The sequence below is a fragment of the Salvia splendens genome, chromosome 20 (genome assembly GCF_004379255.2).
Source record: "Salvia splendens isolate huo1 chromosome 20, SspV2, whole genome shotgun sequence".
Classification (NCBI taxonomy): domain Eukaryota; kingdom Viridiplantae; phylum Streptophyta; class Magnoliopsida; order Lamiales; family Lamiaceae; genus Salvia; species Salvia splendens.
Genome location: NC_056051.1, coordinates 418,108 through 538,891, shown reverse-complemented (window position 1 = coordinate 538,891; position 120,784 = coordinate 418,108). Strand labels below are relative to the sequence as shown.

Below are 120,784 nucleotides of genomic sequence, written 5' to 3'. Positions count from 1 at the left end.
TGGAGACTGTGGATGAGGTAGCACGGACGGAGAAGAAAGCTGCAGAGCTACAGCCATGTGAGAGATTGAGTCTTAGAAAGGGAAAGAGTTTGTGTTTGTGATCACCTAGCTAGGCTAGCTGCCTCGGAGAGAAGAAAACATAGAATTAGTCGATGAATTATCCTCTTCCAGAAAGAAAGAAAGAAAGAAAGAAAGGGATGCAATCGCCAAGAAGATGAGCATATTTATGTTTTCTCATTTTTTGGTATAAAACATTGGTATAATAAAATACTAGCATTTTGTTAGAATTATTACGATATTACCTTTAATTTAATTTGATATATATAGTACAATTTTTAATTAAAAATATTTAGATATTTTAGATGTGTGAGAAAAAATTTAATCATTGTTAGCATATAAAATGTTATTATTTGAATTTTTAAACTTTATTTTATCTTATTTATTATTGTTGAACCCAATACATTAACCTAATTAATACGTGAAAATTTAAAATGTCGCCGTAGATAGATTCAATTTATGAAGTTTAAAAATGGCATGTAGAACGTGATCAAGATCTCAAGTTAATATAGCAGTCCCTCTGTCCTTTACTTTAGTATTCCCCTAGTTCAAAAAAATAGATTAGTTTTGTCATTTCAAGTTGTCCATTAAAATTAAACTAATTTTATAAATAAAAAGTTTTAAATCAATACTAATTATACACTTAGTTCTAAATGTGAATCTCACAATCCACTAACACTACTTATATCACATTTGTTTTCCATCTATCTTACTATACTAATTGCATATTAAAACTCATGTTATTTACAATTTTATTTTGTCTATTTTTTTGGATAGAGAGAGTATAATAGATGTATAGTTTAGATACGAGAATTAAAAAATTACTGTATTATATAAATAAATTAAGTACAAAAAAAAGTAGAAAAAGATTAAAAAAAAAACATCATTTTCTTTGCCTCCGGTGCAAAGTTTTTAACCCAAATCAGCATCTAACCGCTTCCATCAATGGAAGTAGTAACCGAAAACGGAGCCCCTACCCGAATCCTACTGGATCAAAGCCTCGATATCGGGCGGGCACACGGCCTTGATTCCTCGGACAAAACGATTTCTCGGTGCCATCTCTCGCTCTCCGTCGCCGGAGATATTAACGGCGAAGAAACCCGCCTGCAATTCGAAGTCCTCGGAAGAAATCCAATCTACGTACACAGAGATGGCGAAGTCAAGATTTTCCGGAAAGAATCCCGTTTGGTACTCGGTGAGAAGAATTGAAGACTGCAGAGAAGATGATGGGAAGAAAGTGAAGGGGAAGAGGAAGAGAGGAGGAGGGCATGGCATAATGATGATGAGTGGAGCGGCGAAAGTGAAGATGAGAAGGTGTTGATGAACAAATCAAGAAAGGCGTGGAGGGAGAAGTACATGACAAGGTCCGAGGATCGCCATGGTAAGATGAGCTCAGCGAGAACGGATGATAGGGTTGTTGATGATGAAGAAGACGACGAGGACAATGAAGATGAAGATGACGAGACATTAGGGGGCTTTGTTGTGGATGATGAAAACTTGGAAGAGGAGGAAGAAAATGAATCGGAGGAGGAGGAGGAAGAAGATTTTGAAGATGAAAATGAAAATGAAGATGAATGACTGATCATACAAGCATTAGGAGTTGAATATGTATAGTTACATTCTAGTGCTTTAACTTGTTCTGAACATCGTGTTGTATATTTTTGTATGTGTAGTCTCTCGTTCTCTGTTCTGAACTACTCCATTTATCCCACCGAAGATGACCCACTTTCCTTTTTTATTTGTCCCAGCCAAGATAACCTAATATTAAAAATACAAACACATTTTTCTCTACTTTATTCTCTTTTAAACAAAATAAAGTTACATAGGAGTAGTACGTTAATTGCATATGGGTTCCATTGTGACTGTGCACTGCCTTGCTGGGATTGGAGGTGGATTCGGGGGAGGGTCAAATATTTTTTTATTTAAAAAACTCCAAAAACCCTAATACAGCCTCATTCCACTTTTAGTTCTGCCCAAGTTTTAAATTTTTATATATATAGTATTCCTTGTGCCCCATAATAGATGTCGCTTTAAACAATGGCAAGAGATTTAAAAAGATGTTGTTTTGTGTGTTTAATGGAAAGAGAACAATATATTTATATTAATGTGAGAAGAAATTTTTTCTGAAAGGGAGTTGCGACAATTTTTTTGATATAAACTAAAAAGGAAAGTGTCATATCTACATGAGTACTTAATTTTTATAAGCAGAAATTATTAATTCGTGTATAAGTATTAATCATGTTGGTTTCGAATTTTTGAGTTTGTTAGGGTTCACTTCACATAGTTTAGATTAACAAATTTTAACTGATTTGTAATTTCTTAACATAAACAAATTTAGTTTAAGATTAATTTTAAATATTTTTAATTTTCATACCTAGACATAATCTAGTCAACTAACATGATACAAAATTCAATTCTAACATAATCCAACCCAAAAAATACTATTTCCTCTGCCCCTATAGCTGAATCGTATTCCTTTTTTAGTTGTCCCACTATAGCTGAGTGTTTCTTTTTTTTGGCAAAAAGCAACAACTTTTCTTCTTTCTTACTTTACTCGCTCTTACTTTATTCTTTCTTTATCTCTCGACCTTTTTCATTTTCTACTTTATTATCCATTTACTTAACTCACTTAACACAGCTTTTCTTAAATCTCGTGCTTAAAAGAAATGCCTCTACTACAGAGGGACAGAGGGAGTATATAATTTCGTACTCTCCTCGTCCCACAATAATATGCACTTTTGGTTGGATACGAGTATTAATGCACAAATGATAAAATAAGACAAAAGTGGAAAGAAAAAATAATTAAAGTATAATTAGTGGAAAATAAGTCACACCTCATTAGAGATAAAATAGTTTATAAAATTTAAAAAATGTATATTTTTATGGGACGAATAAAGTAGTAAATCTTAAAACTTACCTTTAACTTAATCCATATCTTAAAACTTTCCTTTAACTTAATCCATATTGTATCTCAAATTCTCAATGTATCTTAGATTGTACTATCTCATTGTTATCTTGCATAGAAAATCGAATACCATATTAAAATAAGTAGACGATAAATTTTGGAACTTAAAGGTAAGGAGTTTTTAACAATAACGGTCTTATGTTGCTCGAGTATTATGGATTAAATTATCAAATTTATAAAGACCAATATAGCCTCTTTTTGCGATATTTTCAAGTTTCAATGTTAAAAAGTCGCCATGTGCAAAAATTAATACTCCACTATAATACTATAAGAATATTTTTTCTAACTTGGGGGCAACAATTTTATTATTCGGGGGAAGAGATGGATGAAACCAAACCAAAATAAATATCCGAAATTCAATCTATGAAATTCTATTCAAACCGAAAATAAAATCTTAAATTTGCTTTATTATTTTTTACAAATATATACTGCATTATTAAATTTTGTTTTCTCTCTTTTCTAAATTTTTTAATTTCTAGTACTTTAAGTAAATATACACATGGGCGTAAGGAGTGTGACAATAGATCTTAAATACTCCGTAAATAAAATTCCAACAAAAGTGTTTGGTAAATTTTCAATTATGTAAACGTATGTTTATACTTCATTACTTAATATATTGTATCTCAGTTTGTCCTTAAAATTTTTAAGAAAAAAACTCAAATGGTTCTTAGAGCATTAGCAATTGGTGGGTGGCCGTTCTCTCGGGCAAAGGATCGGCCCAGAGATCTACCACTATTAAAGAGAAGGGCCGATAATCGGCCTTCAGACACCTCCCCCAAATGGTTGTTGTAAATGTGGCTGATCTTCGGCCTTTTTTTCTGACCAGAAGGACAGAAAGAGAGATAGAGTTACATTGGAGGAAGAAGAGGTGCATGGTGAGGAAGAATAGAAAATGTAACCCTAATTCGTATTAAAACTAATTTTATTAATTCTATTGGGCTTATTAGAGGGCCAATAATTTTATTAAATAAACAATACTCCCTCTGTCCCAACTAAGTTGAGTTAAAAATTTTCGGCACAGAGATTAAAAAACTGTGTTGAAAAGTAGGAGAGATGAATAAAGTAGAAAGTATATGGAGAGTAAAGTATGTGTCGAATAAAGTAAGAGTGCTTGAATGTTTTATTTTTAGTCAAAAAAGAAATGACTCAACTTAGTTGGACATCCTAAAAAAATATGAATTAAGTTAGTTGGGACAGAGAGAGTATTTATTTTTTTAGTATGCCTAATTAGATGGACTATAGAATGGAGATGGTCCAATTTAGATTTTCATCTAATTAATTAATAAGTTTGTCACATATTTGGGATCCATTAAAATTTATTTAATGTATTATATTATTTTTATATTTTATTTTAATTAATTTGATAACATATTAAATATAGAAGTGAAAAAAATTAGAAAAAAATAGTGATGATGTGAAAATGAAATGCGAAGTGGGATAGGTCCCGAGATAGGCCCTTCCATTGCAGAGGGATAGGCTCTTGAGTAGAATGTTGTTGTGAAAAAAAAGTGGCTCTTTGTAAGGGCTCTTCCATTGCTAGTGCATTTGAAGTAGAGTTGTCAACTAGGCCGGGTATAGGCCGGCCCAGGCTCAGGCCACCAGTGAAAGCGGGCATGGGCTGGGCTCATTAGTTGAGATAAGCTCATTTTGTAAACCAAGTCCCGGCTCAGGCCCAGACCCAGACCCAGATCCAGACCCATTAGAGGCCCACCTTCTATAATTAGTTTTTAAAAAATATAATTAGGTGATTAATTACTAATAATAGTATATTTATCTATTTATGCATGTCATCTTGTGCACAAGACATGTTAATTTTGTCTATATCATTCCATTTTTTGGATGTGTTCAAATGGACTCAAACAGTAATAGTTTAATATTAATAAGTTTTAAACTAAATCATGAACACAACATTCAATCTTGACTACACCTAATTTTTTCCTTATATTTTTTTTGTCCAAGATGTAAAAAAGATGTTCTGAAGTTTATCTTTAAAAATATTACGTATTCAAACCCTTAATATTTGATGAATAATTATAGAATTCTTTAAATTTGTTAGTTGGTTCATATACTTGTAGTTTTAAAAATACAGCATCAACTCATATGTCATCATGTACTAGCAAAACTAACAATATTGGTTATTCCTTTAGTTATACACTTACTTTTAAATAAATAAAAAATATGAAAAATATTATTAATACAAAGTCAATAAATGGACTTAAACACATTATTTAAGTTTAGATTTAGTTATGTTATATGTTTTATTTTTGCATATAATAGTATAATACATTTAGGGTATCTTTAAAATACAAAAAATTCAAACGAAGCCCAGCCTGGCCGGGCCGGGCCCACATGACAAGTGGGCTAGGGCTGGGCTTAGCAAAATTAGAAAAAGCCCCGGCCCAGCCCAGCCCGCCTCAGACATGGGCCTGGGCCGGGTTGGGCCTTAGCAGGCCCGACCCACTTGACAACTAATTGGAAGCCATGAAAAGAATGACACTGGCTTAATTTTTTTGTAATTGAAATTGACTGCCAAAATTTCATAGCCGTAGTTTTGTCTCTTAATTTTTTGGAGTTCCTTCACCTCCAATCCTCCATGTTTTATGGGAAGAAAGGTTTTATGTCGCCACATGCTCGATGAATTGACTCTCTTCCCTGATTGGTAAAAATCTGAGCTGTATGATCAGAAGAGATATTACGTCGCAATGTTGGCGCCGATTAAACAACTGCTCCATCCATCACCACTTCTCCACACTTTCCTCAGACTTTCACCACCAAAATCTCATCGTCCTTCTCCAATCATGCCATCACATCCCTCAAACCGCTCGAATTCACTGTTTGATGGTGAAGACTGGTCTCGACCGAATCCCATTCCCACTGAGCAAGCTTCTCGCTCACGTCTTTACGCAGGATATCAATTACGCAAACTCCATCTTCAAACAGATAAAAAGCCCCAATCTTTACATGTTCAACACCATGCTCCGCGGCCATTCTATCAGCCCCGATCCCGGAAATTCCCTCCTTTTGTTTAATCGCATGAGGGCTGAGAATCGCAGCTTCGATTTCGATCATTTTACATTCATTTCAGTTCTGAAATCTTGCACCAATTTATTGGAGATGCGGGCTGGGATTGGAGTTCATACCGACGTCTTGAAATCTGGATTCGGTTCGGTTTTGAATGTGATGAATGCTCTTCTGCACTTTTATTGTGTTTGTGGCATGATTGAAGATGCGCGCCAAGTGTTTGATGAATTGCGTCTCAGAAAAGACCTGGTTTCTTGGAATACTTTAATGGGGGGATATCTTTGCGTGAAGGAATATTCTTTGGTTCTGGATTTGTTTAAACTACTGTGCAGAGATAGGTTTGGTGTTGGTGTTGGTGTGAGTGTCACTACTATTTTCAGTGTTGTTTCAGCTGTGGGGCATTTGTTGAATGAATCATTGGGAGAAACTATACATGTGTTTTGCTTCAAGCTTGGTTTCTTGTCGAATTTAAACGTGGTTGCTGCTTTGATTTCCATGTACGGGAAGCACGGCCGCGTGCAAGCTGCGCGTCGAATCTTTGATGAAAATGATGTTAAAAGAGATGTTGTGTTGTGGAACTGTTTAATTGATGGATATGCAAGAACTGGTCTTCTTGAAGAAGCAATGGAGTTGCTGAGATTGATGAAGGATCACGGTGTACGGCCTAATTCTTCTACGGTGGCGGGGTTTCTCTCTGCTTGCTCTGCCTCGGGGGCTCTTGGGATAGGCGAATATGTGCGTGGTTATGTTGAGGAGGAGCAGTTGCCGTTGGATGCGGTTCTTGGCACAGCAATAGTAGACATGTATGCAAAAAGCGGGCTTCTCGATAAGGCGGTCGATGTTTTCAACCGGTTGGAGATTAAGGATGTCAAGAGCTGGACAGCTATGATCTCGGGTTGTGGAGTGCACGGGCGAGCAGATCACGCAGTCAAACTTTTTCGTAGGATGGAGGAGGAGGGTGTTGTGCCGAATGAGGTGACGTTTCTGACGGTTATGAATGCTTGTAGCCACGGAGGCTTGATGAGAGAAGGGCTGAGCTGTTTCGGGAAGATGGTGAATGTTTATCGGTTAAAACCGAAGATCGAGCACTATGGATGCATGATTGATCACTTGGGCCGCGCTGGCTTGCTGGAGGAAGCGTACGAGCTGATCAAAGGATTGCCGGTCGAGAGGGATGCCACTGCTTGGCGCGCATTGCTTGGAGCGTGTAGAGTGTACGGAAATGTCAAGCTGGCCGAGCGCGTGAAGGAAGAGCTCGAAGGGATCTGTGAAAATCACGCGGCCGATTCACTCAGCCTTGCTGGTGCTTATGTTGCTGCTGGAATGGTAGCAGATCAAAGATATGAAGTGGAGACTGCTAGGAAGGGCGCTGGATATAGCAAAATTGATCTACCATTTTGATTTTAGTTTTTATTAAAGGTAATTTCAAAAGTTCAATATCTGTAACGGATCACAAGCTTAGAAATTGCTCTCTTTTACAATACAGTAATCACAAACTTAGAAATCACTAGTACACAATTATTTCTCTCCATTTCACAGTATAACAGAAGGCCATATTATTCAGAGGTACATAACCCAGAAGCAAACTTAATCTGCGATGCTCGAGATCACAGAGACGAGGTGAAGTAGTTGAGAGTGACGACGCCAGAAAGTGCAGCCTTGTTTCGTTCTTTGACCTTCAACTGATAAACCACTCTGCACATTTCCACCCCGTTGTAAGCTGGAGTGTATTATAAACAGTCTCTTCTGAATTAAAGAGTAGTTTAGTCGTTTTTACCTCATTCCTTCGACCCACATTTCAGTTATCAATGTTTCACCTGGGTAGACATGTAACAGAAATTTCCCAGTTATGTTCCGGATCATATTTTGGTCACCTCGACAGATCTTATAGATGATGGCTCTGACTGCAAACCCGAGCGTGCAGAGTCCATGCAAGATCGGACGAGAGAATCTACACAGAAAATTTAGCAAGAGCATGAAGGGAATGATACGTCGAATGATATCAGAGAGCATGATACTAGAAAAATTCAAGGTTTAGCATAAAAATCATTGTTTAGCATAAAAATCTCCAACAAACCATGCGAATAAGCTCCAGTTTTAGGGCTGCCAAACATTAACGGGGATTAAGAAGGTAGGAGTTCAGAAATAATCTATGATGTAGAAAAACAGGAAAAAACGAGTAAATGAGTACATTCGGTGTACTAATTACCCGGCCATTTCAGCAGCCTTAGGATCCGAGTGCAGTGGGTTGTAATCACCAGAAAGTCTGTAAAGGAGGGCCTGCATCATTCATGGCAAAACTTCAATAAGAACAAACTTTGCTCAACCATTTGGAAGTGACTACATTGCTTCTACATAAAAATAATTCCTTTTCTTTCTAATTCTTTTTCTATTGAAACAAGCCAATAAGGCAATGAAACATCCTAATCACAGATCATCAAACTAAGAAGCAGATTATACACCGAATAATATTTCCAGATAAAAATACGAGACTGTATTCTGGACGGGTGGCCTATCTTTTGTACTCCCTCCGCCCCATAATAGATGTCAGACTTTCCTTTTTAGTTTGTCCCACAAAAGATGTCACATTTCCTTTTTTGGAAAAAGTTCAATATCACATTAATATAAATATACTATTTTCTCTCTCCACCTAACACACAAAATAACATCTCCTAAAATCTCGTGCCAATCCCCAAGTGTGCCATCTATTATGGGACGGAGGGAGTATTAAATTTTACAGTCAGAACTCCAGAAGGACTACCACCAAAAAGAAGAAAGCAATCGACAACAGCAATGTCAAGACATAATTCGTATATTGTAATCATGTCTTTATTCCTATTCATTTGTTGCTTCTGAACTAAGGACTATATCTGATCCAATAAACAAAATCCCACATACCTGTGAGGGTTGTGTGCATTCTTCAAATACAGCAAATGGTTGACTTTTAGGAATTTTATAAGTCAATGTCTGACTGGACGGGTATTTGGAAAAAGAGTAAGGCTGGGATGATTTTGAGAATCCACCAGCACCCCGCAAATAAAGAGACATCCTATTAAACCATATAAAGATGTTTCATACCTTATGTATATATGTATGTATGTATTGTATAGATGTCCACACAGATAGAACCTTACCGTTGCACACACAGTAATACGCCAGACTCTTTTTTGTAACTTGAAATTTCAACCTCGAGAATTGCTGACTTACCTGAAAGGTAATCCAATATGATTTTTCCCTTATGGAGCAGTCAACCATGTGCGAAGATACGTTAAAATCATAAGTAACACAAAACCATACTATAGCCTGAAATTTTTTAATACAAGAGAGGGTTAATGTGAAAAAAATTTGACAAAATCTAATACTACATGGCAGTTCCTACAAAATGGGGATTTCCAGAAAGGTTAGATTTTGATAAGAGGAAAAGTTATGCTTCATTAATGTGTACCTCAAAAGGTAGATCTTGTGTTATAAGTCTAGGGGTTATCAATATTGCAAAAGTTATCAATATAAGTTCCAAACATCTCTAGCCTGACTCATTAACTACAAGGAAAATGATAAGAAAAAGCTCCCATCAAGAAGGGTAGGGTCAATATTTGAAGTGAACCTTTATCATGCAACCCAGAAATCGTCGCCTTATTTAGTATCTGTTTCAAAAATAGACATAAGAATTAATAGGCTCCAGCCAGCAGAGATAGAGCTAAAATACATGTTACTGATCTAAGATAAGATGAGTAAGAACCTTACACAGCCATTAGAAGGAAGAGATTTGTATATCTCTATGAACTGTTGCCCATGTAATAGGAGCCTAGGATCAAATCTAGAAATGAAAGATGTCAGAAAATACTTTAAACAAGTACAGTCAACCAAGATCTGTTTCCTGAACAATCCATCAAAGTATAAGGCAAACAAATGCGCCAAGAGACATCAACAAAATTACTTACACCAAACCCGGCATATGTGTAAAATATGGCAGATATTCAACAGAAAATAGAGTAGCAAATGTTGGCAAAACCTGCATGAAAAAATATAGTATCATATATACATTTAGATTTTCTTTATTAGTTCAACACGCACAGAAGTTTGTAATATATAGATTTAGAGTTTCTTTATTAGTTCAAAACGCACACAAACTTCTATGCAGAGAAACCTTGATCTCTTTTCAATGTGATGCGAATTGAGATTAAAATCATTAGATAAGTCATAGAAAATAAAACAAAGCTGAGTAAGCCAACCTTAAATCCTTACTTTCAAACTTGCTTATGATCAAATGCACAAATCAACTCCCCAACCCATCGTTGATGTGGTAATGCCAAGTGGCCAGGTGAGTCAAACCTTAAAATATCAGGTTTATGTGGTTCTCAAATTACTATTTATAATTATTTCAAATTTTCTTAACAATATAAATTTATCTGCCTATGATTACACCTTTTATTTTGATCAACTAATTCAATTCGCATCAACCATTCTCATTTTTTGATACTATCTTACCTTGGATTTGTAATCCAAGGAAATCAGGAACACAAATACAATCACTGGAATAGAAATTTACAAGACTTTGCAACGATTATTAACATTTCCAGAGAGATAGAATATAATTCAAACAAAACCATAGTTTTATTAAATATTATAACACCCCAAATCTCCCAATATATCTGTATTCCGCAAGGAATTCTTGTTCGAATTGAGTCATTAAAAATCATTAAAAATCAACTCTTGCTACAATTAATTGTGATTTAAATTGCCCTTTCTTAAAGTAAATAGTAAAATAATTTAAATTAGCTTAATAAGGAGAGAAATAACAAAACATACAAGGAGTGAAAACGTTGGCTACTATTTCCACTACGCTGCTTGATGCACAAACTCGAATAAATTTAATTAAACAAGAGGTGTACGCTAATCAATGTCAATTATTTATATAATCGTTAATTGGAGGAGACTATTAGCAATGGATCTCCCTTTAATTGTGCAATCTCAAGTGCAGACAATACCTTAATGGATTCGTGATGGTAGACATATTTGAGCTCCTTATCATCAACCGCATCTTTGGAGCAAGCTCCAACGCCAAGCGCATATAACGCAGCGTCCCTGTTCATGAACCCAATCAGCAATTCAAACCACAATATTGCATTTCCCTCACAAACTAGGGCTGCTCTACCTTTCGGTATATCTGTGCGTCAACTGTTGCGCGTTTTCATCGCCAAAATCAGGGCACGAAATCAAAAACGGATTAGGAGTGAAAAAAATTAATGTGAGAAAGGTAGTAAGAACTGTACCTGCGGGAATTGGTATGAAGTGACGAGATTGGGATCAGTCTCTGATGTTCCAGCCATGGATGAATTTCAAAATTTGCAGAGAGTTTTTCAAAATCAGAAGAGGAATTGTGAAAGAAGGAGTGTGTTTTAATACTAGTAGAGTCGTATTGGGATTTACAAATATCTATCCATTTAGAGCATCTCCAATGGTCGGCGTCACCACCGGAGCGCCGATTTTTCGCCCACGCCGGTTTGACGCCGAACCATTGGAACCGGCGTGGGCGAAATCGGCGTCAAAATCGGCGTCGCCATGCCGATTCCCGCGCTGACGCCGGTTCCCACGCCGATCCTCACGGGCGCCATTGTGGCTCCCGGATCGGCGCCAAACCGGCGTCGGATTTAAATATTTTTTTTTTTTTTTTTCGCAAAACACAATATATACGCGCGTTGAACTTCATTTTCATTCGCACCACTTGTTTTAACGAGTACTCTCTCTCTACCTTACTTTCTGTACAAGATCAATAACGAGCAATGGAGAACAACTACGAAGGTACTCCAGTTAATCCCGGGGGATGGTCTCAGACTCCCCCGGCTCCCGGTGTAGGGTCTCAGACGCCCCCGACTCCCGGGGCAGGGTCCCATACTTCCCGGCTCCTGGGGGAGGTGGTTGGCCTCCAATGAGCGGGTACTACAACGTGTACCCGTGGCAGCAGATGATTTTGTTTTACTTTTTTAAATTAATGTACTTTTTACTTTTTGTAATTTTTTTAAATTGTTGTACTTTTTTTAAAAGTAATGTACTTTTTAAATTTTAATATTATTATTCGAATTTTCCGTATTTGTCTCGTAAATTAAATTATGTATGTTGATACAATTGTAAATTAAATTATATAATTGTTATTAGTGATGTGGATAGGTAGTGTGAAGGCTATTTGATGGCTATTTGATGTCCAGTTGATGTGGCAAGCTGATGTGGCAGGAGAATTGTAGTGCTGATGATGTGGCAGTGTGAAGGCTATTTGACGGCTATTTGACGTCCGCCAGCATTGGAGATGCTCTTAGATAATGATGTAAGTCAATTTTCTTTTATTTTATTTTTGTCTTTTTCGGTGAAATAGTTTGATCGACTACGCAATATATTTACGTGATCTAATTAATTTAGTTTGATCAAATATTCGCATTTCTTAATTGCAAGGATGTGAAGTTTACTCGCATTTCTTCATTTGTTATTTTCTTAAATCCAATCATGACGACAAATTATTACCAAGTGTTTCAAAAGCTGCTAGAATATATTCATCAAGCTCAAAAGTCAGGAGTACTAAGTGAACCCTCTACCGGTTCCTACACCAAGAACCCATTGGTACGTACATTGTGGCTACGAGCTTGGTGAGGAAAGGCTCGTCGAGCAACCGCGATATTGACCTGATGTCTTCAGACGTTGTTTTAGCATTTACCAAATGTCATTCTTGCGCATAGCAGATATATTGGCGAGTGATGATGAATACTTTCAACAATAACCAGACGTCACATTGCATAAGTATACATCTGCACTCCAACAACTTGCCATAGAGGGATGTCCCGACATCTTCGACAAGTACTCACACATCGTTGAGTCCTCTGGTTGCGAGTGTTTGAAAAATTTCTGCTTAGGTGCAAAATACAAGAGGTAAAAAGATTTAGGCCATGTGTATATGTTAGGATTCTAACATGGAAAGAAATTAATTCCTGGAATTCTAGAATCTTTGATTCTTCGGCCTAAAGCTGATATTCATTTTCCCTGATTTGAGGATTTTAAAAGATACAGACAAAATAAGCTAAAAATATGTTCTCTCTCATCTAGCGATTTTTGTCCTCCATATTTTTGCTTAATTCCCTTCTTTATATCTCATCTTTGCTGATTTCTCTTCTCATATCTCACTCTACCGAGTTCTCTTCTTCTTTTCGATCTTTCAATTTTGTGATTAACACCATTAGCAGGTAAGATGCTTGACTCAAATAAACAAATTTATGATTTGTTTGTTAGTGTAGTTTATGTTGTTATTTCTTCAATTCATGAACAAGTTTATAAAATTATACAGTTTTATAATTGGAGTCTTTTTTAGTTTTTCTAATTTTGACGTATGTGATTTGTTCGTGTAATTGCCTACATCTGATTAGTTCTTGTAATTGATCTATTTGTGTATTAATCATAAAACAGAGGCAGCAAAACCAATTAGGAAGAATGAATATAATCTGTAACTTCCCAACAAAATTAGGAAGAATGATAAAGAATTTGTGTGATGAATAATAAAATGGAATTTTGGTAGTCATATCTATAAATTTCTGACTCGGGATTTTAAAAAAAAATTTGAGTCCTATCACAATATTGGTGAAGTTACATGCATTTACCTCCTGGCCTGCTAAATACACCTTGGATAGTTCCATTTATTAGATGGACTCATGGAGAGACGTCGCACTTCTTTACTCCAGTTGTACACTATTCAACATTTAGATAGAATGGTTTGGAGTAAGTTATACGTTATACACCTTAATGTGCATAAAACTCACAGTTGTATAAGATGATGCAAAGCCAATCTATCTATACTACACTAAATTCTCACTCAATTGGTATGCGCTCTAATTGATACAGCCAATACCTGATACTGTTCGGGTGAACAGGTGAATGATGCTTATTCAAATTTATATATGTAGTTCAGCTTTACTTTTCTCAGAATGCGCTACCAGAAATTGGCTGATTATATATCATGCTCAACAAGCTTTTAATGTCAGGAAGCATCATTTACAAGATAAATTTTCAAGTAGTGATGACTCTGAATCTAAATTTTGAAGTTTCACTTGAGGGCAATGAAATATCTGACAGTAAGTGAGGAGGAGAATGGTATGGTAAAGTAAGAGAGAGGAGGAGAATGATAGTTTTAGCAGTGTTAGTGGATAATGGGACCTACATTATTAAATTAATATAACTTTCTAAAAATGGAATTCACATATTTTTGTGGGACGGACGAAAATGAAAAGTGCACATATTTTTATGGGACGGAGGGAGTATGAAATATGATCAAGCAAGCAGGTTTAGGGAAAATGACGTACTTGGGGAAGAGTGAGGCTTCCCTCATCCTCAGTACGAAACGTTTACTGGGAACAACTTTGTGCTTTTTCCATCTTTGAAAGAGCATAGCCTAGCATCAATATTCTCAACAGAATCTGCAACAAACAGTCAATCTGAGTATTTACTTCAGTGCACAAGAAGGCCGTATTAGTGTCATAAACAAATAGTCCAGCTGTTGGAGAAGGAGAAAGAGCATAAGTTGGTGAAATTAAACTTCACCAATGTATGCAAAATAATTTTATTTAGGATGCCATTTCTCACAAGATTAATGAAAGCATCAATTTCAACTGAGATACTGACCAACCTGTGTGGTCATCTAACAGATTTCATAAATGCAAGTTTTAGTCAATTCTAGCAAAGGCTGGGAAGAGTTTTGAATCATATCAAAGATATTCTTTTGCATTGTATGGAGGTTTGTTGGGTTACAAACCCATCCCACATCGGATGAGTGAAAGAAGTTGGAAGGTGTATATAATTCCTGTCCAACCTCAATTAGTTTGAGGCCTTTTGGGAGTGACCCAAAAATAAATCCGTGCGGGCTTGATCCAAAGCGGACAATATCAAACTAATGTTGTAGTCGACGAAGGCTCCATAATTAACAGCCTTCACGTTCACAACACAGAAAATTTCGCACAAAAGCCGCCAACTCAACTTAGTTTTGAGGCATATTCATTTAAAAAGCAATTATTGTTGCCAGGAAAAGAAAGGTACAAACCAATATTTTCATTCTAAATTAGAACAAGACAATACAAATAATAAACATATTAACAACAATAATCAAATAGAAATCAAGGTTGAAAATATTATTTCTTCTTTGCTTAACATTATCACACATGTACATCTCATAAAACAATAACAAAAGATATCCTTCTCCAAATTAGCTTACACATTCCATCGAGGTGGCAGTTCTATATAGAATAAAATCAAACCATTTAAAGTGTTAACTATGTTATAATTTCACTAACACCAACAGTGTAATTCTTCTATATCAAGAATGCAAAACTGACCATTACACAAGTATGGGTAAGAACTGCACCCATAAAGAGATTCGAAGCACTTAAATTATTTTTAGAGAGGAAAATCAAACCTGAGCAGCCACCAAGAAGCTTGACACTCGTAAGGAGCCTCGTCATCCTATGGTCCGGATATAACCTTGTCGCCACTATTGTTCTTTCAAACGAGGAAGCTAATGGGTTGAGCTAAAACAACCAATGTATAACCGTTCATGTGTGGACGAATATAGATCACCAATAATCACCACACGAACATACTCCATCTTTAAAATGATGGAACCTATTACAATCCCTAACAGTAATTTCCCGTTTAACAATTCTTGAGATCACTTTTATAGCAGCATGGCAGTCTACACAAGCTCTTAGGTTTTTCATCACCAGTATAGGCGATCCCTCTGGAGTAGTTATGAGTGCAAACGCAATTGCCAGCCTTTCACTGTGATATTTTAGTGATTCTGCTTTTAGTTTGTCACTCACATTTTGAAGAGTACAACTAACATCAGGCTTGTATCCTTCCCTTTCCATCTGTTCCGTCAAAATGTCTATCTTTCTCGTAATCTCCTCACTAAGTGGATGAGTCCTATCATTGGCAGTGAAGGCATGAACCTTTTGTTTAATTTCAACCCAGCTATAAGCAGCCACTTTACGTACTCCACGATCTCTCATAGCCTTCTTCACCTTTGCCATGTGTTCCCAGTCTCCCGCCTCTGCATAAATATTAGACATGGTAACATAGGCACCAGCATCCCTAAGCTCATCTAGCTTAAAGAGTTCATCCGCTGCTTTCTTAGCTAACTCTTGATTCTTATGGATCCTGCATGAATATAAAATGGACGACCATATGATTTCATCTGGTGTGAACGGCATTTGGGCCATGAACACCTCTGCTTCATTAAATCTGCCCCGTCTGCATAGGGCATCTACCAACGAGGCATAGTGCTCTTTCCTTGGAACAACTTTGTAAGTTTGGGTCATGAGATTGAAATGCTCTAACGCTTCATCAACATGCCCCGAGTGGCTGCAGGCAGTCAAAACACTAAGAAAGCTAACTGGATCGGGATGAAGACCTGACTTTATCATCTCTTCGAAGGACCTCAGAGTGGCTTTACCATCTCCGTTCTGAGCATATGCAGATATCAGAGCGTTCCATGATATTGTGTTTCTCTCAGGCATATCTTTGAAAACTACGACCGCATCCTTCAAAGATCCACATTTAGCATACATGTCTAGGAGTGCACTACCACAGAAGACATTTGACATAAATCCAGCACCAATGATGCACGAGTGCAATTGCTTCCCAAGTGAAACTAAGGCCAGGTTCGCTGCAGCTCTCAAAACAGAAGCAAATGTTGCTTGGTCCCCACGGACATCATTCCCTCGCATCTCATTGAACAGCTTAAGGGCTTCGTCATGGAGGCCTAGATAAATATAGGCTGATATCATAGCTGTCCAGGAAACCGAGCTTTTGCTAGCCAAATTCTTAAATATAACATCTGCTTCATCAAATCTGCCACATTTGGCATACATGTCAACGAGGGCATTCCCTACTTGATTCTCTGAATCAGCTGTCGTCAAAAGTGTCTGTGCATGGATCTGCTTTCCCATCTCTATATCTTGCGTATTTGCCGCTATACTCAACAAAGTTGCAAAGGGAAAGTTTCTCCTACTGAACTTGCTCAACTGTAACTCTCTGAAGAGCTCGAAAACCTCTTCAATTTTTCCATTCCATGCATAACTTGTGATGAAAATATTGTAAGATACACCATCCAGCTCCATCATTTCATAAAACAACTTCCTCACATCTTCCATACAATCTTGCTTGGAGTAAAAATCAAGAAGCGCGTTGCCAACAAATACATCCCAATGGAAGTTTGTCTTGATCACCAGACCATGAACCTGTTGCCCGAGGATTGCACCATCCATTCCAGCACATGCATGTAAAAGGGCCGCAAAAGTGAAATCCGACGGCCTAAAACCAAAATGCTGCATTTCTGAAAAAAGCTTTATGGCTTCTTCACGAATCCCTTCTTTCGCGTACCCTGTAATCAACGTGTTATAAGTAATGATATCCCCCACCACCATTTCCTTAAACAGCTGAAAAGCTAAACTAAGATTTCGAGATTTGCAGTAAGCATCAATCAAACTGTTACAAACACCAAGGTCACAGCCAAATCCTAATTTAGTGATATGAGAATGAACCTGGTGCACATCATTTCTAGCCACAGTCTCATCGTAGCTCGACAAAAGAGTCGTCACAGTCACATGATCGGGTTTCATCCCCGACCTAAACATTTCAGCATAAAGATTAAAAGCACCCATAGGTTTATTACTTCGCGCATATCCCCCCATGAGAATCGTCCACGACACCGCAGTCCGGTCACCCATACCATCAAACAACTGGTGGGCATAAGCAAGATTGCCTGACTTGACATGACAGGAGATCATCATGTTCACCGAGCATATGTTTCTGCGGGGCATTTCATCGAACAATTTGCTTGCCTCGGAGAGCTTGCTCTGTGCAACCAAATGCTTGAGCTGGAAGTTGTACCGACTGATCTCCAAGTCAAAACCAGTCTTGATGGAGCGAGCATCCACCAAATTCGAGCCAAACGAGCTGCAATTAATCAAAACCAGATCACATTTCTTTCCCAATTGACGGAATTAGATAGAAACAAATGAAGAGAGAGAGCAAGGTTTACCTGAAGTTACAACCTTTTCCATTGAAATATGTGGCCTTGCGAAAGAACCTGAAAATTAGGTTTTAAATTGGGGGTTTTTCACATGATAGAAAGAGTAGGAAGAGTGGATTTACCAGAGGGATCGCGTGTGCGCCCAGTCTTTCATGTCTCCTTGCTGAAGAAGGCTCTCGGGCCTTCTATCAAATGGTTTAAGCAAGATTACTCATTGGAAACTATGGAGGATGTTGCTTTTAGTCGCCGAAAATTCCTTCAATCGGGATTGCAAAGAAATTGTATTTTGGAACAGAGTCTATTCTTCTTTTTTCACTGAATAATTATGTCCCCCTGCTCAAGTAATAAAGTTATCTGCTTTCTCTAGTCAATCGAACAACCGGCGATAGAAATGTAGGCAGTCGCGGCGGCGCCTGGACGGGCTTGTGGCGGCGGCGGCGCCTGGACAGCCTGTGGGATGATAGGGAAGGAATCCTTTTTACTTTTACCTACGAAAATTAATTTGAATACCATTTTTAATGCAAAATTGATTAAAATAAGAAAATCTATTAAAATTCTTGAATTTTAAGTTATGTCTTGATATTATAAATGTGTGTGAAATGATGTATCCTACATATATTGCTTTCTTGTAGTTATATATATATTACAAATTTTCCTATATGCATGCACTGTTAAATCATGACCAAGTTATGTGTATATTGATTAGTTAAACTCGTAATATATATGTATTTCATCATACATATTTTGTAATATTTTATGGCAATATATGTGTATATACATTTTAAATTTGAATAACCCTAAACATTACAATAATTCAATATAAAGATTATTTTCCTGAAAATACCCATCTACTACGTACAATCCATGTCACAACTTAAAAGCATCCTAGGTTACTACTAACATGACTGAATAAATTGATAAATGAGTAACACATTTATTTTGGAAATCGAAAAGTGTGACAATTGATTAAGCTTGTGGAGAAACATATTTCATATTTGGCGATACGAGTTACACTGGTGATGTGACGCGAGCGTCGTTGTCGTCTGTCTACGCAACAAGCACTGGCGGAGCCAGCATAGAACAAGGGGTACCATTGTACCCCAAATAATTGTCTATGTATTACATTATTGTGATTAATATCGCAAGAAGTATTAGTGGTGCAGTGGTTGGTGAGGTTTTTTTTTAAGTGGAGACCCCGGTTCGATTCTTCTTTGTCTCAACAGTTTTCAGCTGTTTTCCATTTTGTAGTTTATCACCTATGTTTCCTATTTTGTGTATACTTTACTCAAATTTTCTATTTTGTATCCTCATGCCGATAGTTTTATATTTGATGATTTTAGGAAGTCTTTTATATGTTCTTTCTTTTTTACACTATTTTGTGGTGATATATAATAGTATAATATATTTTATCTTGTTTATATTTTAATATAGTACTCCTTCCGTTCCCTTATAATTGAGTCATTTTTCCATTTCGCGAAGTTTCCTCATAATTGAGTCATTTTCATATATAGTAACATTTTTCTTTTTCTTACTTTATTCTCTCTACTTTATTCACTTCTTACTTTATTCTCTATTTATTTAACACACTCAACACCCAATCTTAAACTCCGTGCCGAAAAGTTTTGTATCAACTATGAGGGAACGGAGGGAGTATTATTTTTAATATGTTTATTTATCATAAAATTCGTACCCCCAATCTAAAAAGACTGGATCCGCCACTAGCAACAAGTGCCAAGAACACTGCTTGCTTGCTGCAAAATTGGATTAAAGGGGCGCCGAAAGCCGAGGAGGTGGGATCGTGCGACAACGGAGATCATAACCCCTCGTTCAGGCTCAGCTCGATTTAGAGACCAATATCCTAGAAATATATTACTCCATCTGTCCCACAATATGAGTCACTTTTATTGTGGGCATGAATTTTAAGAAATGTAAAGAATGGTGGGTTGGAAAAGTTATTGGAATATGAAACCCACTTTTTTATACGGAGTATTAGTTTTATAAAAAAATGTGAGTGAAATGAGTTAGTGGAATGTGGGACCTGCTTACCATTTAAGGTAAAAATGAAGTGTGACTCCTATTGTGGGTCGGACCAAAATGGCAAAGCGTGACTCTTGTCATGAGACGGATGGAGTATTACTCCCTCCGTTCCATAGTAGTGGGGGCATTTCTTTTCGGCACGGAGATTAAGAAAGTAGAGAGATAAAGAGAGAATAAAGTAAGAGAGAGTAAAGTAAGTGAGAAGAAATGTGTTAACTTTTACTAAAAAGGGAAATGACTCAACTACTATGGAACGTACCAAAATGGCAAAATGACTCCACTACTATGGAACGGAGGGAGTATTTTTTATTGTTTGTATGTGTGTACTTGTATGATGTGGAATTAGAAATAAGGTTTATATACATTGAAACTTATGAACACATGCAAATAGGAGTATGATTTTCTCTGATTGTCCATTTATCCGCGGATGTAACAATGCTAAAATGCAGCTAGTGTTACTTTCCACCAACTTTATTTCCACAAGAAACAATTACCTATATATAAATGTATTTAATTCATACAAAAATATGAAAAAGGAAGAAACAGAGATCCGACTAGTTGAAGCTAGAAAGAATGTGAGCTCGAGGTGAGATCATTAAGTCCATGAAAAGAGTGAAGCAACAAGTAGTGTCAAGTGCATATATAGGGTCCTTATCATATGGGGCGCGTGTGTCTCCCTCTTGCCCTGCCGCAGAGGCGAGCATTCTTTGGAATCGGATACTCGTCTCTCAAGGAGGTGGACGCCGTGTAAACTCTAAGGTACGTTTGCTGCCCGAGGTATTGTCTCGCCCAGAACTCTGATCTCAAGTTCCACATCCCAACGTTGTCTAGAGCTATGTAGATTGCACTCCATGACTTAGGGTACACTTGCACCGTGCAACGGGACACTGCATCCCGGAGGTTGTACTGGTTTCGACTATTTGAGCTCCATTGCCCTCCATCCATTCTGCACACATACATCAACTTTGTGTGTTAGCATGTACATATTTTAGGGACAATTAGTAGGGTAGATAATTCCTCCATCTTGGAGTTATCAGACTTAAAATGATCTAAAATGTGTGTTCTTATCATGTTTTGTCTTATATGTCTGTCCTGTCAAAAAAAAGTTATGTAATGTGGAGATATGAAGTTTGGGGAGCTCACCCTACTACCCAGAAGGAGTAGCCCGCGAGATGGTAGCTCTGCATGATGTTCTCGTAGTTCTCGAAGACAATCTCGATGAAAGTCCTGTAGTCGGCCCCCAAGACAGATGTGTCCGTGTATATTCCCGCTCCACTAGGTGCCTCAGAGATGCTTCCCAGGCGGTACACTCCGCCAATCTTGAAGTAGTCGGCCAGCTTCATGGGCGTGTCGGGTGCCACAAAGGACACGCTATTGAGGGCGTACCTTTGCTTGCCGTTCACCTGGCCGGCCGAGCTGGCCAGTCTGATCGTCTTAACGGTCTTGATCATGCCATAGTGGTACGAGCCTTGAGGGTTCGGCCTTGGCCCACTTGCAGTCAAATTAGTCCTGAATGAGGACAAATTATAGTTAGTGACGGATGCTAGAACATAAAATTTGAATGAATTATGTGTCAATGTAAGGGTACCTCAAAGAGCGAGCCTGGTTGAGGGACCAATCAATCTGAGTGGTGGGGCCTCCGGGGAGTGGGCCGGAGGCGGGGGTGTTGGAGCTGGAGTATTTGAGGAAGGCGGTGTTGGTGAGGACCTGAGTGGTGAAGCGAGTGGATGCGACAACGTAGTAGTTCCGAGGCGGCTGATCAGCAGTGATGAGGACGGACATGCACTGGCCGAGGTGGATGTCGAGGGACGAGTAGCTGATCTGGAGTGTGTGCGTTCCTTCAATCTCGACCACCTTCATCTTGTGGCCTTGGATGCGGAAGTTGAGGGAGTTCTGAAATCCCACATTGCATATCCTAAGGCGGTACGTCTTTCCTTGGTCCACGGTGAAGACCGTGGCCCCGGGGCCGCGGCCGTTGATCAGAACACCGTGGGGGAAAGGAAGTTTCTTCCCCCTGTCCAAAAGTCTCCTCAAGATCTGCATAACATAGAAATTATTTATATAAGAGCATTCACAATGGTGCGGATGTCCCGTGCGGACACCCGACGGACTTCCCAAAAACACCTCCTGCCACGTCATAAGGATATCCCACTGCTCATAAGGACATCCCACTGCACTGCCACGTCATAGGACATTCCACTGCACAATGGCGGACATCCATAAGGACATCCCGACGGACATCCACAATAATAAAAATTCACAAATTAAACAATTTACGGAATTAAAATCTCGACACGAATCCGGAGAAAAAAAATTAAAAACCGGGACGTCCGCGCGGGACATCTGTCATGGCACCGCAATGGCGGACTTAGCCGGAAGGCCGCGGATATGCGGTTTCCGCAGCGGACGTCCTCATCCGCGCCTCTCACGTTTAATGGCGGACGTCCCGCGCGGACACCCGACACTCCGGTCGAACGTCCGCTGGGAAATTCGTCATTGTTGATGCTCTAAGTATGCCCTTCCAGTTTAATACTATGCCTGTGTCTACAAATTATCCAACAACCTTGTATTGTTGGCTCTAATTAAGAAAGTTCTAAGTTTTGATTTGGTCAAATACAGGGTATACTTAATGTCTGATATATGTACTATAATAAACCTTTATTTACTACTGGTATAACTTTACCAATACTAGTACTAACATTTATTTCCCATTTCACACGCATATCTATATATTTTGAATGTGGAAAATGACAACTCAATTATGAAATTAATTAATAAAATCTACCTTTTTGAAAACCGTTAGTCGTTTAACAGAAGTCAGAAGATTTTGTACATGGACTAGGAAGAAGTTAATTGTGTAGGCCCACTAAAACATATGGGCCATAAATGAGTGGAAATGGATCAATATGAAATAAACACCATTTGTTTTTTATTGAAATAAACATATGGGCCATAAAGATTTAAAATTTAAAGATTCCGTCACAACGGACTCAAACCCAAGACTTTTGGCCTCATAAATCACCATTCTAGTTTCTCCTTTCCGGGTGACCGACACTTTAAAAAGTAGTTTACAAAAAAATATTAAAAGATGTGAACCCACAAATGATAAAACCGTGGGGAAAAAATATTATTCCCTCCTAAAAACATCAAAAACTGAGTGTTGTTTTATATTTAATACATGTCTCATATATTGATAATGACTTATAAGCTCATGTGACAATTAGCATTTTTTTAAAAATTTCATTTGATGAGCTAGAAATTGAGGTAACAAATAAAAACTAGGAACAAAGATGATACTTACGGTGTGATTATTTTTGTACCAATCTCCAATTAAGAGGGTGAAATCATCTGCTGGTGGACCAAATGGGACTGGGATTAGAGGCCTGCTCATGATTCTGATGCCTCCAAATCCACCAGCAGCCTTTTGCATTGCCAAAGATGGGAAGTAAAAGAAACTCCCTATTTGATCCTTCATTTGTAGAATGTATGTGAAGTTCCGACCCGGCGGGATCGGGCACGTTGTCCCGATCACGCCGTCCACGAACGAGTTCCTCCTATTCTGCACTCCGTTCCTATTTCATACACACATTAAAATTTTCACTTTAACCAATTGTTTTGTAAATTAATTTTACAATGCAAGGACATATCAATTTTATGCAAAATTGATCATTGGGGCTGTGTTCAATATTTGGAGTTTTACAAGATTTATTTACTAGCATTATACACATTGATTTGAGCTGGAAATAAAATGGTTTTTCCCCTATTTGCTATCTTCGAGGGGTAACATAATTAGAGATGCAAAAATCAAGAAAAATAAAAGTGATGAAAGCGTCAAGCATAATGAATTTTCTAGCTTTGTCTATAAATAGCAACCATATAGTTCAGTAAATGACAAATCAATAACGGCATCTCACGCTGTATTACAGCTCAATAATAATATTTAATACAAAATTAAAATGTCCCTTTATTTAACTATTTACTATAATAATAATAATAATAATAATAATTATATTCTACTTTTTGATACTACTGTTTTTCTACACAAATCGAGATTAGATAATATGTTGTGAGTGCTTCACATAAAAATTACACTAATACACCAATTTTTATTATATATAAAAAGTTGTATAACTTGCTATAAATTTTTTTTGTTCTACATCAGACAAAATAGGAATGTAAAGACTTAGAGAAAAAGTGGATCTAGACAAATTTATGATGTAACAGCCATGTGCATTCATTCACTCATGCTCCACTATTTAAAATCCATGTGCCTATTTATCCCACCATTGGCCTAATTATAAATACAAACTCTAATTTAGCTAAATCACAAAATTTAATTTTGACTTAAGATGGTGCAATTATTGAAAAGACATATTAACCTTTTTAGCAGGTAAGAATTTATTGTGATAGTTACATATTCATTGAGGGATGTGAGTGTCCACCGCCCTAATGTTTAATTTCAGTCTCAGTTGCCCTTCAATTGCATTTATATAGTTATATAGTAAATGTCTAAATTAGGGGGAATTTTTATTGAACAGATAAAAGTTTAGTAGTAAGTACTACACTTTTCTAGGTTAAAATAATGTTAACAGTAGTACTCCACTATATTAGTATGAGCTATGTAGTATAGAATTAAGAAACAATATAAAAAAACTTGATATCTATACTAAAAAGGTTAGCATATATACTGATATAAGATGCTTAATGTGGAAGAAAAGTAGAGAGAGAGAGAGATTAATTTGTAGGAATGTTTTCTGTTGTTTTGAGTAAACTGTACGAAATGTTTTCTAGGCAATCATTTCATATATGATAAAAATATGATATATTGATAAATAAATTAAAAAGAATACTCAAGTTATGGATTTTTCAAAATTGGATTTATAAATCACAAGTTTCAGAATTTGCAATTATCTCGTACGTTTTATTCCACGACGATGTGGCAATCAGATTTAACCACATAGACAAAATGTGTCTATGACAGTGGCACGTAACAAACATTCGTGGATTTCATCGGAAAAACAACTTATGAAATAGTAATTGCGAAATTCTAAAACTTGATGATTTATCAGTCCAGTTGCGAAGAGTGTACATAATTCGTCTATTTTTATTTATTTATTTAGCTAAGGAAATACACATACAAAAGTAGAGTGAGGGAAAATGTGATGAATAAAGTAGGATTATTTCTTACCAATGAATCAGGAAAGGCTCATTCAAGCTGTTGAACACATTGACAATGATGTTATCATTGGTGACGGAGTAAATTTCGGGTCCCGGAAATTGGCCATTGATCAAAATTCCCTGCACCATAAATAAAAATAATTATTTCAAGAAAACACCATTTTCGAATCCCCTTTTCAAAAACTGAAAAAGGGTTGTCCACAAAATGGAGAAAACATGGCAAAAATGCAAGCTTTAATTGTACTCTTTGTGAAGAAAAAAGGAACCTGTTGAGGAACTCCGAGAGGAGAGATGGTGCCGTTGGTGACGTTCCAATGGAAGAATCGGTAGGGGCTGTCGGCGGCGGCGGCGGCCAGGCACAGAAGCAGAGCCGCTAGTCTCAGCGGCGGAGATGGCATTGTGGTGGAGAAAGAAAGAGAGAATGTTATTTGGTTTGGAGGTTTATGTTTTGTGAGTGAGTGAGGAAATGAGATGAAAGGGAAATATTTAACGTGAGCAAAGGTTTGGGTCGTTAAAGAGTAGAGTGTATGATAATGATGGAGTGCGGTACAGATTGCCTCTACACTATAAAAGAAAAAGGAAAAGTCAAATTGTTATGATTTGTAAAAATAGAGACTTGGGAAAATTGAATTGAATTAGGGGTAAGCAAGAGTCAACAAAATGAAGCATATGAGATGATTAGCGAATGTTTTTTCAAATATATTGATTGCTGTCTTCACACTGATTTACAAATATATTGGTATTAAGACCAAATAAAGATTGAAAAAGAAACCCTTAATCCATAACATTATACGTGTGCAATTAACATGTCGCGTACGCAAATTTGAGGGTTTATTATTAGTGTTGCTTCTGTTAAAATTCATCTAATTCTTATCCCACATCGACTTGATAACAATCCTAGCTCACATATATAAGTGTGGATAACCCCCCCTTATCACTGCTAGAAAAATTACTTCTCACTACACTTTTTTATCACACTTTATAAAAAGTGTCTGCATAAATATACTATCTACACACTAGCTTTTCACTGCACTTTATACTATATTGTTACTGCACTTCAACATAAAAAGTGTCATCATAGATGTACTATCTACACACTACCTCTTACTACAGGTACCCGGTGCTGCACTTGCATAAGTGCCATTATAGATGAAGTGTCAGCACAGTAATTTTCTAGTGACAATTTTAAGTGTTATTACAAGCTAATTTTCTAGTAGTGTATGAGGCCTTTTAAGGGATGAGTGACCAATTTCTAATAGCTTCTGCTGCCATGTAGTTGAGACATTTCTTTTATAAAGGAGAAAATTCCTATGGATGAGACATTTTATTACAAGAAGAAAAGAGTGTCTTGTTAGTTAAATAAAATGAGAATAAAGTACATGGAAGAGAATAAAGTATGAAAATTAAGTGTAATGTGAATAAAATAGGAAAGATAATAAAGTAGATAAAATTAAAATTAAATAAAGAGTAAAATAAGAGAAAATAATATTTCTTCCGTCCACGAAAAATAGTTCCATTTTGCAATGTTGGGATGTCCACAATAAATAGTATCATTTCTTAAAATGGAAAATTTATCTCGCATACTATTCCCACTTTTTCTCATATCTCGAATACTTTATCCACCTTTTCTCTTTATCTCTCTTACGTTATTAACTTTTTCTCTTCATCTCTCATACTTTACCGATTTCTCATTAAAACAATTAAAAAAAATATGACTCAATTACAGTAGGTCGGAAGAAGTATTTAGAGTTCAATAAAGCAAACTATTTCATATAATACTATTCTTGATTAGTAAAACAAAATAGCATAATTGTTATACCCCGCAAACACATATGTCCAAAAGCAAAAATAAAAATTGTTTTGGTAAGGAAAAAGTGAGAGAATGGGGGTGTCGGTGGTCGGTCCATGAGTACAAAATTAGGGCCATGTCTGTTTTTTCATATGGGTTTGGACGAATATTTATAGAATAATAGTAATACTTTTGTTTATAAATATCACAGTAAAGAAAAATTAATGTAATTTGTTTTTTTTATAAAAAATAGATTCAATGGGATTTGGATGATATTGAGAATTAGACTTGACCAAGAGTGTGCATGTGCATTGGTAAGTTGTCCCGTGGGTCCCACCCCCTCATTCATATTCCCTTCTCATTTATCATAACCATCTTTCATCAACTCTCTACTAAAATATATTCTACTTATTAATCTGCAAAAACTTCATACAAATGAAATGAGCAAATGGAATTAATAGTATTAAATATTTTCAAAAACTGATATATCTACATGACTCTTCGGCATGGGTATAACATGAACGACGGATGTATGTTAGTGTAAGAGCCGTGACAAGAAACACTGCAAAATATGGAATTAGCAATAAAATATTTGCTAAACAAACAAAAGTGTTCGGTAAAAATGTAGCACTAAATATTATCAACAAATGTGTCATAGCATATGAGCTTGAAATTGGGTAATTGACTAATTTTAGCTGATTACAAAGTTTTTGCGCAAAAAATTAGTAGTACATAAATAAGATTTGAGTTTTTGGGCTTTTGAATTAATAAACTCTCCCTGTGAGCCATTAGTTGTCACTAATTAAAATAAATTAAAGAGAGAATAAGCGAATTAAGAAAATATATTAAATGGATTAAATAAAATAAAATAAAAAGAGAATAATAAAATTATATATAGGATAATTTTGAGAATTTTAATAAGGGGTAGTAAATACGTGATATATATTTAAAAATTAGTGCAAAAATATAGAAGAGTGAGTGCTTGCAACTCTATCGGATCTTGCTTTTCAATAAAACTGGATAAAAAGGAACTTCACACCTCTCTTTTCTCCCTTTATATACATCCATTGTTTTTCTTTCAACTTAATTTAAAAAAAATTTAACTATAAAAAAAAAAATAATAGTAATAATCCTTTGTCCCATCTTATGATAGTTGAGTCGTATTTTCTTTTGGTCGTCTGATATTTATTCCGTTAGCACAATTTCTGATTGATAAGAAAACGAAAACAATACAAGGGAAAGGATTTGATTGGATGATGAAATTTATTAGCAAAGTGAGTGTAGATGCTCGTTGGTGGATAATGGATATATTCCTACATTTCTCAAAGTTCTAAAAGTTTTCAAAGAACTTATTGCAAAGCAATAGAAAATCCAAGATGATGGAGTGGCACTGCGTGTATTTTGCTCGCAATTGAAAAATTCTGGCTAAGAGAGGAGAGGGACCCCAACAATTGTGTGATCTAGTGTGAGATGGGAGACAAGAAATTTTCAAAGTGCCTACTGGATCAGGTTTTGAGAATATCATTGATGGTTTTGAAGACAATAAGGTCAAATGGTCTTGAGGAAATAATCGAACCAATCAACATTGACCTTCAGTTGGGCTGACCACTCGATCATTAAGCCAAGGGGTATAATCAAGGTCAGTGGCGGATCCAGGATCCGGAATCGGATGGGGCGGAATATATAGTATTAGCTTGATTTAGTGCGGACATGGCTATTCTTTTCGTTGTTCGAGGCGACGACGGAGGCAAACGGAGGGGGCAGACATGGTAATTTTACGTCCCGATAAGGGAAAAATAGCCGCCCCCTCCTGCCCCCTAGATCCGCCACTGATCAAGGTGTCTTGGTCAAGGTGGAAAAGTTCGTGCTAAAGGCTGAATTCATCGTCCTCAACATGATAGGGGACAAGGACATGCCTATCATCTTTGGTATGTCGTTTTTAGCAACTAGAGATGTGGTATTAGAGACCAAAACAGACAAAGTTAAGTTTCGAGTTGATGATGAGAAAGTTGTGATCAAGAAGGAGAAGGCCATGAAGAACCTATTGGTATTTAGATAACGACTTTAAACAAATGGGCTAATTGAGAAACAATCCAATGAGTCTTTAGTTTCTTTCATCTTTAATAAACCGAGGATTTTGTGTTCATAGTTCTTTTCCTCGATGTATATTTATGAATTGAATGATATTTATATAATCTCTGTCCCACAAGAATATGCACTCTTTTCTTTTTAGTCCATCCCACAAGAATATACACTTTCTAATTTTGGAAGATGTGTGACTCATTCACCACTAACAATACTTTAATTATTTTTTTCTTTCTACCTCTCTCCTACTTAATCAATTGTGCATTAAAAATCAACCAGTAGATTTCCTAATCTAATGATTAAAAATTGATCTTAATTTTAAATTACTAATTAGTTACGCTTGATCATGTCCCAATAAGCACTAATATAAGCATAGCTTATCAACAAATATTAAAAATGATGTGCGTGTGTATAAAAATAGTTTATAATATAAATATAAGTTTATGTTTTATCTTCGGATGCAACAAATTTCCGTTAAGAAAAAAAATGCATCAACTTAATCGTTGGACCTTATTTTATCTTTCAATAGAGAACAAAACGACAAACTTATGCTACATTTGTCGTCTTTCTAAATATATACTCCCTCCGTCCTATAGAAATAACTATATTTTTTTTTCGTCCGTTCCATACAATAGTTCATATTCATTTATGACTACATTTTTCTTCTTCTTTTTTACTTTTATCATTTATGGGTCCATCATTCACTACACAATTTCAATTAAACTAAATTCCAATTTTGGTCCCTTACGTTTGCTCTAAAATTCTTTTTTGGTCCTATACATGATCTTTTGGACCCTAACATATTGTTTTGGTACAATTTGGTCTAATACAAGGCCACAAACTTAATGTATGGGACCCGAAAAGAATTTTATGGAAAATATACGGGACCAATATTGTACTTTAATCCTAGATTATAATTAAGTTATTAAATCGATCAAACATTTTGACTGTTAATTTTAACAGAAAATGGTTATTTTGGACTAAAACAATACGTTTTGGATCAAAAGGTACCAAAACAATATGTTAGGAACCAAAAGGTTACAAACTTAATGTATGAGACCAAAAAGAATTTTAGAACAAAAGTAAGTACCAAAATTGGACTTTAGTCTTTCAATTACTTTTTCAGATTTTCTCATTCTCTCCTGCTATACTAATTATGCATTAAAATTCGTATCAATAGCAAATGATCTATTTCTATGGGACGGAGGGACCGAAGGAGTATTGTCATATCACGACATATACTAGTATATTGAGTGTAAAGCAAAATATCATCATAAGAATTTTGATAGGAAGATCTCGATGAAATACTTCATTGTAGACTATATATTGTTTCTTCCTTAAATCACTCTCTCCATCAAATACTACAAATTTTAATCAAATAATGTTGTCAAATTTGAGTACTATAAGACAACGGAAGTTTATCATCTGTAAAGTGGGCAATAAAAGAAGAAAATGGAAGCAAGTTGTGATTGATAAAGAAGACCCCAATTATCATAAACGCAATCAGCGGCCATTTCACATCATTTACTGCTTCTTTGTTATTATATAGAGCTTTTTCGAGTCAGCCTCAAACCAACGTGCACATGCTACGTGACGCCCGCATACAGTTTGCATTGGCAGCTCAAACCGCGGTGTGTTAAAATTCATAATTCTTGTCCCACATCGACTTGGTAACGATCCTAGCTCAGCTATATAAGTGTGGATAACCCTCCCCCTTATGATGCCTTTTAAGGGGTGAGTGGCCCATTTCTAATATGGTATCAGAGCGGACCCAAGTCGATGATGGATTATATCTCTTTATCTCTTCTCTTGCCTACCCACGTGATGGAAGTCCGATGTGTTATTCCGGCCCACACGTGAGGGAGTGGCTCATTTCTAATACGGTGCGCAGCCCAACTTGCACGTATCAGTCGTTGCTACTGCTCTTATATTATACCCCCTCTGTCCCATTAGAAATGAAACATTTACTTTTCGGCACGAGATTTTATATAGTATTGTTTTGTGAGTTAATGATGAAAGAATAAGTAAAAAAAATGATGTTTGCATTTCAGCAAACGTACCCAACAAGGAAAACATTTCATTTTTAATAAGGGAATACATGAGTTGACATTGGGACTTCCAAGTGTTTCTATAAAATCGGGTTTGCACCTTTTAGGTTCCCAAATTAGGACAAAATCACATTTCTGAGATCTGGATAATGAAAAATCACATATGAAATGCATGCAACTACCATTTATCCTTCTAGACCATGAAGGTAGTGAAAAAGACTCATACAACCTTCATAGCATCAGGGGTTAAATGGTAACAAAGACACTTCATATGTGATTTTTCCTCGTCCAGATCCTCGAAACTCTATTTTATTGGGAGTAATTATGAAGATCGAACTAAATTTATATACATAGTCCAAATTCAATTCAACAATATATCATCAATTTATATGCATATCCACCTCAATTTCAAGTTACTCAAACCTCCATTACACAAACTTACCATCAAATCCAACAAAAAAAAGAAGGCAATAAAGATATGTAATCTCAGTTCAAAATCCTCATTGAAACTACATTTCCCACAAGGATAATAAGGAATGAGAGCATCATTCGTCTCCGAGGAGGATGCGCAGCCTAGCTTCAAGAGCTCCTGTGGGCTCAGCAGCAGCAGCAGCATGCAGGCTCTCCTTAATGCGATTCATGCGAGCAGTGATGCTCTCCTGCTCTTCTCTGAGGGCAACAGCATCCTCTGTGAGCACGTAAATGCGGTACTTCTGGCCCATAGATCGAAAGCTTGTCAGTAGGACTCCGGTCATAATAGCCAACTTCATGAAGTTTGACTTGTGTTTCTTAGCAGTTGCGATGAGGCCAGCATACTTGAGGCGACCACCAGGGGTTTGAACGCTACTCTCGACAGGCGGTGGTGTGGGGTTTTTCGTTTTCTGTCCCCAAACAAACAATTCAACAGCTCACAAACCTTAATGAGTAGAGTTCTAAACACATACGGGGCGGGTTGCATTGCATATTCACCAGCCCTGCAGGGGCCACGGGCTAAACCAACGCAAAACTTTTAACTTTTATTTTACTTTTCATAAGTCAAATCATAAGAATAAAAGAGTGAAAACAAAAATAGTTAAAATAAGATGGCAAAAGTAAATCTATCCAGACATAAAAAGGTATAAAAGTATCCACACTTATTCACAACTAGAAAATTCTCTGTTGTCACATAAAAGTTTTTGCCTAATTCACAACTGTGAGTAATCTTAGTTGCTATGTTTTAGCTATAATTCACAATTCCAACTGCTCTCAATAGTGAATTAATATTAATTTTTACGAGAATCCACAACTAAGAAAACTCCTCATTTTGAGTTGATTGTGTTTAACACTTTTACTTGAGGAATCCCCCAGACGTGGACTGGACATTTGACTATCACTTATACAACTTAGCTAATGATCATTTGTGAATGCTGATAACATAACTTGAAAATTTTCGAAACAAATTAGTCTCCTTGTAGCTAACAAACATGTGTAAATTTGGGGTTGTGATGCCAACTAATAGTCTTTGTAATTAAGACACTAATCTATCTTGCAATGGTATGATTGAAAATGACCTCAAATATATGTTCTTATCATGTTTTGTTTATTCATATTCCCTACCAACGGCCCCTAAAAAAATCTTAATCTTTTAAGTGTCATGGGTCCTGATAAAATGCAAACTACATCATTTCAACAAACTCCAAACTATTGGACCTTTAGATTTTAAGATTTGATGTCAACCGATGACAAATAAATTAACGTCAACTGAAAATGTCAATATAATGTCAATCGGTCGACAATGCTGACGTTGTGTTGACGTTATTTACCATATGTGGACATCAAATCTTGAAATCTAACGGTCCAGATCATAGTTTCGAGTTTGTACAATATATAGGTTTGCATTTGATTACATCCTTAAGTGTCGCTACATTAGAAAGATAATACTGAAATAAAATATGAAGTAAGCCCAAAATAGACTTTATCTAGGATTATTAGTCACAGGTAGGGTGAGATGGATAATCACGAGACCCCAGTGTAATCTTAGCACTATGGAGACGTGGCAAGAGATACATTTGTCATGGCCCAAGTTCTGAGAGAAACGGCAACCGAACAAGAGATAAGAATAAACATAGCTCGCAATAGGGTCATTAATATATTAGGGCTGGGTTTAGGCACACACAAATCTACGTCGAATTCAGTTTTCCTTCAAGGAAATCTTCATCTAATCCAATGCTCGTTTCTGTGTTTCATTTATTCTCAAGCCTCCTCACTCTTGATTTCCTTAGCCTCTTTTCAATCAACATAGGAAATGCGAAATGACGAATTCAAATCTGCGAAATTGTTCTGCTAAACAATCTCAATTTACTAATTCTCAGACCACATGTGTAATCAATCTCTAGAAATATAACCGATAATCGCAATTGATAACAAAAAAACCCTACTACTTAAAAAAAAAGTAATTGGAGAAAAAAGGGCGCCTGATTAGAGTTAAACTAACCTTGGGGCGACATCTGGTGGCAGATTGAGAGTAACACTGGGAGAATTTGTTGGAGTTGCGAAGTTTGGCGAGAAGAAAACTCATTGCCCAATCTATCCCGTCAATAGAGTTAGCTAAGTGGATTCGGCTAGCCAGCCCTATTAAGATTGCGGGTTTTTCGTCCGGATTTGAGTATTTAATTAATATGAATTATCCATTTTTGTTTGATCTCATTTAATATTGTTTATTATAATTTATATATTTAATTTGATTCAAATATATTAAATAATTTTATTAAAAATTTTAATTTCATAAAATTTATAAAAATAAAAATTCGATTTGCTCATAATTTTGAACAATTTAATAACAAATCAAGCTTTCATTTTTATGAATTTTGTGAAATTAAAACTTTCAATAATATTTTTAATATATTAAAATCAAACTATATATATAATCTGAAATGAATTCCTTAGTCATGCCATACCAAAGTGGCAATGTGATGTGGTATGTCTTACTAATAAAATTTTTACACGTGGAAACATATAAAGTCTCTCTTTCAACTATATTCCAACTAGATGCATAAATTATGGAAATATATTTAATATTTCTATAAAAAAATGTATTATTGATGAAAATATTTTTGGTTTGTATATAAACATAGGTTTATATTAATATGTCAACTCTTATTAAAATGACAACGTGACAACAACTTAGCATGCAATATTATAAACATTATTCTGCAACATATATTATAACGATATACTGCAATATTTTGAACGCTACAATGCAAAGCATCTATACTACAAGACTAAACATGGCATGACTAGGGAATTTTTTTTTTATCATTTTTTAAGACTAAAAGCTACTCACCCGTCACAATAAATATGGAACATTTAATTTTCGATACGAGATTTTATGTAATGTTGTTTGTAAGTTAATGAAAATAGAGTAAGTAATAGAGATGAAAAATTAGAGATGATGTAGTTTCCATTTAAGAAAACGTTCATTTTTATCAAGACAATTCAAAAAGGGAAAACGTTTCGTTTTAATAGAATAACTTAAAAAGGAAAATGTTTCATTTTTAATGTGGCTGAGGAAATAGTAATTAAAATTATGTTTAATATTTATCAATTGTAAAAATTATACGCTTCTGATAAATACTTACTCTTTCGCCTCAGAAAGTATATTTGTTAATAATGAGCTTAATTATATCTATTAATGATTAATTACATTAATTTGCCATAATAGAAGAAAATGGGACAATCTATATGAAACAATCTATAAAAATACTCCCTACATCCCCAAAGAATATGTACTTCGGGGTCGGCACGGATTTTAATGTAAAATTGGTAGAGTAAGAGAGATGTGATGAGAAAAAGTAAATAAAGTATTATTATTGGAGAATGAGTCCCACTTCATTAGTGAGAAAAAACTTTTCAAAATTAAAAAGAGCATATTCTTGTGGGACGGACAAAAAAAGAAAGAGTGCATATTTTTGAGGGAATGAGGGAGTAGTTTTTTTTTCGATACCGGCTCCGTTCATAATCGTTCATGCTGTTTTTCCATTTGGGATCATCCATAAAAATTAATCGTTTCATATTTTTGATGAATTTGTCTTTGTAATGAGTTGAGTTCTTTATTAACAACACTACTAATCATTAATTTTTATATACTTTTTCCATAGTTGATCAATTTTACATTAAAAAATACATAAGCTTTTAGTTTTATTTTAAAATTTAGTTCTAGAAATTTATTTTTCAATGACCAATGACTGAGCCAATCTCGTATTCAAATTTGGACAAAAGATAAATAAATTTGGTGACAATCATTTTTAAGCTGCTATTTCTTCATTGGTTTGGATGACCAAAAGACAGTATCAATACTATTGAATAATTAGATTCACGTGACAAATTCAAAACCATAAGACGGTAGTCATTTTGGCAGTGAGAAATTAAATGGTGAAAACTCAAATTTTGGACCACAAAATGAAAGTCAATGGTGGTAGTCAGTATCTAGCAAGCCTCAATCCTGGTTGTAAATTCGCAGTGATAAGTATGAATCCAGACAGAGTAATTATCCTCCACCAATATTAAATATACAATGAATAATCGAAAATCAGTTGAAGCTTTGAGATTAATGGCTAACAACAACACCTCCACTGCGGGCAAAGCCATTACATGCCGAGGTAAATTACTTAGCATTGATTTCATCGTGTGAGACTGTTTGTAATAAGTGGTTTGCAGCGGCGGTGGCGAGAGCAGCTGGGGCGCCGCTCGTTATCGAGGAGGTGGTTGTGGATCCTCCTAAATCCGGCGAACTTCGCATCAAAATCATTTGCACTTCTCTTTGTCATAGCGATCTTACTTTCTTCAACTTGGTCGTATGTTTTCTCCTTCACCCTTCTATTTTCATTTCTAATACCAATTGGCGTGATCATTAATCAACTCGTCTATCTTATCTTAACTTTTATCTTAACTTGCATAGTGGTTTCAGTTCTCTCTTTACGTCCACTTGAGATATTGTTTTTTCCGATCGGGTTGGACCAACCCTCTATTGAACTGGCTCACATATAAAGCAGTTAAATTTATATGAAACTTATATTACTATCTACACCGATGTGAGATATTGTTATAGTTATTTTTGTTTTATTTGACGATAGGTGCCTCCCGCTTGTTTTCCGAGAATCCTGGGACATGAAGCAGTTGGGTAATTCATTTTCTATTTACAAATGAATTTGAGATAGTGGAATTGTTTGGTTAAAATTTTGTGGAATGTGTGCCTGAAGCATGGTGGAGAGCGTGGGCGATGGCGTTATTGAGGTTGTCGAAGGAGATATGGTTATCCCCGTATTTATGTCAGATTGTGGCGAGTGTAGAGATTGCAAATCGAAGAAGAGCAACCTGTGTACCGAATTCCCATTTAGAGTCGATCCCTGGATGCACGATGGAACGAGCAGATTCAGAGACCTCAACGGACAGACTATACACCATTTCATGTTCGTGTCTAGCTTCACAGAGTACACAGTTGTTCATCGTGCTAACGTGATCAAACTCAACCCAGCAATCCCTCCTAGCAGGGCTTGCCTCCTTGCTTGTGGAGTCTCCACAGGTATGCTACATACTTCTAGCTTGATTGGGCATAGAATTTGACCCAACATGTGACTTTTTCCAGGCGTGGGAGCAGCGTGGAGGTCTGCAAGTGTCGAACGAGGATCTACAGTTGCCATCTTCGGTTTGGGGTCAATTGGATTGGCAGTAAGAGTCTCGTTTCACTTTTGTTTTCATGTAAATATGTATGTGGGGGTTCGGCCATTCACACCTGAACTCCACATTAGTATGCTATTAAGTCCTTCTTGGACCCTAAACAATTAATAATTCCCCGATGTGGGATGGTCTGAACCCCAACAATGTACATAAGCTCGTGTTTGTACGAAGGTTGCAGAAGGGGCAAGATTGTGTGGTGCTGCTAGAATCATTGGCATTGATGTGAACCCTAACAAGTTTGCACTAAGTAAGTACAATTTGGAATTGGTTCTAATTAACTACCAATATTGAACAACATCTGGTGTAATCTAAATGTCAAAAATGTAGGTAAAAAATTTGGAGTAACTGATTTCATTGATTCTACCAGCTGCACTGAAAAATCTGTAAGCCAGGTATAAATATACATCATGCATGAACACAACAATGAATAAATCTTCAATCTCAATGAGCTTCTGAGCAGAGTATCGCTCTGTTTCAGATGGTAAATGAGTTGACTGATGGAGGGGCAGATTACTGCTTCGAATGCGTTGGAAGGGCATCCTTAGTCGAGGAGGCATATGCCTGCTGTCGAAAGGTTTGTCCTCCGATCTTCACCCATGAAAAAATAGATTTATACCGATTAACGTTATGCAATGTACAGGGGTGGGGTAAGACGATCGTGGTGGGGGTGGATAGACCCGGCTCGCTACTGAAATTCGCATCCACGGAAGTCCTTCATAGTGGAAAGATTATCTTGGGATCTTTGTTCGGAGGCCTCAAGCCAAAGTTGGACATACCGATCCTCGTTAACAAGTACATGGACAAGGTATGTTATATCGTGTTGCTATTGTAGTCGTGTTCGTTATTGAGTGATTCGTGTTCGTGTTGGTGCAGGAATTAGAGCTGGATAAGTTTGTGACGCATGAGGTGGGGTTTGAAGAGATCAACAAAGCTTTCGATTTGCTGCATCAAGGAAAGAGCCTCAGATGTGTGATTTGGATGGATAGATGAATTTATTTTATGTGTTTTTGTTGTTGTTTGGAGAATAATAGGAATAATAAAACAAGAGTAATATGTTAGCAAGCAAACCTTTTTATCCAATTTTAAATATTTTCAACAAAGTTGGGAATTACTCGTTGATATGCTAGTAAAAAAAAGCTCAACTTATTCATACAAGGATTATTATGAATTTATGCAACTCATGTTAAATTATATGCTATGCCGGTGTGAATTGAATGATGCAATACAAGTGTTACCTTGAAATGCTCTTAAACCATATGAGTTGTGGGCAATAGGGTGCAGCCTTGAGTGCATGTCCACAAGCACGGGCCATGATTGCAGCCACCAGTTTCTCTGAAATTTGAGGAAACAACAGAGATCGTTGGGAAAGAAAAAAATATATTTGGTGGGAAGAGAGAAATTGTGGTTTAATGTGGAACCATAAATCTAGTGTATTTGTTTGCATCGTCCGATATTGACAATTTTCAACAGAGCACGATAACTGAAGACGATATGGAAAGAGTGTAGAATCTAAGATCCAATGCAAAATTCGAAAAGGGAACCAAATGAATTTAAAATTAAGCCCAAATGCTAAAAAAAAATTCGTCTTTGCATCAGTATACGACTACTAAAATTCTTTAAATCTTTATCTCCAATAATATAAGATAGTTGAATTGTAGTATTCATTTTAGACGGTAGCGGATCCAGAAATTTTAAATTGGAGGTGTGATAAATAATTACACCGACTTAGAGATTTAAAATCCAACTGATTTTTTTATATCTTAATAATTACACCAACTAAAATTCTTTAATTCTTTATCTCCACTAATATAAGAACAAGTGTAAAATGTAAGATAGTTGAACGGTATTCATTTTAGGCAGTGGCAGGTCAAGAAATTTTAAATTGGAGGTGTGATAAATAATTACACTGACTTCGAGATTTAAAATCCAATTAATTTTTTTTATATCTTAATAATTACACCAACTTGGATATTTAAAATCGAATCAATTTTTTTTTCTGTTATTTTAGTTTTTTTAGTAAGTATCTACATTGTATATAAAAAAATGGATTATTTATATACAACCACTTATTGAATAGAAAACAAACGAGACAGTAAATAATAAATTACTATATTTAATCATACATAAGGTAGAAACCGTAAATAAGTAAATAATTACATTTAATAAACAAATGAAAACATAACAAAAGTAAAACAATTTACAAATAAAAACTAAAATTCATGACAAAATAGCTGAAAACTCGCCTGACACTATCCTCATCAATGACCCTCACTCAACCCAATCATGACCTTACTTGAACAGGATCTGTTCTATAGGCTCGTACCTCTGTATCCTTGATTTCTAAGGAGACAGGAAACCACGTCTGGTGGATGAACTGTGGCTCGTTGTGCAATAGATTATCGTTCTTGGCTAGACTCTGGTCCAGTCGGGATGGTCGGCCTGTCTGACAGACCCTCACTCAACCCAATCCCAATCAATTTTTTAATAAAATACTCATTTTTCTTTCATCCACATATACAATCCCCAACTTATTAAAATTTTTACTTCTATCAATGACCCCAACTCAACCCCAATACATATAATTTTTTTCATATACTTTTAATCGGTATAAATTTTATAATTTTATTCAAATATATTAAAAAACTCATTTTAATTTTATAATTAAAATTTATAATAAAAATTATTATAATTTCATATATAATTGAAGTTCAACATAATAATAATAATACACAAATAAAAGAAATACGATACAATAATAAAAAAATAAATAAACCAAACTACAAACTAAAGTTAAAAATAAGAAAAATAATTAAAAAAAGATAAACGTTACACATTCAACTATTTGCCAAATTTTTCCCAAATGTGCTCAATCAAATCATCTCGAAGGGCAGTATGAGCTTCTCTATTGTGGAGTTGATCTCAATTTGTTATATAAGAAAACAAACTCCCGATCTGTTGAGTAGAGTAGCAAAAAGCTTCAGCATTTCCTTCTTGTACTCTTGTAGGTGTATCTTCAAAAAACTCAGTAGGTTCATAATAATTTTGATATGTATCACGTTCATCTTCTACTATCATATTATGCATGATGATACAAGCAATCATAATTTTTCCCATCAACATCTTGTCCCAAACAAGGCATGGCCTTCGCAAAAATGCGAAGCGCGCTTATAGGACTCCAAATACTCGCTCAACATCTTTTTTGATAGACCCTTGGAATTGAGCAAACAACTTATGCTTTCGAGTTTGTGGAGCCCAAGCAGGGTAAATGCCATCAGTAAGATAATATACAATATTATATTGATGACCATTTACTATGTAATTAACATATGGTGTTCGGCCTTCTAAGACATCATAAAAAACAAGAGATGCATGGAGTACATTAATATCATTGCACGAACCTGGAGTTCCAAAGAATGCATGTCATATCCATAAGTCGTATGATGCAACAACTTTCAAAATGATCGTTGGTTTTCCAATTCTCCCTGTATATTGTCCAGCCTATGAGTTAGGACAATTCTTCCATTCCCAATGCATGCAGTCTATACTCCCAATCATGCCTCGAAAACCACGTTGATTTGCTACATATATAAGTCTAGCCATATTCTGGTCAGTAGGTCTTCTAAGATATGTGGCACCAAAACATGAAATAACACCTTCAACAAAATGTATTAGAGAATCTCTCGTCACCGTTGAACTCATCTGCAAATATTCATCAACGACATCAGATGATGTCCCATATGCCAATATTTCTGTAATGATGACAAACTTTGTCTCCCTGTAGTATCGTGTCTCTCTCAAAAATACTCATCATTAGCATTAACAGCTTCTACTATCCGAAGGAATACGGATTTGTGCATGCCAAAACTGGCGTCGGAAGACCTCTAGTCCGTATGTTGGGTTGGGACCAAAGTAGTCATTGATCAAACGCTCAACACCAATCTCACGTTGCATTTACCTTTTTCTCACTCTAGAAGCTTGAGCCCCTACAGTTAGATTGGGATTGGTGGATAGCATGTTCTCAACAATTATATAGAATTGATGATTTTGTGAGAAACTCGTTCCTCCCATTGATTAAGTGCTATGGTATTTGAATCATCAGAACTTGAATCCGATGAAAGTGATGGGGTTCACTGGAAGACATTGTTTTGAAGGTGGAATGTGTAGTTGGTGTTATCTTCAAAAAATTTCCGCAAGCTATTTATAAACTAAATATATTTTCTTGTGACACTAAACCAAGACATGTGAGACACACTTGCAGTAAAGCATGTGACATATCAATAATTTTTGTATAAATAAGTATATACTCTTACTTGCATGCGATAGGCCGCCAGTTGGAAAACCACTTCCATAACTTCTCGACGACTAGGTCACTTTGATCTTTGAGGACGACTACTTTGATCTTGGAAAATTCCTTTGCCCCGATCACCACGTCCACCATGAGAAGAAGACATATTGCAAAGTGAAAGTAGTATAGAATATGGAGTATTGAATGGTAAGTAAATAACACCTTAAGTCAATTACGAGCACAACAAGAAGATAACACTTGCACTTATTTCCTTTCTGGGCGTCCCAAGTTATTTGCACTCTTTCCATTTTTAGTAAAAATTATCACCTACAGCCGCAATTGTTGACTTTGCTATACACTCATTCCTTAATCTCCGTGCCGAAAAGCAAACGTGTGAGTAGCACGGGACGGAGGGAGTAGTAAACAACTTGAGCAAATTAGAGAGAATGAGAATAGAGAAATTGAGATTGAGAAGAGAAATTCTTGTTAACACAAGAATGGCATAAGTAAAAATTATTGGGGAAGTGGAGTATTTATAGGAGAAATATTGGAAGAAATACACAAAAAAATCAAATTTCAAATTTCGGCCGGTTTACTGCCTGAACCGGCGGTTCAGTTCACGGTTTCTAACCAAAACTGTCGGTTTCTGGGGAAAACCGGCGGTTTCTGAGCGGTTTTGCAAGCCTACGCCTGCCACTTGAAAAACTGCCTGAACCGGCCAAAAATCGGCAGTTTCTGACGGAAACCGCAGGTTTTCTGCACCCTAAACCTGAAAGTCTGAAAAGCTTATGCCTATACGCCGGAATCTTATAAATGACCGTTGAACCACTGGTTCCGGTTTCTGAAAATCACGAACCTGAACCGGATCGTGTAAACCGCCAACTCGTCTCAAAGTTTGAACCGTCGGTCCCGATCCCGGTTCCGATTTGTGAATCGGCGGTTAACCGCCGGTTCGATCCGGTTTGTGCATGCCTAATATACAGTATTGCCAAAAATTCGGTATATATATTGTATTTAAAAAATATATAAAAATAGTTAAAATGTGAAAATCCCTTACCCTACTTTCACATTTTAGTTCCGCCGCCCCCATCCCCAAACATACTCACACAGAGATGCAAACCAAATGCATTGTATGGATTTTATTGTTGAAGTTTTGTTGATTTAAATTTTTTGAATAAGATTTGATTGTTGTGTAGTTTTAATGTTTTGAACATTATTTAAATAGATGAAATTTTATTTTAAATATTTGGCTATAAAATAGGATTTTTTTTATGAAACACAGTATAACGGTATGTCATACCTTATTTTGGTATACCATACTCGGTATGCTATACCTTATTTCGACATACCATAAGAGTACGGTATAGCGAAATAAGGTATGGTATATGCATGACATTTTCTCATACTGCAATTTACAGTACAATATGCATTATGACATTCTAGGTGCGATACATTATAATGCGCCACCCCTAATATTGAACGAAGTGATCCCCTAATATTGAACGAAGTGTTCCCCCGCAGCTTTAATTAAGGCGCATACTCATTTTATTTGGTGATTTATTTTTTATTAAGAGCAATTCATGTTTTTGTTGGATAATTTTAATTAACCCAACAACATAGAAGCAAAATTAAATAGTACTCCACTAATAAACTTTCTTTACACCTTTCACGATGTTGATGTCCGACTAATAGTTAGTACATTCTAATTAATTAATCATCGTTTGTTATGAAATAGAGATACAAAAAAATTAAACATGCATTTGATGTCTAATTAATATTTGATTATTCACTACAAATAAAGAATAGTCGGTGTTGGTTGTCGGTAAATAATGGGTATTATGGACTAGATAATCGCCGTTACATGAGAATTATTTGAAGAAATTATCATGCATGAATGTGACCGTACCCGTACATGTACATTGCAATGATCTTCCACAAAGAGATTCTTTCTCACATGATATAATTAAAAATATGATGCTTACTATATGACTAAATCTAAGAAGATCTTTTCACCTCACACACCTATGATTTATTAGAAACCAGAGTAAAGACCAAAATTGGTCCTGAACATATAGCCATTTTACGATTTTGGTCCTAAACATTATCTTTTGGATTTTTTGGTCCTGCACATATGGACATTTGATCATTTTGGTCCTCCGTCAATATTTCCGTTAAAAACTAACGGTCAACATTATCTTTTGGATTTTTTGGTCCTGCAAATATGGACATTTGATCATTTTGGTCCTGCACATATGGAATTTTGATCATTTTGGTCCTCCGTCAACATTTTCGTTAAAAACTAACGGTCAACGGCCGATTTTTGACTAAGACCATGTTTATCAGCAACCCCCCAACCCAACCCAACCATCCACTTTTTCAATATTTAATTCATTTCTATCTCCTCCACATCATCTTCCACATCATTAATATTCACCCAACCCAACCACACATATTTTCATGGTTTATCAATGACCACCCAACCACACTATTATATATTTATTTTTATATTATTTTTTAATACTATTATTATTACATGAAATACTTATTATTGTAAATTTATCGAAAAACGTAATAAAAGATAAACTAAAAATTATAAAAACAAATAAATAAAAAACATAAATTACAATCATGGAAATACGAAATTGAAAATACATCATTGGTGCTCATACATAAGATGAAAACTAGACATTCAATTGCAATTGCCGAAATTTGCCCATATATGCTCTACCAAATCGTTTAGCAGAGCTTTGTGAGCTTCTCTGTTTTGAAGCTGGGCTTTATTTTTCATGTAAGACGCTAGACTCGCAATCCTATTCGTAGAATATATGAAATCATTATTCCCATCTCCATCTTCATTCTCACGACTACTTTGTCCAAGTCGATCTTGAATAAATTCTGCTGGATCACAATAGTTAGAATACGTGCTTCTTTCGTCTTCCACTATCATATTGTGCAAGATTATGCAAGCAATCATTATTTTCCCCATAATATCACGATCCCAAATAAGACATGGACATTTGATAAAAGCAAAACGAGCTTGCAAGACACCAAAAGCTCGCCCAACATCTTTTCGCGCGGACTCTTGATGTTGAGCAAACAACTTGTGCTTCATCGTTTGTGGACCTGGGATAGATTTGACAAATGCTGCCCATTGAGGATATATGCCATCAGTGAGATAATATCCCATATTTTTTTCGTGACCATTTACTATGTAATTGACCTTCGGTGCTCGACCTTCCAAAATATCATCAAAAACAGGAGATTGATCAAGCACGTTAATATCATTTCTCGAACCTGGAGTTCCAAAAAAGGCATGCCATATCCACAGGTCTTGAGATGCTACTGCTTCCAAGATGATTGTCGGACTCCCGCTTCTTCCGGCATATTGTCCAGCCCATGAAGTGGGACAATTCTTCCATTCTCAATGCATGCAGTCAATACTACCCAACATGCCTGGAAACCCACGTTGTTCTCCAATATGCAGAAGTCTTGCCAAGTCTTCTTCGTTGGGCTTTCGCAAGTACTCATCGCCGAAGTTAGAAATTACACCTTCAACGAACTTGATGAGAGATTTGCGAATGAGTTGTGCGCTCATTCTCAAATATTCATCGTGCAAGTCGGCTGCTGCCCCGTAGGCCAACATCCTCATCGCTGCTGTACATTTCTGAATTGCAGACATACCAAGTCGACCAGTAGCATCACGCTTTTGCACAAAAAAATTGTCGGTGTCGATGAGCTTATTCATTATTTTTTCGAACAAAGGTTTTCGCATGCGATACCTTGTTCGAAAAAAATCTGGAGGATAGATTGGATCTTCAGCAAAGTACTGCTCGAAAATAGTATCATGACCCTCTTCGCGTTTCCTTTCAATGTATCTCCTTTTAGCTCTAGCCGTCTGGGTTGCAGGTGGTGAAGGCAAGGTTGTTGGCCAAATAGCAATATCCTCGATTAGTTGATCTAATTGCTGATTTTGTTCAACAATTTTTTCTTCCCATTCATTGTCTTCAAGCAGATCGAAAGCTTCAAAATTAAAACTTGATGACATTTTTAGGGAGAATTGGATCAATAATTGTGAGAAGATTTGTGTGTAATTTTATTGAAGCATATACGTAAATATATAGAAGGAATTTGTTGAGTATAGGATTCCACTACTACCATTTGTCAGCACATGGCATAACTTTCTTCATAGGATTCCACTACACCCATTTGTGAGCACATGGCATAACTTTCTTCATAGGATTCCACTACTACCATTTGTCATGTAGTCATACTTTAATTTTCGTGATCACATGGGATGTCATTGGATTCCACCACCAACACTTGTGATATAAATGAGTTGTCAGGTAGTCATACTTTGGTTTTCGTGATCACATGGGTTGTCATTATACTCCACCACCACTTGTGATATAAATGAGTTGTCAGGTAGTCATACTTTGATTTTCGTGATCACATGGGTTGTCATTGGATTCCACCACTTGTGATAGAAATGATTTGTCCTATAGTCATACTTTGATTTTCGCAATCACATGGGTTGTCATTGGATTCTTCCACCACTTGTGAGCACAATTCATCTACTCATGCTTTAATTGAAAGTTACATAAGCAACATAAATTAAAGGTTACATGATAAGCAACAGAAATTAAAGATTACATAATAAGCAACGGTAATTGAAGATTACATACTAAGCAACAGAAGTTGAAATTACATACTAATAAACATACATTGAAAACAGATAAAGTATGATCACTTCCCAAACAATTCTGCAATGAGATTGCGTTTCAGATCTTCTTCTTCTGGAGTTAAGTCCCTCCTAGCCATCAGCGGAGTAAGGATAGCTGCCTTGATGTTCCGTTCCTGAATATCACTAGCTTCTTTGAGCTTCCGTTCCTGAATATCACATTCCCTTTCACGCGTGACTCTCATTTCACGCAGTGCTGCAGTGAAATCATTAGGAATTGTATATGATGGTGTTGCAACTTCTTTGCCTTTTCTTTTAGTCTTAGCCTTAGCTTGATCTCTTCCAATAGGACGTTGCAATGTTGAAGAACGACTCTCAGGAGTGGAGTCGATTTGAGGTCCTCCTTCCTCACTAGTCCTCGACCTTTTTGAGCTCCCACGACTTTCTTCAAGACTATCTTCATCTGGCTGGAAACGCGTTGAACCAGTGCTATTCAATTTCAATTCCCACTTGGGATTGAGTCTCATCACCTCCTCAAACACCTTATGGTGAGAAAATTTGCTCTTACCATACAGTTGTTGAGCGGCTTTCTCAATGTCCTCTTTAGACTGGCCACTCGTAGCTCGATCATGCGCTTTTTTGTATGCCCCAACCCATTTTGAGACATTTGCGTTGAGTCGTTTGTAGCGCTGTTTCAATGACTCCAAACTTCTTTCTTCACCAATGCTTGGATTTTCTTTTCTTGTCTGCTCATATAGAAACAGAACATTTTGCCATAGATGGTTACTAGTTTGGTTGGTGCCAACAACTGCATTCGTGCTCACGAAACACCAAGCAGACATTAATGCCATGTCTTCTTGCTCACTCCAACCATGTGGGGTGTTTACAGCATTCTTGGTTTGTGATATGGCTTGGCTTGAATGTTGATTTTGAAATGAACTTTGAAATTGCTCAGAATTCGGAAAATCATCAAAGCTAGGGAAATAATCTTGAGAAGGGTTAACATTTTGGGAAGGGTTGAAGTTTTGGGAAGGGTTGAAGTTTTGGGAATCGGAGAATATAATATCCTCATCATCCTCCATAGTTAGCAACAAGGGAAACTAGAAAATATAATATTCTACTAAACAATAAGGATTATAGGAGGAGAAAAGATGATATTTTTTTGTGTGCAAAACTATAGCAAATGTGGTCTCTATTTATAGAGGAAGAAAAATTATGAATTTTAGTATAAATTTTATAATTTTTTAATATAATATATTAAAGATATATTAATAATTAAAAATAATAATATCAGCCAATGAAATTGTGCCATTTGGCACAACCTCATTGGCTGAATGGTGAAATGAGAATGGAGACCTGCAGGTTGGTTTGAGGAGAGAGAGCGACATGGGTCGAGGAGAGAGAGCGACATATGTTTAGATTTTTTTTTTTTAATTGTGAAATTACGTGGAGGTCGACCTCCCATAACCGATAAAGGTGGTCTAAAACAATGGGTTGGGTCGGGTCGTGTTTGGGTCGGGTTTGGGTTACACGTTAAGAAAAAAAATAATATTTTCTTAAAATCTAAGCATAATATTTTCGTTAAAATCTAAGCATAATATTCTTAAAAAATTAATTAATATTTTTTAATTAATAAAATTAAAGTATAGTATTTTTTTAATTAATTTTTTCATGAATTTGAAGAAAATATTATGCTTAGATTTTATTAAAAATAATTTTTTAATTATTTAATTTTATTATATAGATTTAATATTAGTATACTTTAATTTTATTATTTTGATTAAAAAAATGATTATTTTAATTTGGTAATTTTTTATTTTATCGTGTAATATCATGTTTAAATCGTATAATAACATCATGTTTTAGTCGTTATAAAATTTTTAATCAACAAAAATAACTAAAAATTAAAGTTTTATAATTTTTTAATTAATAAAAAATAATTATTTTTTTTCTTACCGTGTAACCCAAACCCGACCCGAACACGACCCGACCCAACCCATTGTTTTAGTCAAAAATCGGTCGTTGACCGTTAGTTTTTAACGAAAATGTTGACGGAGAACCAAAATGATCAAAATTCCATATGTGCAGGACCAAAATGATCAAATATCCATATGTGCAGGACCAAAAAATCCAAAAGATAATATTGACCGTTAGTTTTTAACGAAAATGTTGACGGAGGACAAAAATGATCAAATTTCCATATGTGCAGGACCAAAATGATCAAATGTGCATATGTGCAGGACCAAAAAATCCAAAAGATAATGTTTAAGACCAAAATCGTAAAATGGCCATATGTTCAGGACCAATATTGGCCTTTACTCTAGAAACGATTACATATCAAAAGTGTATGATGCATCTGGATGCATTGTTGATTGTACATTCGATGTACAAGTTTTTGGTGATATATAAGATATTTTGTAGTTTTATAACTAGCAGTAGTACTATATTATAAGCTTATAAAGATATATATGTATTTTTATTTTTATTTTTGATAAAATTAGGAAACCAAACAGACTTTAGTCGAACATAGGAAACATTTACACCTATATAAAAACCAGTACATAGGAAATATATACACCACTATACAAATCATTGTTGGTTTGAAAGACTAAAGGACATATTAATCGGCCGATCCTTTAATTACCATAGTTTTGCTACGATTTTTTTTTCTCTCAAAATATTATACTTGCTCTTTAGTACAGCTATATATTCATGGAAATTTGTAACCCGAATATATTCAGCAATAATGTTAATCGTCTCTATACTATGATTATATTTATACACTAATATTCGATGTGAATGATCATAATTGAGCAGTAAGAATGTTCAACAATGTAACCCTAGTTTGAATCAATTGCCTGAACAATCCCTCAAATCCTCCTTCCAATTCTCCAACAATTTCATCCACAATCTGCAATTTCTTCGCCACCTCACCCCTCACTCTCCCCCGAAGCCCCAAATCCAAATCCTCTATCTCACTCACAGCGCCGCTCGATTTTCCCGCCACCAGCCTCGAAACCAGCGACCTCTCCGCCGCGTACGACACGAACGCCAGCACGCTCCTCAGATTCGCGCTCGTGATTCCGGCGAGTTGCTTAAAGACCAAGCCGAATTCGCCGTCGGCGTTTACTGAGTGATTATTCGATTTCGATTTCGATCCGGTCACAATCTCCGATTTGCTGAGGTTTTTTAGGGTTTTCGCGACGGTTTTCTGCATCCTCTTCCTGAAGGAGAAGTACACTGCGACGTCGTTTTGCGCAGAATCGGAATCCGTTCCCTTCCGCCGCATCGCCGATTGAAGCGCGCGGATGTTCTCTCTCATCATCTGAAGCACCTCTCTGATTGCGCCGCACGCGTCGAGCAGATCGACCGATCTCGACAGAGATTCCTCCACCGATTTCCGATCATCAATTCTGGTTGATTTCTGGCTGAATTCCTCGAATGAATTGTAGAGCTGCGCAAGCGCCACGAGACCGGATTGAAGCGATTCCGAGCTGCCAGATCCGCATTTCAATTTCTCACACTCCGATTCCAAACTCTTCGAGTGATCTAATCTCGAAGGCAGACTGATTGATCTGAAATGTGTTTGTGAAATCGCCATTGTGAATTCTTTTTTCCGCTGTTTGGTTGGATTGTTGATTTTGAGATGTTGAAAAATTTTTGAAAAGGGAGGGCTCTATTTATAGAGACATAAATTGATGATGTTGCATGTGGGGCTCATTTGATTTATGTTTTTTTCTGTATGATTCATCCAAAAAGAGTCAAATTTATATAAAAAAAACGGAATAAAATTTATACGTGCAAATGCCGTGTGTTGTAGAGAAAGAGGCAATAATAGTTGTCTCCTTGCCTCCATAAATCATTTGGAGCCAATGCTCAAAAAATGACAAAAAAAAATACAATATTTTTAATCTGAAAAGCTAAATGCATAGTGTGCTCCATGAGGGACACACAGATCTATATTAAGTTTTTTGCTATATTTGGATGTATTATTGTATACAGGGAAGAGCTAGAGTGCAGAGTAGATTCTGTGGATAATAATAGAATTTCTTACTCATCAATACAAAAATAAAGAAGAAATGTTATTCATTCTTATATTAGGAATTACGTAGTACTTTCAAGTATTTTAATACTGTAGTTGTTTTTTAATTGATGAGCCAATTCTGTGGACAAGAGAGTATATACGTATCTTATTATTGCACCATATAAAAATGATTCTATAGCATCGTGTCAACTTTCTATACACTAGCTTATAAAATAGTGTATATTTTTTTAAATTGCATATGCATGGAGAGTATATAAAAATAATTTTGTAATTTCTTAAATTTAGTAATATGATATTACACGAATAAACATAATTTCGATGATCACATTTTAATCACATAGTTGCAAAATCAACTCAGCATTTAGTTAAAAATACAACACAATTCCAATGTCAATTAATAGAGATTTGATAGTATATTTATACACACACAAAAAGCGTATACGGGCCCCACTAGAATGCCCATACTAATTTCCGCAACATCGCTACGTATTTTTTGTCAAGTATTAGGTGATCTTGTTTTCCTTTTCATCTTCCATTTTTCAATTCTTTTTATCATACAACTTTGAAAGGGTAGCGATTTTTTCCATATAGGCAATGCTAGCGAAAAAGATACCTCATATATATTTGCAAGCTTTTTCGTTATTTTAATATTAATTCATCGTGAAGGTCGGACTATTTTTCCAACTTGACAAAAAAGTTCAAATGAAGAAAAAATTTAGTTACCACTTACCAACCCCATTTAAGCAATGATATCTATCTAAAGAGGTGTTTGCATTGAAATATGCTGAGATTTTAAGAAGGAATAACTCCATTTACCACTTTATAATCCGCTTGCCTTATCGTTAGTTGTATAAAATTTAAGGCAAATCTTCATTTTTTTATTAATAAATGAATTGAAATTTAATGGACACATCATAATATAATCGAACCTAAGATTTTGGGCCACAAGTATTAACCACTACATAACTATGTCACTCTAGGAGTTGCAAATCATGCTGATTGGGTCGTTTTCGGATCAACCTGATTACTATTTAACCCAATAAGACCAAACCCAAACCCGACCTGTTACGAAAACTGAACACTAATCCGACCTGCTACTTTCATAATAGACACGAACTCGCTAACAACAATATATAATATGGGTTGACACGGCATTATAATGATTAAAACCTAATATTACACTATTAAAACTTGATATTGCATAATTGAACCTATTATTTATATGATAAAAATAAGGTTTACACAATTTATTTACAAGAAATTAAAAAATTAAGTATGAAAAATAAATTATTTTTAATGGGTTATCTGTATCCAAACCACATCTAACCTGAACCCAATCCGAAATTATCGTGTTCGTAATAGTGAACTCTATAAGGAAACAAACCAGTAAGGCTTGATCGAATTAAATGATTTGTGTAGATTATCTGTAAAAAACTGATCGCCCTAAGTCACTCGTTCATTATTGTTAACCTATGTCGAATCATTGACAATACAGAGAATGAGAATGTTCATGTTGACAGTATTTTGGATAAGACCTTTACATCAGCTCAAGAGGATCCTTGCCACGTTAGCAGACCAAGTTGGAAAGATATTCTGTTGAAAGGAAGAGAGCAATCGGATGAGAGCACTATCCCATGTTCTTGATGCAATGCTGCACTCTCCCACGTTCATGAGGCAGTTACTCCATGAGGCAGTTTTTCCAAATTGTAGTTATTATATATAGATGTATTTCCGATATGTATTCTTCTTCTTCAATTAATGAAAACTGTTTTGCACATTCCTCTTTAAGCTATAATGGTTTCTTGCTTTACTATGCATTTTGCTGCTATCCTTTTAATTATTAATGATTAGAGGATAGTTTTTATAATTTCATTTACCTTTCATCTTTTTGGTTAAAGACTTTAGTACCCCCAATTTTACAAACTATTAATCAAAGAATAAAATATAATAAGAACAATTTAGACGTTGCATACATTATCCATCAAATTTCTGCAAAGTGAACAAGATTCAAGTATATTATAAAAGATGTGATTCCCACTATAAGTGATAATATATACCTAATTATATAGAATTAATCTAATGATGAGATGATTTGTAGAGGTCGGCCAGGCCTACTAGGCCAGAGATGATTTGAGCTTGTCTAGTTGAGCTTCAAATTGTGCGGAGTTGATGACTGGACAGCCTTGAAGGGAGGCTGATGGACCTAGTGTGGATTTGTGAGACTGCCATTTTTGGAGATGTTGAGCATTAGAAAATGGTGTTTCTTGTTGTTAATGGTGAGATTCAAATGATGGGATGGTAATTATAGTAAAATTAAAAATGAATGATTGTGCATGTGATTGGATTTATATTATTCAGTGTACAATAATGTTTTTATTAGAGTAGAGTCATCAGTCATGGCAGCAGGAGAGACATGTTTAATAGTATTTGAAAATTATGTGAGTATTACTATAATTTGTTTTGGTCTCTCTGCCTCCCCAATCATTAGTAAGATTCATTTAACCAATTCTAGTCCAAATTTATTGTATTTAACTTGCAAGACTTTCAACATTATTGTACGACCTTGAACCCGGTCACCTACTGCTTATATTTTAAGGAAACAAATCATATTCTGGATTTTGGTTTGAAAATTGAAACTTAATTAATGCCTAACACACACACAAAAAGTAAACCACATGGCATCCTAACATATAGTGATTAGACTCTTGTGCAATAGACACAAGAGAGGTAACCATATTTAAAAGAGAGAGCTACAAATTTAGTCCATGAACTGTGTAGTAATAATGTCAAACGTGACTCTTATTCTTTGAAAATATCTTTAAACGGCTCTAACCTTTAATGCAAGTCTTTTTTCTTTCACTATTTCGTGCATTTTTTGCCCTTTTGATATTTTTTATACCGAAGGGGCATTTTTGTACTTTTGCAATTGAGAGAAATAGTGAAAATGTATTTATGTGATATTACATCAAAGGTTAGATCCGTATGGAAATATTTTTATTGAATGGCGTCGTGTTTGATATTAATGTATAGTTCAAGGACTAAATTTGTAGTTTTCTCAGTTCTAAAAGGACAAAAATACCCATTCATAAAAAATCAAAAAGGCCAAAAAATCGCGAAATAGTGGAAAACGACTTACAACAATAATACATCAAATGTTAGAACCGTCTAGAAATGTTTCTAAAGAATGAAGGTCACATTTGATATTACTACACAGTTCAGGAACTATTTGATATTACTGCATAGTTAGTAGTTCACTCTAGAAAATCATGTGTAACATTGCTAGGTGACTCGATATGGGGTTTGGTGAAAACCTAAAAGCAAGAATATTAGTAAATCTATATATGAAATGAAAATGAGTTGGCAGTTGGCACGATAGGCTATGTTAGGCAGAAAAGGAAGCACTCAGAAATTTGACATTAGATTAAATTCTAATCTATTCTCCCATTCCTTGGAAATTGGTAGATTTGCTAATTATTAGCTTCAACAATCACAGATTCGGAGGGTGGTTTGTAAAATATGATTTGACTTAAGCAAAAAACTTAGGTTAAAAGGGGAACAAGATTGAAATATAAAAGTACTAGATTTTTGTTTAAGGACAAAAACATTCATTACCACAAACTCAAATCAGTAACCTCAAAAAATGTCTGCTAATGAGCAGAGGAGACATTGGCATGTGTTTGAAGGTCAGAAAAGTTCCAACTGTATGGTTAGAGATAGGCAAATGCATTTAACTTCTTTGAATAGTAAAAGAAAGCTTATCCCTATACAAAGAATCCAATCGAGACAATTTGATTTATAAATCATGGCTACCTTTCAAGAAACAACTCTACTATGACATTTCTGCAGCCCAATATGGAGCAATTCATAGCTTATTACTCCACTACAGCAGCAAGAGACAGCAAGCATGTGATCTTATGAGCATTGTCTGTCGAGAAGAAGACGAATGTAAGCTAAAACTACCGAGTTTGTTAGACTTACAAACTGCCCCCCCCCCCGAGTAAAGACTCGTTTTTTCTATGTATGGTGATAGTCAGCTATCCTACTGTAATGCAACATATATAAGTAAAATATGCATCACTTCAAGAAACTGAAACTGTACAAGTATCTCAATGCTTTTGATCGATTGCCACAAGTCACTCGATCTACATTAATCTTGCTAGTCTTACAGAATTTGGCATCAACAGGGTGTTGATGTCGGTTTATAGCATAGTCGCGCATAAATTTATAGAAAGGCTTAAAGAACAGAAGGAAAGAAAGACAAACATATCAGTGCAAGTCTGACAAAGGGGACTTCACACAACAGTGCAAAACCAAGTTATTTGTTGAACTTGAGAAGGGAGTTAGACAAACTATCTATAGGTAAACTATCTACTCATCACTGAAAGCGCACATAACAATGAAAAACGCTAATGAGAGTAAGTGCTTGACATGAACCTAGGTATAACTACAACTAAAAGGACCCAGCAGCTTACATTCACAAGTATACTTCCATCTAGGGTGGCGTTTACCTGAACTATACCGGAGTATCTAAGAAGCTGCTCTGAACATGTATCACGTGCCTTTCTGCACAAAGTTAAAATATTGTTGATATCGAATGGACCTGCAAAACAAGTGATATCACTTCTCAACACACCATTGTCTTTATAGTTTAACATAATTGATCAATCACACTTAAAAAATAGTAGTGAAATATGCTAAGGCTAAGATTTATTCGCCGAGTGATTTTTTCCATTTTGTTCAGTATCCTTGTCTGCTCTGACCTCAAAATGAAAAGGTTATGCAATCTTCATTTTTTAACAAATCCTATGTTTGAACAGTTTTTGCTACTGAAATAGCTTAGGATATTTTAATGGTGTTCCGTTTACAATTAATGGCATGTGCAATATCATAGATCGTCACAAGTTTTTTACATTAACTTTATGCCAATTATTTTCACTCATCAAAAAAATGTAACAAAATGGAATGCACTTTGAATCTCTGTGAGGATTAGAAGAACCGTACATAAACATACTGAAGTATTTACACAAGAAAAAGGCCTATAGATTAACCCTATTGCAAATGACACTTCAATATAACAACCCCCCTTTTTACATGAGCTATTTTGAACAAATGGCTCAAATATAAGAAAAATATTATTTGGCATGGTGCTTTTCTTCACAATCTATTGCTTCTAATAAGACTTACTCTAAATCAACTCGGAAAAATACATATAGATGCCGGAAATGAACTCATCAAAGCAGTCAAAACTTTTGAAACAGAATGGAGGTAGTAAGGCTATCTTAAATGGCAGGAGTAAAATATGGATGTTAAAGTTCGCCTAGTAGTAATGAGGCGAACAGTCAAATGAGAAGAATGCACATATAGTATGTCAACAAAATTAGATTTACTTTGCCCAGGACAATCTAATGAGAAATCGAATACAAATTTTACTATTTCAGGTTGAAATAACGCAACCACTTACAACTGTCCATAGGAGTCGGATAACCTGATAACCATCATTTACTATAAGACGTATCAATTAAGCCATCCACTTCTATGGACACCTATTATAAAAGTACAATATCAGGTTTATTAATGCCTTTTAAGATAGCAGAGCAGATAAATGACACTGTCTGCTTATTTCTTCAATGAGCTTGTTATGTATGGCAAGAAGAATTATTACACAATAGAGAGATCATTATCAGTATCACAGAGTCTTAAATGTGTAATCTGCATCTGTGACTATTATAGAGTTAAGAAAAGCCAATGTAAGGGAACGGCCAATGAAATTCATTGAAAAAGACAGAGAACATTGAGTATCGTTATCACTACCTAACCAACAATAATCACTTACACTAAAAAAAAGAGTACCAGCAGCTTTTGTCAAACAACAAGGCCTTGCTCTGTGGCTTTCTTCAACCACTTAAGAGTGCTTTCCAACGTCGAATAAACCGCAACATCTGGTATGCTTTTGCTCTCAATAGCATAGTCAAAAACCTCATAAGCTTCAGCAACTCTGCCCTGCCTGCATAATGCTCTTAAGAGCGTCCCGTACGACCCAGTTTCCAGCTTTATCTCGCATTTCTTCATCATTCCATACAACTTAACTCCTTCATTCACCTGTCGACCCTTACACAATCCAAGAAGCAAGGTGTTATACGTACACGAATTTGGACTACACCCCTTCCGTTCCATCTCCCCCAACAACGCTAATGCCCCCAAAGCATCTCCTTCTCTGCACATTCCATTCATCAACGAAGTATAAGTAATGGCATCTGGGGTATGCCCTTTCTCAGCCATCACTTGCAGAAACTTCTTAGCGTCCTTAACCCCACCCGATTTCGACAATCCAAATATCAAAGTGTTGTAAGTAACATGATCCGGCACAACCTCCTCGTCCAACATTCGCTTATACACTCCCAACACATCCCCGCCTTGACTCAAATGCGCATAGCCCTTCATAATCGTATTGTACACGTAGCAATCGGGCTTGAACCCTTCCTCACTCAACACTCTCAACAACCTCATCGCCTCCCTCAAATTCTTGGTGTTACACACATTATCAATCATAATAGTATACGTAACAAGGTCCGGATTTATCCCAAACCCTTTCATATCAGTTATAAACGAGTTCGCAGAACTCACAGACCTCTTCTTCACCAAATGCCTCACCATGAAATTGTAAGTGTAGGCGTCGGGCAGCGAATTCTTCGTCGAGAGCTCCTTCACGAGCTCGACAGCGTCCTCTTCTCGTCCGCACTCGCAGAGGGCCCTCGCGGCGACGTCTGTGGAGACATGATTGGGGGGGAAGCCGCTGCTTGTCATGAGGTTGAGCACATTGTGTGCGCCGGAGAGAGACGGGTCATCTGCGGAGGAGCAAGCCTGCTTGAGAAGCGTGTGATAGGTGAAACGGTTGGGGCAGAAAGGGGGGTGCTGCTTCACCATGTGATTGAGGAAAAAGATCGAATCTTGGAGCGATGAGACGGAGGAGAATGATTGCAGGATCGAATTGTAGAAGCTGGGGTCGGAAGGGGCGTCGGTGGTGGAGGAAATGAAGGAATTGAAAAGGGATTTGGCGTCGGAGAGATTTGCAGACTCGGAGAAGAGGGAAGGGAGTGTTGATTTTGGTGTGGCGAGGGGATTTTTCTGGGGAAAATTCTTCTTCTCTTTTTGCAAAGCGGAAGAGGTTTTAGCCTTGAGGAGAGTGGAAACCGGCGATTGAGCGGCGACCCTCTTGAAAGCCTGTGGAATCCTCCCCATTTTTTACTGAGATTGAATTTTAATTTTGGATTCAAGCTAGGGTTTTGTAGTGCTGCCTAAACTGAATCATTTTATGTAGTGGTGGTATAAATATTTATGACAATAAAATTAAAAAAATCGATGTTACAATTTTTTTTTCTTTCTACTATTTGGCGGAATTCAGAATATTAATACTTCCTCTTTCTAAACTTGTATTTCAAATTCATAGTTTGCTTTCAACAAATTTGGATATTAATTTGGTTTCAAGGGGGCTAAGAGCTAATTCTAACAGAATCAAGACGGTAGCTTTGATTATTGATGTGTTACACAAAAAGATTTCTACTAAATCCATGAGTTAAGTATTGGATTTATGGGAATATGCTATGGAAATAGAAACGAAGAGATTTCAGAATTTAGACGACTATACCTTTGATTCCATTTCCAAGGAAGAAAATACAATTTGCAGGAAGATTTCTCACGGCGTCCCTCCTCTCCTTTTCTTTCTCTCGATTTTCTCTATCAGATTTTGACAGCGGGACCAGCGGCTCTGTCCAAGGAAAGAGGAGCTGAAGGCGGCGGTTGACCGCAGCCACCGAACGGAGGCAAGCGGAGTAGGCCGGAGAGGGGCGTGTGTGAGACCTTCCTTCTATCGCAGTAGTTTCTTTTGAGAGAATTCTTCTCTCTTGCCATTTGGGCTACAAATTTTTTTTTTATTTTGGGCCTTTATTGGCTGAGTTTAATTAAGCTGAAGAATTATGCTTTGGGCCCGATCAATTAGAGAGAAATAGGAGGATGGACTAATATGGGTTTTTAAGGTAGGCTGGTGATGGTAGTGCGAACGGCCTCGAAAAATCGAGAGAAAAAGGACGATCTTCGCGAGTTAAGGACGGATTAAGGAAATTCAAATTAAGGAAATTAAGCGAACGAGGTGGGCTTCTATTAACGTATAGTTATATGAAAAGTATTATGGTGGGCTTTTCTAATCAACGATTTTATATGGGCTTTTGGTTTAGACACGAATTTTTATTTCAAATATGTTTATACTCCCTCCATTTTTTAAAAATAGAAACATCTGAAATGGCACGGGTTTTAATGCACAATTTGGTAAAAGTAAGAGATAGGGAGAGAAAAAAGTAATGGAATTAATGTTAGAGATTATGGGATCCACTTTATTAGTGGTATAAATGGTAAATAAATTGATGTATAAGGGTGTAAAGATTTCCTAAAATAGAAAGTTTGAAAGTTGATATTTTTTAAGGAACAGACTAAAATGGAAAGAGTTGCTATTTTTTTAAAGATGATGTGACATGTGCTCTTTCCATCCTACACTATTGTGTGGGCTATCTATTTAAGGCCACCCGCAACGCGTTACGTGGGTGGCCCATATTTCGTTCCTCCGTGACGAAACGGTGGCGGGACGCGTTGCAGCGTCTCGTCCCGTCACCATGCCACCGAATCGCCCGCGACGTCTCGCCACGCGCTCCCGCGACGTGGCGAGCTCCCAGGCCATGCGTGACGCCCACTCGCCAGCCTGCGAGTGGGATTCGTCACGCTGACGCAATAAATTATTTTTTTTTTAAAAATCGAATTAAAATAAATAAAAAAATTTAAAATTGGCAACCGGTAATATTACCGTTTTATAGTCATTTTCCTTTTTTTTACTCTATAAATACTCCTAATTCATCCTCATTTCACACACAACTACACTTCTATTTTTTACAATAAATTGGCAACCGGTAATATTACCGTATAAGCAAATGCGTCGAATAATGGAAGAATCACTTGAAGAAGATCGATGCCAGGAGGCGAAGGAAGCCGCGCCGCCCCAAAGACGCTCCCGGACTTACCTCCATCGTAACTGGGAGGAAGCCGCGGCAAGGTTTGTCCGCGACTACTTCTGCGATAACCCGGTGTGGGGAGATACCTACTTCCGTCGCCGTTTTCGCATGCGGCGACCACTATTTATCCACATCGCAAATACATTGGCAGCCCGGGAAGAGTTCTTCCGAGAAAGGTTCGACGCTGTCGGCCGTCCCAGCCACACGACGCTGCTGAAATATACTGCAGCAATCCGTCAGCTTGCGACTGGACAAACGGCGGATGTGTTCGACGAATACCTCCACATTGGAGACAGCACTGGGAGAACGTGCTTGCTCCAATTCTGCAAAGGCGTCCGGACAACCTTCACCGATGAATTTCTCCGGAAGCCAAGCACGACAGATTGCCAGTTTCTGCGCCGCCTTCACGAACATGTGCACGGATTCCCCGGAATGCTTGGCAGCGTCGATTGCATGCACTGGCAATGGAAGAATTGCCCGGTGGCGTGGAGGGGGTCGTACACGAGCGGCCACAAAGGCACCCACCCCACCGTTATATTCGAGGTCGTCGCCGACTATCGGCTATGGATCTGGCATGCGTACTTCGGGGTCCCCGGCTCGAACAATGACATAAACATGTTCCACCAATCCGACCTCTTCGCCGAAGTTTTGGATGGTAAAGCGCCGGCCATCAACTTCACCGCTAACAACCGGCGCTATAAAATGGGGTACTATCTTGCCGACGGCATCTACCCGAAGTGGCCAACCTTCGTGAAGACGTGCACTAGGCCTGTGAACGCAAAGCAGGCGCTTCTTGCGCAGAAGCAGGAGGCTGCTCGGAAGTATATGGAGCGGGCTTTCGGGGTTCTCCAAGCGCGCTTCAACATTATCAAAGCCCCGGCTCGTACGTGGTTCATGGAGAGCATGGTCGACATCATGTATACGTGCATAATCTTGCACAACATGATTGTCCAAGACGAAAGACCCGAGGCAGGAAATTGGTTCGACCCTGAAGCCCCCGGAAGCTCAACCGCAAGTAGTCCGCCTCGAAGTGGAGTGCATCCGTCTATATAAGAACGGTTGTCTATTCGGGCAAGGACACGTGACTCTACCGCCCACGCCCAACTCCAAGATGATCTAATGGAGCACATTTGGGCAAACTTTTGTGGAGGAAATTAAATTATGTATTTTTAATTTTTTAATTATGTTTAGGGGTTTAGGGATTTTTAATTATGTTTAGGGATTTTAATTATGTTTTTTTTTTATTTTTTCGAATTTTATTTTGTAATGTTATTTTATTTTTAATGAAGTGTGTTTTTTATTAATTGAATTTGTTGGAAAAAAATAAAAAAATGGAATTGAATGAATAGTAATTTATGGGACAGATAAGTGACGGGGGGTTGCAGGTTCCGTCCCTTAGTTAAGAGATGGAGTAAAAAAGTACAGTGGGGCCCATGAATAGTAATTTAAGGAGGTCTTTCTTCTTTTGTGCTAAGAGAGTAATGGAATTCCAATTTAATGAAGGAGAATAGATTCATTCTAATTGAGGGAGTGACGCATAATGATTGTGCGTCGTTCTTAATGAAACGCATAACCATTATGCGTCGTTAAGTAATGACGCATAAGGATTATGCGTCGCTTAACGACGCATAAGGGTTGTGCGTCGCTCATGAACGACGCACATTGGTTATGCGTCGTTAAGGCGGCTTTTATCTGCCTCCAGTCACACGCAGATCACAGAACGCACCTTCATACACTTTCAATTCCTCTATCTCGGCGATTTCCGGCGTTTTCTGGCAATTTCCGGCGATTTCTCCATAAGATCCGGTAATTTGTTCATCAATTTAGCTACATTCATCATTATTCATGTTTATTGTGCTTTCATTTGTTAGTTTTACCCAATTTATACAAATTAGGGCTTGTAGGAAAATGTCCATAATTGTCGTTGGTTTATATGTTTTTGATGCAGAAATCATGCAAGTATTTGTGAGTTTGTATTGGGGTGGTAGAGTAGTTCAACTACCACATATGGGTATTGGTTATGACCCACCTCGTGCGAGGAGCTCCATTATATTAAATTCATGTGTTTCCTATTATGAGTTGGTAGCAATGATTTGTGATGCGATGGGAATAGATATGAACCAACACACAATTGAATTATTATGGAGACAATGTATAGTCTATGGTTCCGGTATGAGTTATACATGTTCTGTGATTCGCAATGATGATAGTGTAATGTTTATGTTCAACAATGCTCAAAATTCAAGTGGGTGTATTGAATTATTTGTTGAGTATTCACCTGTGAGGAGTGAAGAAATCCCACCAGTTGTTGATTATGGTATTGGAGCATCTGCGAGGTTTGAACAAATGAGTTTTGAGTGTGGTATTGGATCATCTGCGAGGGTGGACCAAATGAATGAGCAGAGAGATGTTGTAGATGTTGTAGATGTTGTAGATGTTGCTGATGTTGGTGTTGGATTGAATGATGAGGTAGATGATGCAGATGATCTTGATGAGCCAAGGCCACTATCCGAGACAGAGCCAGACCCCGATCTCAGTGATGGTGATCGCCGGATTTTGCTCGGATTCGTCGGAAATCGCCTGCCTCGCCTGCTTCGCCTCTTTCGTCGCGTTTCTGCCTGATTCTGCCTTCTGCCCGTTTTAAAACTCAACTAACGACGCATAAGTATTATGCGTCGCTAACTAAAGACGCATAAGAGTTATGCGTCGCTATTAAACGACGCATAAGTATTATGCGTCTCTAATAAACGACGCATAAGTGTTATGCGTCTCTAATAAACGACGCACAATGGTTATGCGTCATTAACTAACGACGCACAATGATTATGCGTCGTTTAATAGCGACGCATAAGGATTATGCGTCTTTTTGTTAGTGACGCATAAGAGTTATGCGTCACTCCCTGAAGCGGAATACGACTAATGCTCTTCATTAAAATGGAATTCCATTAAAATCCTTTACCAAAAAAAGAATTGATCCTAATTTAAGGGACGGTTTAGTGACAGCGTTGTAGATGGCCTAAGATATGATTGTGGGCTTTCGGTTTAAATATGAAATTTTATTTCAAGTGGGTTTATACTGAAGATAATGTTATGTGTGCTCTTTTCTATCCTACGTACTCCCTCCGTCCCTGAAAGTTTGTCCTATTTTTCCATTTCTGTCCGTCCCACAAATTTTGTCCCATTTTAGTTTTTACCATTTTTTGTAGTGGACCCATATTCCACTAACTCAATCCTACTCACATTTTATTATAAAACTAATATATAAAAGTAGGACACACGTTTTACTAACTTTTTCAACTCAATTTTCATTATATTTAGGGGACGGAGGGAGTATTATTTAGTGGTGATTTATGTTTCAAGTATGTGTTAAAGTGAAATCGATGTTACTCTGTGTTGCTTTATTGAGTGAATTGTGAATTGTGAATTGCTTTGCCGATATGATATTATACATATTAGAGTTTGTATACTAGAAATCACCTTTCGAGTGGTTGAATACTGTAAAAACTCTTATTTTATTTTCCAAGAAATGAATCAGATTATTTTTGTCATAATGTTGTTATGTTTTACATTTAATGATTGTTTATTGGATGTTTAAATGTATAAGTAACTTAACAAAGTCTAAGTCTTTATTTTAGTAGACCGGTTGTGGGCGTCGTCCACTTTAAGGTATCACGGTTCTGAACAAAGAAAAATAAGAATTTCACAACCCAGATAGGTCTAGACTACCTATCGTGAAAGGTTGCAATGTCAGTCCGCATGTTTCTAAGCCTTACTGAAATAAGATGACATTGGTGTTGTAGAGCACTGAATTGGATCTAACACTGAGACCCACAAATTTTGTCCCATTTCAGTTTGTCCTATTTTTGTAGTGGACCCATATTCCACTAACTCAATCCTACTCACATTTTATTATAAAATTAATATATAAAAGTAGGACACACGTTTTACTAACTTTTTCAACTCACTTTTCATTATATTTAGGGGACGGAGGGAGTATTATTCAGTGGTGATTTATGTTTCAAGTATGTGTTAAAGTAAAATCGATGTTACTCTGTGTTGCTTTATTGAGTGAATTGTGAATTGTGAATTGCTTTGCCGATATGATGTTATACATATTAGAGTTTGTATACTAGAAATCACCTTTCGAGTGGTTGAATACTGTAAAAACTCTTATTTTATTTTCCAAGAAATGAAACAGATTATTTTTGTCATAATGTTGTTATGTTTTACATTTAATGGTTGTTTATTGGATGTTTAAATGTATAAATAACTTAACAAAGTCTAAGTCTTTGTTTTAGTAGACCGGTTGTGGGCGTCGTCCACTTTAAGGTAACACGGTTCTGAATAAAGAAATATAAGAATTTCACAACCCAGATAGGTCTAGACTACCTATCGTGAAAGGTTGCAATGTCAGTCCGCATATTTCTAAGCCTTACTGAAATAAGATGACATTGGTGTTGTAGAGCACTGAATTGGATCTAACAGCGAGACAAGTCTTTATGCTATCTATTGAAAGACGAGGTCTTGATAATTATTTATTTCTTAATCAATGTACGTTAGCATTGAGCATACGATATTGATTATGCACTACTTTGACTTACCAAATGGTGCGGGTTTTTCGCAACCCAATAATCCTGGTATATTGGTTAGTAGTGATTAATATCTAGCGGTGCTAGGATTGCTATTATATTGAATCGTGCGCGAGGTGAGTGTCGTTTGATAACGTCCTCAAGAGCAGCTCAAAACAAGGTTTTATTATTCGGAACCTAACTAGTTGGAGTTTGATTACTCTATGAATAATAAATAAGCATTTCTTGCTAAGTCCACTCTTGAAATTAATAAGATGTTAATTAATTAAGTTCATAGCAGACACTAATTAATTAATGGATATTTCTATCTTAAGCGCGAGAAATGAACGACAAACAATGGAAACCCGGATTAATTATAATTTCGGATTTGGATGGGCAGTGCAATATTACATCTGTAGTGGCTGCTCATAATATTCCATTATAAGCTTGTATTAAATTGTGGGTTCAATTTAATTAGTAAAAAGCTAATTGGCGGATGCCATATCCAAAACCTTCCATAGATCCATGACTCGGCCCAATATGTGACTTAATATAAATAGGAGAATAAAAGAGACAGAAAATACACTTAATTTTATTCAAAATTTTGTCCCCCTCCTTATACGCATAGGGGACGATTTTTCTCTCCTCCGTGAGATAGGATTTCTGTCTTCTTTATTTAAGTCCTAGTATTCTGGTGAGATCAACCCACACTGATATCAGCATACAGTCCGGGAACCAGTCAGAAGATCTGTGGTCTAGTACTCAAGATCTTCACGTGGAGAAGGCGTGAGCTATCTTCGATTCTTTGGAGAATCATCAAGGTTAAATGGCTAATCCGTAGAAAAGCATGTTTTAGGTTTCAATTACGCTTAAAGCATGATATGATTCAAATTATGAGCATGATACATGTGATAATTGCGCGAATAGAATTTGTCTAAATAATCTGCTAAATAGATCAGAATTATTATGCAATTGATTTATGTGTGCACTTCCGCTGCCAACCCCTTCAATACAATGCTCGACTTTGCTGATATGATATTATACGATGCTCGGCTTAGACAGTAAATACGAGTTACATTTCAAGAATGTTGTATGAGAAAATGAGGTTGTGAAGGTTATGTCATGCCATGTTTTTTATTTTTGAGAAATGTCTATCTGTTTGTCTAGCAAGGGTCTGATTGGGAGTGAGTCCCTAATCAGACTAGAGTACACCTATGGAGGATCGGGCGCCATCCCTTGAGAAGGTCGATCCTGTGACTCGAAATGTGGCCATAGTCCTAGTTCACGTATGTTTAAGAGATGGGCAAGTGAGGGAGCAACCCTACTATGCCAAATGTTTAAATCAAATTCAAGTCTCATCATGGGCCGCAAATCCTTCTCGGATTAATATACACCTATGGGAGATCGTGTGTCATCTTTCAAGTTGGCTAGTCTTTAGAGCTGTGACCACGAAAGGTCGCCACCTTCCTGACACACCAGACAGATATGGCAGTTTCCTAAATATACTTATAGACCAGTCGATGGTTTATGCTCTATGAAATGTTTTAGTGTACTCGGGCTCTTTCAAAGTTAAAAACTCAAGGTCACTCAATGCGGCTTGACATAATAGTTTTATAGAAAAGTATAGTTTGAAATAATAATAATAATAATAATAATAATAATAATAATAATAATAATAATAATAATAATAATAATAATAATAATAATAGTTTTTGACCTATTCTATGATCTATAATCTTCCAACACTATATAACAGAGCAGAGTCTTCAGATGCATCAATTTCTATAATCAATCCTCAACTGGACTAAGTACATCCACACACGCGAGCTCAACTATAACTCTTATATCAATTATACTTTTATTTAATTTGTTCGAGTTGGTTATATCAACAAATATATGTACCCTCAAAAGTGAATTGATCATCCTATTTATTTTATTCCTATTTAAGTTTTCGTGATGCATACGTGTTCGAGTTAGATAGAATCGACGAATTGGTAAAGCTATAAACAGAAGAAAATAAAATTTCCCAATTCTCAACAATACTAATAGACATAGTACCTAATTTGCTATTTATATTTTATTTTAAAACACGATTATATTAATTACCACCCTGTGGTATTACAATCACATTGCTTTGTATTTTTACAGTATTCATATGATCCTTGAGTAACAATAACACACTATTCACTAGAATCTTCAAGATGAATGAATCACAAAATTCAATATCCTATAGCTACGTGCATAGATATGAGAGGGATATCCACCAATCAAAACAAAGATAAAGCAGCCATTATGAATATTAAAATAAAAAAGAAGTGGTTGCCCTTGCCCACTTCTCATCTCATATCTTCAATTATTAAAGCTTTCCTTGTCGACACCGCAATTACTCTTCTTCAATATAAAATAAAGCAAAATTTGTAGATCATTCCTATCCAATCCATCATGTATATAACGAAATGTAGCACTATAATATATCTATTTCACTAACTATATATAGACTGATAAGTCACAGTCATCGAATACCTCCACGAAAAATCAGATTAATTATTCGACTTACGTGTTGCTTTATCATATACCCAATCTACTCGTATAATATATAATTAAGTATATAGTAAAACACAAGACACATCACAACACATGTGGACACCCATCTTTTGTCAAGCCAAGAATAGGGTATGGATTACAAACAAAGCAAGTAATCGAATTCCATAAAACCAGCTGTGCAGAATATCAGGGATAGTAGTTACACAAAATACTGCACATACACATATATAATAGAGAAAAGCAAATACAACATAATAATAAGTGAAATCAAAGCATTGGAAAAGCATCAACAAATAACAGTTTGAAAATCACACTTAGCATGCACCCTCCTTTTCCTTTTCCTTTTCCTTTTCCTTTTCTTCATCACTCTTTGGGTGGTACCCAGGGAGCTTCTCCTTGATCTTATCCAAGAACCCCTTCTTTTCCTTCCCCTCCGCCTCCGGAGTCGTGGCCGAATAATCAGCAACGACTGGAGCCGGAGCCGGAGCTGGTGGGGGAGGCGCAGCAACCTCCTCCGTCTTCTTGCCTCCGGGAAGCTTGTCCTTGATCTTGTCTAGGAAGCCCTTCTTGTCCTCATGCTCTTGGGCCGGTAAGACGTCCTCGTACTTCTCCACCGGAACCGATGTGTCCTCGCACTCCGCCTTCTTCTCCTCTTCCTTCTCTCCTACAATCTTCTCCTTCAATCCCTTCTTCTTCTTTTTCTTCTTTACTCCATCCTCCCCAACTTCTTCCTCCTCACTCGACTGCGGTAATTTAATTTAATTCATTAATTACATAACCAATCAAAACACTACATAAACACCACTGTCTTATTAAAAATAAAATATTTTTCTTTAGATTGTCGCATTTAAAAATAAAATATTTTCTAAAATGAAAACCATATTCAACTCTCCTTTTCGAAAGCAGATGGAGTATTTGACATACCGAACTGCTGGAACTGTCGGAGCGGCGAAGCTTCTCGATCAATCCTCCGTGCTTCTTCTCCTCCTCCTTCTCCTTCTCCTTCTCGGGCTCTTCAGAGACCTTGACTTTCTCCTCGAATTCGGAGGCGATCGGAGTCTCCTCGCACTTGGCCTCCTCCTCCCTCTTGGCGCCGAATCCGAAGAGGCCGCGATCGGCGCTCTCCACAGCGACAGCGGTGGTGGCGCCTTCGCAGGGCTCGTCGGAAACGGGCTTGGTGTGGTCGTAGTTCACGTGATCAGCCATTTTGAGAGATGGTTGGAAATTGAAATCGAATCGAAACTGATTATTAATTGATGGTTTTGTTTTGTGGAAGTTGAGATGGTGAAATGGTGGAAAGGAGAGGGGGTTTTTATAGGAAATTGCGACGCGGATTGGACGCAGATATTTAATTACGGTTTAATTACCGAAATCATGCCTAATTAAAATCACTATATTTTGGAAATTTAAATCCCAATCAACTGCCCCATTTGCTGACGTGGTATTATAAAATACTGTTATTTTCATGTGCAAGAGAAGAAATCAGTAAATTCTCTTTTCCCCTTTTTTTTTGGGTTACACCGACAATAATTTTGTGATTCTAACATACTGATACATATATTTTCATTAATTGAGCTGTCCTTTTTTGCATCTCAAGATCAGAACAATGTTTAGCTATTTACTTTCATTTTCTTGTGTAGAATTCAACTCAAGTATACTAATTCATGTCTTCTTACCATTGTTGTGTCATTGGTAAATAGGAGTTTCACTTTTAAATCCAAACTATAATCGTTTTATGAAAATATTCCGAGTTATTAAAATAATTAATCGAATTTCATACTATCGACATTGTATGAAAATAATATCATGTGTCCGTTTTTAGTTATTCAGATTTCAGACTCTTAACTTATCTCGGCAAATATTAATGTGTAATTTCATTTTATTTTGCGTTTTGATACGTCGAACTATCAATGTTATGGGTTCCAAAATGGATATGTAATACTCTCTGTCCCACCATACGGGACTTGTATTTCTTTTTGAATGTTCTATCTAAATCGAGTCATTTTCATTTTTACCAAAATATTGCTCCGTACAGTTTTTCTTTCTTTTATTTTATTATCCCCTCCATTTTATTTTTTTTTCTTCTCTACTTTATCATCAATCTTATTTTACTCAGTCACTTTTTAAAATTTTGTAAAAAAAACATCTTGCTCGACGGAGGGAGCATTTTTTTATTCAATGGCGTTAGTCGATAAATATTTCTTACACTTCCTCTTTTTGAATAAAAATATTTGCCATAGTTTAGGATTTAAAATGATATTACCATAAATTTATAACTAACATGAAAATTGAAGTTTAATTTCATTTTTTTTCTTATCTTTCTTCACATCAAATGATAAAACAATAAAAATCTTACTCCCTCCGTCCCATAAAAATATGGGCGGATGAGATGCCACCGGAATTAAGACAAAATTGGTAAAGTAAGAGAGATGAGGAGAATGGTATGATAAAGTAAGAGAGATGAGGAGAATTGTAGTTAAAATAGAGTTAGTGGATAGTGAGATCTATATTATTAAATTAATATAACCTTCCAAAAGTGGAATGCACATATTTTGTAGGACGAGCGAAAATGGAAAGTCCACATATTTTTATGGGACGGAGGGAGTATTTGAACTACCCTAATAGTCTTTGATCTTATCGAAAAATGCACCAATGATCCTAAATTTTTTTATAGATTTTTGGTACCTAAAAATCACATTTTTGGTATCTGTCGGTCTTTTATACCCCTCTACATTTGAAAAACCCCTAAATGCCATGGAGGGTATTTTTGGTCTTTGGAAATCACATTTTTTGTACCTTTTCATTCTTGCAATTTTTTAGACATATATAAAAGCACACTTTCGGGCTAAAAAAATTTACCTTTTTGGTACTAGTTGATTTTATATTTTTACAACATAAAACATTTTCTTTTGAATTATAATTCACTTGAATTTTTCAATAATTAATTGAATAACGTATATAGATTGAGCTTTATAATAAAAAAAGTTACTTTAGTTTACTTTAATATTTTTATTAAAACTATTTGCAAGATTTCGCTTTAATTTACAATAGATATAATTCATTTAAATTTTAATTATTATACTTTAAAAATATATTCTCACTATATTATATTTTAATTAACATAATTAAATATTTATTTATCACTTAAATATAATAATATTTAAAAATTTTACTATAGTTCACTATAATATTTTTTCTTCTCAAATTAAAAAAAAATAATTACAATTTTAAAGTGAAAATAAATCAAAATGCAAAAAGAATTTTCTAGAATTCACTTTAATATTTTTATTAAAAAAGTTACAAATTTATTTTTTCTTCATATAGACTAAGTTTTATAATGAATAATATTTAATTTTAAAAATAAATAAAGTATAATTAAACTATTTATTTATTTTTAAAATCATAATGACAATAAACTATTTTAAGTAAATAAAAATATAAAAATAGTATACTACTCCTAGTTTTTAAGGTGTAAGTAAAAATACTAAAATAGTATACTAGTATTTAAAGCCTAAAATGCCCTCAAACATTAAAAATTTACATTTTTTGTGCCTAGGATTACTTTAGTCTTATTGTATCAAAAATGCTATAAAAATATATTGAGGACCATTGATGCATTTTTCGACAAGATCAGAGATTATTAGGGTAGTTTAATCTAGATTTTTTTAATCTATACATTTAATGATATTGGTAGCAATTGATGAGGTATAAAACTAAAATTTATTTTGATTACTAAATAACAACAATACAAATGTAAATAAAATACTAAGGGAATTGTCGATTGGCCTGTTTATAGAGTTCAAATTAGTAATTAACTTAACTAATTATGTGAATTGCAGAGAGGTAATTAAGAGCATTAGGAAATAGCTAGAGAGAGAGAGTTTTGGATTTGGAGTTTAGGGATAATATGGTATAGAGAAAGTTTTGATAACAAATTTAAAAGTTAACATTTTCAATCGTTAATAAACCCTAGATTTAGAGAAAGAACGAAACTTAATAATTCGACATCATTTTTTGGGATATTTATGATGCTTGGCCTAACTCGCATGTCGACTTATATCGACCCATATCACGTATCTGTATTAAATGGGACACTCTCCATTATCGTTAAGAAGAAAAATGAAATGACAATTATGATTCTAGTTTCTGTCTTCATCACTTTTAAATGAATCAAAGACCATTCTTCTACTCCACCATAGTTCCCACATTAAGGTTATACTTCTATTTTCATCAACTCTTTCTTTCATTTATTTTTCGAAAGTACTCCATTCGTCCCTGAAAATTTGTCTCATTTAAATTTTTACCATTTTTGGTAGTGGACCTCATATTCCACTAACTCATTCATACTAACATTTTATTATAAAATTAATACTCTCTCCGTCCCTGAAAAGTTGTCACATTTAATTTTTTGCACTCATTTTGAAAAAATGATAATAAATAGTTAAAATGGAGAGATGGTAAAGTAAGAGAGAGGATAATGTAGAGAACACTCTCACTTAAGCTATTCTCTATCTTACTTTACCGTCTCTTCACTTTAGCTATTTATATCATTTTTCTAAAACGAGTGCAGAAAATGAAATGTGACAAATTTTTAGGGACGAATGGAGTATATAAAAGTAAGAATCACATTCCACTAACTTTTTCAACTTACTTTTTATTACATTTTTTAAAATACGTGCCGGGTCAAAGTGGAACAATATTTGGGTGAATGGGGGAGTAATAGACATTAAATTAAGGCATCCTTTTCTTATATATTTATTTATTTTGTGACACTCAATTATTAGTTATAATAATAGTTGTAGATATGTTCCGAGTAGGGACCGAGAGAGTATTACAATTTGAGGTTATCATGAACTTTCGGTCATGCGGTTGCATAATCTATATATATTACTTTGAAATTGCAAATTAATGTTCTAATATAAAGTTTCAGAAGATTGGATAGTTAAATTTCATTTTATGTAATGGTTCAATGAATAATACATTATTTTAGCTCAAGAGTGCCAATTTCATTCTTTATTAGACTGGAATTACGTCATAACTCTGATAACATGAAAGTGTTGTAATCGGTAAAAATATTTGTGCTATATCACAAGTCATAAATATTTCTTCTATATCATAAGTCATAACACCATTCTGATATAGAGAACCATGAGAGTGTAATAGGCAAAAATATTCCTTCTTTAACTAATACAGTACTCATCCTTTTTTATAGTAGAGTCTGATTTTTTCGACACGAAGATAACTGCTATAATGGAACGTCCCAAAATGAAAAAATGACTCAATAATTATGGAAAGAAGGGAGTATAAGTTAATGATCTAAGTTAATACTTCCTCCGTCCTCAAAAAATAGATTAGTTTTTTTCATTTTGGGCCGTTCCCCAAAATTAGACAAAGCCTAAATACGGAAAGTTTTGAACAAACACATATCTCACAATCCATTAACATTACGGCCACTACCTTTTTCTTCATCTCCCTTACTTTTTTCCTAACTCTCTCATACATTACTAATTCCACATTAAAACTTATGTCATATACAACTTTGTCAATTTTTGGGGGGACGAGGGTGTATAATAAATTGTGGGTGAAATGAGTTACTAAAATATAGTGCATACCTACCATTTAATATAATGTAAAAGTTAACCAGGACTCCAAATCGCAGACATACTAATTAAAATAGAAAATTCGAACTCCTAATGAATGACGGAGAAAGTATATTTCAAGTATTTAGGCTGTACTCACATCGATGTATCATAGCTGAATCATTTTTCGTAAGAATATTGAGAAAAAATATTAATCATAAAACAAGTAAAAGAATAACGAATAGATAATAAAATATGAATAAGAAAATATATACTTCTACTATTACACCCTAAAGCATATTTTTTTGGGATGTCCTATCTTAAATAATATATTTCTTAAAAAAAAATCACTCTTTTTATTTTTTCTTGCTTTTATTTTATCTTCTCTCTTGTTAAGTTATTGCACCATATGAATATATATTCATGTCGTATGGAAACGAGGGTTGATTTCAGCTAAATTAAAGAAAAACTGAAATTGAGTACTCTTTCAACAAAGGATATGGTTGTGACTCAATTATTTTGTTGCTTTATAATGAAATACATATACTTATTCAACAACGATTATCAATTTGTTGAAATAAATTTTAATACTGTATCATTTATAATGAAATACATATACTTATTCAATATCGATTATCAATTTGTTGAAATAACTTTTAATATCACATCATATAGTCATTATGTGCCCACTTGACAATATTATAAAAATAATAATCTAATACTCCGTCCGTCTAAAAAACATAAAGATATTTAGGGCGTTACGAGAATTGATATAAAATAAGAGAGATGAGGATAATGATGGGGATGATCGGTTTGCAAGATTATATCACGGGATTAAATATGTAGTGTGTTTGGTTCATGAGATTCAATCCCATGACTCAATCCTAGATAGATAAATGATAATCATGTGATAATTAGTCATATCTAACCCCTATGATTAAAATAATCTCACAACTTAATCTTAAATTATTATATCTTGGTATTATTTTATTTAGTAAACCAAACACCATTTTAAAATAGTGATAGAAGATAATATGACCCATATTATTATTAGTATTTAATGGTAAGACATAGTGATATGGGGTATGTTGCAAATAAATTGATGTATATGAATAATATGCTTAAGAGAAGTTTTCATAAATAAAATAAATACTATTATGGACGGATGAAAAAAAAAAGTTTTATCTACGGATGAAAAAAAAAGTCCAGAATTTGTATGATTACTGAAAAGCCCCAGTCTACCGAAAAGATAAGAAGAATATACACGATTAGCTTAGAGTGTGACACATAACAATATAGACGATCAAAAAACTTTATCCCTTACACATAACAATATAGACGATCAAAAATCTATTTTCTACGATGTCCACTGCAGACGCAGAGCCGACATAAGTAGCATTAAACTGGAAGAAGAAGAAGAAGAACTAAAAGGAAAAAGAGAGAGAAAGAAAAAAACAAAGGCAACGAAACAGTAGAGATCGACGCGGAATCTCGCCAATAGGATACTGCCAGGTGGAGTTATGGTTAGTGGGGCCCGATGATGTCGGTTGAATATAGATATTAGTGGGATGGGCATGGGCGGTGAGAGGACGCTGATCGCATAATTAATGGGACACGTGGCGGCCAGTGGGGGTCTGTGTATTATCGAGATTTGATCAGGTGCACCGCGGCTGTATAGTTAGGCCATCCACAACGCTGTTCCTATACCGTTCCTTAAACCACTATTTGAGGACCCCACTGTACTTTTTTACCCCATTCCTTAACTAAGGAACGGAACCTGCAACCCTCCGTTCCTTAACCGTTCCTTAAATTACTATTCATTCAATTTCATTTTTTTTTATTTCCAACCCAATTCAATTTAAATAAACACACCTTATTAAAAAACAAACACATTTGTTCAAAAGGATCCATTAGTTTGATTAAATTTGGGAGAAGGAAAGTAGAGTTGATTTGAGATGAAAATTGGGGTGGAAATAGAGAGGAATAGATGTGTGTTTGTGATTGAAATGAGTATGTAATAGGAGTATTTATAGAGTAAATAAATAAATAAAAAATAAAAAAAATACAAAACGGATATAAAAAACGGTCACATTACCGTTGCAAATATTTTTTTTTTAATTCGATTTTTTTAAAAAAAATTGAATTATTGCGTCACCGGGGCAGCGAGTGGGCTCCTCCGGAACGGAACGCGGCAAGGTATGAGAACGGCATGGGAACGGAATGGCGACGGAACGAGGCCTGCAACGCGTGCCGCCGCGGAACCGTTATGCCGGAACGGCATAGGAACCGCAACGGCACAGCGTTGCGGGTGCTCTTACGTATGTTAGGATGTGTTGCGGGACCCGCTCATAGGACAGGTGTCGGTTTGTCGTTGTGTGATTTTGAATATCGATAATGCAGTTGCACGTGCGATTGATTGTAGATCCACGTGATTTGTACGGCTTTATTGCCAAGGGGCGTAGATATCTGCTTTGCACTTAGTTTTGTAAAAATTCATCATATTCTAAAAGTGGCCGTTGAATAAAATATTGCCATTTATAGTAAACTGTATGGTTAATTGCTAATATGTTTATTTAAGTATTTAGTTTTTTCGTTAATTTAAAAATTTATAACATTATTTCAGCAAGAGAAGATTGAAGATTCAACCTTGGATTTTATCAATTTCTTTTATGTTTCGTATTTTTATTTATTGGTTTTACCACTTGTCTATAAGTAGCTAACAATTTTTGTAAGGCTTTTGACAAAGACTATTAGGGCACCCGCAATGCTGTGCCGTTGCGGTTCCTATGCCGTTCCGGCGGAACGGTTCCGCGGCGGCACGCGTTGCGGGGTGCGTTCCGTCGCCGTTCCGTGCCGTCGCCGTTCCTATGCCGTGCCGCGTTCCGTTCCGGAGGAACGCGGAACGGAACGTTCCGCCACGCGCCGAGGCGACGTGGCGGCCTCCCATTCGACGCGTGCAGCCCACTCGCTGTCCCGCGAGTGGGCTTCGTCCGGTGACGCAATAATTAATTTTTTTTAAAAAAATTCGAATTTAATAAATAAATAAAAAAAAATTTTGCAACGGTAATGAGACCGTTTTTTTATATCCGTTTTTTATTTTTTTTTAATTTTTATTTTATTTATTTACTCTATAAATACTCCTATTTCATACTCATTTCAATCACAAATACACATCTATTCCTATCTATTTCCACCCCAATTTTCATCTCAAATCAATTATATTTTCCTTCTCCCAAATTTAATCAAACTAATGGATCCTTATGAACAAATGCGTCAAATATTGGAACAATCACTTGAAGAAGATCAACGACGCTCCCGTACGTACATCCATCGTAACCGGGAGGAAGCCGCCGCAAGGTTAGTACGCGACTACTTCTGCGATAACCCGGTTTGGGGAGATACGTACTTCCGTCGCCGTTTCCGCATGGGGAAACCGTTATTTCTCCACATCGCGAATACTTCGGCAGCCCGGGAAGAGTTCTTCCAGGAAGGGTTCGACGCGGTCGGCCGTCCCAGCCACACGACGCTGCAGAAATGTACTGCAGCAATCCGCCAGCTTGCGACTGGACAAACGGCCGACATGTTCGACGAATACCTCCACATCGGAGACAGCACTGGGCGAATGTGCTTGCTCAAATTCTGCCAAGGCGTCCGGGCAGCCTTCACCGACGAATTTCTCCGAAGGCCAAGCACGACCGATTGTCAGTTCCTGCTCAACCTTCACGAAACAGTGCACGGATTCCCCGGGATGCTCGGCAGCGTCGATTGCATGCACTGACAATGGAAGAATTGCCCGTTGGCGTGGAAGGGGTCCTACACGAGCGGCCACAAAGGCACCCACCCAACCGTTATACTTGAGGCCGTTGCCGACTACCGCCTTTAGATCTGGCACGCGTACTTCGGGGTCCCCGGGTCGAACAACGACGTAAACGTGCTCCACCAGTCCGACCTCTTGACCGAAGTTTTGGATGGTAAAGCGCCGGCCATCAACTTCGTCGCCAACAACCGGCTTTATAAAATGGGGTACTATCTCGCCGATGGCATCTACCCGAAGTGGCCTACCTTCGTGAAGACGTGCAGTGGGTCTGCGAACCCAAAGCAGACTCTTTTTGCGCAGAAGCAGGAGGCTGCTCGCAAGGATGTGGAGAGGGCGTTCGGGGTTCTCCAAGCGCGCTTCAACATCATCAAAGCCCCGGCTCGTACGTGGTTCATGGAAAACATGGTCGACATCATGTATACGTGCATAATCTTGCACAACATGATTGTCCAAGACGAAGGACCCGAGGCGGGAAATTGGTTCGACGACGAATCCCCCGGAAGCTCAACCGCAAGTAGTCCGCCTCGAAGTGGAGCGCATCCGTCTATACAAGAACGGTTATCTATTCGTGCAAGGACACGCGACTCTAGTGCCCACACCCAACTCCAACATGATCTAATTGAGCACATTTGGGCAAATTTTGGCGGATGAAATTATTAAAATTGTGTACTTTTATTTTTTTTGGATTTTAATTGTGTGCTTTTTATTTTTTTACGTTTAAGTTGTAATTTTTTTTAATGTTGTGTGTTTTTTTAATAAAGTGTGTTTGTTTTTTAAAGTGTGTTTATTTAAATTGAATTGGGTTGGAAATAAAAAAAAATGAAATTGAATGAATAGTAATTTAAGGAACGGTTAAGGAACGGAGGGTTGCAGGTTCCGTTCCTTAGTTAAGGAATGTAGTAAAAAAGTACAGTGGGGCCCTCAAATAGTGGTTTAAGGAACGGTATAGGAACGGTATAGGAACAGCGTTGTGGATGGCATTATATATGAACATGTTTTAATTTATTGAAAATTAAACTTTTTTCTTAGCTCTTGTAATTATTTTGATTGATCTTGTGTTGTTATTGTTCTTTTGTCTGGCCAACTTTAGAACCATTATCGTATAGCTACCGAGAGTATGGTTCGGGAGGTTCACTGATGCTATGGTTTCGTATGGATTCCACCAGAGTCACTCGGACGATACATTATTCATCAAAAGGCAAGAAGGGAAAGTAACATGTCTGATCATTTACGTAGATGATATGATTATTACCGGTAATGATGCAGAAGAAATCAAGAAGCTGAGAGATAGTTTGTTTAAGGAATTCGAGATGAAAGATCTGGGCGACCTCAAATACTTCTTAGGGATCGAAGTGTTGAGATCCAAATGGGGAATATTTTTGAGGCAAAAGAAGTACATTCTCGACATCCTTGCTGGCTGGACTACTAGATTGCAAGCCCCCTGATACACCAATTGTGATGAATCATGGGCTGAGGATCGTGGAAGGTGCTGAGCTGGCAGATCGTGGTAGGTATCAGCGATTAGTTGGGAAGCTCATTTATCTCTCCCATACTAGACCGGATATCGCCTACGCAGTCGGAGCTGTAAGTCAGTTCATGCATTTACCACAAACTGATCATATGGAAGCTGCGTTGAGAATTGTGAAGTACTTAAAAGGAACTGTCGGTCATGGGGTGTTGTTCAAGAAGGAAGGACATCTAGAGATAAGCGGATATACGGATGCAGACTGGGCCGGCAATCCAGTAGATAGACGGTCCACCTCCGGCTACTTCACCTTCGTTGGAGGGAAGTTAGTGACTTGGAAAAGCAAGAAACAGAAGGTGGTGGCACTATCCAGTGCGGAGCCAGAGTTCAGAGGAATCAAAAGTGGGTTGACGGAATTACTTTGGCTAAGGAGGTTGATGACAGAAATTGGCTTTCAACCTCAGAAAAGCCAACTGTATTGTGACAATAAGGCAGCAATAAGCATTGCGGAAAATCCGGTGCAACACGACAGAACCAAACATGTTGAAGTCAACAGACACTTCATCAAGGAGAAAATTGAGAAAGGAATCGTGGAATTTCCATTTGTGAGGTCAGAGGTTCAGTTGACAGATATTCTCAACAAAGCAGTCAGTTCTATGAATTTTGAAGATGCGTTGAGCAAGCTAAGTATTGGTGACCCTACTACTAAGCTTGATGAGGAGTGTTACAATGAAAAGATTTCCTCAAATCAATTAAGATGATTTGTGGGAATCAATCAAGAAGATTGAGAGCATAATTGTCGTAGAATAGATCGGTATTATTTAGGAAACATTCCTTGTGTACAAATGTATTGAACCTCTATATAAGAAGAGTGTTATACAATGAATAAAACACAACAGTAAAAGTAATATCCTCCATGATCTTAATCCTTGTACCATTTAACACTCATCAGGCAGAAATGGAGACTAAATCCTACTTTCGGGGAGGCGACGGCAAACCGAGACAACAACGCTGTCGCGAAGGGAAGACATCAGTGAGATGAAGGAAGGATGGAGAAAGAGAGATTTGAGGCAATGGCGGATTAAGCTGGTCATCAGCGGGAATCGGCGACGGAGGAGTCGAGAGCGCAGCGGCGCTGTGACAGAGAACGGAGAAAGATAGGGACTGCCGGAGGATCACGAGCTGTCGGTGACAACAGCCGACATCAGTAGTGTCTTTATCACGACGGCGCTGCGGAACTCCAAGCTGCTGATTTTTGAGAATGGGATAGTAGCGGTGCCACGGAGGAGGTGTGCGATGGTAACGGCAGCGTTGCAGCTCGCGCGCCGTTGAATTTTAGAAGTGGCGGTGAGCGTGAACTTAGAAGAGAGAGAGAGAGATCACCTAGGGAATTGAGAGATGAGTGTCAGGATTGAGTTTATCTGATTGGAGAATAGAAGTGAGTGAGAGCTTGAGAAAGAGATAAAGTAAGTGACTTGATTTTCAAATTTGTGAAGAAGAGCCGAGATTTGAGAGAGGAAGAAGACGATGGAGGGGAGAAGGAGAAGAGATTTGGTGGTTTCAAATCCCATTTTCTTTTTTTGAACTTCACGTGGGAGAGAAAGAAAGAGGTTGGGCCCTTCCTTTTCAAAACTAATAATTTATAGATTTAGAGTGATAAAGTATTAAGCTAGTGATTTCATTCAAGGATGTCATGGAATGAGCCGATGGAAATAAAGGAGATATTCTGGACAGACTAGTCAAACAAATTATTGGGCTGATTAAAGATGCTTAACTAGACGAGGTTTTCCATATACGCGTTTCGGGAATGGAACGAAAAGAGGAGTTAGGGCTTTAAACGATCGTGGTGGGCTTTCTATCCTACCTTATTGTGTAGGCTTACTTTTAAATTTACGCAATATCTTTCAAGTATGAGTTATGTGATTAAATTCCAAATATATTGTGTCATGCCGTATTTTATTTTTGACGATGTGCCTATCTGATCGCCTAGTGAGGAGTGAGTCCCTACTAGAAGTTATGAGTTTAATCAAATTCAGGTTTGTCTAGGGAGTGAGTCCCTATTCAAACTAGTGTACACAGAGGGGATCGTGTGCTATCTTTCGAGTTGGCCGGTCCAGTGATCGAGAATGTGGCCACGTTCTCGTTTCACATATGAGGTTCAGATATGGTACAAGGAGAGAGAAAAATGGGTTGCAGCCATACTTTTGAGTGAGAAAATATTTTGGTGACTTGGTCTTTTATAAAACCCCGAGTTCACTTTTAAATGCTCATAATACTTTTTATAAAATTATTTTGGCATGTGTTCACTGGGTACATCAAGTACTCAGCCCTGCATTTCTTTTTGAAAATGTGCAGGTTGAGCGTGACGGGTGCGGTGGGTGTTGAGCAAGACCATTGAAGAAATTTAAGTGTTTAGAATGTGTCATGTCTTCACACGTGGCATATTCCTTCTCTCAAATGCTTCCGCTGAGTAGTTGTCATTCTTTTGAGTTCTTGTATCGCTGAGATAATATTCATTTTTGAGTTGTTGATTGTTCAGATACCCTGATTTTATTCGAGCTATTCCTATTTGTTTCGAGCTATGGTCGAGTTGTGTTGTTTTCCCCTTTATTTCCCGTTTCTTTAATCATCCCCTAGTCGCGATCAACCGTGTTTTCTATCCTTAGAAAATGCGGGCGTGACAAAGTGGTATCAGAGCAATTTTTCTTTCCGCTCTAGACTCGAGAGTCTGTTTCAGCCTTAATCTAGATTCGATTCTCTAGGCTAAAAAAATGTATATTGAAGGCTCAACATCCCGCTTCGCCACGCTCAACCGTGAAAGAGGTAATTTATTTTTATGAGAATTTTTATGCGAAAGTTTTGGAGAAAGGAAGATGAGAAAATTTTTGAGAATGAAAGAAGAGAAAAATGTTTATACGAACAACGAAGTAAAATCTTCCCTTGAGGGATTGGTTTCAAATTAAGAAGTATTTTCTGATGCTTGTGAAAAGAGCGAGTTTTGAAGAGGAATGATGGAGTGTTTTGCATGAAAAGATGAAAATTGATGAGTTGTTTTGAGAATGTTGAATTTTTTTTAAAAAAAATTAAGACATTTAAAAATGTTTGTTTCAAATATATATGTGAAGAGCATGAGTGTTTTGTTTGGAATGCAAATGTGTTATGAGTTTATACTTGATTATCATGAAGTATGAATGGTGTGAAAAACGATGGATATTGAGATATGAGATGATAAAATGTGTTGTGAACTTAGAGTGCCTAAGATGTAGGCCTAGTTGACCACGCGGACCGTAGTTCTAATTTGAAAACTCACCTATTGCTTTCCCGAGCGATGAAAACGAACGAGAATGGAAAGTGGGGCGAAATTTCAAAATTATCGAGATATGAGATGAGAGGATCGAGATAGAGGATGGAGACCGGTGGACCATGAAACTTTTTCTATTTCTTGGAACTACGCGAAACTTTAGAGCAAACTATGCGTGAACCATTTTATCTCTAATTGGATAATTAGTATTTCCTATAGTTTTCCCTAAACGATAAGATCAAAAAGAATACGAGGAAAATTTCAAGAAGAGGAAGATCATAAAGACGAAATGATTTCAAACACGAAAGAGGGTGCAAGATAAGAAGATTTGTTAGAGGATGTATCCATGCAACAATGAGAGATCATACGTGCGAGTGAAATTAAATTTATGAAATAATAGTTTTATTAAAAAAAATAAATGGAAAATGAGATAATTAATTAAAGACGGAACCAAAATGCAAAAGTAAGAGACGATATGAGGGAATACTCATATTTCATTTATTTTTGTTTCAAATCAAAATCATAGCGTATAACTCAAATCAAACAAAATCAACGATGCAAAGAGGCAAAGAATCGGCGGTGTTGAGAATAATTCCGGCGTAGTAGTGGAGAACAGCTCCGATACTTGAGGATGATAACGCGATCGAAGTTGGCGGAGCAGCTTAGAGAGTATCAGACTCGATCCAAGCACGATTGGCCTTCCTTTTCCTTATTCTCCTCCACCTCCAATCTCGCCTCTTCTAGGTATTTCTCCTCTTCTTTAATTTCCACCTTTTCCTTCCCTGCTTTTACTCGCTTGCATTATTTATTTACGAGCTTGTCAATTGCAACATCGAAATTTGACTTGAGTTAGATCTTGTTGTTTTTATTCTTCTTAATCATCTGCAATCCTAATGATTTCGAGATTTCTCCAGGATAATTCACAATTTTGATTTTCAAATTTGTATATGGTTCTAAAACCCTTTGTATCTTTCCTGGATGATAATGTAAATTGCAAAAATTGAGGCAACAATAATGTTCACGAGCTTGAATGTTACTCATTCCGCATTTATAATAATGCTTACTTAGATGTATTCTTTTGCAATATGTCGTGGCAAATTACCATTTAGTTATTAGTACTAAGAGCACTGGATTCGTCGTTTGCTTCCGAGGAAATTATCGGGAAATCTTTCTTTGTTTTGTCATTGGTTTCTAATAGTTTAGAAAACATAGCAAAGTGATTTTTTCCTTGAATTAGCTGATTGTAATTCGACACAACTTATACTCCTTGTTTGGCTTTGTTTTCTACAGTTATTGAATTTGGTATATGGATGAGTGTCTTGTTTTTTGGATGAGATTTTGTGGAAGTGTTTATGCTCAAGCTAATTCTTACCCTTGTAAACTATTTACTTTTTCACCTAAACTGACCCTTCCTCCAAAAAGAGATGAATTGAATTTATTTTTCACATAAAACATGGTCACCTCCAGTATGTTTTCTGTTGTTTCATATTTTGCTTCTTTCTGGTTGCAGGGTAGATGTTGCAATCTTTGTCATATGGGAGCTTGTCATTTTAGCAATCTTCGTCTTCTCAGTTGTTTCGTTATATTTTAGGCATTTAAGGCTAGCTGTGCTTTTGCTGTGTATTACACTAGTATCGGTTTTATGTATGAAAATCACAAAGCAAGTTAGACTGGCTCGGAAGAAGCAGCGGAGGATGCTTTTACCATTGTCTATGTAGCCTGTCACTTCTCTGGAAACTTTTCTCAAAAGAATCGACTCTTTAAATTTTCCTGAGGAAGTGCTTTCTGGTCCGTAGCGTTTCGTTTGATTGATTTATATGGAATATAATACTGTCACTTGAATCTTGCTGATTAGGAAATGAATTTAGTAAATCCTCTTGACACATTCCTTATTCTGGTTTAATTGCCATTCATTATTTTTCTTGACTATAGGTAAGTTTTCATATCGATTTTGACCTGTCCCTGATGTCATATGCGAGATTGTGAATTCTTCTGATTGCTTATTCAATTATCGAAATGTTTCAGGAAGCAGTCTCAGCCATCTCTGAATAAGATGGCATTAATTTTTTCTTTATCTATTGGTACAAATACAAAATTATATTTCAGGAGTCCTTAATTTCGTGAGAATTTGCATGTCTTGAGTAGAAAGTGCAGGAGATACACAGAAAATTTGATTCTTCAGTTATTCTGGTTTGAAGAAATGGACCCTGATTCCTAGGGTTGCTATTGTCCAAATTGCCCCGAACACTAGCAGAATGCTCAAGATCATTCCCAGAGATCCGAGTGTCCAATTCAGCCACCACATCGAACTGTATCTTTGAGGATTCTTGATCCTAATCCACATCAAGCATGGATATGCAAGCGTAACAGGTAAGGCAATCCCTCCAATCAACCCAGCCAGGTTTTTCAAGAATGGCAGAGCCACTGAAATGAACAATGTGAGGCAGCCAAAAAACACTCGTATACTTGCTCTCAGCCACCATGGGCATGGCCAATCGTTTTTGCTCGTATACCTGAACTCCATATTGTCAAAGGCTGGCATGGCATATATCTGGAACGAGGTAAGGCTGTTGATCACGAAGAATAGGCTTGTCAACCCCAAAACCACCCTTGGCGTGTCGTTCCTGTGGTACTTGTCCAACACACTCAACATTCCTCCATTTGTGGGTATCTGTATTATTTCAAATTTGATTTCATGCTTTAGAATTGTTGTATGATACTATGATTATATCTAATTCGATTGATTTTATTATATTATTTCCAAGTATCAAGATGATACCAAATTCCCTTAAGCCCAGTAACCCCCTATGGCCATTGGAAACAAGCAGCAGGCGATAATCATATACGAAAACCTCACTCCTTTCCACATTGGCAAACTAGATGGATTCTTAGCAGTCGAAGGCATGGTTCCCTGTAAACAACAACACAAAAACATCATTCCTATCAGTAAACACCCCCCCCTCCTTTGCCAAACAAAAACATCACATAAATTTCCCCTTACCTGAATCTCTAACACAAGGTTGTGGCCCCTGAAAGAAAATGCTATGATTCCAAGAGCGTTTAAAACGCTTGAAACATTCCCAACTTCCGATTTCGTCCAAACGGGCTCATATGATACACCGGGTGGCCTGGCTTTGGAGACTGACAGGACCCATGTTAGAGTACAGTATGTCACCGCAGTGATTGCACTTACAAGAGAAATTCCGGCGATGGAGTTGAGGTTGGGGAGCTGAGCCAAGATCACTGCTGAGCACACAAACACAAGGTACCACTCCACTACTGAGAGTGTATTAGTATTGCAAGTTGTACCACATACTGTGGAAGAAGATCTTCAATGTGCTTCCTCCTATCATTATTAGGCTAACGCAGGTTCCACCGGCTAGGTAAAGAGTTGGAAACAGGGCCAGTATTTTCCCCCATCTTCCCCCTAGAGAGCAAAATCAAGAAGATTTTCAGGCATCAGTAAATTTCCAGTCAGGACTCAGTATATAATATGCTTAGTGTACTCATCTTTTTCCATTGTAATTTTTGTACAGGTAGTATAATAGGATAATTACCAAAAGCAGCTATGGACAGCCTGACGTATCGGCTGTAGTGCGTTCCAGGAACGGATTCATGGAGCTGTATCAGTAGCCATAAGGTGTATAATTGCCAAATGAATGCCAAAGACAGGCTGATAATTCCCCAAACCCTGAATAAAGTAAGATTAGTTATCCAATACTTCTTCAACTATATACAAAATGGTGATCATCTTTGCACAGAAAATTTACCAGCCGAGGGTTGTGAAAGCTAGAGGAAGAAGGAGGGCCTGGAATCCAATTCCAGAACTGAGGGTGTGGAATGCAGCATAGTAAGCATTCCCATTTCTCGACTCCGTAATTGGAAGCCACGAATCCTGGGGATCGAGCTTGGTGAGGTGCCCTACTTCTTTGAGATAAGTTTGCATGCTAGTTATGGCGTTTTTCACGGGGCTAGCCAGAGGAGTCATCATTCGGCTCGCGCTCGAAAACGGGCTTCTTGGAGTAGAATCAGCTAGTTCACTCATTTTTATTACAGTATCACTTTTGAATCTGGCTGAAATATGCTGTCACTCTTCAGAATCAACATGAGATGCTGAGGTTTATATAGAAATTTAGTTCAACTTTTTTTTATATTTTGCTGATTAAATAATTTATGGGCCCTCTCAGTACTTTAATTTGTTTCATTTTTTTCTGGATACATGATACAGACATGATGTTGGTTAATTTTTTAGATAATAAGTTGATGCATATTTGAACGACGAAATCTCAGCTCAGAATCAATTTTATTACGTCATTAGTAATTGGTCACACAATTTATACCAATTTCGGTTTTGTTTGATGTCGTGAAGCGAAGTTTGTCATGAATATTACAAAGATCAAAGAGTGGAGGAAAGTATAAAGTGAACGTTAGACCATTCCCACAATGGCATTGGCTGCTTTTATTAAAATCAATTTTTTTTTGATGAAATAATAGAGACAAGTGCATGACACGTAGTGCATTTCTTGTTTCGTTCTTCTCAAAGAGAGTATGAGAAATCGATAGATTTGATAGCTGAAAAAATATGTTCTGAAAAACATGGTCGTTTAATGACAACAAAAAACATGAGGAAAACAAAATGAAATCTTTTCCTTTAATAAAACTTTACTCATGAGGAAAACCAATCATATTTTTCTCACAATTTCAAGAAAATATTCATTGGTCTTGACACACCAAGTTGGCAATATGATTTGGTATGACAAACTAATAGTTTTTTGACAAGTGTTATCAATAATCATTTGTATTATGGAAACTAAATACACCTAATATATGGAAGATTTCATCAATTTATTAGCCTTTATTCCTTTTATTTGAAATTTTTTATGCATATAAGGTTCATTTTTGTCTTAATTTTTTATACTATTATAGGAGTATTCAAAATTGAAATTAATTAATTTGAACTTTATTAGAATATTAATTAATTAATTATTTACAACTTTTAATATATTTAATAACATGTAAAAATAATTTTAAAAAATTAAGCAAGAAAATAAAATATTAATAGTGTAAGAACACTTACATTTGTTATGCAACGGAACAAATTTATATGCATCAAAATTTCAATAACATATACAGTAAAATGTTAAAGATGGAAGAAAACATATTTTTTGATGAATATTAATTAATTAATATTCCAAGAAAACTAAATTGTAGTCATAATAAATTAATATACTAAAATGACACTTTATTTTTTATTTTATAAAAAATCTATAGAAGTAGTGATAAAATGTTATAATTTGAACTTAGTTAATCTTAATTTTTAATAACATATACAAAGTTAATGAAAAATATTAAAGGTAGGAGATAAATTTTATTTTATTTTTCTAAAAAATAAATTTAATATGCATCAAAATATTTAATTAAAGAAATAAAAGCATAAAAATGCGAAAAGTAATTTAGATGCATTTAGTTTCAATATTATATATAATTACACTTGTTAGCATATTTATAAATTAATTCTTATATTCAATATTTCAATAGTATAGTATAAAAAAAATTAAAAATGAGAAAATAAAATTTATGTGCACCAAAAATTTCAATAAAAGAAATAAAGGCCAATAAATTAAGGAAATGTTCCATATATTAGGCGTATTTAGTTGTCATATTACACATGGTTATTAATTACACTTGTCAAAAAACTATTAGTTTGTCACACCAAATTATATTGCCAACTTGGTGTGTCAAGACCATGGAATATTTTCTCCACAATTTCTCAATTTTGTTACGTCTAACATACACAAATTAGGGACTTTCCATGGGAAATGAGGGGCAGTAAAGTATGATATATTTTTAAACTGAACAAAGTCATTTATTTTAATCAATTTTTGTGTATAAAAGTAGTGATAAGTTATTTAATTAGAGATTATGGGAGGTGTGAACAATAGTGGTCCTTTAATTATGCGAAGCCCTTAGTTTTCTAGGGCAGATTAAGTTGCTTTATTAGATATGTGTGCAATGAATTTTCTATGTGCAAGCACATTCATTTGGAAAAAAGTATATACTATGAATGTTATATAAATTTCTTTCTATGAAAAGTCTTGAGAATTATTGTTATCAAGTAAAGTGATAGGGAAATTTCTCGCCATGCTACAACAAATTTATATATGGAGTGGAATTATTGTTGGATATTTTAAAATAATATCCTTAATATTGTTACTAGTACTATACATGTTCCTCGTTATTCACTGATGTTTAATACAAAAGTAATGTAGTATGGTTTTAGAGGGAATTTCATAATGAATCCCTAGATTATGGGATTAGCAGTTTTTACATACTTGAAGTATAAAAGATCACAAAATTGGACAATAAAAAATCAGATATGGAGTCTCTGATAACTATTTTGCCCATGACCCATGAAGGACATGAGTCTTTTTATCTTTCATTATTACTTTATGATGCAATTATCGTTCTTTTAATTAATAAATGTCAGCTTTCTTCATGATTGCTTTGGTTTCCTTAATTACAAGAATGATTGCTATATCATAAAGTATGTCAGTATGTGTAATGAAAGATTAAAAAAAAAAAGAATCATACATTCGGCCGTAGAGCAACCACAATCGTGCTCTTGCCAGCGAGCACGGTTGTGGACCCGACGCCACCATTCTTGCCTGCTCTCTGGCAAAAGCACAACACCCAAAGCTGTGCTCTTCCGCAAGGACGAGCACAATTCAATTTAAAATTCAATTAAACAAAAAACATTTCCATAATATTAAAATTCATTAAAAACCACAATAATATTACAAATTACAAATAAAATAAAAAAGACATAATTAAAATCCTAAAAATTAAAAATTACATAATTAAAATACTAAAAAGTTAAAAATTACTAATTAAACTCCTAAAAATTAAAAACTACATAATTAAACTCCTAAAAATTAAAAATTACATAATTATTGGCTAATATTACCCGTGGAAGACTACTGATCCGACGGCACTAACCCTAATTATTTTTGGAGACCCAATATCATGGCCTCGTGCGTTTGAAGTTGCGTTTGAAGATGCATCGAGCAGCGCCGTGCCAGCGGCGGCGAGCCTCGTCCTTGCCAGTGGCGCGGACGGACGCGGGCCCGGCGCCACCGTTGTGCATGCTCTTAGGAGCAAAACAGTCATAGAGACCCTTCATATGTGATTTCTTTTTCCCTGAAATATGATTTCTACTTAGAATTAAAAAATAATACAAATCCCATTTTTCAGGGACTAATTATAAAATTCAGTGATGAATAATTATGTTATGTATGAATAGAATTACATTTTTTATGATTGGTTATGCCAATAAAAATGGTAAGTTCAAATTTGATCATCTTTTTATTAAAAGTATAAACCACTTTTATAGCTAATTTTATCAACATAAAGCATTCATTCCTGACGTCTGCAGTGATGCCATGTCATGACGCCATTAACCACCTTCTCATATAATTTTCATGAAACAACAAGCAAACTACTCTTACATTATCCATGATGGATTTGATCCATTTTCTTAAACTTATTTGAATTGATATTGATTTATATGATCGATAAATTAGTACATACTGCTTTATTATATAAAATTTGAACATATGATATGAATCATCTTGTGAGGCTACTACTTCACCTCCGTTATATATCTACATTGCTTGTAAAATTAATCAAAAATTGTCTACCCAATTTAAAGAAAATTTAAAGATATTTATCATGGCCAAATTCAACGTGGGAGAGGTCATTCATCCCAGTAATTAAAGGAGATGATGGGGAAAGGAGAACATAGTAATTATAAAAAGGTTCAAATCATTGGATCAAGAATAACCACCAGAAATATTAATGGATTTTTTTTAGCTTTTTCATGACCAATCAAAACCGATGTAGTCAATTGGGAAAAGCTTAAGTCTGACCGTTGATTGATCATTAAAAATCACTTTTCATGATCTTAAATAAAACTGAATATAACCAACTCTATTTAATTATAATTCATAGAGTTACTGATAATATTAATTAACTTGTATAAAGCTTGCTTTGGCATCCATTAAGATTTTCTCTTTTAATCCTAACCACTGCATGCTCTATACTAGTAATTTTTACGTCAGTTGATAGAAATCTTATTTGAGTTCGGTACAGGTTTTAAGAAATATAATTAAGTGGATGAAAAAAGATAGTGAAATGTGAAACTCATTTTTATTTAATTCATCAGTCCATCATTAGAAGTCTCATTTAAGTTTCAGCACGGATTTTAAGAAATACGAAGGAAAATGGGTGAAAAAAGATAGTGAAATGTATGATCTATTTTTATATATTAGTTTTATAATAAATGTGAGGAGAACGAGTTAGTGGAAAGTAGGATCAACCTACAGTTGTATAGATTTATAAAATACGTAAAAGAATAACTCAATTAATAAAGATCAGAACATAAAGAATGCATTTTACATATTTATAAGTAGCAGTAATACTCTCCCTCCAGGAAAAATAGAGCACATTTCCATGAAAAATAGAACACATTAAAAAAAAGGAAAGTTTTCAACAACTTCTCTCTTACATTTTTCTCTTCTCTCTTACTAATAATACGGACCTCACATTCCACTAGCACTACTTCTCTCTTACTTTTTTCTCTTCTCTCTTACTTTCTCAATTCTACATTAAAACCCGTGTCATTCACAATGTGTCATATTTTTCGTGAATGTGGAGAGTATTTACAAATTATTTATTTGGTATGTAACAATAAATGCTACTATATGTTCTAGTACTTCCTCTGTCTCATAAAAGATGTCTCACTTTACATTTTAGTCTTTCCAATTAAATATGTCACATTTCTATTTTAAGAAAAAGTTATACTCCCTCCATCCCCAAATAATATGCACTTTAGGTTAGTCACGAGATTTAATTCAAAATTGGGAAAGTAAGAGAGGTATATAGAAAAAGTAATTAAAGTATTGTTAATGGAGAATGAGTCCCACCAAATCAGAGTGAAAAAAGTTTCCAAAATTAGAAAGTGCATATTCTTGTGGGATGGACTAAAAACGAAAGAGTGCATATTCTTGTGGGACGGAGGGAGTATCTCACATTAATATAAATATTATATTTTTCTCTCCACTTAACAAACAAAACGAAACCTCCTAAATTCCTATGACGTCCCACAACTGTGACATCTTTTGTGGGACGGAGGGAGTACTACTCCCTCCGTCCCATAGTAGATGTCACACTTTCCTTTTTAGTTTGTCCCACAAAAGATGTCACATTTAATCTTTTGGAAAAAGTTCCCTCTCACATCAATTATAAAATTTTTTTTCTCTCACCACTTAACACATAAAATAATATCTCCTAAAATCATGTGCTATCTCCAAAGTGTGACATCTATTATGGGGAGTACAATTTAAGGGCATTCCTTCCTAGTTCCTATAGGTGAACAGACTAAGCTCGGTACCTAACTCACCGTCCCAAATTCAATACTCTCTTTCCATTCCAATCTAAGTTAGAAGTTTCTATTTTAGTATAGAAATCTAGATAGTGATGTTTAGTAAATTAAATTATACTTTCTCCGTTCTATAAAAAAAGTTTTCTTTTTTATTTTGGTCCGCTCCACAAGATTAGCCACTTTCTATAATAGGTTAGTTTTTCTCTGTTATTAGGTGCGATCCAATTTCTAATAACAATACTCCTATAACCTTTTATTTCTATTTCTTCCTATTTTTATGGTAGTAGGGGAGTAAATTGTAAAATAAGAAAGAGAAGAAAATAAAATAGAGAAAAGATACTAAAGTAGGATAGATAAGAGGATAAAATAGAAAAAGATAAGTGATTTAATTATTGCCAAAAAAAGAAGAAACATTTCACTTATAATACCCATACAAAATGTTTGACTTTGTTGTATAAAGTGAAAAAGGAAAAGTTAGTGAAATGTGAATCTTAATTTTATATATTAAATTTATACTAATAATTATAAATGGAATGAGTTAGTGGAATATAGTTCATTTACTAAAATAGTACTCTCTATGTCCGCCATTAATAGTCCCATTTAATTATTTTAGTCCGTCCGTCATTAGGAGTCCCCGTTCACCTTTGCTATAAATGATAGGTTGACCTCACTTTTCACTAACTCATTCTCCTCACATTTTATTATAACATCAATATATAAAAATGAATCTCACATTTCACTATCTTTTTCACCCACTTTCCCTTGTATTTTTTAAAACCCGTGTCAAACTCAAATGACCCTCCTAATGACGGACGGAGGGAGTAAAATATAAAATGAGACAATTAATATGGACCAAACAGAATTAACAAAATGACATAATTAATGGGGGTATAGGGCTATAGTAAACATTCAAGGCTTATCCTTACGATACATATTCAAAATGTTTACATAGTCCTTCCTCCGCCCGTTGTAGCTAATTCTATTCCTTTTTAGGTTTTCTAATTATAGCTGAGTCATTTCCTTATTTGGCAAATAATGACCACCTTTCTAGCTTGTCTCTTACTTTATTTTTTATTCATCTTTCTACCTCTTTCTTTTTCTACTTTATTATTCATTACTTAACTTGCTTAATACATTTTTTCTTAAATATGTCCCTACTTCAGAAGACAAAGGGAGTATTTTACTACGAACATTAATACACCATATATTACGCACGAAATTACAAATGTTAGGAAACATGAGTCTAAGAATCTTGAAATCATAGTAAAATGACATGATATAAAATGGAGTTGAGAAATATTTAGTGAGGCTTGAAGAAGCTAATTTCAACCCCAGTGTCAATAACAACATATATACCAGCAGCAACAAGTAAGACAGTGAGCAAAATCCCAGCAATGGCTAGCCCCCAATTGAGGCACCACATGAAGCCATGTCTCTGCGGCTTCTTCACCTTAATCCACATCAAACTCGGATATACGAACGTCACCGGAACTGCAATCCCACCAATCAACCCCGCCATGCTCCCTAGAAAGGGGATGGCCACCGCCACGAAGAAGCACCCGTACCCGAACATGAACCTCGAGATCACCCTTAGCCACCACGGCAGCGGCCTCTTCAGCCTCTTGGTGATCTTCGACTCCACATCATCGAACATTGGCATTCCGTATATCTGGAATGAGCTCACCGCATTGATGATCACGAATAGGCTTATTAGCCCCAGGACCGATTGAGACGTGTCGCGGCCGTGGAAAGCGTATATTGCCGCCAACATGCCTCCGTTTTCTGGTATCTGAGATATATTACTGGGTCAGTCATTTTTCGATTTCCTCACAAATGTAATGTTAGCTAAGTTAAACCTAAAATCAATTGACATAGAAAAAAAAAATAGCTAATGAGACTTATATAATGATTTCAATACTTTTTTTATAGCAAACGAAATAAAATACGAGATAGATCGATTCAAGTACCTTATTGCCATACGCCCAATACCCGCCGATTGCAATAGGAAATAGGCACAACGCGATCACGATATATGCTCCTTGGATCCCTCTCCACATGGGCTCACGAGATGGCTTCTTCTCACTTGATGGCATAGTTCCCTAGATTTCAAGTTTCAATCCAAACTCCAGAATTTAGAAGAAAAAAAACAGACAGATAGGCCAAATTTAGCAAAAATAACGGAGTTTGGTCTCCCCGCAACTTTAAAATTAGCAAGAAAGACCTAAGTTTGAATTTGTTTACAATTATCCAACTGCGAAAAAATCATATCTTCCAAGTTTAATATATTATTGATGCTTTTCAACCAAACAACATCGTTTGAATAACCGGATGTAATATCTACAATTTTCCAATTATCATATCTGAAACAATTTCACTAAAAAATGTAACGTAAGATAATGGAAAAATAAAATCCAATCATACGTGGTGTGTAAAAATGTCTCTCTCCGTCCTACCTAAAGTAACCTAAAGTAAGTCATTTCTTGTTCTGGCAACTACATATTTTATCATATGTTTACTCCTCTAGATGATTCTCTTTCTACTTAATACTCTAAACATCATTTTCTTAGATCTCATTCAAAGAAAAATGTCACGTCTCGCTTATAGTGGGACGAGGGGTGTACTAGATACCTGGATCTCAAGAGTAACGTTATGGCCTCTAAAGGCAAAAGCGATGATACCAAAGGCATTTAGAAGCCCAAAGAACCACTCCGTGTTAGTATTCGGCTTGACACGGTCGTACGACACGCCCGGGAGCCGCCCCTCCGTCACCGACACGGACCACATCATCGTGCAATACCCGACCGCCGTCACTGCCCCGATCAGCGACACCCCCGCAATAGAGTTCAGATTGGGCAGCTGCGACACAAGCACTGCCGCCGATGTGAACACGAGGTACCACTCCACCATTGTCAGAGGATCTTTGGGGCAGCCTCCGCCGCCGCAAACTATTTGATAGAAGAGCTTGGAGGTGGAGCCGCCCACAACAATCAAGGCTACACACGTGCCGCCGGATAAGTACAGGATCGGAAACAATGCAAATATCTTCCCCATCTTCTCTCCTATCAAATTCATTAAGAGAGAGAGGAAGAATCGTGTTAGAAATGAGTCACTCACTCCTTTACAAGCCTGAGTTGTCCACTCATGTATAGAAGAGTCAGAATCACTAATTTGTCGATATCGAACAACAGGGGTGGATCCATGTGGTAGAGGTAGGGCTAAAGACCTTAATGAATTCTTTTCTTAACACTAATTTCTTTTATAAAATTTTGAAAATATATCTATATTTAATGTATATTGTTGTGTAAAAGTTACTTACAAATAACTTAATAACATCTGAAAATATACTTTAAAACAAAATTTATAAATCTCAGCCCTATCGATATTTTGACAAACAAGAAGGGGTATCAATAAATCGTACCAAAGATAGCATCGAAGAGTTGGAGATATCGGCTGTAGCGCATTCCGGTTTCCGTGGATTCATGGAGATTGGTCAAAAGCCAGAAAGTGTATAGTTGCCATACAAATGCCACTGTCAAACTTATGATTCCCCAACTCCTACAGTACACCATTGTCCCAAACATATTTACAAGAGTTAGTTTAGTCAAATATCTCATGAAAAAAAAAAAGTATTCCCTCCGTCCATGATTAAATATTCCATATATGATCGGCTCAGATTTTAAGAAATTATTTGACTTTATAAAGGAAAGTGATAAAAAAAGTTAATGGTATGTGGGCCCTACTTTTATATACTCCCTCCGTCCGCCAATAAATATCTCATTTCACTTTTACCATATTTGGTAAGTGAACCTTACATCCTACTAACTCATTTTACTCACATTTTATAATAGAATCAATATATAAAAGTAAGCTCCACATTCCACCAACTTTTCTACCCACTTTACTTCATAAAGTCAAATAATTTCTTAAAACACGTGCCGGTCAAATATGGGACATTTAATGGCGGACGGAGGGAGTATTAGTCTAATAATAAAATGTGAGTGAATGAGTTAATGGAATATATGGTCAGCTTACCAAATATAGCAAAAGTGAAATGTGACATTTATTGGCGGACGGACAAAAAAGAAAAAAATGAGACATTTAATGATGGACGGAAGGAGTATGATGGATGAAATTAAAATAATTTGCAAAACTAAAGTCAAATTGCTTCAAATTCTGGTTTGTCGCATAATTTTAAAAATTATATGAAAAAATTATAAAGTTTAGATTTGTTACAACTGTCCCACAATATTTTTTTAATAAAACTGTATGGTAACAAGAAAATCATACGCTGGACGTACATTCGTAAAGAAAACAATGTTGTATGGTTGAAAAATAACATCACCATATTGATGGTTGACCTAAGGTGGAACATTTTCTATCAAAATTTTCGAACTTGTTAATCTTTCAGGATCATTTTCAGATCAGAATTTGACCAAACTTTAAAATATTTCAATAATATACCCACTTAAATATATTTAAAGAATAAACAAAATTTAAGATAAGCATGCATGTAAAAAAAAATACACACAACTAACTAACCATCCAAGAATTGTGAAGGCAACGGGGATGACGAGCGCCTGGATTCCGATGCCGGCGCAGAGCGTGTGAAAGGCCGCGTAAAAGGCGTTACCGTTTCTCGATTCCGTGATGGGAAGCCAAGCGTCCTGAGGGTCAAGCCTCGTCATCTTCATCGCCCTTCGGATCGGACTGCCCAACGGGGTCATGAAATTAGGCGTCTTCGCCTTCGCCTTCGCCTTTGGGTGTTCGATCATCAGCAGCGGCTTCCTCGAGAGAGAGGGCGAGTTGTACTGACTCTGCATGGGGTTTGGAGCCGCCGCGGCCGGTGATATCTCGCCCCCATCTATCGGCGGAGCTGCTGCGCCATTCTCTACCATCTCCGACAATCGTTTTCTCACTCGATTTGTGGGAAATGGGATGATATATGTAGATAGTAGTGAGGGGACTTTGTTGGTTTTTAAAGAAAATCAGAGGGGTTTGAATTAGAGTGTGTGAAGGTAGACTGCTTGGGTTGACCGGCAATTTTTCTACATAACCTATAATCATGCTATTTAATATCAATATTCTCTAATTATATTGGACTACTCTCATATTCTTTACTACTATATAGTTTCTTGTGATTGCAATAAGTATTCCTCTCATTTTCTTCCGAGGGATTCGGATTCTAGTAGTATGAAATGGAGAAATAAGAAGAGAAATATTAATTATTTCAAGAACTTGTCATTGAATTTTGAATAACATTCAACATTCAATGGTCCATGACTCATTCCATGTATCATTTTTCAATTTTTGATATATTCTTTCTTGGATATTTGTATGTAAATTCCTAAATTTTTGGAAATTCTAGTTTTGCATATTAATTTTAAAATTCGACTATAAACTAACAAACTATTGATTTGTTTAGATTTTACAACTAAAATATTGATTTGCTTAGACTATTGCAACCAATTAAGATTTTTGGTGCTACTAACGTGTACTTTTGTGGCACTATCAGACATCAACAAAAAAAATTTCATGTTTTAGGCAGCGATAATATCATACGATTATATTTAATTAAATAATTTTATTAATTGAATTATGATTTTTATTAAGCCATATTATACTCAAAATCTTGATTGGTTGCAAAATCAGAATGAACAATAATTTGTTAATTTACATAAAATTTTTAAAGATAGTTTGCAAAACCAGAATTTAATAAAAATTTTGGAATTTAAACACAAATACCCCTTCTTATCTTTATGTCAAATAACATTATAAATTTTAAATTGATAATACTTTAAAAATTAATTTAGATTATAATATAGTGAATGAGATATCAATAGTGGGACACCAAATCTCACCTTATATATTTCGGTCATATATAAATGAATTTTAATAAGCAAAGAGGTTCAAACAATTTTAAAAAGGAAGTTAGATATATGGTAAACAACAAAACCAAAAAGGAGGTAATTAAGTAGTAAGAAAAAGGTACGCTAATTCGTGGTAGGAAGTCGTTATAAATTATATAAAATTCAGTTCGTTAAAAAACAACATTATTTTTATATTGTAACGTGGTTTTATTTACCAAAAAAAATGTCAGTGTGTATCAAATTTTCAAGGAACTCGTGAACAATTAAATCTACCGAGCAACTACACTTGACTTATATGCTAAAAGTGGGTCTCACTTTGACATTTTATCTCTGTCATTTCATATCTAGAAAGATGGAGATGGAGTGGTTAATTAAATTAAATATATAGAAAGGAGACAAAATAATAATGACGAGTTATAATTAGTCTAACATTAGCATCAACTAATTTGAACTTTCATAATGTGTATTTGTGTGCAACTTTTCGAGGTGTAGTTTCTTGACGAGAGCTTCCTATGGTTTTGGAATTTTTAATCTCACAAGTCACAGCTGTGTTCATACTCACGAAGGTAATATATTATATGTACGTCCTTGTTATTTGTTAACTATATATGTATAAGGTGATTTAAATTGCTTATCAAACATAATTGGTTATTATATTTAAAACAAATTGTAGTAGTACTATTAAATTTATACCGAATTGAAATGAAGAAGAGGAGAAAAGGTAGGTAAATTATGTAAGAAGAAGAGAAAAGGTAGGTGATGGGGTACGTACTAAACAAGCCCAATAGCAGTGACGGCCCATCAGCCCAAAGCCCAAGGAAGAGTATCAGTTCGGCATTACCAAAGAGTTCGGCCCCAGCCTACAGCTCGGTAAAAGCCGACCAATCAAGCTCTACTCTCAGATCGGCAAAAGCTGCTCGGCAATAGTTCAGAAGTTCGGTCTCAGTATTCGACCGAACTGGGAGATAGTGGACTCATGCAGAACCTCCACGACCTCCACTACACGATCTATTTAGTGGTGTCAACTCATGCAGGATCTCATGCAGGATAGCGGACCAAACAAAGAGATAGTGGACCCATGCAGGATCTCATGACCTCCACGACATCCACTACCTAGTTAGTGGTGATGCAAGCCACGACCTAGTTAGTGGTGATGCAAGCCACGATCTTAGTTCAATGTATAAATAGAACTTAGATCAGATAGAGGAAGGTCTCTAGACATCAAATAACATATAGCAAGTCTGTATTTGTAAGCTGTAAACGAGATCAAGCAATACAATCTTGCCCTCCTTTCTTCCCGTGGACGTAGATTTACTTCAGTAAATCGAACCACGTAATTCCTTGTGTCGTGATCTATATTCATTACCTGCATTTACTACCATCAAAAATTCGCCCAACCATCACTGGCGCCGTCTGTGGGAAACAGAGAACCAAATTTGTGATAAAGCGAATTTTTGACCCTTTTTCCACCCCAAAAAAAAAAAAAAAAAAAAATGCATACCAGATCACATAACACCCATAATACCGTTCGTGATAACCCTGAGGAAGCTAGTCCAGCCCGCAGGTCTGGAAAACAGCCTCGGGAGAAATCTACTTCCAGTTCTCACGGAGAAGGAACAAGCCGCTCAAAGACTCATCGCACCGAGTCTTCCCAGCAGCCCGATTTGAACGAGGCTGTCAAATTGTTTTTGGCAGAGAAGCAGGAAGAGTTCTTAATTTTCCTGCAAAAGAGCCAAAAGCCGGAGACGAAAACGGTGGATTCTCCCTCCTCATCCAGACATGAAAGTCACTACCGCAGTAGTGCTGTGTCTTCCAGGAAGAAGAATCCTCAACCCCGACATGTTCCTGTTCCTCCTCGGTACCGGAATCACAGGAGAACTCCATCTCCTCCATACCGAAGAGATGTCGGGTTCGCCATGTACGGAGCATTGAAGACTCCGTTCTCGGACGATATCACCCGAACTCCCTTGCCACAGAACTACCGAACTCCGTCGATGACTTATGACGGGTTAGAGAATCCTCATGACTTCCTGGGACGCTATCAGTATAACATGGCGAACCAGGGTCTCAATGAGGTCCATATGTGCAAGCTGTTTCCCGAGCTGCTTATCGGGAACGCAAGAAGGTGGTTCGATAGCCTCCCCCAAGGCAGCATTAGATCTTACCGAGATCTAATGGATGCTTTCCACAGGAGGTTCTTTCAGAAAGCGGAAGCCCGAATCACTTGCGGACCAGTTCTCTCGTGCCGATGAGGCAGACCGTCGCAAACGGTCTTTAGACAGCTCATCCCGAGGAGACAGGAGGAAGCCCGATCATAGCGATCAGGGACATCCTCGCCGAACTCCTTTTGGCGATCAGGGACATCCTCGCCGAACTCCTTTTGAAAGGATTCAAAGGGCTCCGGTGCAAGACCGATTGGGGCCACGTCTCAATCCTGAGAAGCCGCCCGCTCAGTTCGTACCATTGAACAAGTCGAGAGCGGAAATTTTCGAACTGCATTCCGATATGTTCGAAAAACCAAAGCGGATGACGAAATCGGCCGCGCGTCGACCTCAGGATCAATATTGCTCCTTCCATCAAGACCACAGTCACGATACCGAGGAGTGCCGACATTTGGCTGCAGGTATTGATGCTCTTGTGAAAGCAGGGACGTTAAAAAAATACCAAAGCAAGCAGCCGAAAAAGAACAAAAAGCAGAGAGGTGCAACTGCGCTCCTCAGGATCCGAAAAAGCAACAGGACCCCGAAGACGATGACGAGCTGCAATATGATGGAGTAATCCTGACTATTGATGCTCTCCCTGCCGGGAAGACTAAATCGTCCCTGAAGTCAGAGCGCAGAGGCTTCAATCGAGAGGAGCCAACGCATAAAAGGCTGAAGCAGGACGAAGTGATTACATTTTCAGATGCAGATCCCGTCCCAGCCATCTCTCCTCATCAAGACGCTATTGTCATCCAAGCCGGAGTGGCAAACAAACTGATCCACAGAGTGTTTGTGGATACCGGAGCGTCAGTCAGCATTCTTTTAAAGAATGTTTCGATAAACTAGAAGTGGATCCAGCTCGGCTCAGTCCGGCTCCACTTCCTCTGAAAAGTTTCGCCCAGGAGACACCCGCCCTGAAGGTATTATCAGCCTTCCGATCACGGTGGAAAAGCGCCTACAAGCTCCAGTACGATGATCGAGTTCTTTTGGTAAAAGCTCGGTCCCCGTACAACATCATCTTGGGAAGAGACTGGCTCAACGCAGTTCGGGCCGTTTGCTCTACTTATCACCTCACCATCAAGATTCCCACTAAAGGTGGATAGCGGTCATCCGAGGTGATCAAAAGAGAGCAAAAGAATGTCTGCAGATTGCGCTTAAAAGTGCCGAGCAATCAGATCGGCATCATCAAGCATAGCAATCACAGCAGCCGGAGTCAGAGGCAAGCGAAATGACCGAAGTCACACCAGAGTCGAACTCAATGACCGTTCAGTTATACGAAGATGATCCATCCAGAACGGTCAAGATCGGTTTCGCGGAACGCCCCTACTCCGGGAAAAGACCATCCAGCTCCTCAAGGAGTACAAAGATGTCTTTGCATGGTCTCCGTTGGACATGACCGGAGTGCCCCCTGAGGTAATCACTCATCGGTTAAATATTGATCCTTCAGTCCGGCCTATAAAACAGAAGCAAAGACTCTTTGCGACAGAAAGAAATCAAGTCATCCATGACGAAGTCCGCCAATTACTGAAAGCGGATGTATTATTCGAGGTGAAATATCCTTCTTGGGTGGCCAATCCTGTGATGATCAAGAAAAAAGAAGGAGGATGGCGGATGTGCATAGATTTTACCGATCTAAACAAGCACTGTCCTAAAGATTGCTATCCCCTTCCGAACATAGATAAAAAAGTAGAAGCTTTGATCGGCTTCGAAATTTTCTGTTTTCTTGATTTATACAAAGGCTACCACCAAGTTTTAATGGATGAGAATGATGCTTCAAAAACGGCTTTCATTACTGACTTCGGCATCTTTGCTTATAAAAAGATGCCATTCGGTTTAAAGAATGCCGGAGCCACATATCAAAGGATGGTAGATAAGCTTTTTCGCATTTGATGGAAAAGAGGTTGAAGTGTATGTTGACGACATAGTCGTCAAAAGCAGAAGCACTTCGGAGTACGAAGACAACCTCAAATCCACCCTCGACGTGCTCAAAAAAGCCAACCTCAAACTCAATCCCCAAAAATGTACCTTTTTGGTAGATTCGGGAAAGTTTCTGGGTTGTTGGTCAACAAACACCAAATCCAAATCATCAAACATCGAATGTAGTCAATATCTGGAAAGTCTAATATTGTCAGCATAACTTTGTTCCAACATGGCGATGCCGAAGTCCATACATGATGTGCAAAGACTAACTGGATGTCTAGCCGCACTGAATAGATTCCTTCCCAAGCAGCCGAAAAGCAACTACCGTTCTTCAAAGTGTTGAAAAAGGCACCAAAGTTTGAGTGGGAGCCGAGCAGAAAAAGGCTTTTGACGAGCTCAAAAGTTATTTAGCCAAGCTTCCAATTCTCTCTGCTCCAACAGATGCCGAAGTGATATTCTTATACTTAGCGGCATCAGATCAAACCATTAGCGCGGTGCTTGTACGAGAAGAAGGCCTAAAGCAGCTTCCCATCTACTTTACAAGCCGAGCATTAAGAGGTCCAGAAACAAGGTATCAACCTCTGGAAAAAATTGCTCTGGCGTTAGTAAATGCAGCAAGGAGACTGCGGCCATACTTCTATGCTCACAAGGTATGCGTCTTAACCGATCTGCCACTTCGGCAAGTTTTGACCAAGCCAGAAGCATCAGGCAGAATCGCCAAATGGGCCATAGAGTTGGGAGAACACTCAATAGAATATCTACCTCGGAAAGCCATCAAGGACAAGCCTTGGCAGATTTTCTTGCAGAGCAAAGTTCGATCAAGCAATCCCTGTTATTGCCGAACAGAAAAATTCTGCCAATACCGAACTAACACAGCCCCAAGAATCCGAAGTAGAACCGCCGGACTGCTGGAGTGGATTCGTAGATGGAGCTTCGAATAAGACGGGAAGTGGAGCTGGTATTCTACTTATCGCTCCCGACGGACACGAGGTAACTTATTCACTTCGGTTCTTATTCCCAACCACTAATAACGAAGCCGAATACGAAGCTCTCCTTGCCGGACTCCAGCTAGCGCAAAGTCTATTTATCAAGTCTCTCAAAATCCATTGTGATTCACAAGTCATAGTGAATCACATGCTGGGTACAAGTGAAGCCCGAGATGAGAGGATGAAAAAATACTTGACAAAGCGCAAAGCATTAGCCGAAGTTTCTCTTATTTTCGGATAATCCGCATTCCCAGAGCGGAAAACAGCCGAGCAGATACTTTAAGTAAGTTGGCCTCATATCCGAGCTCAAAGGTGGAGGAATTACTACACCGAAGCATTGATGAAGCTGAGGTACATTCAGTAACCAGCTCGCCGAACTGGATGACGCCGATCTTACAGTATCTAGATCAAGGACAACTGCCCGAGGATAAGAGAGAAGCTCGGAAAATCACATGCCGAGCACTTCGGTATGAACTTCATGAAGGAGTCCTATACAGAAAGTCCTACCTTCAACCGTTATTGCGATGTGTAGGACCAGAAGAGACGGACTACATCCTTAGAGAAGAGTTCATGAAGGATCTTGCGGTAGCCACATCGGAGCTAGAGCTTTAGCTAAAAAAGTTCTGAGATGGGATATTATTGGCCAACTTTGGTACAAGAAGCAGTGCAGCTCGTCAAGACATGTACGAAGTGCCAAATTCATGCAAATATCCCAAGATGCCGCAGACCGATCTATGTGCTATGCAAAGCCCTTGGCCTTTCATGCAATGGGGCATAGACATAGTGGGACCACTTCCTCAAGCTCCTCGGCAAATGAAATTCCTTATCGTTGCCGTGGATTACTTCACGAAGTGGGTGGAGGCTGAACCATTAGCTACGATAACGAGCTCGAAGGCATTGGATTTCGTCTGGAAGAACATAGTGTGCCGATTTGGCATACCCCACATCCTCATTTCGGATAATGGGACTCAGTTCACCGACAAGACATTCAAGAATTGGTGCCAAGAGCTGAATATTCAACAGCGGTTCACTTCGGTCTCCCACCCACAAGCAAACGGACAAACGGAGGTAACAAACCGTATCTTGGTGAAAGGGTTAAAAGCTCGGTTAGAACAAGCCAAAGGACAATGGGTAGAAAATCTCCCTCAAGTCCTATGGTCCTACCGAACTACACCCAAAACCTCCAACGGTGAAACTCCGTACAGTCTGGTGTACGGCACTGAAGCCGTGATTCCGGTTGAGATCGGCGTACCCAGTCCCGAACTCTAAATTTCTCCTCAGAAATGAATGATGACGGACTGAGAGCCGAACTAGATCTGGCCGAAGAAAGAAGAGAATTGGCCTGCATAAAAGCAGCCAAGTACAAGGAGCAAGTAGCCCGGTATTATAACCAAAGGGTGAAAAAGCTGCAATTTCAAGTGGGAGATCTCGTCTTGAGAAACAATGAAGTAAGCCGAGCAGAAAAGCTGGGCAAACTCGAACCCACATGGGAAGGTCCATATCGGTGTCAGAAGTCCTCGGCAAAGGGTCTTACAAATTGACTCACATGTCAGGAGAACAAGTACCCGAACATGGTACATTTCCAACCTCAAGAAGTTCCATTTGTAAGAGACAGTCCGGTCAGTCAGTCTTGTGTCTAGTTCGGTCCTAGGGGTATGTGCTTTCTTTGTTTTTTACTTGTTTTTTCATGTTTGTCTATGTGCGTTTTGTTCGTCTATGTGCGTTTTGTCTGTCTATATGCGTGTCGTCTCTTACAAATGTTACTGAGGTATCTTGTTCTTCGAAGGCTGATCCCCTTTTTAGAACATATATAAGCCAACGATTGTGAGTCCAAGCTTCTAAGGAGGATACAAGACCACAATTTAGCTTAAGAAACAAGCAGTTCGTCTGAAACGAACTGCAACAAAGGGAAAGTCCGATCCACGTGATAAAACTCGCCGAATTAGGACAAGGGAAAGTCCGATCCACGCGATAAAACTCGCCGAATTAGGACAAGGGAAAGTCCGATCCACGCGATAAAACTCGCCAAATTAGGACACAAACTTAGTCCGGTCAAAGAAATTTACTTCATAAGACCAAAGACGAGTCCGGTCAAAGAAGTTTACTTCATAAGACCAAAGACGAGTCCGGTCAAAGAAGTTTATTTCATAAGACCGAGGACCAAGTCCGGTCAAAGAAATTTACTTTATAAGACCAAAGACGAGTCCGGTCAAAGAAGTTTACTTCATAAGACCAAAGACGAGTCCGGTCAAAGAAGTTTATTTCATAAGACCGAGGACAAGTCCGGTCAAAGAAGTTTACTTCATAAGACCGGGACGAGCACGATGAAATTTTTTCGCTGAGCTGTAAATACGCAGTGATAGAAGCGAAATGAAGATTTCATTTATTAAAACTTGTTCGGCATACAACTCCGCTGCCCTACGAGAAGGCGTTACGCTATTACAAAGGACTATTCTACTGTCCCTGGTTGCTAAAGTTGAGCCATCTATTCACAAAATCCTCGTGAAGCCGAGTTCGGGCGTTCCGGGCAGCTGAAGAATAAGCAGGTCGACGAGATGCTCTGATCGACCTACCGCCTCTTCCCTTGAGTCCGGGAAGTACTGGCACCTCGGCGGCGAAGAGTCTCTTCACGAAGCATTTGTTGATCTTGCTCACTCATAATCACAGCTCCTCTACGAACTTCAGTCCGTTCTCGTCTTGACGTTTCCGGTTGCTCCTGAGTTCGTTGCTGATTTGGAGTAGGATTTTGAGCAAGTGGATCAGAGGTTTGAGCTGGAGTATGAGCATCTGTTGGCGGGAAATGCCTAAGGAATCTCTCGATTGAAGGACGCCGGGAAAGAACGATGTCGTACCGAGAAGCCCAGCGCCGCAATGATTTCACAACTTGTTGGCAAGCCGAGCTCTCCAGCGCATTGTTCCTCCGGAGTACGTGATACTCCTCCCACAGTTCGTCAACTCGTTCCTGAACTTCAGAGATGGTCATTCCCGCGCCTGCTGATGAAATCCTCATACGCAGTCCTCTCAGCGACGGCAGTATTCAGTTCGGCCTCCAGCTCTTTCTTTTCGGACTCTAAGTCCTTATTGTCGGCCTCCAGCTTCACTAAACAAGCCAAGAGTTCGTCATTCTCTTCATCTGGTCAGCTATGGCTTTTTTCTCAGCTTCGTCTAAAGCGGAAGAGTACAGCCGCTTCCAGTGAAGTACTCCAGCTCCTTAAGAGTAAGAATACAAAGCAGCTATGTCAGTTCGGCATTTCAGTTTACTGAGCAGTTAGTAAACCACAACAGGAGTAAAAGAGAGTACGAAAGAGCTATACGAAGACACAAGTGCAGAAAGAAGAATTTTTTCATTCATAAGAAAAAAAAAATTTTACACAGGAGGCTTCAAGGCATTTTACAAGAAGGAAGAAACTAAACTAAGAGAAGGGAGACGAAATCATAATACTCCGCCGATGTAGGCCTAGTTGACCACGCGGACCGTAGTTCTAATTCGAAAACTCACCTATGCTTCCCGACGATGAAAACGAACGAGAGATGAAAGTGGGGGGCGAAATGTTCAAAATTTATCAGAGCTAACTATATGAATGAAGGAGGATCGACGATAGAGGAATGGAGAACGCGGTTGGACGCATGAAACTTTTTTCTATTCTGGCCAGCTACGCGAAACTTTAGAGCAAACTATGCGTGACATTTAATCTGCTAAATTGGATAATTAGTATTATCCTATAGTTTTCCCTAAACGATAAGCATCAAAAAGAATACGAGGAAAATTTCAAGAAGAGGAAGATCAACAGAGACGAAATGATTTTCAAACACGAAAGAGGGTGCAAGATATAGAAAGGATTTTAGAGGAGTACCCATGCACACAATGAGAGATCATACGTGCGAGTGAATATTAAATTTATGAAAATAATAGTTTTTATTAAAAAAAATAAAAGGAAAATGAGATAATTAATTAAAGACGGAACCAAAATGCAAAAGTAAGAGACGATATGAGGGAATACTCATATTTCATTTATTTTTGTTTCAAATCGAAATCACAGCGTATAACTCAAATCAAACAAAATCAACGATGCAAAGAGGCAAAGAATCGGCGGTGTTGAGAATAATTCCGGCGTAGTAGTGGAGAACAGCTCCGATACTTGAGGATGATAACGCGATCGAAGTTGGCGGAGCAGCTTAGAGAGTATCAGACTCGATCCAAGCACGATTGGCCTTCCTTTTCCTTATTCTCCTCCACCTCCAATCTCGCCTCTTCTAGGTATTTCTCCTCTTCTTTAATTTCCACCTTTTCCTTCCCTGCTTTTACTCGCTTGCATTATTTATTTACGAGCTTGTCAATTGCAACATCGAAATTTGACTTGAGTTAGATCTTGTTGTTTTTATTCTTCTTAATCATCTGCAGTCCTAATGATTTCGAGATTTCTCCAGGATAATTCACAATTTTGATTTTCAAATTTGTATATGGTTCTAAAACCCTTTGTATCTTTCCTGGATGATAATGTAAATTGCAAAAATTGAGGCAACAATAATGTTCACGAGCTTGAATGTTACTCATTCCGCATTTATAATAATGCTTACTTAGATGTATTCTTTTGCAATATGTCGTGGCAAATTACCATTTAGTTATTAGTACTAAGAGCACTGGATTCGTCGTTTGCTTCCGAGGAAATTATCGGGAAATCTTTCTTTGTTTGTCATTGGTTTCTAATAGTTTAGAAAACATAGCAAAGTGATTTTTTCCTTGAATTAGCTGATTGTAATTCGACACAACTTATACTCCTTGTTTGGCTTTGTTTTCTACAGTTATTGAATTTGGTATATGGATGAGTGTCTTGTTTTTTGGATGAGATTTTGTGGAAGTGTTTATGCTCAAGCTAATTCTTACCCTTGTAAACTATTTACTTTTTCACCTAAACTGACCCTTCCTCCAAAAAGAGATGAATTGAATTTATTTTTCACATAAAACATGGTCACCTCCAGTATGTTTTCTGTTGTTTCTTATTTTGCTTCTTTCTGGTTGCAGGGTAGATGTTGCAATCTTTGTCATATGGGAGCTTGTCATTTTAGCAATCTTCGTCTTCTCAGTTGTTTCGTTATATTTTAGGCATTTAAGGCTAGCTGTGCTTTTGCTGTGTATTACACTAGTATCGGTTTTATGTATGAAAATCACAAAGCAAGTTAGACTGGCTCGGAAGAAGCAGCGGAGGATGCTTTTACCATTGTCTATGTAGCCTGTCACTTCTCTGGAAACTTTTCTCAAAAGAATCGACTCTTTAAATTTTCCTGAGGAAGTGCTTTCTGGTCCGTAGCGTTTCGTTTGATTGATTTATATGGAATGTAATACTATCACTTGAATCTTGCTGATTAGGAAATGAATTTAGTAAATCCTCTTGACACATTCCTTATTCTGGTTTAATTGCCATTCATTATTTTTCTTGACTATAGGTAAGTTTTCATATCGATTTTGACCTGTCCCTGATGTCGTATGCGAGATTGTGAATTCTTCTGATTGCTTATTCAATTATCGAAATGTTTCAGGAAGCAGTCTCAGCCATCTCTGAATAAGATGGCATTAATTTTTTCTTTATCTATTGGTACAAATACAAAATTATATTTCAGGAGTCCTTAATTTCGTGAGAATTTGCATGTCTTGAGTAGAAAGTGCAGGAGATACACAGAAAATTTGATTCTTCAGTTATTCTGGTTTGAAGAAATGGACCCTGATTCCTTGGGTTGCATTGTCAAATTGCCCCGAACACTAGAGAATGCTCAAGATCATTCCCAGAGATCCGAGTGTCCCAATTCAGCCACCACATCGAACTGTATCTTTGAGGATTCCTTGATCCTAATCCAACATAAGCATGGATATGCAAGCGTAACAGGTAAGGCAATCCCTCCAATAAACCCAGCCAGGTTTTCAAGAATGCAGAGCCACTGAAATGAACAATGTGAGGCAGCCAAAAAACACTCGTATACTTGCTCTCAGCCACCATGGGCATGGCCCATCGTTTTTGCTCGTATACCTGAACTCCATATTGTCAAAGGCTGGCATGGCATATATCTGGAACGAGGTAAGGCTGTTGATCAAGAAGAATAGGCTTGTCAACCCCAAAACCACCCTTGGCGTGTCGTTCCTGTGGTACTTGTCCAACACACTCAACATTCCTCCATTTGGGGTATCTGTATTATTTCAAATTTGATTTCATGCTTTAGAATTGTTGTATGATACTATGATATATCTAATTCGATTGATTTTATTATATTATTTCCAAGTATCAAGATGATACCAAATTCCCGTAAGCCCAGTAACCCCCTATGGGCCATTGGAAACAAGCAGCAGGCGATAATCATATACGAAAACCTCACTCCTTTCCACATTGGCAAACTAGATGGATTCTTATCAGTCGAAGGCATGGTTCCCTGTAAACAACAACACAAAAACATCATTCCTATCAGTAAACACCCCCCCCTCCTTTTGCCAAACAAAACATCACATAAATTTCCCCTTACCTGAATCTCTAACACAAGGTTGTGGCCCCTGAAAGAAAATGCTATGATTCCAAGAGCGTTTAAAACGCTTGAACATTCCCAACTTCCGATTTCGTCCAAACGGGCTCATATGATACACCGGGTGGCCTGGCTTTGGAGACTGACAGGACCCATGTTAGAGTACAGTATGTCACCGCAGTGATTGCACTTACAAGAGAAATTCCGGCGATGGAGTTGAGGTTGGGGAGCTGAGCCAAGATCACTGCTGAGCACACAAACACAAGGTACCACTCCACTACTGAGAGTGTATTAGTATTGCAAGTTGTACCACATACTGTGGAAGAAGATCTTCAATGTGCTTCCTCCTATCATTATTAGGCTAACGCAGGTTCCACCGGCTAGGTAAAGAGTTGGAAACAGGGCCAGTATTTTCCCCCATCTTCCCCCTAGAGAGCAAAATCAAGAAGATTTTCAGGCATCAGTAAATTTCCAGTCAGGACTCAGTATATAATATGCTTAGTGTACTCATCTTTTTCCATTGTATTTTTGTACAGGTAGTATAATAGGATAATTACCAAAAGCAGCTTATGGACAAGCCTGAGGTATCGGCTGTAGCCGCGTTCCAGGAACGGATTCATGGAGCTGTATCAGTAGCCATAGGTGTATAATTGCCAAATGAATGCCAAATACAGGCTGATAATTCCCCAAACCCTGAATAAAGTAAGATTAGTTATCCAATACTTCTTCAACTATATACAAAATGGTGATCATCTTTGCACAGAAAATTTACCAGCCGAGGGTTGTGAAAGCTAGAGGAAGAAGGAGGGCCTGGAATCCAATTCCAGAACTGAGGGTGTGGAATGCAGCATAGTAAGCATTCCCATTTCTCGACTCCGTAATTGGAAGCCACGAATCCTGGGGATCGAGCTTGGTGAGGTGCCCTACTTCTTTGAGATAAGTTTGCATGCTAGTTATGGCGTTTTTCACGGGGCTAGCCAGAGGAGTCATCATTCGGCTCGCGCTCGAAAACGGGCTTCTTGGAGTAGAATCAGCTAGTTCACTCATTTTTATTACAGTATCACTTTTGAATCTGGCTGAAATATGCTGTCACTCTTCAGAATCAACATGAGATGCTGAGGTTTATATAGAAATTTAGTTCAACTTTTTTTTATATTTTGCTGATTAAATAATTTATGGGCCCTCTCAGTACTTTAATTTGTTTCATTTTTTTCTGGATACATGATACAGACATGATGTTGGTTAATTTTTTAGATAATAAGTTGATGCATATTTGAACGACGAAATCTCAGCTCAGAATCAATTTTATTACGTCATTAGTAATTGGTCACACAATTTATACCAATTTCGGTTTTGTTTGATGTCGTGAAGCGAAGTTTGTCATGAATATTACAAAGATCAAAGAGTGGAGGAAAGTATAAAGTGAACGTTAGACCATTCCCACAATGGCATTGGCTGCTTTTATTAAAATCAATTTTTTTTTGATGAAATAATAGAGACAAGTGCATGACACGTAGTGCATTTCTTGTTTCGTTCTTCTCAAAGAGAGTATGAGAAATCGATAGCTGAAAAAATATGTTCTGAAAAACATGGTCGTTTAATGACAACAAAAAACATGAGGAAAACAAAATGAAATCTTTTCCTTTAATAAAACTTTACTCATGAGGAATACCAATCATATTTTTCTCACAATTTCGAGAAAATATTCATTGGTCTTGACACACTAAGTTGGCAATATGTTTTGGTATGACAAACTTATAGTTTTTGACAAGTGTTATCAATAACCATTTGTATTATGGAAACTAAATACACCTAATATATGGAAGATTTCATCAATTTATTAGCCTTTATTCCTTTTATTTGAAATTTTTTATGCATATAAGGTTCATTTTTGTCTAATTTTTTATACTATTATAGGAGTATTCAAAATTGAAATTAATTAATTTGAACTTTATTAGAATATTAATTAATTAATTATTTACAACTTTTAATATATTTAATAACATGTAAAAATAATTTTAAAAAATTAAGCAAGAAAATAAAATATTAATAGTGTAAGAACACTTACATTTGTTATGCAACGGAACAAATTTATATGCATCAAAATTTCAATAACATATACAGTAAAATGTTAAAGATGGAAGAAAACATATTTTTTGATGAATATTAATTAATTAATATTCCAAGAAAACTAAATTGTAGTCATAATAAATTAATATACTAAAATGACACTTTATTTTTTATTTTATAAAAAATCTATAGAAGTAGTGATAAAATGTTATAATTTGAACTTAGTTAATCTTAATTTTTAATAACATATACAAAGTTAATGAAAAATATTAAAGGTAGGAGATAAATTTTATTTTATTTTTCTAAAAAATAAATTTAATATGCATCAAAATATTTAATTAAAGAAATAAAAGCATAAAAATGCGAAAAGTAATTTAGATGCATTTAGTTTCAATATTATATATAATTACACTTGTTAGCATATTTATAAATTAATTCTTATATTCAATATTTCAATAGTATAGTATAAAAAAAATTAAAAATGAGAAAATAAAATTTATGTGCACCAAAAATTTCAATAAAAGAAATAAAGGCCAATAAATTAAGGAAATGTTCCATATATTAGGCGTATTTAGTTGTCATATTACACATGGTTATTAATTACACTTGTCAAAAAACTATTAGTTTGTCACACCAAATTATATTGCCAACTTGGTGTGTCAAGACCATGGAATATTTTCTCCACAATTTCTCAATTTTTGTTACGTCTAACATACACAAATTAGGGACTTTCCATGGGAAATGAGGGGCAGTAAAGTATGATATATTTTTAAACTGAACAAAGTCATTTATTTTAATCAATTTTTGTGTATAAAAGTAGTGATAAGTTTATGTAATTAGAGATTATGGGAGGTGTGAACAATAGTGGTCCTTTAATTATGCGAAGCCCTTAGTTTTCTAGGGCAGATTAAGTTGCTTTATTAGATATGTGTGCAATGAATTTTCTATGTGCAAGCACATTCATTTGGAAAAAAGTATATACTATGAATGTTATATAAATTTCTTTCTATGAAAAGTCTTGAGAATTATTGTTATCAAGTAAAGTGATAGGGAAATTTCTCGCCATGCTACAACAAATTTATATATGGAGTGGAATTATTGTTGGATATTTTAAAATAATATCCTTAATATTGTTACTAGTACTATACATGTTCCTCGTTATTCACTGATGTTTAATACAAAAGTAATGTAGTATGGTTTTAGAGGGAATTTCATAATGAATCCCTAGATTATGGGATTAGCAGTTTTTACATACTTGAAGTATAAAAGATCACAAAATTGGACAATAAAAAATCAGATATGGAGTCTCTGATAACTATTTTGCCCATGACCCATGAAGGACATGAGTCTTTTTATCTTTCATTATTACTTTATGATGCAATTATCGTTCTTTTAATTAATAAATGTCAGCTTTCTTCATGATTGCTTTGGTTTCCTTAATTACAAGAATGATTGCTATATCATAAAGTATGTCAGTATGTGTAATGAAAGATTAAAAAAAAAAAGAATCATACATTCGGCCGTAGAGCAACCACAATCGTGCTCTTGCCAGCGAGCACGGTTGTGGACCCGACGCCACCATTCTTGCCTGCTCTCTGGCAAAAGCACAACACCCAAAGCTGTGCTCTTCCGCAAGGACGAGCACAATTCAATTTAAAATTCAATTAAACAAAAAACATTTCCATAATATTAAAATTCATTAAAAAACCACAATAAATATTACAAATTACAAATAAAATAAAAAAGACATAATTAAAATCCTAAAAATTAAAAATTACATAATTAAAATACTAAAAAGTTAAAAATTACATAATTAAACTCCTAAAAATTAAAAACTACATAATTAAACTCCTAAAAATTAAAAATTACATAATTATTGGCTAATATTACCCGTGGAAGACTATTGATCCAGCGGCACTAACCCTAATTGTTTTTGGAGACCCAATATCATGGCCTCGTGCGTTTGAAGTTGCGTTTGAAGATGCATCGAGCAGCGCCGTGCCAGCGGCGGCGAGCCTCGTCCTTGCCAGTGGCGCGGACGGACGCGGGCCCGGCGCCACCGTTGTGCATGCTCTTAGGAGCAAAACAGTCATAGAGACCCTTCATATGTGATTTCTTTTTCCCTGAAATATGATTTCTACTTAGAATTAAAAAATAATACAAATCCCATTTTTCAGGGACTAATTATAAAATTCAGTGATGAATAATTATGTTATGTATGAATAGAATTACATTTTTTATGATTGGTTATGCCAATAAAAATGGTAAGTTCAAATTTGATCATCTTTTTATTAAAAGTATAAACCACTTTTATAGCTAATTTTATCAACATAAAGCATTCATTCCTGACGTCTGCAGTGATGCCATGTCATGACGCCATTAACCACCTTCTCATATAATTTTCATGAAACAACAAAGCAAACTACTCTTACATTATCCATCATGGATTTGATCCATTTTCTTAAACTTATTTGAATTGATATTGATTTATATGATCGATAAATTAGTACATACTGCTTTATTATATAAAATTTGAACATATGATATGAATCATCTTGTGAGGCTACTACTTCACCTCCGTTATATTGAGGTGAATTATGATATCTACATTGCTTGTAAAATTAATCAAAAATTGTCTACTCAATTTAAAGAAAAATTTAAAGATATTTATCATGGCCAAATTCAACGTGGGAGAGGTCATTCATCCAAGTAATTAAAGGAGATGATGGGGAAAGGAGAACATAGTAATTATAAAAAGGTTCAAATCATTGGATCAAGAATAACCACAGAAATATTAATGGATTTTTTTTAGCTTTTTCATGACCAATCAAAACCGATGTAGTCAATTGGGAAAAGCTTAAGTCTGACCGTTGATTGATCATTAAAAATCACTTTTCATGATCTTAAATAAAAACTGAATATAACCAACTCTATTTAATTATAATTCATAGAGTTACTGATAATATTAATTAACTTGTATAAAGCTTGCTTTGGCATCCATTAAGATTTTCTCTTTTAATCCTAACCACTGCATGCTCTATTACTAGTAATTTTTACGTCAGTTGATAGAAATCTTATTTGAGTTCGGTACAGGTTTTAAGAAATATAATTAAAGTGGATGAAAAAAGATAGTGAAATGTGAAACTCATTTTTATTTAATTCATCAGTCCATCATTAGAAGTTTCATTTGAGTTCGGCACGGATTTTAAGAAATACGAAGGAAAATGGGTGAAAAAAGATAGTGAAATGTAAGATCCATTTTTATATATTAGTTTTATAATAAAATGTGAGGAGAACGAGTTAGTGGAAAGTAGGATCAACCTACAGTTGTATAGATTTATAAAAATACGTAAAAGAATAACTCAATTAATAAAGATCAGAACATAAAGAATGCATTTTACATATTTATAAGTAGCAGTAATACTCTCCCTCCAGGAAAAATAGAGCACATTTCCATGAAAAATAGAACACATTAAAAAAAAGGAAAGTTTTCAACAACTTCTCTCTTACATTTTTCTCTTCTCTCTTACTAATAATACGGACCTCACATTCCACTAGCACTACTTCTCTCTTACTTTTTTCTCTTCTCTCTTACTTTCTCAATTCTACATTAAAACCCGTGTCATTCACAATGTGTCATATTTTTCGTGAATGTGGAGAGTATTTACAAATTATTTATTTGGTATGTAACAATAAATGCTACTATATGTTCTAGTACTTCCCCTGTCTCATAAAAGATGTCTCACTTTACATTTTAGTCTTTCCAATTAAATATGTCACATTTCTATTTTAAGAAAAAGTTATACTCCCTCCATCCCCAAATAATATGCACTTTAGGTTAGTCACGAGATTTAATTCAAAATTGGGAAAGTAAGAGAGGTATATAGAAAAAGTAATTAAAGTATTGTTAATGGAGAATGAGTCCCACCAAATCAGAGTGAAAAAAGTTTCCAAAATTAGAAAGTGCATATTCTTGTGGGATGGACTAAAAAGGAAGAGTGCATATTCTTGTGGGACGGAGGGAGTATCTCACATTAATATAAATATTATATTTTTTCTCTCCACTTAACAAACAAAACGAAACCTCCTAAATTCCTATGACGTCTCACAACTGTGACATCTTTTGTGGGACGGAGGGAGTAGTACTCCCTCCGTCCCATAGTAGATGTCACACTTTCCTTTTTAGTTTGTCCCACAAAAGATGTCACATTTAATCTTTTGGAAAAAGTTCCCTCTCACATCAATTATAAAATATATTTTCTCTCACCACTTAACACATAAAATAATATCTCCTAAAATCATGTGCTATCTCCAAAGTGTGACATCTATTATGGGACAGAGGGAGTACAATTTAAGGGCATTCCTTCCTAGTTCCTATAGGTGAACAGACTAAGCTCGGTACCTAACTCACCGTCCCAAATTCAATACTCTCTTTCCATTCCAATCTAAGTTAGAAGTTTCTATTTTAGTATAGAAATCTAGATAGTGATGTTTAGTAAATTAAATTATACTTTCTCCGTTCTATAAAAAAAGTTTTCTTTTTTATTTTGGTCCACTCCACAAGATTAGCCACTTTCTATAATAGGTAAGTTTTTCTCTGTTATTAGGTGCGATCCAATTTCTAATAACAATACTCCTATAACCTTTTATTTCTATTTCTTCCTATTTTTATGGTAGTAGGGGAGTAAATTGTAAAATAAGAAAGAGAAGAAAATAAAATAGAGAAAAAGATACTAAAGTAGGATAGATAAGAGGATAAAATAGAAAAAGATAAGTGATTTAATTATTGCCAAAAAAGAAGAAACATTTCACTTATAATACCCATACAAAATGTTTGACTTTGTTGTATAAAGTGAAAAAGGAAAAGTTAGTGAATTGTGAATCTTAATTTTATATATTAAATTTATACTAATAATTATAAATGGAATGAGTTAGTGGAATATAGTTCATTTACTAAAATAGTACTCTCTCCGTCCGCCATTAATAGTCCCATTTAATTATTTTAGTCCGTCCGTCATTAGGAGTCCCCGTTCACCTTTGCTATAAATGATAGGCTGATCTCACTTTTCACTAACTCATTCTCCTCACATTTTATTATAACATCAATATATAAAAATGAATCTCACATTTCACTATCTTTTTCACCCACTTTCCCTTGTATTTTTTAAAACCCGTGTCAAACTCAAATGACCCTCCTAATGACGGACGGAGGGAGTAAAATATAAAATGAGACAATTAATATGGACCAAACAAAATTAACAAAATACATAATAATGGGGGTATAGGGGTATAGTAAACATTCAAGGCTTATCCTTACGATACATATTCAAAATGTTTACATAGTCCTTCCTCCGCCCGTTGTAGCTAATTCTATTCCTTTTTAGGTTTTCTAATTATAGCTGAGTCATTTCCTTATTTGGCAAATAATGACCACCTTTCTAGCTTGTCTCTTACTTTATTTTTTATTCATCTTTCTACCTCTTTCTTTTTCTACTTTATTATTCATTACTTAACTTGCTTAATACATTTTTTCTTAAATATGTCCCTACTTCAGAAGACAAAGGGAGTATTTTACTACGAACATTAATACACCATATATTACGCACGAAATTACAAATGTTAGGAAACATGAGTCTAAGAATCTTGAAATCATAGTAAAATGACATGATATAAAATGGAGTTGAGAAATATTTAGTGAGGCTTGAAGAAGCTAATTTCAACCCCAGTGTCAATAACAACATATATACCAGCAGCAACAAGTAAGACAGTGAGCAAAATCCCAGCAATGGCTAGCCCCCAATTGAGGCACCACATGAAGCCATGTCTCTGCGGCTTCTTCACCTTAATCCACATCAAACTCGGATATACGAACGTCACCGGAACTGCAATCCCACCAATCAACCCCGCCATGCTCCCTAGAAAGGGGATGGCCACCGCCACGAAGAAGCACCCGTACCCGAACATGAACCTCGAGATCACCCTTAGCCACCACGGCAGCGGCCTCTTCAGCCTCTTGGTGATCTTCGACTCCACATCATCGAACATTGGCATTCCGTATATCTGGAATGAGCTCACCGCATTGATGATCACGAATAGGCTTATTAGCCCCAGGACCGATTGAGACGTGTCGCGGCCGTGGAAAGCGTATATTGCCGCCAACATGCCTCCGTTTTCTGGTATCTGAGATATATAACTGGGTCAGTCATTTTTCGATTTCCTCACAAATGTAATGTTAGCTAAGTTAAACCTAAAATCAATTGACATAGAAAAAAAAAATAGCTAATGAGACTTATATAATGATTTCAATACTTTTTTTATAGCAAACGAAATAAAATACGAGATAGATCGATTCAAGTACCTTATTGCCATACGCCCAATACCCGCCGATTGCAATAGGAAATAGGCACAACGCGATCACGATATATGCTCCTTGGATCCCTCTCCACATGGGCTCACGAGATGGCTTCTTCTCACTTGATGGCATAGTTCCCTAGATTTCAAGTTTCAATCCAAACTCCAGAATTTAGAAAAAAAAAACAGACAGATAGGCCAAATTTAGCAAAAATAACGGAGTTTGGTCTCCCCCGCAACTTTAAAATTAGCAAGAAAGACCTAAGTTTGAATTTATTTACAATTATCCAACTGCGAAAAAATCATATCTTCTAAGTTTAATATATTATTGATTCTTTTCAACCAAACAACATCGTTTGAATAACCGGATGTAATATCCGTGTACAATTTTCCAATTATCATATCAGAAACAATTTCACTAAAAAATGTAACGTAAGATAATGGAAAAATAAAATCCAATCATACGTGGTGTGTAAAAATGTCTCTCTCCGTCCTACCTAAAGTAACCTAAAGTAAGTCATTTCTTGTTCTGGCAACTACATATTTTATCATATGTTTACTCCTCTAGATGATTCTCTTTCTACTTAATACTCTAAACATCATTTTCTTAGATCTCATTCAAAGAAAAATGTCACGTCTCGCTTATAGTGGGACGAGGGGTGTACTAGATACCTGGATCTCAAGAGTAACGTTATGGCCTCTAAAGGCAAAAGCGATGATACCAAAGGCATTTAGAAGCCCAAAGAACCACTCCGTGTTAGTATTCGGCTTGACACGGTCGTACGACACGCCCGGGAGCCGCCCCTCCGTCACCGACACGGACCACATCATCGTGCAATACCCGACCGCCGTCACTGCCCCGATCAGCGACACCCCCGCAATAGAGTTCAGATTGGGCAGCTGCGACACAAGCACTGCCGCCGATGTGAACACGAGGTACCACTCCACCATTGTCAGAGGATCTTTGGGGCAGCCTCCGCCGCCGCAAACTATTTGATAGAAGAGCTTGGAGGTGGAGCCGCCCACAACAATCAAGGCTACACACGTGCCGCCGGATAAGTACAGGATCGGAAACAATGCAAATATCTTCCCCATCTTCTCTCCTATCAAATTCATTAAGAGAGAGAGGAAGAATCATGTTAGAAATGAGTCATTTACTCCTTTACAAGCCTGAGTTGTCCACTCATATATAGAAGAGTCAGAATCACTAATTTGTCGATATCAAACAACGGGGTGGATCCATGTGGTAGAGGTAGGGCTAAAGACCTTAATGAATTCTTTTCTTAACACTAATTTCTTTTATAAATTTTTAAAATATATCTAAATTTAATGTATATTGTTGTGTAAAAGTCCTTACAAATAACTTAATAACATCTGAAAATATACTTTAAAACAAAATTTATAAATCTCAGCCCCTATCGATATTTGTAAACAAGAAGGGGTATCAATAAATCGTACCAAAGATAGCATCGAAGAGTTGGAGATATCGGCTGTAGCGCATTCCGGTTTCCGTGGATTCATGGAGATTGGTCAAAAGCCAGAAAGTGTATAGTTGCCATACAAATGCCACTGTCAAACTTATGATTCCCCAACTCCTACAGTACACCATTGTCCCAAACATATTTACAAGAGTTAGTTTAGTCAAATATCTCATGAAAAAAAAAAAGTATTCCCTCCGTCCATGATTAAATATTCCATATATGATCGGCTCAGATTTTAAGAAATTATTTGACTTTATAAAGGAAAGTGATAAAAAAAGTTAATGGTATGTGGGCCCTACTTTTATATACTCCCTCCGTCCGCCAATAAATATCTCATTTTTCCTTAATCGTCCTTCCGCCAATAAATATCTCATTTCACTTTTACCATATTTGGTAAGTGAACCTTACATCCTACTAACTCATTTTACTCACATTTTATAATAGAATCAATATATAAAAGTAAGCTCCACATTCCACCAACTTTTCTACCCACTTTACTTCATAAAGTCAAATAATTTCTTAAAACACGTGCCGGTCAAATATGGGACATTTAATGGCGGACGGAGGGAGTATTAGTCTAATAATAAAATGTGAGTGAAATGAGTTAATGAAATATATGGTCAGCTTACCAAATATAGTAAAAGTGAAATGTGACATTTATTGGCGGACGGACAAAAAAGAAAAAAATGAGACATTTAATGATGGACGGAAGGAGTATGATGGATGAAATTAAAATAATTTGCAAAACTAAAGTCAAATTGCTTCAAATTCTGGTTTGTCGCATAATTTTAAAAATTATATGAAAAAATTATAAAGTTTAGATTTGTTACAACTGTCCCACAATATTTTTTTTAATAAAACTGTATGGTAACAAGAAAATCATACGTTGGACATACATTCGTAAAGAAAACAATGTTGTATGGTTGAAAAATAACATCACCATATTGATTGTTGACCTAAGGTGGAACATTTTCTATCAAATTTTTCGAACTTGTTAATCTTTCTGGATCATTTTCAGATCAGAATTTGACCAAACTTTAAAATATTTCAATAATATACCCACTTAAATATATTTAAAGAATAAACAAAATTTAAGATAAGCATGCATGTAAAAAAAATACACACAACTAACTAACCATCCAAGAATTGTGAAGGCAACGGGGATGACGAGCGCCTGGATTCCGATGCCGGCGCAGAGCGTGTGAAAGGCCGCGTAAAAGGCGTTACCGTTTCTCGATTCCGTGATGGGAAGCCAAGCGTCCTGAGGGTCAAGCCTCGTCATCTTCATCGCCCTTCGGATCGGACTGCCCAACGGGGTCATGAAATTAGGCGTCTTCGCCTTCGCCTTCGCCTTTGGGTGTTCGATCATCAGCAGCGGCTTCCTCGAGAGAGAGGGCGAGTTGTACTGACTCTGCATGGGGTTTGGAGCCGCCGCGGCCGGTGATATCTCGCCCCCATCTATCGGCGGAGCTGCTGCGCCATTCTCTACCATCTCCGACAATCGTTTTCTCACTCGATTTGTGGGAAATGGGATGATATGTAGATAGTAGTGAGGGGACTTTGGTGGTTTTTAAAGAAAATCAGAGGGGTTTGAATTAGAGTGTGTGAAGGTAGACTGCTTGGGTTGACCGGCAATTTTTCTACATCAACCTAAAATCATGCTATTTAATATCATTATTCTCTAATTATATTGTACTACTCTCATATTCTTTACTACTATATAGTTTCTTGTGATTGCAATAAGTATTCCTCTCATTTTCTTCCGAGGGATTCGGATTCTAGTAGTATGAAATGGAGAAATAAGAAGAGAAATATTAATTATTTCAAGAACTTGTCATTGAATTTTGAATAACATTCAACATTCAATGGTCCATGACTCATTCCATGTATCATTTTTCAATTTTTGATATATTCTTTCTTGGATATTGGTATGTAAATTCCTAAATTTTTGGCAAATTCTAGTTTTGCAGATTAATTTTAAAATTCGACTATAAACTAACAAACTATTGATTTGTTTAGATTTTACAACTAAAATATTGATGTGCTTAGACTATTGCAACCAATTAAGATTTTTGGTGCTACTATCGTGTACTTTTGTGGCACTATCAGACATCAACAAAAAAAATTTCATGTTTTAGGCAGCGATAATATCATACGATTATATTAAATTAAATAATTTTATTAATTGAATTATGATTTTTATTAAGCCATATTATACTCAAAATCTTGATTGGTTGCAAAATCAGAATGAACAATAATTTGGTAATTTACATAAAAATTTTAAAGATAGTTTGCAAAACCAGAATTTAATAAAAAATTTGGAATTTAAACACAAATACCCCTTCTTATCTTTATGTCAAATAACATTATAAATTTTAAATTGATAATACTTTAAAAATTAATTTAGATTATAATATAGTGAATGAGATATCAATAGTGGGACACCAAATCTCACCTTATATATTTCGGTCATATATTAATGAATTTTAATAAGCAAAGAGGTTCAAACAATTTTAAAAAGGAAGTTAGATATATGGTAAGCAACAAAACCAAAAAGGAGGTAATTAAGTAGTAAGAAAAAGGTACGCTAATTCGCGGTAGGAAGTCGTTATAAATTATATAAAATTCAGTTCGTTAAAAAACAACATTATTTTTATATTGTAACGTGGTTTTATTTACCAAAAAAAAATGTCAGTGTGTATCAAATTTTCAAGGAACTCGTGAACAATTAAATCTACCGAGCAACTACACTTGACTTATATGCTAAAAGTGGGTCTCACTTTGACATTTTATCTCTGTCATTTCATATCTAGAAAGATGGAGATGGAGATGGAGATGGAGATGGAGTGGTTAATTAAATATATAGAAAGGAGACAAAATAATAATGACAAGTTATAATTAGTCTAACATTAGCATCAACTAATTTGAACTTTCATAATGTGTATTTGTGTGTAACTTTTCGAGGTGTAGTTTCTTGACGAGAGCTTCCTATTGTTTTGGAATGTTTAATCTCACAAGTCACAGCTGTGTTCATACTCACTAAGGTAATATATTATATGTACGTCCTTGTTATTTGTTAACTATATATGTATAAGCTGATTTAAATTGCTTATCAAACATAATTGGTTATTATATTTAAAACAAATTGTAGTAGTACAATTAAATTTATGCCGAATTGAAATGAAGAAGAGGAGAAAAGGTAGGTAAATTATGTAAGAAGAAGAGTTGAGAAATTTTCATTTTTGGAAATGAGATTATTTTTTATAAACACCTAAAACGGGATTTTTTTAGTATTGAGTACAAATTATAACTAATCATAGTCTTAATGAATATTTAAAAATTATACTATTTGTAATATCAATAAAATAATATAACTTTAGTAATCATTATTTTATTACTATTATTTATTATTATGACTAATACAAGTTTCATTCGTCCTATAATAGGAGTCACATTTTGTCTGGCACGAATTTTAAGAAATGTAAAGAATATTAGGTTTAAAAATTAGTGGAATTGAGACCTAAAGATGCCCAAGGTTTTCAGTTCCCGCGATTAACCGCGGAACCGTAACCGCCGGTTCTGGTTCCGAACCGGAACCGTAACTTTTTTCTTGAACCGGAACCGCCATATTTTGAACCGCGGCCCAGTTCCGGTTCCAAATTTTACGA

General features: G+C 36.4%; 14 protein-coding genes and 4 pseudogenes across 20 annotated transcripts; 5 read left to right on the top strand and 13 right to left on the bottom strand.

Moving 5' to 3' along the window:
- Positions 1–5,558: 5,558 nt before the first annotated feature.
- Positions 5,559–7,561, top strand: LOC121782572 (pentatricopeptide repeat-containing protein At1g26900, mitochondrial-like). The gene has a single exon (XM_042180464.1). The coding sequence runs from the start codon at positions 5,699–5,701 to the stop codon at positions 7,442–7,444; it is 1,746 nt and encodes a 581-aa protein (XP_042036398.1). The 5' UTR covers positions 5,559–5,698; the 3' UTR covers positions 7,445–7,561.
- LOC121782573 (enoyl-CoA hydratase 2, peroxisomal-like) lies at positions 7,420–11,447 on the bottom strand. Its single transcript, XM_042180465.1, has 11 exons — positions 11,317–11,447; positions 11,199–11,221; positions 11,032–11,128; positions 9,985–10,055; positions 9,788–9,860; positions 9,648–9,687; positions 9,178–9,250; positions 8,942–9,092; positions 8,253–8,323; positions 7,821–7,994; positions 7,420–7,738 (listed from the first exon to the last, which is right to left on the bottom strand). Exons 1-11 carry the CDS (start codon positions 11,371–11,373, stop codon positions 7,651–7,653), a joined length of 918 nt encoding a protein of 305 aa, XP_042036399.1. The 5' UTR covers positions 11,374–11,447; the 3' UTR covers positions 7,420–7,650.
- A 1,092-nt stretch (positions 11,448–12,539) lies between these two features.
- LOC121782935 (putative pentatricopeptide repeat-containing protein At2g01510) lies at positions 12,540–18,625 on the bottom strand. Of its 2 annotated transcripts, XM_042180944.1 has the most exons (6): positions 18,227–18,625; positions 18,114–18,161; positions 15,489–18,028; positions 14,383–14,496; positions 13,684–13,771; positions 12,540–12,937 (listed from the first exon to the last, which is right to left on the bottom strand). In XM_042180944.1, exons 1-3 carry the CDS (start codon positions 18,256–18,258, stop codon positions 15,646–15,648), a joined length of 2,463 nt encoding a protein of 820 aa, XP_042036878.1. In that variant the 5' UTR covers positions 18,259–18,625; the 3' UTR covers positions 12,540–12,937; positions 13,684–13,771; positions 14,383–14,496; positions 15,489–15,645. The 2 variants fall into 2 exon arrangements, with proteins under 2 accessions (XP_042036878.1, XP_042036877.1); XM_042180943.1 differs by lacking the exon at positions 12,540–12,937 and having other exon boundaries at positions 13,583–13,771.
- Positions 18,626–20,585: 1,960 nt separating this feature from the next.
- Positions 20,586–25,819, bottom strand: LOC121782776 (L-ascorbate oxidase homolog). The gene is made up of 6 exons (XM_042180723.1): positions 25,586–25,819; positions 25,330–25,439; positions 23,443–23,713; positions 21,730–22,178; positions 21,285–21,650; positions 20,586–21,087 (listed from the first exon to the last, which is right to left on the bottom strand). Exons 1-6 carry the CDS (start codon positions 25,715–25,717, stop codon positions 20,796–20,798), a joined length of 1,620 nt encoding a protein of 539 aa, XP_042036657.1. The 5' UTR covers positions 25,718–25,819; the 3' UTR covers positions 20,586–20,795.
- A 5,782-nt stretch (positions 25,820–31,601) lies between these two features.
- On the bottom strand, positions 31,602–33,869 carry LOC121783035. The gene is made up of 2 exons (XM_042181072.1): positions 33,715–33,869; positions 31,602–32,122 (listed from the first exon to the last, which is right to left on the bottom strand). Exons 1-2 carry the CDS (start codon positions 33,796–33,798, stop codon positions 31,787–31,789), a joined length of 420 nt encoding a protein of 139 aa, XP_042037006.1. The 5' UTR covers positions 33,799–33,869; the 3' UTR covers positions 31,602–31,786.
- A 1,791-nt stretch (positions 33,870–35,660) lies between these two features.
- LOC121780543 (alcohol dehydrogenase-like 7) lies at positions 35,661–38,075 on the top strand. Of its 2 annotated transcripts, none has more exons than XM_042178128.1 (10): positions 35,661–35,878; positions 35,955–36,073; positions 36,353–36,399; positions 36,479–36,801; positions 36,865–36,947; positions 37,128–37,203; positions 37,284–37,348; positions 37,435–37,530; positions 37,597–37,761; positions 37,830–38,075. In XM_042178128.1, exons 1-10 carry the CDS (start codon positions 35,794–35,796, stop codon positions 37,944–37,946), a joined length of 1,176 nt encoding a protein of 391 aa, XP_042034062.1. In that variant the 5' UTR covers positions 35,661–35,793; the 3' UTR covers positions 37,947–38,075. The 2 variants fall into 2 exon arrangements, with proteins under 2 accessions (XP_042034062.1, XP_042034061.1); XM_042178127.1 differs by having other exon boundaries at positions 35,664–35,878; positions 35,937–36,073.
- A 1,164-nt stretch (positions 38,076–39,239) lies between these two features.
- On the top strand, positions 39,240–39,409 carry LOC121783135 (annotated as a pseudogene).
- Positions 39,410–43,813: 4,404 nt separating this feature from the next.
- On the bottom strand, positions 43,814–45,303 carry LOC121781886 (annotated as a pseudogene).
- Positions 45,304–45,984: 681 nt separating this feature from the next.
- On the bottom strand, positions 45,985–47,001 carry LOC121782685 (glutathione S-transferase T2-like). The gene has a single exon (XM_042180636.1). It carries the CDS (start codon positions 46,999–47,001, stop codon positions 45,985–45,987), a length of 1,017 nt encoding a protein of 338 aa, XP_042036570.1.
- Positions 47,002–48,502: 1,501 nt separating this feature from the next.
- Positions 48,503–49,551, bottom strand: LOC121781908. The gene has a single exon (XM_042179616.1). It carries the CDS (start codon positions 49,518–49,520, stop codon positions 48,723–48,725), a length of 798 nt encoding a protein of 265 aa, XP_042035550.1. The 5' UTR covers positions 49,521–49,551; the 3' UTR covers positions 48,503–48,722.
- A 3,995-nt stretch (positions 49,552–53,546) lies between these two features.
- LOC121781254 (pentatricopeptide repeat-containing protein At2g17670-like) lies at positions 53,547–57,863 on the bottom strand. Of its 5 annotated transcripts, none has more exons than XR_006046164.1 (3): positions 55,798–57,601; positions 54,473–54,564; positions 53,547–53,889 (listed from the first exon to the last, which is right to left on the bottom strand). XR_006046164.1 is itself a non-coding variant. In XM_042178993.1 (3 exons), exon 2 carries the CDS (start codon positions 57,201–57,203, stop codon positions 55,827–55,829), a length of 1,377 nt encoding a protein of 458 aa, XP_042034927.1. In that variant the 5' UTR covers positions 57,204–57,209; positions 57,610–57,863; the 3' UTR covers positions 54,256–54,564; positions 55,798–55,826. The 5 variants fall into 5 exon arrangements, 3 of the variants coding, with proteins under 3 accessions (XP_042034927.1, XP_042034928.1, XP_042034926.1); XR_006046165.1 differs by having other exon boundaries at positions 55,815–57,601; XM_042178993.1 differs by lacking the exon at positions 53,547–53,889 and adding an exon at positions 57,610–57,863 and having other exon boundaries at positions 54,256–54,564; positions 55,798–57,209.
- Positions 57,864–66,268: 8,405 nt separating this feature from the next.
- Positions 66,269–67,431, bottom strand: LOC121781255 (phosphoprotein ECPP44-like). The gene is made up of 2 exons (XM_042178995.1): positions 67,057–67,431; positions 66,269–66,875 (listed from the first exon to the last, which is right to left on the bottom strand). Exons 1-2 carry the CDS (start codon positions 67,336–67,338, stop codon positions 66,447–66,449), a joined length of 711 nt encoding a protein of 236 aa, XP_042034929.1. The 5' UTR covers positions 67,339–67,431; the 3' UTR covers positions 66,269–66,446.
- A 13,328-nt stretch (positions 67,432–80,759) lies between these two features.
- LOC121780851 lies at positions 80,760–82,072 on the top strand. Its single transcript, XM_042178492.1, has 2 exons — positions 80,760–81,038; positions 81,805–82,072. The coding sequence occupies exons 1-2, from the start codon at positions 80,926–80,928 to the stop codon at positions 82,010–82,012; spliced, it is 321 nt and encodes a 106-aa protein (XP_042034426.1). The 5' UTR covers positions 80,760–80,925; the 3' UTR covers positions 82,013–82,072.
- Positions 82,073–82,220: 148 nt separating this feature from the next.
- Positions 82,221–84,568, bottom strand: LOC121782681 (annotated as a pseudogene).
- A 6,343-nt stretch (positions 84,569–90,911) lies between these two features.
- Positions 90,912–94,797, bottom strand: LOC121782680 (lysine histidine transporter-like 8). Its single transcript, XM_042180631.1, has 6 exons — positions 94,788–94,797; positions 94,273–94,696; positions 93,152–93,288; positions 92,362–92,792; positions 91,701–91,832; positions 90,912–91,522 (listed from the first exon to the last, which is right to left on the bottom strand). The coding sequence occupies exons 1-6, from the start codon at positions 94,795–94,797 to the stop codon at positions 91,034–91,036; spliced, it is 1,623 nt and encodes a 540-aa protein (XP_042036565.1). The 3' UTR covers positions 90,912–91,033.
- A 9,901-nt stretch (positions 94,798–104,698) lies between these two features.
- LOC121780852 lies at positions 104,699–106,105 on the top strand. The gene is made up of 2 exons (XM_042178493.1): positions 104,699–104,965; positions 105,731–106,105. The coding sequence occupies exons 1-2, from the start codon at positions 104,853–104,855 to the stop codon at positions 105,936–105,938; spliced, it is 321 nt and encodes a 106-aa protein (XP_042034427.1). The 5' UTR covers positions 104,699–104,852; the 3' UTR covers positions 105,939–106,105.
- A 360-nt stretch (positions 106,106–106,465) lies between these two features.
- LOC121782679 lies at positions 106,466–108,490 on the bottom strand (annotated as a pseudogene).
- A 6,363-nt stretch (positions 108,491–114,853) lies between these two features.
- On the bottom strand, positions 114,854–118,667 carry LOC121780981 (lysine histidine transporter-like 8). Its single transcript, XM_042178647.1, has 5 exons — positions 118,253–118,667; positions 117,094–117,230; positions 116,308–116,738; positions 115,643–115,774; positions 114,854–115,464 (listed from the first exon to the last, which is right to left on the bottom strand). Exons 1-5 carry the CDS (start codon positions 118,606–118,608, stop codon positions 114,976–114,978), a joined length of 1,545 nt encoding a protein of 514 aa, XP_042034581.1. The 5' UTR covers positions 118,609–118,667; the 3' UTR covers positions 114,854–114,975.
- Positions 118,668–120,784: the final 2,117 nt, after the last annotated feature.

What these genes read in the sequence shown, in the direction of transcription:
- LOC121783035 (XM_042181072.1), bottom strand. Translation starts at nt 33,798, where the DNA reads ATGAGTTTTCTTCTCGCCAAACTTCGCAACTCCAACAAATTCTCCCAG. An exon ending in CCACCAGATGTCGCCCCAAG is followed by an intron (nt 32,123 to 33,714) that starts GTTAGTTTAACT and finishes GTTTGGGGACAG; the next exon opens with AAAACGAAAAACCCCACACC.
- LOC121782776 (XM_042180723.1), bottom strand. Translation starts at nt 25,717, where the DNA reads ATGCCATCTCCGCCGCTGAGACTAGCGGCTCTGCTTCTGTGCCTGGCC. An exon ending in GAGCCTTTCCTGATTCATTG is followed by an intron (nt 23,714 to 25,329) that starts GTAAGAAATAAT and finishes TGTATGAAATAG; the next exon opens with GAACGGAGTGCAGAATAGGA. An exon ending in GGTACAAAAATAATCACACC is followed by an intron (nt 22,179 to 23,442) that starts GTAAGTATCATC and finishes TATGTTATGCAG; the next exon opens with ATCTTGAGGAGACTTTTGGA.
- LOC121782573 (XM_042180465.1), bottom strand. Translation starts at nt 11,373, where the DNA reads ATGGCTGGAACATCAGAGACTGATCCCAATCTCGTCACTTCATACCAA. An exon ending in ACCATCACGAATCCATTAAG is followed by an intron (nt 10,056 to 11,031) that starts GTATTGTCTGCA and finishes TTTTTCATGCAG; the next exon opens with GTTTTGCCAACATTTGCTAC. An exon ending in CTCTTCCTTCTAATGGCTGT is followed by an intron (nt 9,688 to 9,787) that starts GTAAGGTTCTTA and finishes TTTTTGAAACAG; the next exon opens with ATACTAAATAAGGCGACGAT.
- LOC121781255 (XM_042178995.1), bottom strand. Translation starts at nt 67,338, where the DNA reads ATGGCTGATCACGTGAACTACGACCACACCAAGCCCGTTTCCGACGAG. An exon ending in CCGACAGTTCCAGCAGTTCG is followed by an intron (nt 66,876 to 67,056) that starts GTATGTCAAATA and finishes AAATTACCGCAG; the next exon opens with TCGAGTGAGGAGGAAGAAGT.
- LOC121782680 (XM_042180631.1), bottom strand. An exon ending in GCCTTCACAATTCTTGGATG is followed by an intron (nt 93,289 to 94,272) that starts GTTAGTTAGTTG and finishes GGTGTACTGTAG; the next exon opens with GAGTTGGGGAATCATAAGTT. An exon ending in ATTGGGCGTATGGCAATAAG is followed by an intron (nt 91,523 to 91,700) that starts GTACTTGAATCG and finishes AATATATCTCAG; the next exon opens with ATACCAGAAAACGGAGGCAT.
- LOC121782685 (XM_042180636.1), bottom strand. Translation starts at nt 47,001, where the DNA reads ATGGAGGATGATGAGGATATTATATTCTCCGATTCCCAAAACTTCAAC.
- LOC121782935 (XM_042180944.1), bottom strand. Translation starts at nt 18,258, where the DNA reads ATGAAAGACTGGGCGCACACGCGATCCCTCTG. An exon ending in GCGCACACGCGATCCCTCTG is followed by an intron (nt 18,162 to 18,226) that starts GTAAATCCACTC and finishes CCTAATTTTCAG; the next exon opens with GTTCTTTCGCAAGGCCACAT. An exon ending in GGAAAAGGTTGTAACTTCAG is followed by an intron (nt 18,029 to 18,113) that starts GTAAACCTTGCT and finishes GATTAATTGCAG; the next exon opens with CTCGTTTGGCTCGAATTTGG.
- LOC121781254 (XM_042178993.1), bottom strand. Translation starts at nt 57,203, where the DNA reads ATGGGGAGGATTCCACAGGCTTTCAAGAGGGTCGCCGCTCAATCGCCG.
- LOC121780851 (XM_042178492.1), top strand. Translation starts at nt 80,926, where the DNA reads ATGATAACGCGATCGAAGTTGGCGGAGCAGCTTAGAGAGTATCAGACT. An exon ending in TCCAATCTCGCCTCTTCTAG is followed by an intron (nt 81,039 to 81,804) that starts GTATTTCTCCTC and finishes TTCTGGTTGCAG; the next exon opens with GGTAGATGTTGCAATCTTTG.
- LOC121780981 (XM_042178647.1), bottom strand. Translation starts at nt 118,608, where the DNA reads ATGGTAGAGAATGGCGCAGCAGCTCCGCCGATAGATGGGGGCGAGATA. An exon ending in GCCTTCACAATTCTTGGATG is followed by an intron (nt 117,231 to 118,252) that starts GTTAGTTAGTTG and finishes GGTGTACTGTAG; the next exon opens with GAGTTGGGGAATCATAAGTT. An exon ending in ACGTTACTCTTGAGATCCAG is followed by an intron (nt 115,775 to 116,307) that starts GTATCTAGTACA and finishes CTTGAAATCTAG; the next exon opens with GGAACTATGCCATCAAGTGA.
- LOC121780852 (XM_042178493.1), top strand. Translation starts at nt 104,853, where the DNA reads ATGATAACGCGATCGAAGTTGGCGGAGCAGCTTAGAGAGTATCAGACT. An exon ending in TCCAATCTCGCCTCTTCTAG is followed by an intron (nt 104,966 to 105,730) that starts GTATTTCTCCTC and finishes TTCTGGTTGCAG; the next exon opens with GGTAGATGTTGCAATCTTTG.
- LOC121781908 (XM_042179616.1), bottom strand. Translation starts at nt 49,520, where the DNA reads ATGGCGATTTCACAAACACATTTCAGATCAATCAGTCTGCCTTCGAGA.
- LOC121780543 (XM_042178127.1), top strand. Translation starts at nt 35,794, where the DNA reads ATGAATAATCGAAAATCAGTTGAAGCTTTGAGATTAATGGCTAACAAC. An exon ending in TGCTTGTGGAGTCTCCACAG is followed by an intron (nt 36,802 to 36,864) that starts GTATGCTACATA and finishes GACTTTTTCCAG; the next exon opens with GCGTGGGAGCAGCGTGGAGG. An exon ending in CCCTAACAAGTTTGCACTAA is followed by an intron (nt 37,204 to 37,283) that starts GTAAGTACAATT and finishes TCAAAAATGTAG; the next exon opens with GTAAAAAATTTGGAGTAACT.
- LOC121782572 (XM_042180464.1), top strand. Translation starts at nt 5,699, where the DNA reads ATGATCAGAAGAGATATTACGTCGCAATGTTGGCGCCGATTAAACAAC.